Source organism: Helianthus annuus, chromosome 2, assembly GCF_002127325.2.
Source record: "Helianthus annuus cultivar XRQ/B chromosome 2, HanXRQr2.0-SUNRISE, whole genome shotgun sequence".
NCBI lineage: Eukaryota > Viridiplantae > Streptophyta > Magnoliopsida > Asterales > Asteraceae > Helianthus > Helianthus annuus.
Window position 1 is genome coordinate 147601674 of NC_035434.2, and position 144179 is coordinate 147745852.

The 144179-nt window shown below is 36.3% G+C and overlaps 8 protein-coding genes and 3 long non-coding RNA genes across 32 annotated transcripts in view; 5 read left to right on the top strand and 6 right to left on the bottom strand.

Moving 5' to 3' along the window:
• LOC110897774 (ammonium transporter 2 member 5) overlaps nt 1–1623 on the top strand; it is a 2278-nt gene extending 655 nt beyond the window's left edge. Inside the window, exon 2 of the mRNA XM_022144510.2 lies at nt 778–1623. Within this exon, the coding sequence (XP_022000202.1) occupies nt 778–1611 (834 nt within the window). The 3' untranslated portion in view covers nt 1612–1623. The remainder of the gene's footprint in view (nt 1–777) is intronic.
• Nucleotides 1622–5270, bottom strand: LOC110923855 (pentatricopeptide repeat-containing protein At3g54980, mitochondrial). Its single transcript, XM_022167914.2, has 2 exons — nt 2547–5270; nt 1622–1877 (listed from the first exon to the last, which is right to left on the bottom strand). Exon 1 carries the CDS (start codon nt 5201–5203, stop codon nt 2672–2674), a length of 2532 nt encoding a protein of 843 aa, XP_022023606.1. The 5' UTR covers nt 5204–5270; the 3' UTR covers nt 1622–1877; nt 2547–2671.
• A 3057-nt stretch (nt 5271–8327) lies between these two features.
• On the bottom strand, nt 8328–9884 carry LOC110923796 (N-alpha-acetyltransferase 50). The gene is made up of 3 exons (XM_022167858.2): nt 9590–9884; nt 8873–8995; nt 8328–8758 (listed from the first exon to the last, which is right to left on the bottom strand). The coding sequence occupies exons 1-3, from the start codon at nt 9741–9743 to the stop codon at nt 8541–8543; spliced, it is 495 nt and encodes a 164-aa protein (XP_022023550.1). The 5' UTR covers nt 9744–9884; the 3' UTR covers nt 8328–8540.
• A 1430-nt stretch (nt 9885–11314) lies between these two features.
• Nucleotides 11315–19544, bottom strand: LOC110923814. 22 transcript variants are annotated; one of them, XR_004881920.1, is made up of 10 exons: nt 18645–19538; nt 18238–18545; nt 18073–18153; nt 16875–17578; nt 16099–16635; nt 15221–15886; nt 15049–15109; nt 14884–14959; nt 14425–14459; nt 14059–14344 (listed from the first exon to the last, which is right to left on the bottom strand). It is a non-coding gene; the product is annotated as an uncharacterized LOC110923814 (long non-coding RNA). The 22 variants fall into 22 exon arrangements; XR_004881926.1 differs by lacking the exons at nt 14884–14959; nt 15049–15109 and having other exon boundaries at nt 16875–16940; nt 17027–17072; nt 17164–17578; nt 18645–19536; XR_004881916.1 differs by lacking the exons at nt 14884–14959; nt 15049–15109 and adding an exon at nt 11315–11333 and having other exon boundaries at nt 14267–14344.
• Nucleotides 19545–20611: 1067 nt separating this feature from the next.
• On the top strand, nt 20612–30314 carry LOC110923780 (disease resistance protein RUN1). Its single transcript, XM_022167843.2, has 8 exons — nt 20612–21243; nt 25777–26917; nt 27017–27076; nt 27737–27961; nt 28069–28821; nt 28949–29543; nt 29621–29724; nt 29863–30314. The coding sequence occupies exons 1-8, from the start codon at nt 20708–20710 to the stop codon at nt 30145–30147; spliced, it is 3699 nt and encodes a 1232-aa protein (XP_022023535.2). The 5' UTR covers nt 20612–20707; the 3' UTR covers nt 30148–30314.
• Nucleotides 30315–44040: 13726 nt separating this feature from the next.
• On the bottom strand, nt 44041–45404 carry LOC110923805 (N-alpha-acetyltransferase 50). The gene is made up of 3 exons (XM_022167865.2): nt 45202–45404; nt 44504–44626; nt 44041–44390 (listed from the first exon to the last, which is right to left on the bottom strand). The coding sequence occupies exons 1-3, from the start codon at nt 45353–45355 to the stop codon at nt 44173–44175; spliced, it is 495 nt and encodes a 164-aa protein (XP_022023557.1). The 5' UTR covers nt 45356–45404; the 3' UTR covers nt 44041–44172.
• A 32818-nt stretch (nt 45405–78222) lies between these two features.
• On the top strand, nt 78223–84166 carry LOC110923788 (disease resistance protein RUN1). The gene is made up of 8 exons (XM_022167849.2): nt 78223–78790; nt 80019–81159; nt 81257–81316; nt 81724–81948; nt 82055–82807; nt 82938–83532; nt 83611–83714; nt 83850–84166. The coding sequence occupies exons 1-8, from the start codon at nt 78306–78308 to the stop codon at nt 84135–84137; spliced, it is 3651 nt and encodes a 1216-aa protein (XP_022023541.1). The 5' UTR covers nt 78223–78305; the 3' UTR covers nt 84138–84166.
• A 14582-nt stretch (nt 84167–98748) lies between these two features.
• Nucleotides 98749–99668, top strand: LOC110906537. Its single transcript, XR_002573853.2, has 3 exons — nt 98749–99001; nt 99327–99397; nt 99564–99668. It is a non-coding gene; the product is annotated as an uncharacterized LOC110906537 (long non-coding RNA).
• Nucleotides 99669–106451: 6783 nt separating this feature from the next.
• LOC118487570 lies at nt 106452–106884 on the bottom strand. Its single transcript, XR_004881929.1, has 3 exons — nt 106766–106884; nt 106599–106677; nt 106452–106516 (listed from the first exon to the last, which is right to left on the bottom strand). It is a non-coding gene; the product is annotated as an uncharacterized LOC118487570 (long non-coding RNA).
• Nucleotides 106885–113291: 6407 nt separating this feature from the next.
• Nucleotides 113292–115442, bottom strand: LOC110923776 (N-alpha-acetyltransferase 50). Its single transcript, XM_022167838.2, has 3 exons — nt 115128–115442; nt 113766–113888; nt 113292–113646 (listed from the first exon to the last, which is right to left on the bottom strand). Exons 1-3 carry the CDS (start codon nt 115279–115281, stop codon nt 113429–113431), a joined length of 495 nt encoding a protein of 164 aa, XP_022023530.1. The 5' UTR covers nt 115282–115442; the 3' UTR covers nt 113292–113428.
• Nucleotides 115443–123426: 7984 nt separating this feature from the next.
• LOC110923768 (V-type proton ATPase subunit c''1) lies at nt 123427–128443 on the top strand. The gene is made up of 4 exons (XM_022167832.2): nt 123427–123840; nt 123916–123993; nt 127181–127351; nt 127957–128443. Exons 1-4 carry the CDS (start codon nt 123713–123715, stop codon nt 128123–128125), a joined length of 546 nt encoding a protein of 181 aa, XP_022023524.1. The 5' UTR covers nt 123427–123712; the 3' UTR covers nt 128126–128443.
• Nucleotides 128444–144179: the final 15736 nt, after the last annotated feature.

Here is a 144179-nt window from a genome sequence, read left to right on the forward strand (position 1 = left end):
GTATTATACTTCCGACACAAAAATAACACGAAATTCATAGGCTTGGGTTTAGTCTAAATGGGTTTGAGTTAGTTTCAGATCGAACCCCACTAACATGTTTGGTCAAATGGACTGTGTACGTGTCAGCCCGACAAGTTCGTTGGTTGACCAGTTCAACGCATTTATTGATTTTTTTAAGTGTTTTATGTACTAGCTTAAACTTTAAAAGTTCGTTGGGCACTTTTTTTTCGAAAGAGTTAATTACTGTTTTCGTCCCTGTGGTTTGTCAAAAATCACTATTTCAGTCTATTAGTTTAAAAATTGCAATTTCAGTCCCTGTGGTTTCACTTTCGTAACCATTTCAGTCCATGTGGTTTCACTTTCGTAACTATTTCAATCCATTAATTATGTTGGTACAGGGACTGAAATTGTTACGAAAGTGAAACCACAGGGACTGAAATCGCAATTTTTAAACTAATGGACTGAAATAGTGATTTTTGACAAACCACAGGGACGAAAACAATAATTAACTCTTTTCAAAACTTTAAAAGTTTAGAACTGAATTTACATAGTTTAACATAATTGCTTTAAAATAATAAATATAACATGTAAATTTAGAATTTTAAAATACTATTATGAAAAAAAAATCGGGTTAAACGGGTAGTGTTTGTGTCAACCAGCATATATGTGTGTCAGTGGTTTTAAACAATCAGCGTAGCGTTTTATGAGACTTGACCCGGTCTACCTATTTGACCCGGTTTACATTCTATGCAAACTTGCTAACAGAATATCATACAGGTTGGTCCTAGATTGACCAAGGACAGGGAAAACTTTCCTCCCAACAATATCATAATGATGTTAGCGGGTGCGGGTTTGTTATGGATGGGCTGGACCGGGTTCAACGGCGGATCCCCATACGTGGCTAGCACAGACGCTTCCTTAGCCGTGTTAAACACGCACGTCTGCGCGGCTACAAGCCTCCTCATATGGCTCATACTCGACATAATTTTCTTCAAAAAGCCATCGGCTGTTGGCGCGGTTCAAGGCATGATCACGGGCCTAGTTTGCATCACCCCTGGAGCCGGGGTGGTGCAAGGATACTCCGCGATCATAATGGGCGTTTGCGCGGGCTCAATCCCATGGTTCACAATGATGGTGGTGAACAAGAGAGTTAAACTACTACAAAAGGTTGATGACACGATGGCGATGTTGCACACACACGCTGTTGCGGGGATTCTAGGCGGGATCCTAACGGGCTTGTTTGCCGAGCCTCATTTGTGCAAACTATTTTACGGAAGTTTGAATAAATACATGGGTTTGTTCCACGGGTTACGTGTCGGAACATCGGACAGTATTCGTTGGGGAGTCAGGCAAATGGGAATTCAAGCGATCGGGATTTTGTTTGTTTTGGTGGTGAATGTTGTTATGACGAGTTTAGTGTGTTTGTTTGTGAGATTACTTGTGCCTTTGAGGATGACCGATGATGAGTTGGAAGTAGGTGACGAAGCGGTTCATGGTGAAGTAGCTTATGCTATTTCGGGACAAGGAGAAAAGGTCGAGATACCAATGTACTCGAGTTATTATAACGATATTGAAACCCCGAGCAAATATGGTGTAAATTCTGTTGAATAGCAATGAATTATACGCGATAACAATTTTTTACATAAAAAATCAATATCAATATGCATATTGTAAAACATATTAAACATTGTACAAAGAAAAGAGAATTATACCGACATTCATCATTTTCTATAGACTTGAGAGTTCAAAAAAAAGAAGAGAATACCTTGTAAATGGTGCTCATGGTCAATCGAAAGAAGTTAGTTGCGGATTAATGAGCCGTACCAAACATAACGGGTAGCAAAAGCTGTTCTTGGTCCATCAAAAATCCTACACTCCTGGAAAAGTGGAAAACAACATTGAGCTTCGTTATTAAACGTAGAATTAACCATGAGGTACAAATTAGTCTTCGGTCAAGTAGTATTAGTGAATCCCACCACGCCAAAGACTAAATTAGGGATTCAAACGGGTCACGAATAGTCTTTGGCCCAGTGAAGTAGGGATTCAAACGTGCCCAAGACTAATGGGTCAAACTGGTGAATTCAAAATAATTAGCTAGAAAGGAAAAAGGGTAAACGAGACTAACGGGTCAAACTCGTAAATTCAAAATAATGTTATTTATGTAATCATATTCGACATGTAATAGTAATACGTTTTTTGGACAGATAGCGTTCAGGCCAACCCAACCCACCATGTTTCAGCCCGTAAAAAACTGCAAGTTCTGATCCAAACCCATTTTGACCCGTTACCCGACCTGCCAAAACTACCATTTTCCCACCTCTACAAGTATATGATTGTTGGTACAAATAAGATTAATAAACTACGTGACAAAATAACGCTTGAATTAGTGATATATTCACGCGATTTTAGAATTAAAATAAAATCAATCAAAAATGCTTAGAGCAAAAATAAGCAGTCATAATTTTGAAAATGCTAACAAGTATTAAGTGAATAAAAAAATATATTTCAATTGCATGACATAAAGTAGCATGTACATCATAATATACCTCCAATACTGCACAAGAAACAAGTACTTGTCTATCAACGAAACGGTGAACGATCCAATCAATCGACCTCACTAAGTGCCGTCTTAAGTCAAAGTGGTCAAACCATCGTACTAACCACCTCATATCTAAACCGAACCTTCCCTCATCGAGTCAACCCCTTTGATTTTACCCGTAACAAGAATATCATACGTTCTATCATCTGGTACAAGACCTCTATCCAGCATCTCATCGTGCAGTTTAAACGCCTCTTGCAACTTCCCCTCCCGAAAATACCCTCCGATTAGTGAATTATATATAACTACATTGGGAACCATACTCTTTTTATCCATCTCTTCCAAGATTTTACGCGCGTTCTCAAGTTGACCTTTATTACAAAGACCGTTGACCAAAACTGTATACATAATGTCATCCGGCACAATGTTCTTTGCGAGCATCTCTGTATACAAGTCCGAAGCGGAAACTATTTTTCCCGCTTTAAGCAACCCGTCGATCAAAGTAGTGTACGTCGGTAAATCGCATAAAATCCCCTCGTTGACCATCTTCTTGTGAAAGTCAACCGCTTCTTCTATGTTGTCAAGATCACGAAATCCGCTAATCATGCTATTATATATAGCCGTATTTGGATATAACCCAACTTCGTAAAGCTCGTTAAAGATTTCACGCGCCCGTCTTATGTCCCTAACTTTGCAAAATCCGTTGATTAACGCACCATACGATACAACGTCCAATTCAAGACCTTTGGTTCTCATCTCGTTTCTCATTTTCAAAGCGAGATCCATGTTTTTGCATTTGCAAAATCCGTGAATCAAAGAAGTGTACGTTACAACGTTAGGGGTAACCCCGGCTTCATGCATGTCAGTATAAACGGCTAACGCGGAGTTAATATCGCCCTCTTTGACAAAACCGTCGATAATACTATTATACGTCATACACGTTGGATTAAACCCCCTTTCCACCACTTTCTTCAACATTAAACTCGCCTCGGATGTTTGACCAACTTTGCACAAACCGTTGATGACTATATTGAACGTGTAGTCAGACGGAAGAAAGCCCAAGTCAACCATTCGATCAAACATGGCTAACGCTTCGTTGCTTTTACCTTTCCTAAAATACCCATCAATTAAAATACTATACGTTATGACGTTAGCTTTGAAACCCCTTTCTTGCAATGTGTTAAACAAATCTAACGCCCCATCCATATTTCCGCTTCTACAATGACCGAGTATCATATTGTTATACGAAACAATCGTTGGAGAAATTCCATCTTTCGACATCTTATCAAGCACACCACACGCTTCATCCACTTTATCCTCTTTACAAAGCCACGAGATAAGATTATTATACGTAAACACATTGGCAACACCGGTTTCAACTGCTTCGTCAAAGAGCTTCTTTGCTTCATCTATCAAACCACCTTCAAAAAACGCAATTATTAACGAATTGACATTGTAAACATTGGGCTTGATACCTTCGTTTTTCATTCGCATATACAATTCAAACCCCTTTTTGACATCGCCGTTGTTGCAACACCCTTCGATCAAAACAGAGTAAGTAATCTTATTTGGACAAAGACCATCGTCAACGATCTTTTCGAACAAATTTAACGCGCTATCAAGATCCCCCTTAACACAATACCCCTTCATCAAACTTGTGGCAACCACTAGATTCATTCGAACCCCGTTACTAACCATTTCATCTTTTAATCGTAATGCATCTACCATACATCTCTGCTTCACACAAGCACCAATCACATTAGTATAAGTCCCCTCTGACGGAACCCATCCTTTCTCTTTCATCTCATTCAATAACGCACAAGCCAAAATAGCATCGGGTTTCTTGCAAACCGCATAAATAGCGGTACTATACGTTATCGCATCAAGTTCGACCCCATTTTTCTTCGCATCCCAAAAATATTGGATGGCATCTTCAACATTACCTTCTTTTAAACACCCACGAATCATGACTCGAACCGTCGCACAATCATACGAAATTTGCAATCTTACTATCTCGCTAAACAACACTCGGGCTTCGGTAATCATATTATTCCTAACCAATGCATTCAAAAGAACATGAACATAAGAAACACATGGAACAATGTTGTGTTCAACCATTTTCCTAAAACAAACAACGGCATCTTCGAACCGACACGATCGAACAAAACTACACAACAAGTAATTAACAACCCTAGAATTTGAAATCTGATCAAACTGAAACCTTTCTGCAACATCAACAACCTGGGAAACAAACTCACTTGGGCCAGGATCCAAACCCTCTAAAACACATTTACTAATCAACTTCTTAGCAGCTCCATAATGTTTATCTGAACACATCAAAACATGAACAAGAACAAGAAAAGACTCACCAATGGTGTTTTCTGGCACAACCCCTTTTCTTGTTGCCCATTTGAAGTGCTGCAGAGCTGAATTAGGATCATTTTTGTGAGAAAGAATGAGTTTTGTGAGATGGGTCTGGGTCAAAATCGGATCTTGTGAAATGGGTTTTTCTGTTTTGAGATTTAGGGGTTTTGGGTGTTCGAAAGATTGGGTTTTTGAGGTGGGTTTGATGGGATTGTTGTTGGGGGTTGAGCAAAATGGTGAAATGGGTTCTTTGATTGATCTTGATCGTGTAAGAAATGGGGAAATCAAGCGGGTTTTCATGTTTGATGATTCTGTTTTGAATGTTTCTGCATACGAAAGTGTATTTGAACAATAACGAAAACCCTAATTTTTGTTTAATCATAGTCTGTTTTTTCGTCCCTGTATTTCGAAAATATTCCAGTTAATACCCTTTCTGTATTTTACATTTTTACTTGAACTAGAATTAAGCACCCCCGCGTTGCGGCGGGGGCGTAAAAGCATGTCAATTAGCACCAATGCTATAGAACCATCAGCGGTCACCAACGCTTAAGTTGTAGCGTGTTAAAACGAAGAAAGAGATCAAAATGTAGAACACTTAAAAAAATTACCAATTCGATCTAGGATTCATGTGTTGCGACGAACCTGTCAATTGAGAAAAAATAGACGTAAAAACATTGAACAACACATAGATGTTGTGCCATGTTAACTCGCAAAATTATGAACAACACGTAAAAACGTTGAATCACACATGCACGTTGCTCCGTGTTAACTCGCAAAATTTAGTACGAAACGTAAAACGAAAATTTGCGAAAGACGAAAAGTATAGGGAACCAAAGTTGAATATAAAAAAGTTGTGAGGTTAAATTGTAAAAAAAGAAAAGTTTTGACTTTAAAGTACAAAAATCAATTTTGTAAAGTTAAAATTGCAAGAAATTCAAACATTTGGGTTAAATGTAAAATTTCAACTTTTTTTTTTAAAACTACCCAAAACATATGGTATAACCTTCAATGCATACAAAAGTTACTGGGTGCACGGGGCGTTCATCGGGGAGGGCTTCGGTGAGCCTAGTCACCGATTGGGAACATCGCCGCCATCCAAGCGGGGACCCGAATCGGTGAGTGGTTTCGGTGTGGAGTCACCGCGTGAGTTTGGCACGATTGTCGAAAAAGGACCGTTGTCAAACGGTCAAAATTAAAAAAAAAATCAATTTTCTTTAACAATATAAATATAAACAAACCTAAATCAAATTTTTTATCACACCCACCACTCTCAAACTCACAAATCTTTCAAATACAACACGATCTCGTTGACGAAGACACGCATTGTAGACTAAAACACGATCTCGTTGAGCATCTCGGAAGTTTAGATCTGCCTCACCTTGAAGTGAGTTCGGACGACGAGTAGTTTGTTTTTATATTTTTCTAGTTTGAATGTAATTTTTATTTTTCTAGTTTGAATGTATTTTTTATTTTTCTAGGTTGTTTTTTTTAATTTAATGAAATGTCTTTTATTTAATTTTTATTTTTATTAATATTTTTTTAATTTATAAACATGCATAATTTTACAAAAAAAAAAAAAAAAAAAAAAAAAAAAAAAAAAAAAACCAACTCCCCTAAGAGGGGAGTGCCGCCATCAAAATGGGGTGTTAGGAGAGTTTAAGAGGGGAGTTGACGTGGCACTAGTTGATTGGTTGGGCGTAAGAGAGGGGACTCACCTCTTAGGTGAGTGCCCCTTACACCCTTATTTATAATATGTAAATATGGGCTGAAGTTACTATATAGGAAGATTAACTCATGTGTTTATTTACTTATCTTACACAAAACAAATTATTTTCTCATCTTACACAAAACATTTTCTAAAATATTTGGCTGCAATCTTAAACAAATTAGATTTCCTATATTCCTAGGCGGAGATGTCACGTTAATGTCACCATCACACGTCATTATTTCTTTCTTAAAATTTGTCATCGTAACACGCGTGACACCGACTTTACGTTATTTATATACCGTTTACACCGCAATGTGTGAGACATAACACTCTTCCCTATCTGTGTCTAATCATGTTGATATCACCAACGTAACATATAACGATATCATAAACGTGTCGCATCACGCACGCATGTCAAAAATCTAGTTTTTATAATTATATATGACACAATTGCATAGTTTGAAGGTTTGTTCGGTATAGCTTTGACTCTTTGAGATTCAAGTTCAATTTGATGTTTTGAATCCTCAAACTAAAATTTAGTTTATCTTTTTCATCCAATGAAGTTGCCCCAGTGGTAACGGAGGTAGGAAGGTTTACTACCTAGTAGGTTCCTGCCTTGTAGTATTCAGTTTCGAATCTCTCTTCAACCGAGCTTTGGCCATGTATAGCCCTGGCCGAGATGCTGTTAAAAAAAAGTTTATCTTTTTCATGGAGAAAGTTTGACTTTCAAACCCACTTCAATTATCTCTTTACTCATGGTTCATTTCTCTAAGAATCACAATGATAATTTCTGATTAAAATGCTTGTTTTTTTTTTTTTTGGCATAATTAACTAATCTGCATACCGATTAATATAGCCACTTAATTCACTAACCATACTCTAATCAACATTACTTTACTATTGGAATTTGTTTTTGGGGCCGTATGAATAGAGTGAAGTCGAAGAGAAGGGCGATTCTTGATGGTCTTATGCCTTCATATGCTCATCTGTAAGCTGCAACTTCTTCTCGATTCGTCAAGAACCACTATCCCACCCGCATGAATGCAAAAAATGCTCAAAAGCTAGCTTTAAATCCAGAATCTACGGCTTAATCTTCATTCTAAACAGCGTATCGTCTGAACCTTTGTGTTTTCTAACCGTGTGGACCAACTGATCCTTTGACTTTTCTGGTCAACGTTTCTATTCGACGGCAAAATCTCAACACCCCCCCCCCCCCATCCAGAACAAGCGTTTTAGCACATTTCAATGTAATGTTTTCCATACTCATTAGTCATTACCAACGGGTTGACTTGCAGAAGACTTTTAGCAAGGTCAACAGCGATCAACCCGCACTGTAGTAACTAAACAATCATATCTAATTTATTAAGCAGTAAGATCTGTTATATTAGCTAAGATACCAATTCGTACAAACTAAACCCGTTAATGATAGAGAAAGGTACCATTTCATAATAAAACAAGACAAAATGAAACAAGACAAAATGAAACAAAAATCTTAGTATTAGCGGTATCCAACATACACAAGATTTTAGAATTAAAACAAAATCAATCAGCATTACTAAGTTGGAGGAAAATCTGATAAATCAAAAGAGGCGGAGATGAAGGAATTTGGGTCTGAAAGTTGGGCGAACCACAAGTGGCGTTTGTCACAAAGACATTTCCGTCCATATTTTATGGCCGCATGACTCTAAACAGACAACCGAGAAAGTATTGGCGATAAGCGCTAATCAGGGCAAAAATGCATCAAAATAGCAAGGGTACATGGTATCATTCTTACATAAGATTACGGTTCCAACAAACAAGATCGATAACAAACAGGCCTCAAAAAACAAAACAAACTGGATATTAACAATTAGCATATCCATAAATCAGTGTCCAATCGACAATAACTCAATACCCAACTCCAGATCTCCATCTTATTTGTGAATTCCATTATTTCTCGGATTGAGGCTGCCTAATGTACTTTGTAACCACATAGCAATCTGGTGGAGTAATGCGCACATAATAATTCTTAATCGTTTCCGTGATTTCAAACCCAAATTTCTTGTAAAAGTTTATGGCGTCTTCATTGTTTGTCTGCACATGCAAGTAGATCTCACCGATATTCTCCTTGCTGCTTAGATCAATAACATGATTTAACAGCTTTGTACCTGCCACAATATTAGGAAACTACGTCTTTAGAGTCATGAAAATGTGTGTTGATAATGCAAATTCGGTTCTCAATACCATTTGACTTTTTAGGGTCAGAGATTTAGGATACTTACCGATACCTAGGCCACGATAAGGTGCTAAAACACCTAATGTCATTATGTATACGCGAATAGCCCCGTCTTCCTTCTTCTCAAGTCGGCATGCAATTGAGCCAACACAGATGTCACTGTAATATGCTGAAAAAGTAGACAATATATAAAAAATAGCAACTTTAGAAAATGCTTAAGCATCATGAAATTTAGAACTTGTAGAATCTTGAAATATAGAAATGGATGTTTGCAATGAAAACATAATCTTGAGATGTATAAATGGTGACTTAGTAGTGTGTGTTTAGGTGTTTCAGAAATGATATATTTCTTTTATTAAACTATGATAAAACGATTTACAGGTAACATTATTCCAATCAAACAACATCTACATACACTGACATTGTCTTTCTTAAATTGCGAAAAACATTATCTCTTCAATACTCACTCCGGCATTTCATCAAAAACACCTGGTAGGCATTCATTCAATACACTACATAAACAACATAACATCTTATCATTCAACACCCATTTACAAACGTTCCATTCAAAACGCCATCATACCGTCCAAAACATATCTAAAACTGCAAAACTATTTAAAGATTATAACAACCAATACATCACCATAACCTATAAAAACACACAGAACCCAACAATATTTACAAACAATAACATAAAAGAACTCAAATAAAGACCCATAAAGATGACGAATTTGTTGAACAATAATAATATTAATATTAATACCTAGCTTAGTGAAGTGGTGCGATGCAAGAGCATCAGCGTAATACTTATCGTTGTATCGAACAGGAAACAGAACGGAGTTGAGTTTTTTCAACTGCATTAGGTTCTTGTCTCGAACACTGTCTAGTGAGACTGAAACTGCACGATTTGTAACCATATTTGTTGCTGATTGATTGTATGGAGATGAAGACGACTAAAGTGGGATTTGGGTGACACGCACGCAGCCTTCATCTGAATATTATAGAGTTCCACAAAGGGGTCTTCAATTTTCTTGTCAGGGGCGTAAACTTGTGATGGGTAGGTGTTGAACTAGCAAAGATCTGATTAAGTGCTAATTTGTAACAGGTAGTAAGAGGTCTGAATCATTGAGAGTCAGTACAAATTTTAACCGTGTGACAAATGTCTGACCAATTCAGATTAGATTTAGAGGTCTTAATCATTCAGACTCAGTATACTGTTTAACTAGGGCTGTAAACGAACCGAACGTTCAGCGAACAGTTCGTGAACTGTTCGGCGGGAAGTTCGTTTATATCCGTTCGTTTAATAAACTAACGAACATGAACAAGAAATTTCGTTCGATTAGTTAAATGAACAAACATGAATAGAGGTCTCGTTCGTTCGATTGTGTTCGTGAACGTTCGGTAAGGTGTTCGTGAACATTCGTTCATTTGCGTTTGTTTATGTTCATATGTTTGTGTTTTAATTGAATATTTTTGTACTTTCTTATATTTTATCTATAATTTTTATATTATTAAACTTTTATTTTTTTTATTACCCTAACAATTAAACTAGAAAACCCTTTTTCACATTGTTTATGCACCATTTCCCTTTCATTTCTTATTATTTATATCGACGAATACGGTTGACCTCCGTTCCACAATAAGGGATTCAAGTTCCAGTGCTACTCTCTGAGCCATCTACCTTTATCTTTCGTCGCGTTCGCCAAATTTATTTTTGTTCGTTTGTGTTCGTGAACCGTTCGCGAACACGCTCATTTGCTTAATGAACGAACACGAACATAAAATCTCGTTCGGTAAGTGTTCATGAACCATTCGTGAACATATTTATTTCCTTAACGAACGAACACGAACAAGGCCTTGTTCATGTTCGTTCGGTTCGTTTACAGCCCTATGTTTAACCACTCAGAGGCAAATATCTTAGTCATTCAGACATCTACTTGCGAAACAAACCGTCTGAACTACTAAGTGCACAAACAGCCTCTTACTCTTCCACTTCTTATTTTGTCATTTGAGTCCTTGTATTTTGTAATGCTAAACAACAAGCACTCTCTTTTCTTTGTCAAATTTTGTCTTTCTTGTGCTAAACGTACCTTATTTATTTTTTTTTACTGGTTTCACGACATTCGACTTCTCACATTAGTCATATAATAAGATTTTCATATTAAAAGACAAAAAAAACATTGGTTTTCAAATGAGTGGTGAAAATTTAGGATAGTGGGTACATTTAGCCAATCTTTTTATCCTTAAGAGAAACAAGTAACATCCTTATTAGTTGTACTGAAACCAAATATATTAATATGTTTTTTTTGACGACTAGCTCAGCTGGGAACTACCTAGCATATTGCACTTACACAGCCCTGGTTCGAGTCGGCGCCAAGACACCAGAAGGCTAAAAACCACCACAAGCCACTTGCCAGGAGCAGGGGGCAGGCGGGCCTCGAACTCGCAGCAACCCGAGCAGGAACCCCGAAGAGAAAACCCTCCCACCTCCGTCTTAGTCTTGACCACTGGACCAAGACATCATTGGCAAATATATTAATATGTTATCTTACAAAACATAAGAAATAATATTTTAAATATATAATTTTTTAATCTTTTTTGTCTACGTTGTTTGCTAAGCAGCTGTGACAATTTTTTATTAAGAACCTATTTGCTAAGCAATTGTGACAATTTTTTTTGTTAAAAAATTGAAACCGTATAAATTCTTTTAAATAACTAAGGGAAACAAAAAATTGGAAAATATTGTTATCAAGTAAATACGACTTAATTTACATGAGTGATAGAGCAAATGAAAAATCTTGCTATGAATATTCTATCATGATTAACCAGCTGGGGTAGCCCAGTTGGTCACCGACACCCACCTCTTACCAAGAGGTACCGGGTTCGAACCTTGGGGCGAACAAAGTACCCTCAAAGGGTCGGCTCGGCAAAGGTATTTACTGTCAGGCTTAGGCTTGTCGGGTGGCGGCCTGGGAGGGGTTATCCCCTCCGCGGTCAGGGTACCGTGCATTACCCTTTTTTTAATATTCTATCATGATTATCATTAAATAGTGGCTAAATTGCACTTTTCGTCCTTTATGTTTCATAGTTTCTGCAGGCGCTGTCCTTTAAGTTTAAAAATTACACTCTATGTCCTTTATGTTTGCAACCTATAACGGGCGGTGTCCTTTAGTCCTAACGCGGTTAAATTTTAATGTTAATTTTGACATGTGCCTCTACATGAGGGCATTTTGGTCTTTTTACCCTTTTTTTCTTTAAAATAGAAAATAAATAAACAAACCTCACCTTTTTTTTGGAAATCTAACCTTTCTCTCTCTCATGTTCGTCTCTCTTCTCTCTGTAAATACAATACAAATCCCCAATTCAATAAATACAAAAAACCCTAAATTCAAATCCCCAATTCAATCAATCCTGCTAAAATCCCCAAAAATATCTCCCATTAATCATCAAATTCTTACCTTTCCTCACAATCGTCGTCCTATATGTATATCTGTCTCTCTCACTCTCTAACACTAAACCACCGCCGCCTCCCTCCATCTTCAACCGACCACCACACCTTCCACTGCCAACCCCACTGCTGAACACCATCCATATACCACCTTCGTACTCAAGATAGCTCAAAGAAGAAAGCTCAACACGCTCTTATCAGATCTGCACATTTGAAACAGATCAGATCTGCAAATTCCATATTTGCAGCAACAACACCATCATCATCATCTCAACTTTCACAAAGGAAAGTTATTTAATTAAACATATCATGTGAGGAAAATCATCAGCACATACTCCATATAACCTACAGTATATCTCCTCCATATAACCTATATCTCCCTCGCCGGAGCTTCACTCGCCTAAGCATAAACACAAGAAATCCGGTGACAGTGCCCTTTTTTTGGCCAATCTTACAGGTCGGTGGGTTTGGTAAAAGAATTATGGGTTTTGAATGGGGTGGCGGGTTCAGGCTAGCGGTAACGGTTGGGTGATTGTGGTGGTCTTGTGTGGTCCAGTGGTGGTTCTGGGTGGTGGCAGGTGGAGGTTCTCTGATGTGGTGGTGGCGACGGTTGTGTTGTGTGGTTCAAAAAAACAAAGATAAATTAATGTTTGATTGTCGTTCAAAAAAAAAGATTAATGTTTGATTATAGAGAGAGTCAGTGGAGAGATGAGAGAGAGAGAAGGCTAGGTTAGGTTTGTTTATTTATTTTCGATTTTAAAAGAAAAAAAAGGGTAAAAAGACCAAAATGCCCTCGTGTGAGAGGCACATGTCAAACTTAACATTAAAATTTAACTGCGTTAAGGCTAAAGGACACCGCCCGTTATAAGTTGCAAACATAAAGGATATAGAGTGTAATTTTTAAACTTAAAGGACAGCGCCTGCAGAAATACTGAAACATAAAGGACGAAAAGTGCAATTTAGCCTTAAATAGTGATATTATTTTACAAACCATTTGAAAGATTTGAATTGATGCTTTAGCCACCCACCATGATATTGTGAACACATTCATTCACACAACTTTTGTCATGACCTGATTATTTATAACAGGTTAAATTACCTTTTTCATCCTTTATGTTTGTATCAGATTGCAATAGATGACCTTTAACTTTAATAATTACAGTGACAGCCCTTTTTTATTTAAAGCATTACATGTTAGGTCTTTTACCACTAACACAATTAAAATTTACAGTTAAGTTTAATTAGATAAGAATAGTTTAGTCTTTTTACCAATCTAATTTAAAAACTTATTATATATAATCTCTTTTTCCCTCTCTCTCATCCACCACCACCACCAACACCCAATATCTATTCCATTATTTTGTTACCTCACATATTTTGGCAATAACACTCATCGATTCCATTATTTTGGCAACAAAATTTTCATTTTTAATGGATTTGAGACAAATGAACAACGATTGTGATATAACTAGGTTTTTTCTCCCCGTGCTACGCGGCGGGAATTTGATCGTTTTCCTCGTATTACGCAGTGTGACTTTGTTCGTTATTGCTCAACTCATCGAAAACCAAAAAAGCGAATATCGACAGTGGTTCCGATAATACCAATTAAAAAAAATAGGTTTTTCCTCCCGTGAGACACGCTGGGAGTTTAAACATTTTGTTCCCGCTAAACCATAAAAGTGAATATTGATACCGATTTCGATAATACCAATTAAAAAAAAGGTTTTTCCCCCGCACTATGCGGCTGGAGTTTAATCGTTTTCCCCGTACTATACTCCGTCTCATGAACGCAACACAACCACCTATCCTATTAAAAAAACAATGCATACCTTCACTATGAAAGTCGTTTAAACTTTTAGTGAATCCTCTTTCATTACATTTTGTGCAAAATCACACAATCTACTCAAACTGTATCACATCTGACCATAAATTTCACAAAACCTAAAATAACGATCACATACTATGCAAATAAGAACGAACTCAAGATTATACCTTTATACAGTTTCCTCCTGTATAATCAAAAAATGCCATTAGAAATGTCATTTGCCTTGCCAATTTCCCATGTCCACTCTACAACATAAAACCATCAACCAATTAATCAAACTCATCTCGGTGCGATTATATAATTAGAGGGGTAGGGAACAGGATACCTTTATTTCATAAGATGAGATGAATCAATTGCAGCCTGGTTAGAACATAGTTAACAACAACATCAGAACTCCATTAATACAAATACCATTACCTTAAACCTTCTAGAAGCAAACTTGAATGTAGAAGCAAAACTTGAAAAACCAATGAATGACCTTTTAAAATAGGCTCTTTTTCAACAATCAGAAAAGGGAGGATATATTTTTTTTTTTTGAAAGGTTTAGATCAGCTGGTCAGCCCCGCGTCCCATAAATCGCAGCGACTCACCCACCCGCATTCGAACCGGCCCGCCCGCAAGCGCCTTCCGATCGAACCGGGACCCCATGCGGGAAACCACCACTGGCCAGGATCGAACCCGTGACCTGTGGGTAAAACCCTCACACCTCCGACCAGCTGGGCTGGCCATCATCGGCAGAAAAGGGAGGATATATAGTTGGAAAATCATCATTGTTTACCCATACTTTAATTCTTAGTGGTAGGGTTTCATCGAGATACTTCAACTCTCGCACAAGCTGCTTTATTACATCATCACGGAAACTGAAAAGGCGTAACAGTAATTCTAATTTGATTATTATCGTTAGACAAAATATTAATTATTTGATAGCATTCTAATCATTTAAACTCACCAATGTACCATAACTGACATTCTAATTGTAGACAAACACCATGTCATGAACCATTCATAACCTAATAATTTCCCAAATAAAGACCATTAAATTTAACAGTGACAATTTACATATCACAGAAACACAAACACAATCAATCGAATAGATACCACCGTATCACAATCCAACTAACCTTAATTTACCATAGATAGAAGTAGGCCAAAACCCCATTGTTCTGCAGTGAACTCTATAGAAGTCATTCGATAAATATGATGAAACCAATGGTTAGTGGAACAAATCTAACCCCAATCCAACAGATCTTCACCACTAACCCTAATTACCTCGTAGGAGATAATGAACTGACAACCTGAGGAGACGAACCGGGTATGGCCGCCGGAGAAGTCGAACCGAGTACGACCACCGTTCCCATCTTCGTTCACTGACCAAGTGACACCATCACTGTCGTCGTTGTTGTCGGTTTAAGGTGGCCTGCCGGAGGCCGTGCCTGGTTTCCCCTACTCCATTGTCTCTCTCTCTCTCTCTCTCTCATGTTCAAAACAAACCTGTTCAGGAGACATTTAATCCGTTTGTTGTTGATATACACTCTCATGCTTTTCAACCACCTTATCAAAAAACGGGAACAAAATGTCTTCATCATCATCAGACACATGCGGTTTAAACATAATCGAAACACAAAATAATGTTCCACCAACACCAGTTACATCACTTACCTTCAAATCATCAGCATTACTAAAATTTTTCCCAAATTTCTTATCATAAACACTCAAAAACTCCTTCTAACCTCCATTACTACCTTCCATCCCTCTTTTTGTACCAATTTCACAATGTCAACCAAAACCTAACATTTTAAAGACAAAGTCAACAAACCATTAATATCAAAATTAGTGGACTAATGATATAGAATTAAGAGTGCACACAACAATTTACAACTGTATCAGTAATTATACAATAAATACAGAAAATCTTACTGCTTGTGAACAAACAAATTAATATGAACTACAAGAAATTCTACAATAGAAAATCGCTTCTATATAAAATCAAAAGGGTTACCTGATTATTTAAAATGAACTTGAAAGGTCGCTCAGAATACTTTGTCGTCAGTCCGTCACGACAGGAGCAAGGCAAGCATGAACAGCTAAAATAGGGCAAAATCCTAGCCGCCGCTCGCTGCAGTCGTCTGAACCATATGACCTAATCGTATGAAGAATAGACCTGCGATCTCATCACCAGAACCCCCTCGTTGCCTAGGGTTTTAAACTACCGTTCCCATCTTCGTTCTCCGACCAAGCGACACAATCACTGTCATCGTTATCGCCGGTTTAAGGTGGCCGGCCGGAGGCCGTGCCTGGTCTCACCTTCTCCATTGCCTCTCTCTCTCTCTCCCTCTTTCCCGTTCTCTCTCTCTCCCTCTTTCCCTGTGGCTCTCTCCCTTCTCTAAAAATATGCCAAAGTGACGATTCAAATCATGACATAAACTTTCAGTTGAACTTCTTTTATAGAAATGAACGATTGTGTTGCCGACGCGGAGCCGCCTCAGATACACCGGCACCGGCCCTCCCTTATTTACTCTCTCTCATCTGTAAAACTCTAAAAAGTGGCAATGCTGTAAATAGTATCCCAATTATGTCCAATTGATATACTGTTCATAAGCTCATTCATCAATTGTTATTATACTAGTGTTTAACCCCCGCGTTGCGGGGCGTGAGTCGTAAAACTGTGCACAATATTATGCAAATTAACGACACTAAAACAAAAAAAAAATCTAATAAATCGTGAGTTTGTAAACGTAACGTAAAACGTAAGCAAAGACAAACACGAACATATACCGCGTGGAAAGAATATTTTTCCCAAGATGTCTTTTGGCGCGAAATGTATTAGTATTTGCAAAGCGGCTACAATAAAATATATACATAAAACTTAACTCTGATACATAGTTTCAAGTCTTTTAACATAACTGTAAGCAAAGCTTAGTAATTACTTCATGGTGTACTGATTAATGACTGAAGCAATCTTCTGATCCTGAGCTGAATATAAGCAAAACAAAAGACAACTGATGATATAGAACCATAACCCTAAATAGAAAAAAATGTCACATTTTAAAACAATTTTGCGTACCTTTTGTTTCACATAGAGCAAGGTTGTCACCTTAGGTCTACCTAAGGCGCCATCGCCTCGCTTGCGCACCAAATGTGCGCCTTATGGCTTTGACTATAGAACCTATATATGGTCTACACCTTACTTTGTTGTGTCATGGTGAAGTTTGTGCAAGACCTTCGCAAATTGTCTACACCTTTCAGATTAAGTCACTTTTTAAATCATATTACTTAAATATATTTTCTTACTTGTCACATTATTGTAATGAACAATGAGTGTTCACCAGTTCTAACCAACAAATATCTGGAAGTATTATAGCAGAAAGAGGCTGCGCTTTTTTTGTATATGGTGTGCACTTTTTGCGCCTTAAGAGCGCCCTCCGACTTTAACAGCTATGAATGAAGGTACATACTCAGCAAATGTTGCAATGAATAAACTGCATAAACACAAGAGGGCAAAAAATTATCCGAATAGGCATAAAATTAATTAAATATTTGAAATATACAATCTCTTAGATATTAGAATATATTCACTAAAGGGGGCATAGCCAATGGTCGTCACAGTTCAATGAGAAGAAAAGTGAATTAAAACAAATAGACAGGAAGATATGGATCCATAATAGCGGAGAAGTAGCAAATACTAATAAGAAAAAAGTCATATTATGTAATCCGCAAAATCAATATAATTCAAACAATATCCCCCTCTAATATATGTAATGTAACTGCTGCAGTAGTAAAAAAAGAACCGCTGCATCTTTCCGGCTGACTAAGGTCCAACATCATTCTATTCTCCTCATTCAATCTAAATATCACCCCTTGCTAAACTAACTTCTTAGCCCCTAACCATCTTTATATGACATAAATCAAACCTAAAATCACCATAAACACAAATATAACACAGTAAAAGAACGGTGCAGCAAAGAATACTCACATCTACTAATATCTAACCGTCGAAACTTTAAAACCAAAGAATCGTATAAAAGCATTCCGTCGAACACCAGTGGGTCAAAACCTATAATAAAAGGTATCATCTACCAGCAGGTCAAGATCTAAGCATCAGTTGTCGGAAAAACGAAGCAATAGAGTCGGAAGTTACCGTAGCGGTACCTCGGTGTTTGTCGATGTACACAAAAACGGGACACGCACGACAGATCTTATTCACCGGAATTCTGTTGGAACACCTTAGTTGCTGACGTCTATAACCTCAGTGTCTCCTTCGGTTAAACCTAAAAAAAATCAAAAAAACACACAAGAGAATCGGCCAAAGGGAGAAGAGGAAAGAAAGAGAATCTAAGCGATAGAGAGAGAAAGCGTGAACGGAAGGGGATCCGGCCAAAGCCTACAGCCGGTCACCCTGTTTCGGTGACCGTCTATGGCTTATGCCCCTGTTCCAGCGGGTTCTTCCTGCAAATGGTAACAAAGCACAGGGATTAAACGAAGCTCTGACATCATCATCTCCATCCGTTCAGGAAGACTAACATGGAGCGATAGAAGGAAAAGTACCTGGCGTTATTCTATTTGATTGGATCTTCTATTGAGGACGATTCCGTCGCCGTAGAGTTTGATAAGGGCTATAGATGGTGTCGACCAAGGCTAGGGTTTTGCAGGTAACCGATGTGAGGGACGTGGCGTAAACCGGCAGATGCATGTTAGATATACCGAGAAACCGGAACTGTAGTTAAGGCCGACGCAAATTGTATATATATAATAATAAATGGGTATTTACCCAATCAAATTGTGATATAATGAATCTGAGATAAATAATGGCCCAATGTTTGGATCTTCTTTATAAAACTAAAAAAGCAACCATCATAATTTCCAACAAACCCTTGCCGCCTGAAACGCAACCCTAATACCGCATCAAGGAAGGTCAAAGGGTTAAGGGGAAACCACCGGCGCCTCTGCAACGACCACCACCTGCCAGAAGATTGGAACACAAACAACGATTTGGGCCCATAACAGATCCGACGACCATGAAAAATATTGATTTGGCGTATCTGATTCGATCATACCCTAGTTCGACGGCTAGAAGGATGGCGGCGACACGGTATTTTAGCCTTATTCGACGACCAGAAGGATGGCGGCGACCCGGTATTTAGCGGCGATGGCTATAGCTCAGGCTGAAATCTGACAATGGCAAGGGTTCAGGCTAAATTATTTTGTGCTACAGGTGTGTTTTCAGATAGTGAGGTGGGTTTAGATAGGTTGCCGGTGGCTGGAAGTGGTGGCCGAAATGATGGTGGTGACCGGTTGTTATAGAGAGAAGAAAGAGAGAGATGGAGAAAAGATTGTTCTGTGTGTTCTGAGATCAAATGTAGTGGGGTGCTATGCCCCCATATAGCGTTGGAAAACGCCGGTAACACCGCCACAAGGGGCAGTATGGATGAGAAAAAGAGGGGGGGCGACCTCTATAACGGCAGTATGGGGGGAAGGTTTCAAACTTTGGACCAATCAAAAATTAGTTAGTGTTTTTATAATTAATTAATAAAAACGAAAATTAATAATTAGGTATTGATGGGTAGGGGCTTTATGACTACGGACTCTAGTGATATAACGCCCCATAAAGCCCCTGTGTGACGTGGCACGAGACGTGTCGCATAACGCCTTACAAGGGGCTTTATGAGTACGGATGGCCTGAGAGAGATGGAGAAATAGGAGGAAGTAAAATGGTGTGAAAAGACATAATTGTCCTCACATGAATTATTTGTGACATTACTTAACGTATAAACTTAACTAGGTTAGCGTTTAAGGACCTAGCGTGTAATGCTTTTAATAAAAAAAGGACTGCCACTATAATTATTGAAGTTAAAGGTCATCCATTGCAATTTGATACAAACATAAAGGACGAAAAATGTAATTTACCCTTTATAGTATTGGATATTTGAGTGGATGTTTCGACGCAACCCGATGTGTGGTTGAAAGATTACTATTTGGGAGTGAAAAAAAAACGTTGTATGGTGTGGTGATGTTCCTAATCACCAACATCATCCTTCACATGGGGGTCATGTCAGTTCACCGTTATCCACCATCCTCACCACGCTATCAGGGGCGTAACTTTGTGGGGGCCGCGGGGAGGGGGGCCCTCGCTTAGTAGTACCCGATATGTAGTTTTCCTATAAAAAGTTTTAGGTATATACGTTTTCAGCTCCCCTGTTTTATAATTTTTTAGTTATATACGTTTTGTAACTATCGGTTGGAAATCTCAAGCTTCACCAATGCACGCTATATGGTGTGGTCCATGACCTCCATCCTCCAGTACCAATTAAATTCCCCTAATTAATTCAAGGAGGCTCATGGTTGACATGCAAATATCCATGCTCATCATGAGGGTGGGGCACTACCATGCGAATCATGTCCCATGACCCAAACCATCGTCCCCACACCCCATAATATCATTAAAAATATTATATTATAGTATTTAATGACCGACTTTCCTAATATCATTGAAATTTCGTTGGACGTGTGGGGAAGGGGAAAATGAAAAGGCGGAAAAAGTCTTGCCAATGGCATTACCACGTACTTACCTCACATGCTAGCTTTTGTTTTATATTTATAAAAGTTAGAAGATGCTCCTGCCTAGCTTCTCAAGCCACTATCTTTATTCAATGGCTTCTACTTCATCCTCACCATCCATGGCTTCTTCTCGCCCGTGTCAAACCAGGTTTAATGTTTTTCTAAGCTTTAGAGGTGAAGACACTCGTCATTCCTTTACAGATCACCTCTACGCGGCACTAAATCGAGCAGCAATTTATGCGTTTAGAGATAACGATGAGATCAAAAGTGGTCAAGCTTTGGAGCCCGAAATTGTTAAAGCAATCGAAAATTCAAGGGCCTCTATTGTTGTATTGTCGCAAAACTACGCCAAATCCAGATGGTGCCTTGAAGAGCTTTCGTTGATCCTCGAACAAAAGAGGAAGCGTAATCATTTCGTGTTGCCAGTGTTTTATCACGTTGATCCCTCGGATGTCAGAAACCAACGACGAAGTTTTTTCATAGAAGCGAAGGAAGGAAATGAAGCAACAAAGTGGACAGAGGTTAACGTGACTAGGTGGAAGTCAGCTCTAACAGAGGTTGCTAATTTGGCTGGAATGGTTGTTTCAGGGTACGGCCAACAATTTAAGCTTTTTCATTTAACTATGATGATTGATATTGGTTAGGGGTGAGCATAAAATCGAGCAAAATCTAAAATTAAACTTGTTTAATAAACAAGTCTGTGCCCGAGTCCGGGATTCGTAGTTTGCGAATCTGGCCTATTATTTACATAAATTTTTAATTTGGATGTTAAATGTATTTTTATAATAATTATCATCATATAAAAATATGATAAAAATAATATATATATATATATATATATATATATATATAGTGGAGGATTCAAATGAGAAGAATTTTTTTCTTAGAAGAAAAAAGAAAAAGTTTCAACCAATAAGAATGCTTCATTTTACTTTATTTAATATTTGCATTTAATTTTAATATAAGGGTATATTGGTAAACTTACATAAATTATTAATCTGTATTCTTCCCCTTTAATAACTAACTAAATTAAATTTGTAACTCCTTTTCAAAAATATTTACTTTTTCCAAATTAAAAAATTAACTTAATTTAAAGTGTAGAATAAATTACTAGTTGTGTAGGATAAATTATGAGTTGTGTAGAACATATTTCGAGGTGTGTAGGATAAATTCTATAATGTGTAGGGTATTTGTAGGAAAATTTTGATATGTGTAGGTTTTGTAGATTATATGTAGGATAATTAATGATTAGTTGACTAATTAATTAAAGAGACAAAAATTAATGATATGAGTTATAAATGAAATATTATTTTACTAATATGCCTTTTTTTCTTTTTCTTCTCACATTAAATTTCTTCTCAAATGAACCTTCCCCTATATATATATATATATATATATATATATATATATATATATATATATATATATATATATATATATATATATATATATATATATATATATATATATATATGGGACCGCTAAAATGAAAACCACCTCCAGTTGTAAGAACCGCGGGAACCACTTTCTAGCCATTAGATCTTCAAAATAAATGGATGGGATTAAAAGTAGCTAAAAGTAATATTTAAGTTTTTTTGTCTTATTATTTCTTTAATATTTTAATCTAAAAGGGTATTTAAGTAATTTTGTTTTTTTTTTGTCTTATTAGTTTTATTGTTTTTAATTACATTTTTGTCCTGTTTCCATTAATTGTTTTTTTCTTTCTAAAATCAGATTTTCTTTATTAAAAAACATTTTGAAATCAGTTTTTTTGATAAAAAAATTTTATGCGCGTTTTTTTACGACCCGTTTTTACACGCGTTTTTTTACGACCCGTTTTACGCTCCGTTTTTCTATGTTCCGTTTTTACGACCCGTTTTACGCTCCGTTTTTTTAAGCTCCCGTTTTTTATATCCCGTTTTTACGCGCCGTTTATACGGCCCGTTTTACGCGCGGTTTATACGGCCCGTTTTACGCGCCGTTTTTTTACGCCCCGTTTTTTTCACGCCGTTTTTGCGACCGAGTTTTTACGTGCGGTTTTTTATTCCCGGTTTTACGCGTCGTTTTTACACTTTTTACGTTTTACTTTTTACGTTAAAACTTTTTACGTTTTACGTAAAACTTTTTACGATTTACGTTTTATGTTTACGTTTTACGTTTACGTTTTACTCTTCATGTTCTTACGTTTTACGTTTTACGTTAAAAAGTTTACGGTTTACATTAAAAAGTTTACGGTTTAATTTTTTTTTTTTACAAAAACTTTTTTACGCAAAAACGAACGTACCCAGAAATCGCAAACTCGGGAGGTGTCTCAGATATATTGTTATCATCATCGACTTGGGGGGGGGGGAACCAACAACATCAAAACAAAGTGTATCTCGAAAAAAAGGGTTTGGCTCAGATTATCCGATAATCAAAAAGGCTGCAAAAGTGGGGTTGCAGGTTCAAAAAACCTACCCTCCGCTATCCTTGCCGCGCTATCGTCATCTAAATTTACGTTTTTTTTTTCATCATCGCCGCCCAAAATCGACCATATCAAAACCCACATAATCAAAAGGTAACCATGCCTTGATTTCGATATCTGTTCAAACAAAACCCTTTTTGGGGGTAATGACCAAACTACCCCTTTTTCTGATTGGTTAAGAGTGGTTCTTACGGTTCTTACTACTGGGGTTGGTTTCTATTTTAACGGCTCTATATATATATATATAGGATTAGGTTCAAGAGTGAACACTAGTGTAGCTTGCGAACTGAGTGAACTAATCCTGGCCATACATATGTGCAGATCAATGGCCGGGATTTGATGTTGAAATACACTAGTGGCTTTTACGATTTGATGATGAGATCCTGGCCATACATGTGTGTAGATCAATGGTCAGGATTTGTTCACCCAGTTCGCAAATACACTAGTGTTTACTCTAGAACCCCACTCTATATATATATATATATATATATATATATATATATATATGGGGTCAGGATTTAAAGATAACGGTGAAAAGTGTGAGAACGATTTTGGTGGTGACATGTGGCATTGATGCTAAATTACACTAAAGGGTAATATTGTAAAAAAAACCCACTTACATGAACTAGGTATTCAAATAAAACGCCATAAAAACACTCAATTCAGAAAAACGCCATGAAAATACCCAGTTAAAAACGCCATAAAACACCTAGTTCAGAAAAACGCCATGAAAAAACTCAGTTGAAAACGCCATAAAACACTCAGTTCAGAAAAATGCTATGAAAATACCTATTTAAAACGCCATAAAAATACCTAGTTCAGAAAAAACGCCATGAAAATACATAGTCTAAAACACAATAAAACACCCAGTTCAGAAAAACTCCATAAAACCCAGTTAATTTTTTTCCGAAAATATATCAATAATATACTCGTTGGAAAGATAAAAAACGCTGAGTTTTATAGTGTAATTTTTTTCGAAAATAAATCACGTATAAAAAAGTTATTGTCGTTTAATATGATGGAGGAAGATGGCATGTGATTAGCATGTGCACCTTTGTTTGGATTTTTCCTATTTTACCCCTCCTGGTAGTTTCAAGGCCCCTATTATTTACAAAAATGTCACCGCATCAATCTTAGCCACAAACCACTTAGATCTTGTGGCTGAGAATCGTTATCACCGTTCTCACACTTTGAGGCGTTCTCTCCTGTTCCTATATAACTATTTTAAGTGAGAAAACAAAAAAAAAAACTAACTAAAAAAACCTAAAAACATACCAATTTTTTTATAATTTTTTATAAAGTTTCACTACTTTTTATGTATAAAAAAATTCAAAAAAAAATTGTACTGCACATGTGCAATAATATGGAAAAACCTAAACCATCTAAACCCCCCACCAAAAAAAAAAAACCCTACCCCTCCCCCTCAAAAAAAAAAAAAAAGCTAAAACTAAACCCTAAACATAAAACCAAAAAAACACCTAACCCCCCCCCCCTCCCCTCCCCCTACATGCAAAAACCTAATCCTAATCCTAAACCTTCAAAAAACTAACCCTAAAAGATAAACTAAACTCAAAAGCTAACTTTAAGCATATAGTGGAGGGTTCAAATGAGAAGAAATTCTTTGTAAGAAGAAAAAAGAAGAAATTTCAACCAATAGGAATGCTTCATTAGACTTCATTTAACATTTGTACTTAATTTAACTATAAGGGTATATTAGTAAACTTACATACATCATTAATTGGTAATTTTATCTTTAATAACTAACTATATTAAATTTGTAACTTATTTTTAAGATATATATTTTTCACAAAAAATAAAAATAAAAATTCATTTATAGTGTAGGATAAATACTAGGCGTGTAGGATAAATTACGAGTTGTGTAGGATAAATTTCAATATGTATAGAATAAATTTCGAAATGTGTAGGATAACTTTTGATGTGTGTAGGCAAAAATATTTAATGTGGAGGATTATAGTCTTAATGACTAATTAATTAGTCAAACACAATAATAAATGAGATGAGAAAAAAACTATTTAATGTTTTACAATTGTACCTTTTATTCTTTTTCTTCTCAAATGAACCTTCCCCTAAGCATATAATGCACATAAGTACACATATATTACATATAATGCACATATCCAGTACAAGTTTTTTAAAAATTTTTTTTATAAATAAAGTAGCGAAATTTTATAAACAAATTGTAAAAAAAATTGACATGTTTTTTAGGCTTTTTTAGTTTTCTCATTTATATGTAGTTTTTTCATGACCCTCTCCCTGTATATATGTATTGTAATATAGTATAGATATAAAAGTTGAAATTTGTGTGTGTATATATATAAAATTATAAACTAAAATAAATAAATAAATTACAAAACAGTAAACGAGCCATGCTTGAGCTCAACTAGGCTACTGTTGTTGAATTTTCATAAGGAATGAGAATTTGTGCCCGGTAGATAAGCATGTATATATAATTTGAAAATAGGTATAGATTTCGTGCTTGGCATGTATGCAAAGAATGGTACATGAATACATGTTGATCAAATGATAATTCCATAATCACATAAATTTATAAAGTAGTTGAAAGAAGATATTATGTTTGCAAAACCAGTTTTATTTTACGTAGTTGAGTTCTTTAGTGCTCTTCTTCTTTTGTTCCAGGTCTGAAACAGAGTTTATTGCAAATATTGTGGATAGAATTGACTCCGAACTAGATTTGAAACTTATTAGTACTCCAGCTCATCTAACTGGAATGGAGACTCGAGCTGAATATATCAATTCATGGTTGAAAGATGAGCACTCCAACACTAATGTTCTAGCGGTTTGTGGAATGGGAGGTAGTGGCAAGACGACGTTGGCTCAATATATTTACAACTCAAACAAGCACAACTTTGAAAGCGCTTGTTTTCTTGAAGACATTGGAAAGCACCCCAAAGAAACTTATGGTTTGCTTGGGCTACAAAAGCAACTTCTCACGGACATTTTAGGAGGCAATAATAAAATGATATCTTGTGTTGCTGAGGGAACGACTAAGATTAACAATGTGTTACAAATGAAAAAAGTTCTTATAGTTCTAGACGATATTGATGAACTCGATGAACTAGACGCATTACTTGGAACGAAGGCCACCCATACACAAAGCAAGATTATAGTAACAACTAGACGTCTGGATATACATTCATGGTTTGAGTCCATATCCTGGAGGTGTCATGTGCACGAACACAAATTGTTGAATGATCATGAATCATTAGAGGTATTAAGTTATCGTGCCTTTGGATCCAAACTTCCTTTGGAAGGTTTTGGCGACCTTGCAGTAGAGTTGGCACAACATTGTGGAGGAAATCCCCTAGCTCTTAAAGTTTTGGGTTCTTCTTTGTTTGTTAGTGTCGAAGACCCACGGGAAAGAAATTACATAGTAGAAATTTGGAAAAGTAGATTGAATTCAATGAGTTCATTGAAAGGAGACATTGATAGTAAAATCCAAGGTGTACTACAAAAGAGCTTTGATTCCTTGCCACATGCTAGGGAAAAAGAGTTATTTTTACATATCGTTGCTTTCTTTGTTGGCGAAGATGAGGATTATGTGGTTAAGATATTGGAGAACGACTGGCATGCAAAAGATGGGATCATGACCCTCATCAATAGATGCCTTCTAACTATTTCACTAAATAAGAAACTAGTGGTGCATCAGTTACTTCAAGATATGGCAAGAACTATAGATCGTGAGGAGTCTAGAGATCATGCAAAACGTAGCAGAGTGTGGTGCGATGAGGAATCTTATTGTGTGTTAACAAAAGGAAACGTAAGATGCTTCTTATATGTATTTTTTTTTAGATTATTTTTCATTTCACAACCGTCTATCTCAACTACCTTAGTTTCTTTTTATGTTTTTTCGTTGCAGGTTTCGGAAACAATTGAAGGTATAACCCTTGACACCCGGAAGCTAAACAAATGCACAAAGGTAAGATAGGGAAGTCCCTTTATGAGTTGACACTCGACTGAACTCTATTCAAATTTCAAAAATCAAATAACCACACTAAACTAGTACCTGGGACTCTACATATATAGACTTTCATAAGTAAAAGAAAACACCAAAATTGCCATTTTGTCTGGCAAGATAATATAACTTCAATGATTGATGCTTATTAATCGTGTTAGCAGTGTTTGTTTCGATATAAGTGTTTTGAATTGTCATATATCTCTGATGCATTTAAATTTAACTTTTAGTGCATTTGATATCCAATAGGAGGCATGCTAATTATGTTGCTTCTGTTGGAAATATTTAATCTTGACTTGGGTTATTAGTTAGTTTTATTAACTAGTATTTTAGTATTTGTTTTATTTAGTAGTCAAATAAATAGTTGAAACTAGAAGGTCATAGGTTGACTGAGTAATGTGGCTATGAACGTTGGAGTGGAGAACGTGTCTACTTTTTAGGATGAGTTTGTTTTGTTATTGTTGCTTTAGTTTAAGTCTGTAGGCTATATATATAGCCAAACCCTTTTTTGAAAATAGAAGCAGCTTTCATATTTCTTCTCAATACACATACATATTACACACATACACGTGAGAGTTTGTGTGTTGTGGGGCCTGAACCAACAACTTCATGCTAAATTTGCAGGCACCAACCATTAAAACATGTTCTCTTGCAAAGATGCACAAACTAAAGTTGCTCCAGCTGAAATATGTGAAACTTAGTGGGTCATACAAGAATTTTCCAAAATTAAGATGGTTGTCTTGGCATGGATGTTATTTGAGAACAATACCCTTAGACTTATTGATGAACGGCTTCTTGGTGGCTATTGATTTGACTGATGGAAACTTGGAAAAGTTTGAACCGCCCCAGGTAGAAATTTAGCTTTCTGTGTATCAACTCACCTTTTAGCTTCTCTAATATACAAAGACTTTAATTAAATGTAGTGTATTAAACAAAACTTGTTATTTATGGGTCAGGTTCTTAGTTCGTTGAAGATTCTGAATCTTACAGGTTGTAGGAGACTTGTTAGTATCCGCAAGCTCTGGCGACTCCCGAATGTGGAGACGTTGATCCTTTGGGACTGCAATAGTCTAACTCATGTTTGTGAAACTATTGGAAGCCTTCAGAGTCTTGCTCTACTGAATTTGGTAGGATGCACAAAATTGTGGAAGTCCTCATGGAATAAGAAACATGTATATCAATTAGAAAGGATAAAAGCTTTGTGTAATGGTGGAGGAACTCAAGAACAACCATTACTTTCCTTGCCACGGTCGTTGAGGTTTTTGTTTCTCGATTACTGCGACCTTGAGTGTCACAATGACCTTAGTGTTTTATTCAACGTCTCGTTATTTGGTATTAGCTTAAGAGGTAACCTCTTTGAGTTCATGCCCAATAACATTGATCTTAAAACGCTTCGAGTACTTAACTTGTCTTCTTGTATAAACCTCAAGTCTATCTTGTGTCTCCCAAGTACAATAGAGGAGTTGTATACATATAGGTGTAAATCACTCGAGAAAGTAACATTCCAATCAGCTCGTTTCAAACTACGGAAGTTTAAATATGAAGGTTGTCTCAAACTGTCTAAAGTTCAAGGCCTTTTTAAATTGGTGGCCATAAAAGAACTTGATGAAGTATATTTGGGAAAGATGAAATGGATCAAGGAATATCAAGATGATAAGGTGGACCTGGTTGGTGATGAGGTTACTAAGGGCAGAATTTGGCATATGCAGGTTTGTTAAATTTTCTACACTTTCGAATGCATGCAAAAGTACACAATAACATGTATCTATGCCCCCTCCCCAATCAAACAAATTGATATATGTCTAATCGGATATTTCTACGTTTTTTGTTTTATAGATATTGTACGAATATGGTATAAGGAGCACCTATATGCATGGCATAAAGGATCATAGCATGGTGGCAATTGAACATACATCAGCACACCCATTCTTATCCTTTCGTGTGTCTTTACATCCAAATAAACACAAGATCCAAGGATTAAATATAAGTTGCTTATACAGGTTATCAAGATCCAATCGCACAAACGTGGGTTGTTTGTTTGCCAAAATCAGGAACATAACCAAGGGTGTTACTTGGATATACATCCCTATGGTGTATTGCAAACCTCGAGTGAATGAAGATGCTATGTGGTTAAGTTATTGGCCAATTGGCAACACATTGGACATTGATGACAGAGTCATTGTGTCTTTCTTTGTGGGGAAAGGAATGAGAGTAAGCAAATGTGGTGCAAGCCTTGTGTATATGGATGATGGTGAAGTAGACCAAGAAGAAAAGTGGGCAAAAAAGGCGATGCAAAAGAAAGAAGTGATTGGAGGAGATCTGTCTGAATTTGAGGTGACCAAAGGAGTGTACTATCTTTGCCGCCATGATATCTTTAAGTCAGCAACCCCTTATGTGAAGAGATGGTTGGGTAGGGCCATTCCGCATACAGGTAAGTTCTCCTGTCAAGTAACTATTAGTCTCCAAATATTGATTGATAGTCATATTAATCACACGTGTCTAATATAGAATTACAAGGATGGAGAAAATCTCATCAGTTGCAGGAATATGATGCATCACATATGCATCTAATATATTTTAATGAGTTAGTGCATAGAGACACCCTTCACAAAGTATGTACATACTTCAACCTTTGGTTTTTTAATAAATGGTTTTTATTTCCAAATAGACCGAACAATACGCGAAAATGGAAGCAAGAACATGAACATTAAAATGCCTTTCTCATAACAATTTTTTTTTGTATATTTCAGCTAGTTAAGCTTGCATACTTTAATAGTGAAAGCAATATCCCCAAGATAAAGAAGGCGGTATATAGGCTCGTGGGAGTTGACTTTGTTTACTACAATGAAGAGCAAAAGACATTGTTCGTATATGGCTATGTTGATTCTATGGAAGTGGAAACGTGTGTGAGGGAATTTGAGAAGAATGCAAAGATTTTTTTTGTTGAATACAGAGTAATTTATCCGGAGTGGGAATTTTTAGTAACCAGGCTGGCCAAACATTTTTCCATAAATGTATATAGATTATTTAGATGATAAGAGTTATTGAGTTAACTAGGTTTAAAGAAGTTCGCCGCGTTGCGGCGAATTTCTTTTGTTATTTAGTCTGTGTTTACATGTATTTTGAAATCACTACGAGCGTGTTGTAAACGGAACTGCTGACAAGAATAAAAAGAAAATGTAAAAAAAAAAAAACACTAAAAGATAACGGATAGAAAATCAACCAAAAAAGTTGTATGGTAACGATGTTGTTCGTATGAAACCCGTGGTCAGAGATGAGCAAATTGTTCTGGGTACCGGTACCAAATTTGCCGAGCCGAAAGATTCTAAGTACCAATTCGGTACCGACTTTTGGCGTTCCTGGTACCGGTTCACTACCGTTTTTACCTTCATATACCGGTACCGTAACCGGTATTTTCGGTATCAGTACCGATTTTGTATCGTATGGCACCGAGCTCATCCCTACCTTGAAACTAAAAAAAGTAAAAATTAAAAGTTGAAGAAAATCAACAAAAAAATGTTGTACGATACCGTTGTTTGTACGGTAACCGTAATCAGGGATGAACAAATGGTACCGGGTAGCAGTACTGAATTTCCCGAACCAAAAGATTTCCAATATCAATTCTGCACCAACTTTTGGCGTTTTTTGTATTAGTGTCGGTTTTTACCTTCATGTACTGATACCGAACAGTACCGTACCGATATTTTCGATACCAGTACTGGTTCGATACCGGTTGACATCAAGTTTATCCTAACCCTTGATATTAAAAAAAAGATTAAAGTTAAAAAGTAAAGAAAATAACTATTATTATAATATTATAATATTAAAATAATAAAAGTATTAAAAAAACTATATATTAGTATAATATTAAAATCACTATTCATTTTAATTTAATTCGTTTAATAATATATACTATATAATATATAGTAATAATAATAATATATAGTAATTCAAAATATATATATATATATATATATATAGTAATAATAATAACATTGATGATCATTGTGGTTTTAGCAAAGTAATATGTTTGGATACCACATTAAAAAGTTGTATGTTTGAGATTTATGGTTTTATTTTTATTTTTGTAACAAACTAGTATTAAGCAATCTCCGTGTTACGGCGGGGGCAAGCAATAATGTCACACTACTGTCAGCGACCACCGACACTGAAGTTGCGGTGTTAAAGCGAAGAAATTAAACCGAAAGGTAAAACAAAGAATAAAATAACTAAGTTGATTTAGGACTCGCGCGTTACGATGAACACGCGTCTATTTTTTCCTGTTTGAAAGGTTCATTGTAATCTACATATAATATATATCATTACCACTATACAAACCATAATGCATACATTACAACAATCATTGCATCAATATGTTGCAAATTATATTTATATAAGATTTTGGCTAAATTAATTAGATTATTATAAATAATAGTAATTTACAAATAAAACAACACAACTTTGAATTGATCAAACCGATTGATATGGTAAGATAATGAAACCATTATTTGATTAGGGTACAACCACTTAAGCATAATTTACAACCATACATGCATACAAAACATATTGAATTTGGTAAGTAATGAAACCATTATTATTTGACTAAGGTACAACCACTTAAGCACAACTTACAACCTATATTTTACTAAGATACAATCACTTAAGCACATGTTACAACTAATGATGCATACAAATGTTTTAAAATAATAGTATATAAATTTGGGTGTAAACACTAACTTCATCTAACTTTTATGTAAGTCTAGATAAAATCATCAAAATTTCTATACATCTTAAAGTAGAATGACGGTGGATTTTTTCCACTATCATCCCTTAATTTTCGATGATTTTCATTATCACCCTTTGCCTTTGAAAATTTTCATTTTTAACATATATTTTATACTTTACGTTTTTGACATATAGAATTTTTCTTTTGACCTTTTACTTTTGTAACTTATATTTTTGGTCGATACTTTGGTAATTAATTTTTTGCCCATATGCTTTATACCGACCCTTCAACTTTTAAACTTTGAATTTTTATGTTTCGGCGTAAATTTGGTATACGCTTTCGTGCTTTATTTTGTATGTTTCCTACATACGAATCGGGTAGCATATAATACGCTTTGACTTTATAGTATAAATTCGGGTTAGTCAGGTTGCATATAATACATTATGATTGTACGGTATAAACTCGATTTAGTTTACGTTTTGATCCAATCGTAATCCAACTATAGGTTACATTGAGCTCAATCGGATACGTCAAAACGTGTGTTTTCATATGATTAACACTTCGTATAACGCTTGGACTAATCCGTTCGACGTTTGCGATGTACCCGCGTCCCTACTTTTTTAAGCTTTTACAAAAATGGACCCTTTTGTTTTCCCACTGATCATACAAATCCTTAACTTTTGAAAATGTAGTTTTAACCCCTACGCTATTACTCCATTTTACAACCCGCTAAACAATTATTTTTATATACGTTTCAATATAAATTCGAGTTGGTCTACGTTTCGACGTAAACATTTTAACAGGAATCAAGTCAGGTCAAATATAATACGTTTTCGTTAAATAAAACATTTTACGTGCAAATTATTATGTACGTGACAATATAAATTCGAGTTGGTCTACATTTCAACGTAAATATTTTTGTAAAACGAGTCAGGTCAAATATAATACGTTTTTATGCTTATTTTATGTACGTTTCGTAAATTTTGTTCTCAACCGAGTGAAGCTTGATTGTGATTTCTTTTTTTCCTTCATTTTTTTTAAAAAACTCTAATTAATCCATATTGATTACACGTGTTTGTTTTTCCTTTATACTCATGATGTTTTCTATGTATGTGTCGGGTCACATATAACACATTATAATAGTACGGCATAAATTCGGTTTACTTTACGTTTTAATCCAATCGCAATGCGCCTTTTCATGCGGCTAACACATCACATAACACTTGAACTAATTCATTCGATGTTTACGATGAACCCACGCCGCAACGCGCGTGGGCATTATTACTAGTACCCTTAAATATTAAAATAAAAGTTAAGAAATATAACTTGACAATGATATTTTTTAAATTATTATTACTATATATTAATAAAGAAATTGAAATAAATAGTGATTTTAATATCATAATAATATATAGTTTTTTAATGCTTTTATTATTTTAATATTATAATAATAGTTATTTTATTTACTTTTTAACTTTAATCCTTTTTTTAATATCAGGGGTTGGGATAAGCTTGGTGTCAACCGGTATCAAACCAGTACTGGTGTCGAAAATACTGGGACGGTTCTGTTCGGTATTAATACATCAAGGTAAAAACCGGCACTAATACAGAAAACGCCAAAAGTTGGTGCCGAATTGATATTGGAAATATTTTGGTTCGGGAAATTCAGTGCTGCTACCCGGTACCATTTGCTCATCCCTGATCACGGTTACCGTACGAACAACTGTATCATACAACTTTTTTTTGTTGATTTTCTTCAACTTTTAATTTTTTTTTTTAATTCCAGGGGTAGGGATGAGCTCGCTGCCAACCGATACAGAATCGGTACTGATACTGAAAATACCGGTTACGGTACCAGTATATGAAGGTAAAAAACGGTAGTGAACCGGTACCAGGAACGCCAAAAGTCGTTACCGAATTGGTACTTAAGATCTTTCGGTTCAGCAAATTTGGTACCGGTACCCAGAACAATTTACTCATCTCTGACCATGGGTTTCATACGAACAACATCGTTATCATACAACTTTTTTGGTTGATTTTCTTTCGGTTATCTTTTAGTGTTTTTTTCTACATTTTCTTTTTATTCTTGTCAGACGTTCCGTTCGCAAAACGCTCGTAGTGATTTCAAAACACATGTAAACACAGACTAAATAACAAAAGAAATTCGCCGCAACGCGGCGAACTTCTTTAAACCTAGTTAAATTAAATTAATAAATATACTTTTTTTTTGAACGGCCAATAAACTCAATCTCGAGCACTCTCGGGGCACCCACTAGACAAACGGAGTACTCCGAGAGTAACCCGAGTCCACCACCAATTCCGGGGAAAACCTGGTGACCCACCAGCCCGTAGGCACGACAGTGAAAATTACCGGTAAAACCCGTTTGGCTCAAGGTTCCAACCCAGGTTTCCCTGGGTCTCCAATCATTGCCCACCAGTGCCTCACTCTGCACCAAGTGAGAGTCGAACCTGCATCTCTCAAGAGAAATGCAAACCCTCCACCACTTGATCTAGAGATTTGGGAATTGAAAACGATATACTTCATAAATCTACAAATACTTCTTATAAATGAAATTTATATACTATTAATTTGAAAGATGTTTATGCATAGTGATTTGTACATGATGCTTAATGAGTGTTTTGTGCATAGTTGTGTTGTACATGATGCTTAGTGGTATTGTACCCCATGATTTTGGGTTTTTAAAAAAATAAATAAATAAAAAATTGATGTTTCACTTTAAACCCAAAACTCCTTGATTTTGTAGTTTTAACCCAAAAGTTTTTAGTTTTTCCAATTTAACCTCACAACCTTTTTACTTTCAACTTTGATCCCCTATGTTTTTCATATTTTGCAAAAAATTTTGTTTTACGTTTAAATATAAATTTTGCGACTTAACACGGCACAATATGTGTGTGTGGTTCAACGATTTTACGTTTTGCTATACGCTTCGTTCTAAATTTTGCGAGTTAACATGGAGCAATGTACGTGTGTGGTTCCGTGTGTTTATGTTGTCTATTTTTTTCCCGTTTAATAAGTTCTTCACAACGTGCGAGTCCTAAATCGAGTTAGTTATTATTTTCTATTTTTATATGTTGGTCTAATTTTTCCACGTTAAGACGCCGCAACTTCAATGTTGGTGGTCGTTGGCTATAGTGTGACATTGGTGCTATTTGTCACGGTTTTACACCCCCGCCACAACGCGGGGAGCTTAATACGATAGGTTATTTATATGGACACAAGTCATGTAACGTAGTAATTATGATACCGTTAATTGTATTGAGATTATTTGGTGAATTACTTATTTGTATAAGATAGTAATACAGACTTAATTGACAAAAACATCTTTAACACATTGTAAATGTGAATCTGATCAACAACATGTCAATTACGTTGGCCGCGGCGCAACGCGCGCGGGTCAACTTCTAGTTACATATGATTAAGGAAAATAAAATTACAATTGTAGTTCATAAATCTCCATAGTAGTAATTTGATCCTTAGCTAATGAGGTAGTGGTGGAGTGGTTGGGGAAGGACTTGGTGTTCCTTGTGACCCAGGTTCGACTCCCACTCTCCTCATTATTTTCTGTGGCATCCAGGTGAAGAGCGAATACGAGTGGCGCCAGTTCGTCTTGGATGGGAGGCGGTGTTTTACCGATTATTCTACTGTCTTGCCTTCGGGCAGGTGGAGGTCGGGTTTCTGCGCATCTAGGAGAGCTAAGAGGCTGGCGGCGGTCAAGTAGTCGACCTTGGCTACAACGCACGGTGTTACGGTGGTTGGTACATCGTTCCTTGCCGTTCAAAAAAAAAAGTAATTTGATCTTTAACAAATGAGGCTCCAGTTTTCAAAGGTACAACAATTTGAGTTATTGGGTTTTTACTTTTTACAGCATATGTTGACCCTGTTCTATAAATCATAGAATTACGTTATTCAAAAAAAAAAAAAAAAAAACAATTTGAGTTATTAGATAGACTTCACCAAAATTGTGTACATTAATGACTACAATCACAGCAAATGACATATAAGCAATATAACCTTAAGAGAACCTGAATATTCGAATAGATGTCGCGTACTCGCGTATTAGTGATTTTTCCAACTTCACAACCTAACCTTACAAATACATTCGAAGAACAAAAAACAATTTCAGAATTAAATCAAACTAACCAACACAAGATAATTAAAGGATCTAATTTGATATTTTATAGGATCTAAATTTAAACCCTAAGTTTCCACTTTATGACTTTTACAAATTATAAAAAGTTAACTTTATGCTACTAATAGTTACCTCACTTAAGTTAAGGATAAGTTAATGTTGGTTCAGTTCTGTTTGTGCATGAAGGAAAACAGTAAAACATACCTGTCACCGCAGACAGTGCAGAGGAGAATCCAGTGAGAGAAGACAACATGGAGTTCGACATCTTTGTCAAGGTGATCTGGTTCCTCCTTAGGGTGCTAACTGATGATGGGGACTTAGAAACCGAAAAGGGTATCGGTTAGGAGAGGAGGTTGTTCGTGATGATGTTATGGCTAATGGGGTGTGTGAATTGTGTAACTGAGTAACCCCTAAACCTCCACATAATTCTCCTTATATAAGCACCCAGGAGGAAACCTAGTTAGTTACTAAGGGTAATATGGTCCATCAACAATTACCAACTAATTATTTAATAGGTTATTATATATTTTGATCTCTATAATGTAAATGATTATGATGGCTACAGATTAAATATTAATACGTATTATATATAATCTTACATTCTCCCACTTAGCCGAGTAATCATTTACTATGAGTATTAGATAAGCCTGATCAGGAGTTAACACTCATTTTAGCCTTAAACAAGTACTATAGCAGAAAAATACAGCCGTTGAATCATTATGCAACTCAGGACCCCCATTAATCATACTATAGCCTTAATTTAAAACCTAATCGTCATGATCAAAATACGCGTAAGCCCTTTGTTTGATTTGTAACCTTTATTTGTCTATATGCCATTATACCGGTTGAACATATTCTAACAGACATACAAAATCAAACTTGAGGAAATTTCATTAATCATAAAACATAAGCTAGTACAATATGCTCAAATAAGGTCTTTACTAAATCCCATATTCCGAACATGTTCTTCATAAACCTTAGGAGGGAGACCTTTAGTTATCGGATCCGCAAGCATATCCTTAGTACTAATATACTCGATACAAATATTATTTTCCTCAACACGTTCACGTACAAATAGATATTTCGTATCGAGATATAAACCAGCTCCAGTCGAACTGTTACTGTTCGAGAAACTAACGGCAGCTGAATTATCACAGTAAAGCTTCAATGGTCTAGAAATGGAATTAACAATTTTGAGTCCAGTGACCAGATTTCTAAGCAACATTCCATGACAGGTTGCGTTATAAACAACAATGTACTCTGCCATCATTGTGGAAGTTGTGGTCAACTGTTGTTTATGACTCTTCCAAGAGATTGGGCCGCCTGCTAACATAAAGATATAGCTCGAAGTGGATTTCTTGTCATCTTTGCATTTGGCAAAGTCAGAATCAGAATAGCCCACCACTTCTAAATGATCACTTCTTCTATAAGTCATTTTGTAGTCTTTCGTCCCTTGCAGATATCGAAGTACCTTCTTAGCTGCCTTCCAGTGATCTAGGCCAGGATTAGTCTGATAACGGCCTAGCATTCTAGCAATATAAGCGATATCTGGACGAGTACAGACTTGAGCATACATCAAGCTCCCGACTACTGACGCGTAAGGTATCTGGCTCATTTGCTCCTTCTCAACCTCTGTTGTCGGACACTGAAATGAACCGAAAACATCTCCCTTAACTACTGGAGCGACGGAGGGTTTGCAATGTTGCATGTTGTAACGTGTAAGGACACGATCTATGTAAGCCTTCTGGGACAATCCTAAGATCCCCTTGTGTCTATCTCGGTGAATTTCGATGCCAATGACATAAGAAGCATCTCCGAGATCCTTCATGTCGAAGTTATGCGAGAGTAAACGCTTCGACTCATGCAACATGTCTAAACTATTACTTGCCAATAGAATATCATCTACGTAAAGGACAAGTATAGTAAAGTTACTCCCACTCATCTTGAGGTAGGTGCATTGATCCACTTGATTCTTCATAAAACCTTGCCTCTTCATGACTTCATCAAACTTGAGGTACCACTGACGTGATGCTTGTTTCAACCCGTAAATGGATTTCTTCAACTTACAGACTAGATGCTCCTGACCCTCAGGTTTAAAGCCTTCAGGTTGTTTCATGTAAACATCTTCGTCCAAATCTCCGTTAAGGAAAGCGGTTTTAACGTCCATCTGATGTAACTCCAAATCAAAATGAGCTACTAGGGCCATGACGATCCTTAATGAATCTTTACGAGAGACAGGTGAAAACGTCTCTTGATAATCAATTCCCTCTTTCTGAGTGTAGCCCTTTGCAACCAATCTCGCTTTGTAGCGTTCAACGTTCCCATTCGGATCCAGTTTTGTTTTGAACACCCATTTGCATCCTACGGGTTTGACTCCGTTGGGTAATTCTACCAAATCCCAAACGTCATTTTTCTTCATGGATTCAAGCTCATCAATCATTGCTTTATTCCATTCAGAAGACTGATCACTGCTAATGGCTTCATTGTAAGAGATAGGATCATTGAGCTTTCCGGGATCCATTTCAGTCAGGTAGGTAACATAATCATCCCAATTAGGAGGCCTTCTTTGCCTGGATGACCTCCTGAGTGGATTATCGGGTTCAGCGTTGTCTTGGTTTTGAGCGTTTGATGTGCCTTCGTCATGAGGTATAATGGGTTCTGATTGTGGAAGTGAATTTGGAGTTGGTGCAGTAGCTTCAGGTGTAATAATTGCATTGGGTACAAGAGGAGTAATCGGAGTAATGGTAAGCGACGAGTCTCTCCCCCCCGCGTCTTGTACTTCTTGCAATTCTTCGTAAGGGTTGGTACTGCTCCCACTGACCTTGAAATCCTCCAGGAACGCGGCACGCTTGGTTTCAACAATACGGGTGACATGGGAAGGACAATAGAAACGATAACCCTTAGAGTTCTCAGGATACCCGATAAAGAAACAGGTAACTGTTTTAGGGTCAAGTTTCCTTAGGAAAGGATTGTAAAGTTTTGCTTCAGCAATGCAGCCCCATACTTTCATATATTTAAGACTCGGTTTCCTTCCTGTCCAAAGTTCATAAGGAGTTTTAGGGACAGACTTAGAAGGAACTCTATTGAGTATATGAACAGCTGCTTTTAACGCTTCAGTCCAGAGGAATAATGGTAAATTAGTGTTGGCTAACATACTGCGTACCATGTTCATAAGGGTACGATTTCTTCTTTCAGCGACACCGTTCTGCTGAGGTGTACCAGGCATGGTGTATTGGTTGACAATCCCCTGGCCCTTACAAAACTCATAAAATGGACCAGGAGCTTGACCCACATCAGTATGTCTTCCATAATATTCACCGCCTCTATCTGATCTCACAACTTTAATCTGACGATCTAATTGCTTTTCAACTTCAGCCTTATAATCTTTAAAAGTTGTAAGAGATTCAGATTTCTCCTTTATAAGATACAAGTACATGTAACGAGAATAATCATCAATGAAAGTGATAAATGAAGTATGTCCTGTTATGCCAGCGATTTGGTAGGGACCACTAATGTCAGTGTGAATGAGTTCTAATAAATTAGAGCTCCTAGTGGCACCTTTCTTATTCGCTAATGTCATTTTACCTTTAAGACATTTGACACATGTTCCAAAATCAGAGAAATCGAGAGGAGGTAAGACTTCATCCTTTACGAGACGATTTAATCGTTCTTTTGAAATGTGGCTTAAACGCTGATGCCACAACATGGATGAAGTCTCTAAGTCTCGTTTCTCTTCCATCTTTGTGAGTGATTCATTAATGTTATATGACAACAAAGATTTGGAAAAGCCATCATCTAGTTCTAATCTATAGAGACCTCCATCCAGAACACCAGTACCATAAAGAACAGAATCATAATGGATAGAGAGTTTGCGATGACCATGGGAAACAATAAAACCATCCATGTCTAACTTTGGTCCTGATACAAGGTTCCGAGTTACCTCAGGAACATATAAGGTATCATAAAGTTTAATACATAAACCAGTTTTCATAACTAATTGTAATGTTCCAATGGCCTTCACTTCTAATTCTCGATCATCCCCAACCTGAAGCGTTCTTTGGTTTCTTTCCAGCTTCCGGATTGAAAGGAATCCCTGAGTAGAATTGGTAACATGAACCATAGAACCAGAATCAAACCACCAAGAATTAGCAGGAACACTTAAATTATAGGACTCAAGTATCATAAAATAATCGTTACCTTTCTTAGCCAGCCACTCCTTAAAGTCAGGGCATTCCTTCTGCATGTGTCCTGTCTTTTTACAGAACTTGCAGCGGATACTGCCTAAGGAGTTCTTAGAGCTGTAAGGTGCACTTGTATTAGAATTAGGATTAGGCCTTTGGACTTTTGAAGCATCCTTCCTCTGATAATTGTTCTTCCTTTTCTTAGAGTTGGAGGTAGTGAAGTTGGCAACATCAGTAGTGCGATCCATCCTCATGCGCTCTTCCTCCTGTACGCACATGGCGACCAGCTCACTCATCGTCCATTTTTCCTTCTGAGTGTTGTAGTTGATCTTAAATGCTTCAAAGGATGAAGGAAACGAAGTGATGATAAAATGAACAAGGAAACCATCACTGATTTCCATTTCCAGCCCTTTCAGCTTATTGGCCATGTCATTCATCATCATGATGTGTTCGCGAATGCCGCTCCTCCCATCATACTTAGTTGTCACCAGCTTGAGAATAAGAGTACTAGCGTGCGCCTTAGACGTCCCTTTGAACTGCGCCTCCACATGTTCCAAGTAGGTTTTAGCATCTTCAGAATCAGGAATAGCTCCCCTGATTGCATTGCTTATGGATTGCTTCATAAACAGGAGAGACATGCGGTTACACCTAGTCCACTTTTCATGAGTTAACTGCTCCGCAGCAGTACTTTGAGTGGTAAGGTCCGCTGGCTTTTTCTCTCTTAGAGCATAATCAAAATCAAGCAATCCGAGAGTAAGCATGAGAGCATCCTTCCAAGCAGCAAAGTTATCACCAGTCAAAGGTGGAATCCCGCAGTTGGGTGCTGATAGTGGAAATAAGATGAGCAAGTTATGATACTAAGGAAGAAATCCTAATGTGATCTATGGGCACGTTAAACTAAGGCAGGCACAAATAATGACCATTTTACATTATGAAGCTGTGATATTTTCTATTACTAACATCAAAATAATAGACTTAACTAAAAATTCTACTCAAACGAAGACAAAACAGCTTTGGCCAGAAGTGTAATCATTTAAGCATATGTGCAAAGTGGTTGTAACAAATCAGCTTTGGCCAGAAATTGAAACAATCACTTTAGTTATGCACTTGTTAAGTATGCCATCTATGAAAGAATTAAATCAGCTTTGGCCAGATATTAAAACATTCATGCTTATGATGCACACTTAACATAGCTTTCGTAATACTTGAATGATAAGTAGATGTATCAAGTCAGCTTTGGCCAGAAATGATATATCAAAAGCTCATTCAAGTTAAGTTATTCTGGTTTTGCAAAAACATTTATCTGATTCTGATTAATTAACTAAGTAAATTACAAAACCATTTATTTAATAGCAAACTACCCGTTAGCGCGGATCGAGTAATGACGTTATGGTCTCGAGTCGCAACCACGGTCTAAAAATTTTTCTTTAGTTCACATTTAAACAGCCTAAAATAATGAGGTTTCGAGTCGCAACCACGGTCTCGAGTAACGACGTTATGGTCTCGAGTCGCAACCACGGTCTCGAGTTATGACGTTATGGTCTCGAGTCGCAACCTTTGTCTCGAGTCATCACGTTACGGTCTCGAGTCGAGACCTTTGTCTCGAGTCATCACGTTATGGTCTCGAGTCGAGACCTTTTGCTCCCTTATGATTTCGAGTCGAGACCTTGTGGTCTCGAGTCGAGACCTTATGGTCTCAAGTCGAGACTGATGGTCTCTAGTCGCAATCTGATGATCTCGAAACTTCCTGTTACAGCTGTTTATTGTGATAACATAACTGAAAATTCGAAATCTAAGGGATTATGAGATATTATTTCCTGTTTTAAAATGATCTAATTTTATCAACATGTTTCGAAAATATGGTAACTGTTATCTAATAACAGTTTCGTATAAAATTAAAAGATAAATTTAGATCAAACATGGAAAAAACACCCATTAATCCTAAGTCATTCCAAAACATAATAGAATTTTCGAATTTTCTCATGAACATGATGAACCCTAATCATAAAAATACTTAAACATTCATCCGAAATCTGGAATTTATTTACACATTTAAACATGTTTCTTAAACTGATGATTTCGGAACACTTATAACGAATCAATATATGATCCGTGATTTGTTTAACAGATCCGAGATGAACGTCTCGGATGATAAAACTGAAAATCTTTTATTATGGTTTTTCAAATCCTGTTTTCCAGTTTTATTCCAGATTTATGGATACAAAACAGAACTGACTAATCAACATATGCTCTGATACCACATGTTGGTTCAGTTCTGTTTGTGCATGAAGGAAAACAGTAAAACATACCTGTCACCGCAGACAGTGCAGAGGAGAATCTAGTGAGAGAAGACGACATGGAGTTCGACATCTTTGTCAAGGTGATCTGGTTCCTCCTTAGGGTGCTAACTGATGATGGGGACTTAGAAACCGAAAAGGGTATCGGTTAGGAGAGGAGGTTGTTCGTGATGATGTTATGGCTAATGGGGTGTGTGAATTGTGTAACTGAGTAACCCCTAAACCTCCACATAATTCTCCTTATATAAGCACCCAGGAGGAAACCTAATTAGTTACTAAGGGTAATATGGTCCATCAACAATTACCAACTAATTATTTAATAGGTTATTATATAATTGATCTCTATAATGTAAATGATTATGATGGCTACAGATTAAACATTAATACGTAATATATTTAATCTTACAGTTAAAACTAAACTGCTAAAATGTTTAAAAAAACATAATATATTGTTCCTCAATGGATAACTTCTTGACACGAATAACGAAAAAGCATTCGTAGTTCTAGAAATTTAAGCTGGTGATGGTAATTTGGTTAAGCTATGTGACAACTCAACGAGGCAAGGATGAAAAAATTTAGAGGCTTGAACGTTGGGCAAACCATGGCGTTTGTCACAGACATTTCGGTCCATATTTTATGGTTGCGTGACTCTAAACAATTAACTGAGAAAGGATTGGCGATTAGAGCTGTTCATGAGCCGAGTCGAGCCGAGCCGAGCCGAGCTAGGGCAAGCACGGGCTCGGCTCGGCTCGGATTTGAAACCGAGCTAAAAATCTAAGCTCGCGCTCGGCTTAGTTTTAAACTGAGCTGGCTCAGCTCGGCTTGGTTTGACTCGATTTTAAAAATAAAAATTAATACATAACTTTCAAAATTCAGTATTCTAAAATATTATTTAATACTTCAAAAAAAACATATTCAAAATAAGTTCAACCTAATACATTACAATCCAGAATCAAGTTCAATAACGCAAAATACAATATGTGTTCATTATCACGGCAATCAACCTTTAAATATGTCATAGATATCAAACTAAAAGCCTAAATACGGGTAAATAATAATCATTTTTTTGTAATATATTATATGTATATAAAAATAAAATATATTATAAGTAAAATAATTCGAGCTAAGCCGAGCCGAGCTACCAAGCGAGCCAAACCGAGCCAATTTGGCTCGTCACGAGCCGAGCCGAGCCGAGCCGAGCTAGGCTCACTTTCTAACCGAGCTGAGCCGGCTCGACTCACTTTCAAACCGAGCCATATCAAGCGAGCTTTTTCCAAGCTAAATTCGAGCGAGCTTCGAGCGAACTCCGAGCCACGAGCTTTTTGGACAGCCCTTTCGGCGATAAGCGCTAATCAGGGCAAAAATGCATCAAAATAGAAAGGGTACATGGTATCGTTCTTACATAAGATTACAGTCCCAACAAACAAGATCAATAACAAACAGGCCTCTTGGGGAGAGGCCAGGGTTCAATTCCTGGCATGGGGTAAAATTTGGTGTAATTTAAGAATAGTGTTATGTAAACTTTGTCGTTAAAAAAAATAAAAAATAAAAAAAATAACAAACAGGCCTCAAAAAACAAAACAAACCGGATATAAACAATTAGCATATCCATAAATCAGTTTGACAATTAGCATCCATAAATCAGTGTCCAATTGAGAATAACTCAATACCCAACTCCAGATCTCCACCTTATTTTTGAATTCCATTATTTCTCGGATTGAGGCTGCCTAATGTACTTTGTAACCACATAGCAGTCTGGTGGAGTAATGCGTGCATAATAATTCTTGATCGTTTCCGTGATTTCAAACCCAAATTTCTTGTAAAAGTTTATGGCGTCTTCATTGTTTGTCTGCACATGCAAGTAGATCTCACCGATATTCTCCTTGCTGCTTAGATCAATAACATGATTTAACAGCTTTGTACCTGCCACAATATGGGAAACTATGTCTTTAGAGTCGTGAAAATGTGTGTTGATAATGCAAATCCGGTTCTCAATACCATTTGACTTTTTAGGGTCAGAGATTTAGGATACCTACCGATACCTAGGCCACGATAAGGTGCTAAAACACCTAATGTCATTATGTATACGCGAATAGCCCCGTCTTCCTTCTTCTCAAGGCGGCATGCAATTGAGCCAACACAGATGTCACTGTAATATGCTGAAAAAGTAGAAAATATATAAAAAAAGCAACTTTAGAAAATGCTTAAGCATCATGAAATTTAGAACTTGTAGAATCTTGAAGTATAGAAATGGATGTTTGCAATGAAAACATACTCTTGAGATGTATAAATGGTGACTTAGTAGTGTGTGTTTAGGTGTTTCAGAAACGATATATTTCTTTTATTAAACTATGATAAAACAATTTACAGGTAACATTATTCCAATCAACAACATCTACATACACTGACATTGTCTTTCTTAAATTGCGAAAAACATTATCTCTTCAATACTCACTCCGGCATTTCATCAAACACCTGGTAGGCATCCATTCAATACACTACATAAACATCTTATCATTCAACACCCATTTACAAAGTTCCATTCAAAACGCCATCATACCATCCAAAACATATCTAAAACTGCAAAACTATTTAAAGATCATAACAACCAATACATCATCATAACCTATAAAAACACACAGAACCCAACAATATATACAAACACTAACATAAAAGAACTCAAATAAAGACCCATAAAGATGACGAATTTGTTGAATAATAATAATATTAATACCTAGCTTAGTGAAGTGGTGGGATGCAAGAGCATCTGCGTAATACTTATCGTTGTATCGAACAGGAAACAGAACGGAGTTGAGTTTTTTCAACTGCATTAGGTTCTTGTCTCGAACACTGTCCAGTGAGACTGAAACTGCACCATTTGCGACCATGTTTGTTCCTGATTGATTGATTGTATGGAGAAGAAGACGAATAAGGTGGGATTTGCCACCAATTCCTGGGAAAACCCGCCCGCCCGAAGGCCCACTGCAGTATAAATTATAAATTGACAGGTTACGGGTTGGTGGGTTGAAATGTTCAACCCAAACCCGACCCATATTATTATTTGGATCAAAGATTTCAACCCTCACCCGACCCATATTAATTCGGGTCAACCCGACCCGTTTAACCCATATTTTTAAATGAGTGATATAAGTTGACGATTTATAAACAAGTTGTTCGGTTTTAAGCGAGTTATCGATAACATGTTTAATGATGAGTATGAGTGTGATAAATAAATAATATAATGTGTCAAAATTAACATTATTATAACTAACCATGTAAAATAGAAACCGAAAAAACAAAAACAAAAATATAAAAGATTTTTTATCTAAATAGTTAAACGGGTTAATGGGTCAACCCGTTTTTATACGGGTCAACCCGAACCCGACCCGATTTTTTAAATAGGTCGTGTTAGTCAATCCAAACCTGTTTTTCGTGTCGGGTTCGGGTCGGGTTAACGAGTCGTGTCAAGAATTGCCGCCCCTAGCTATAATCCTGGTCCACGAGATTGCGATTTGCCGGCATAGACTAGATGAATCTCTATATTTTTGTATTACATATTCAGTTGTATTTTTTCTTTTGTTATGTATGTACTATGTAGAGTTTTGGTTGTTATATATGTGTGATGCAGTGACGGATCTAGATTTTTTGGCCAGTTGGTGTAAAAAATGCTCATGTTATAGTGGGTTAGGACATGTCGGTTCATAACGGGTTGGGTAATGTTAACTTGTAGCAAAATTCGCGGATTATAACACGACTTTAAGTAATAATAATATAAATAACCAAACCACAATAATAAATTGTTAGGATCGGAGGCTGTCATGATTGTGCTTGTTTGTAAGAATTTGACAAATCAATGAATATAAAACAATGTAAAGTGCAGCGGAAATGGATACAAACTTTGTAAACACAATCAAAGAAAAGAAGAGTATGATAAACATTTGCTTTACTTTGAGTCGAATGATTACAATGAAAATCAAAGGATTAACAAGCATGCTTACATATCTAAACTCCCCCTCAGCCTGATACTTCAAGGTTGGTTGCACAAGATGAAAGGATTGGACTAAAGAAGAAGAATCCTCTCAGTCAATCAAATGTAACAGTACAGAGTACTGTTACATTTATAGACATTCCAAACCACTGAAGCATCTCAGCTGACGTCACCATGAAAGTGACATCTAACAACCTAACAAACTCTATCTACTGATCTATACAACTACTGCTTTGCTAACTACTGATATTGCATAATATTACATAAGATGAATAAAACTGCTTCTGCATCATTCCACTGCTGTGAACCCAGCAGTACATGTCATGATCAGCAGTGCTTGACTCAAGGCAGCAGATTGAACAGCAGGGCTTTTAGTCTTCATCAGTCCTTGAGTAGAGCAGCAGTTGTAGGTAAGCAGATGTTTATAGAGGCAGTACTTTGGAGCATATCAGATGTTTGAGCCACTTTCAAGGGGAAAGCAAAGTGTAAACTGCTGCTTATTGTGAGTCCACTGTTGTGATCCGGTTTTGGCTTTCATTATATGTTCCTCTGGTAGGGTTCAATCCCAACAATCTCCCCCTGGAACAGATAATGCCAAAACCCTTCATTATTCTGGACCTTTATTCCTCATCAGAAGTTCCTTAGCTTGTTCTTTAAATTCTTCTTCAAAATTCTTGGAACTTAGGTCATCTCCATCCCTACACAGTGTAAGTTCAAGGAGATCCTGCAAATCTTCAACACTAAGGCCTAGTGCTTCTTTCCTTGATATGTACTTTACTTCACCATTGGTTCTGACCAGAGTCAATACGTGGGTCTTTTGATCAGATATCCACTTTAGTATTTTTAAACCAAATGGGTTTCTTGGGAGAGATTTATTCTTAGATGAGTTTGGAGATGTTGGCCTTGTGAAAACTTGCAGACTTTCAGACATTCTTTTGAAGGCCATCTCAATGACTTTGTTGGCTGCAACTATGTCTTCTGCAGTCTTTTTTTCGATCAGCTCTTGCCTATCAAAGTCTGTCATGCCTGTCGAAGTGTTTGGTGATGCAGGCTTGGTTAATACCTTCTTAAAAAGGTTCTGAAGCTTTGTTGAGTTCTCTTCTTTTAGACCCATTTTCATGATGGCATCATTGAAGTACTCAGCTTCCTTTTCTTTGACCTCTTTTTCAGAAAGTTGTTTTCCTTCTTCTTGGTTTGTCACAAGAGTAGGATTATCTGCTAATTTGAACAGTGTTTTGAGGCTTTCAATCTGCTGTTCAAGCTTCATGATTTGTTCACATTTCTTTGAAGCGCCTGAAACAGTTATCTTCCTTTTCTTCAGCCTTTCATAGGCTTCATCAGTCTGCTGTTTTAACCATTTTGATATGGCTTCAGCAGTATCCATTTTTGCATCCACCAGCTCCTTTTTCTTCTTTTTGTACTCAGCAGTTAGGTCAGCAATGAGCTTATTGTATTTGCTCCAATTTGGAGCATTCTTTTTCTTTTTAGGATCATTCTTTATTTTTTCAATCCTTTCTGCCTCATGCTTTAAAGCAACTATTGGCCATTCTTCAAACTGGTTTGCTTCAGCAGGGTAGAATTTTTCTTTCATGATATAGGCTAGGTATTCTTTTCTTAATTTATTTCGTTGATCAGCCTTTTCTTTGTTCAGTTCTTTTGCAAACTCTTCCATCTGCTTCATTTTTTAGAGGAAGAACTCCAGTCTTTTAGCAATGCCTTCGTCACTTAAACCTTCACTTTCACTTTCAACTTTAGCTCTTATTTTAGCTCTTATTTTAGAAAATATATATATATAAAAAGCAACTTTAGAAAATGCTTAAGCATCATGAAATTTAGAACATGTAGAATCTTGAAATATAGAAATGGATGTTTGCAATGAAAACATAATCTTGAGATGTATAAATGGTGACTTAGTAGTGTGTGTTTAGGTGTTTCAGAAATGATATATTTCTTTTATTAGACTATGATAATATTAGTGTTTATAAACATAATTCCTATTATTATTTGTATTTAAACTTAGAATTTATTAGATATGTGTGTATATGAAACGATATATTCGAGCGGGTATGTCGGTTGGTTGAGGTCATTTCAAATAACGGTTATTCCCGCCAATCTCAACCACCTGTATAACCGTTTTATGATATGTATATATGTGGGTGACCGGCAATTCTTGCCGGGTACCAAGATAGTTTCTTTCTTAACCGAAATTGTCCATTATTCGAATATCTTTCACTTTGATCAATCAACCAAAATCACAAATGAATCCGATGTATGAAAACGCTTCCGCTGTGAAGTATTCCGGTGAACAAGAGATAAAACGACTTGACCGAGAGCACATAATTCATTTATAAGATGACGTTATGGTGTACCCCTAGTCAAGACATCCGCATGCAACTTCAGGACCAACAAATGGTCTGGACGACAAGACATAACATTTGAACCTACAAGTTGTCCGGTGACGATGTACCCCTAGTCCAGACACAAAATCCCGACCTACAAATGATCCGGAATGTATCACTTCTGGTCTATGTAACAGTCCGTTATAGTCGAAACTCCTATGTTTCCAATAATCCAATAGCCCTTAATGTCCAAAAATACAAAAAGTAATATTGTTCATTCACATGCGGTTTTAATTATAATGTGAGTCAAGTGCATACACTCCAAAAATACAAAAAGTACCAAATCTACTTCATGTTACCCAAATCTAATTTACAGGTTCCAATCAAACAACATCTACATACACTGACATTGTCTGTCTTAAATTGAGAAAAACATTATTTCTTCAATACTCACTCTGGCATTTCATCAAACACCTGGTAGGCATTCATTCAGTACACTACATAAACATCTTATCATTCAACACCCATTTACAAAAGTTCCATTCAAAACGCGATCATACCATCCAAAACATGTCTAAAACTGCAAAACTATTTAAAAATTATAACAACCAGTACATCATCATAACCTATAAAAACACACAGAACCCAACAATAACATAAAAGAACTCAAATAAAGACCCATAAAGATGACGAATTTGTTGAACAATAATAATATTAATATTAATACCTAGCTTAGTGAAGTCGTGGGATGCAAGAGCATCAGCGTAATACTTATCGTTGTATCGAACAGGAAACAGAACGAAGTTGGGTTTTTTTCAACTGCATTAGACTTTATGGTTCGGCTCATCCCACGGGGATGAGCCTCCACGTAGGCGCCACGTAGGCGGCTCATGGGGGATGAGCCTCCATGATATTTGAGGGGGATGGAGGATGGGGCCCCACCTCATTATTTTATAATTTCCTAAGTTTTAATTTAATAAGTTAATAAAAACTTTATAAAAATTAAAAAATACAACATAAAATAACATAAATAATTTCATTTCATAACATAAAAAAAATTACATTTCCTAAAAAGGAAATTGAGACATTTGTGAGAATGCGTTGGGGTTGCAATTGGAGTTGTTCAAACGAGTTGCGTTGCATGATTTGTTGTAGCGCTTGGTATTGTTGGAGTTGTTGAACTTGAGACATTTGTGAGAATGCGTTGGGTGTTTGTTGGTGTGACACTCTAGGTTTTCCCGAGCAACCTTCTTGTATTAGCCTTTGGTGTACTTATATTATTATATGAAAGTTCGTGAATTACCTTGACGAGTTATGTGATCCTTGTATTAAGTATGTGAATTATATATATATATGTATGTGTATAATAGTGAACCGAGACCACGAACCCGACTCGAGACCACTCTCGGTCTCGAGTAAACAGTAAACGGTTGGGCCGGTTGGGCCGCAACCTCCCCTAGCCCACTCGGAAACCCACTTAGGGTACACCACCTTGCATACATAAACCCGAAAACCCTCACACTCTCCTCTACGCTCTCTCTCTCACTTCATCCTCACTCCCTCTCTCTTTAAGAAACCTTAAACCCTAGCAATCAAGCTCACCTCCTCTCCCTCTCTCGGATTCAATCGGAAACAACAAGGAACTCGGTCAAGCTCATCACCATCACCCGGATACTTCATTTTCTCACCTTCCTCCTCGACTCGGTACCTCTTTATCAACCGGTTAGTGTTAATGTGTGTTAAGAGTTTTGGTGTGTTAATGAATAAGAAACATGTCTAGTCTAGAGGTCCTTTGTATGATTTTTGTTTGATTGGTGAGTTTGATATTGTGTGTGAACTATTATATGATGATGTTTGCTAAGATGTTCAAAAATGGCAAAAGAATGATAGTTTAAGAGTGTTTATGACCATCCGGATTATGTTCAATGTTATAAAACAAATGTTTCTTTTGTTTCTTGCAAGATGATCTTGATATCTAAGTGATTTTGTTCATAGAATGTATGGTTATGTAGGAGGAACATGTTTGTTAATAGAGAAACCCTATAGATGAACTAGATGAACATGTGATGAATATGTGTTGAATGTGTTTGAATGTGGTTACAAATATTTGAAAAACTTGTTGTTTGATCCATTTTGGTTAAGTGCTAGACAAGGGAACATGTTTGTGAAACCTTATTGGATAGTACTTAATGGCATGAAATCAGAATTCTGTTGCATAGTACAATTCGGGCAGATGCATCAGAATCAGCAGGTAAACGACTCGAGACCAACGGTTGCGACTCGAGACCATGGAGCTACAACTCGAGACCGCAACGGTTGCGACTCGAGACCTGGGCCAAGCAACTTCAAAACGGACTTCAGGGACTTGAGACCATCAAGGTCTCGACTCGAGACCACACCGTGACAACTCGAGACGGGACTCGAAACCTCTGGGGTTGCGAGTCATGCCTGCACCACTCGAGACCAACCATTACAAGACGAGACCTCCTGGTTGCGACTCGAGACCGCATGTTCTCGAGTCGAGACCACCTTGTCTCGACTGGGCTGCTCACTTTAGTTATTGGGCCGCAACGTGATTCGTTTGGGCTGCCTGTTTAACTGAACTATGTATTAGTTGTTACTGTTGACTGGTCCAATAGTAGAGCAGGCCCAATGACTCAACATGTAACTGTATGTATGCATGCTATGTGTTAGGCTATGTGTAAAATATACGTGACATTCTCTGTACCCAAACCTGACCTATACTGGTAACCATGTTAGGACGTGGTGACCAGCGTGTTTGACAAGTAACCTAATCTGCCGAGCAACCCAAGGTGAGTTCACACACTAAAAGCATGCGTCCCAAGGAGGGACACGGACAAACTGCCAACTTTGGGAAAAATACTTTTGAACTATTATTTCCGGGGGAAATCCGAATGGGTATTTACTATCTCCGGGGGAGATACGTTTGGATATTATTTATAAATCACAACTAGCCAAGCTAAACGAAACTCTATCACCTTAAGTCCCTGCTTACAGTACCGATTAATCGCCGGGGGCGAACGAGTTATTAGTTGATAGCGCTATTAGGTTTGACAACCTCACACCGTGACCGGGGGAGATCGGGCGTGAACTAGTAGACCTTGCATCTTGGTCAATGACGATAGACATTGACTCGGGGCACAACAACTTTCCGTCAACAGTTTCGGTATCTACAGTTTAGTGAGCTTACTGATGGGGTAGCTCCCCACAACGTGATTATAAATGCATCTAAACAACTTACGTTTTCGAAAACTAAAACTTGACACCTCGTGGACTCGCCAACATTATGTTGACACCCTACTGCATGCTTTGCAGGTACCCAGTGATTCAGGAGCTTGCAGCTTGCGGATGTGTAGTGGTCGTCTAACCCGTGTGTTGGGTTTTTAACAGACTTGAACTAAGAATCTTGTTTTAAACTATTTTGTCTATGCTTCCGCTACTTACTTAAACTTGAATACTTTTGAACTTTGGTTATGATATTTGCCAACCTTGTGGTTGGTGAGTATTACTTATGTTATTAATTAAATTGCTCAGTATAATTGGTGGCTGGATCCTGATCAGTCACGCCTCCAAGCGGTGGTGTTCCGCATGTGGATTTTGGGGGTGTGACAGTTGGAAACCCGAAAAAGGAAATTGCGGAGCCCCCCACGATTGATCCATACTCGGAGTGTAAGCGGGGGTCGAAAAAAAGTTAGGTTGGTTCGGGTTGTAATTATTCGGGTTGGGGTTGTTTGGGTTGGGGTTGTTTGGGTTGAAAGGATGCATGATTTAGAGAAAAAGGTATAAAAAATATGGAGTGTTTTTTATAAAAAAAAGGAAGAGAAGTGGAGAAGAATGGGAGTAGAATAGGATAGAATTGTATAAAAATGGATGAGATAGAGGGTATTTAAATTGAAAAATAATTTTTTTTAAAGAAAAGTGCCGTTGCAAACGGCTAGATTTTTGAAGTGGGGCCACGTCTCATTCGGCTCTGAGGAGCCGTTTGGGCCGAGCCGAACCTCAGGGGGGCGGTGTGGGGGACCGGCGCCGGTCCTAGCCGGGCCTAGCCGCCCCCCATACCCTTTAGTCTTAGGTTCTTGTCTCGAACATTGTCCAGTGAGACTGAAACTGCACCATTTGCGACCATGTTTGTTCCTGATTGATTGATTGATTGTATGGAGATGAAGACGACTAAGGTGGGATTTGGGTGACACGCACGCAGCTTTCATCGACCGTGGGCTATGGTGGGGCTTGGGTTGGGGCTTGGGTTGACACTTGGAATTGGAGACCCCCACCGCCTAGTGACGTGTACGTAGGGTATGGCGGGGCGTGGGTTGGGCTTGGGTTGGTTGGGTGCACCGCTTGGCAGATTATTAAAAAAAATATTACAAAAATTTTATAAAATTTACACAACATTTATAAAAAAAACCTAAAATTTCATTAAAATTTTAAAAATTACATAATCCTAAAAATTACATAATTCTAAAAATTACATAATTCCTAAAAATTACAAAATAAAAAACCTAGAGCGTTAGGTAAATTTCAAAAAGCGCGATCTTGTCGAATGCCTTTCGCTCCTTGCCTCGAAACTCTATGTTCGCCACCGCCACCCGGTCCTCGTGGCTTAACTCGCCGCTCGGAAGGGCTTCGTAGTAAGCCTTGAAACGATCGAGCTTGGGCCGTAGCTCGCGCCATTTATGTTGGCACGCGTTGAGGTTGTGGCGGTCGTGTCAAACGTTATGTTGGTAGGTTGCAAATGCTTCCGGCTAATATCGTGTTTGGCCGGGTTGCCGACCCTTCATAGCGTCAACGACGCTTGTGACGAGAGCCAGTTCTTCCTCGTGGGTCCAAGATGCCATCTTCTTCGGGTTGGGGTAGCAGGTTCGTGAGATTAAGTGGGTAGCCAGTGGGGTAGCGGTGGATAGTGACGGTTTGGGATGGGGTAGCCGGTGGGATTGGGGGTTACATTTATAGGGGATGTTGAGGTTGGGGTGACCGCTTGGCTTGGCTAAACGGTTTGAATTTAAAATTCAAACTTTCAAACACCCGCTATGACATGTGTTAGTGCACCTACGTCTGCTGACTACGTCTTCCATAAAGTCTTGAAGATTAAGGAGAACAAAGATGGCACGGAATCCTAGAATAGGAGTTTGTATATGGATCGCTCATATGTACACATCTAGGATCGCTTATGTGTCAAGTAGTTATATGGATCGCTTATATGATCATGTGTCTGGATCGCTTATAGGGAACTGATCAGGATCGCTTATATGGTAGACCATATAAGCGGCCCAGCTAGTCTATATATAGTAGGGGCGATCCAAGCACATAGTTAAAGGTGTATTCTTCCGGTGAGCCACGAAGTGCTGCCGAAGTGCTGTCAGAACGTGTAATTGTGTTTGATATCGATACAACAGCAAGATTAAAGTGAATACAACTTCAATTGCACCGAATTATTAGTTTCCGCCTCTTAATTCGGATACGAGCTTCTCTGAACGACTCGTGAGGTCAGAAATCGATCCTACAAGTGGTATCAGAGCTCAGGAGGAGGAGTTCTTGCCATTTTAGCTTTTATTCTTCTGATTTTCTACACTTTCTTCACTTTTTCAAAATTTTTCACGGTAAAACAAGCTCAAAATCACACAGTGCACTCGGAATCATGAATTAACAAATCCTTGAAGTTTTCAGATCTAAAATCGAAGTAGAAACCAAGATTTTAGGTGTTTTGTTCATTCAGGTTCGCTCAAAAGGTGATGTCAGCATCTGGATCGCTCCAAATTGTTTATCTGGACCGCTCCAAATATCAATTTTGACTTCTGGATCGCTCGAAATTTTGGTTATGGACCGCTCATCAGTACACTTTTGAACCGCTTTTAGTGACATAACTTGGACCGCTCATCCTTTAGTCCGCTCGTACGAACGAATTTTGGATCGCTCGAACAAACATCGTGCTTGGATCGCTCCAAAATCAAAAGGTTGAACCGCTCGAACGGACCTTGTCTGAACCGTTCGAACATATACTGTCTGGACCGCTCATTCAGATTGCTGTTGGACCGCTCGAACTAACCTTTGTAAATCGCTCAAACTAACCTTTGTGGACCGCTCATTCAGATAGTTGTTGTGAATTTGTGAACATTTGACTAATGGATACTGAATTTTATAATGCATTTGCTACCCCGGCCTCGATTACTCAAAGTGCTTTGATTGAAAATGAAACCGGAACGTCTCAGAAACCACCGAAACTCATGGATATTGATGATTACAATGTGTGGTCGGAACGATTCGGAAATTGGGTTGAAGCTTATCATCTGGATGCATGGGAACACACTGAGGAACCATATGATAAACCAGTTAAAAATGGTGTGCAACTAACACTTCGAGAGATGAGTACAGATGAGAAAAAGAAGTATCGAGATGAGAAATTGATGGTCAGTCTACTTCAACAAGCGATAAAAGAGGATATCTTGATTCTGCTTCAACATGACGGAACTGCATATTCGATTTGGACAGAATTGGAAGCAAAATTTACGGAAAGTGATGACATGTTAAAGAACAAAATGTCTCTCATGAAGAAGGAATTTGATTTGTTTCGGGGATTAAAAAATGAAACCACCAAACAAATTATTGATCGATACTGTAATTTGGTGAGAAATATGACAAAGTTGGGTGTTAAGAAAGATATTGATGAATTAATTGAAAAACTTGCAGATGCACTTCCATATGAAATCTGGGGAACATTTTTGATGATGCTGAAGTCCAACAAAGCAGAATACAAAAAGATGAAACTAGGAGACTTCATAAAGCATTTGGAAGCTCAAGAAATGGAGCAAAGAAAGATCGCTAGGATGAAGAACTACGATGGAGAGCAGGATATCAGTCTGTACTACAAGCATGGTGCTACTGATTCAACAAAGTTCTCTCCTAAGATCGAAACTGCTTATAGTGTTAAAGATTCTGCTAAGAAGACAGCATCACAAGGATCAAGCAGCAGCACAAGATTTTCATCTTTTGGTCCTAACATCTCTGTAACAAAGAATGGTAGAAAACTTCAGTGTAACATTGTATTAAGCCTTGAAAATGATCAAGACTACACTGAAGATATTGCTAAAAATCAAATGTCTTTGTTAGGGATGATTTTAGAATCTTATAGTTGTTTTGTTGCAGGAAAGATCGGAAATCCAATGCTCACGAAAGAGGATTACGATCAAATTGATGCTGGAGAAATGGAATTAATGGATATAAAATGGTGTATGGCGAGTGTGATGAGACGCGCTGAAAAGTTCAAACAAATTACTGGCCGTGATGATTTTCGTGATGCAAACGTTTCAACTTTAGGTTTTGATAAATCTAAAGTTACATGTTTTCGTTGCAGGGAGAGGGGGCATTTCAAGAGGGAATGCAAAAACCGTGAAGCTACCGGTGCCCAGAATCCTTTCGGAAACAATGATTATCACAAGAAGGCCATTTATCATCAAATCACTCAACCAGCACAGCAGCATCAGGCACAAACGGCTCATGGAAGAGATGTGGCTGATAAAAGAGCATGTGTTGTTAGTCAGGGAAAATATGATAATTTTACCTGGGAAAAGTATCTTCCAAAAGATAGCAAAGTGTGTCTAGCTGAACAAGATGATGAAAAAATGGCTGAAGGTTTTACCTGGGATGATTTTTGTCCAGATCAAAATCTTATGGCCAAAGAGATGTCTAAAAACACTTCTCATGCTTTCTTTGCCAATGCGTATGATTTGAAATGTGCAGAAAGATGCAGAAAAGTCATGGAAGCTGCTGAAGAGAGACGAAAAAAGATCATGGAGGAGGCTGAAGAGGAAGAGAGATTGAAGGAAGAAGCGAAAGCTGAAAAATTGAGAAGAGCTCAATTTTTAAATTCAAGCAGGACAGTGAAAGAAGTTCCTGAATTTGAGATAAAAGTGGATGTTGAACCGGTCATGGTCCAAGAAAAGTGCATGAACTGTGATTCGCTGATTAAGCAGAACAATGAGTTGCTGCACAATATTCACAAGCTGAAAGAATCATATGATACTATGAACAGAGAAATCAACAAATATACAGATTCTGATGGTGAACAAGCTGAAGCTATGAATACTTTGAAGATAGCTTATCTGAGACAGCTTGATACGGCAAACTATAACATAAAGAAATGTACAGATCTCGAGCTTGAGTTGGCAACACAAAAGATAGAAACTGAGAAAGTTAAGAAATTATTAGACAGTTACTCATGTTCTACTTTTGTTGTTGACAGGATTTATCCAGTGGTGAAAGATTTGAAGACATTTGAAGAAGTGAAGATATTTGAAGAAGAAAAATCCGTGACAAAAGATGAAGAAAAATTGAAGACTTCTGGTAAGAAACCGAGTGTATCCTACAATAGATGTCCGCCCCCGGTCGAAAATGGATATTCACCTCGAAATCCAAATTCAGAAAGAGTCAATCAAGCGATCAATTTGAAATGGGAGTCTGGGTCATCGGATAACTTGCCAGAAAATATTGATGTCACATATACGTCATCAGACACTGATCATGAGTCAAAGTTGATAAAAAGTATGGTCGATCAGGTGTTAGACACAGATGACAATGAGGAATCAAAACCGAAGTCTAAACCCGAGTCAAAGTCTGGGTCCAGTGCATCAAAGCAAACAGTCAAAAAGGACAAACGGGTTTATGATAAAGAATTTTTACTTTCGAAATCTAATTTGAATGATGAATCAGTCAAAGTGGCATATACTTTGAAAGGTTCTGACAAATTATATTCAGATGAAAGTTTTCCAATAAGAAGTGTCAGACTTGAAATGATTCAAAAGGTTTTCAAAATCACAGAAATTAATATTTCTGAAATAAAAGATTTCAATCTTAATGGAAAACCTAAACAATACACTTCAAGAGATCAACAAAGAATCAACAAGAAAATGGGTTACAATTGTGGTTATAGTTTCCAAAAGAAACCAAACCATGATCGTAATTTCAAAAAGAAAGGTCTTGGTTTTATTCCACAGAAAAATTATAAAAATGAAAAAGTTTATAAACCAAAACAAATGTTTGTTGCAGGAAAAACAACAGAAGCTGAAAAAGAAAAATCATTCAGAAATCAGACAAATCAAGAATTCCTTGCAAAGAAGCAAGAGGGTATGAAGAAGAAGGAAGATCCGAAGAAGGTTGAAAAGAGATCTTGTTTTTCAGTGTAAGGCTGTGGGTCATGTTGCGAAAGATTGTCCAAAGACATTTCGACCAAAACAAGAAGTCTCGAGAAAAATGAAAGAAAAAGTTGTTAAGAAGACTGAACTGTCAACCCGGAAGTTCACAGGCTTTGAGAATTCGACTTATGAGAAAGGAGAATGTTCAAAGAGTGCTTCCAAAAGAATAGACAATGCCACAAATCAGAAATGGGTTGTAAAAGGTTCAGGTAACAAGTCTGGTGATGAATCTGATTCCATAAAATCAGAGGAGCCACATGTTGAGAAAGAGATTGTAAGAAAAGTTTCGAAAGTGGACGATGTGAATTTTCCGCCACTAAATGCTAAAAATTACAAATCTAAAATCGGAAAAGTTGAAATATCAAATCAGTTTTATTCTGACAAGAAGAAAATTGATGTTGAAAAAACTTTCAATGGAAATGTAAAACGCATCTTTGGAAAAATGGTCAGTGGTAAGGCCCAAAGCATTCAGGATTTTTATGCTTCCAAAGGATGGGTTTACAAGTCGGTTGAAAGAAACAATGAAAATGATGAGGCTACACCCAAGGAAGGTCAGGCTTGGGTGGATATATTTTTTCAAGAATGAAAACCTGACTTGCCGGAGATCCCAAGATGGTATTGCGGATCATGAATCGGCATATTTCTAAATCTGTTTGTGAAGTTGCAGGACTTGCCGGAACTCCCAGGTTTGTAAGCGAGGAGTAGGAATCGGCACCTTGAGAATTCAACCAAAAGATGGTAATTGGTTGAAAAACAGGTTTGATAAGCTTAATTGCTAAATCTACAAGTGGTTGTATGTTGGTGGTTGTTATAAAAGGTTCAGAACGAGAACCAATTGATCTTTCAAGTGGTTAAATCAGGGTCATTAATTTGAACTTGATTTAATTATCATTCAAGAATTTGGTAAACAAAGTGATGATTTGAACCCCATTTTTACAAAAGGTAAAAACAACTAAACTTATTTTCCGGAAAAACCATTCTGATTAAAACAAACTTAAGTGTTTTGAAATCATTATGGGAAAATAGTTTTGTTGTGAGGGGGAGTTCTGATTGTTTAAGCCAAACGGATGGAGAATTGAGGTGTTTCGATATCAGTTGTTATGTTCTGTACAGTTTGTTTTCAATTTTCTTTAGATGTATTTGAATTTTAGGGGGAGTAAGAATTTTTAGAAAATCCAAAAACATCAGAAAATTTGAAAAATCCAAAAACATGATAAAATCAAAAATGAGTTTTTGTTGCATAAAAGAGGAAATGATAGTACGTCAGTGAAGTATCACAACACGCTAAAGAATTGGAAAGTCAAAATGTGATAAACAATCTTACTGCGGATGTGTCAGTAGATTTTCGCACATTTAGTAAATTGAAACGAGATATAAACCTAAATCAAACTTGCTTAATTCGTGGGTAACTATTCTTGGATATATGGGTAACCCCCGAAATCTTGTTTGAAAGGTCCCGTATTCTGAGATACTAGGTCTTTATACTCAGTGATATCTGGGGTATTATCCCGGGACTTCTGCTGTATGGAAGTACTGACCTAGTCCCTGGATAATACTTTCTGCTAAAGCTTTGAAATATAAGCGCCGCCCTCAGCAAACTGATTAAACAATAAAATTGGTAATCTTTGCTGTTGTAACAAAAGATCCTATAAAGGGGACCCACCAAAAGTCGAAGCCGTCATCTCTCTGCGTATACGGAAGTATCGACCTGAGCTCTCACGGCCCTCGCACATTACCCCTTTACAGATATCATCTGTGGTATACTCACCTGTAAGACTGAATATTTGGGATCTGGATACGAGAGTACATTCAAGTGGAGTGATACACAATTAAGTTTATGTCTTTAAAACATTAATATCGTATCTCGAATCGATTGAAATTTGTGTTGAAAATTTAAGTGGACAAACATACTGACAATCTAGGTAAATTGTTTAGAACTTATCATGTAATCAAGCTTAACGGTGTTTGTGATATGCTTCAAAACTGATATGATCCTCTTGCACAAACTCACAAAAATATTGTTTGTAAATATTTCATTTCTGCGTTTATTTTTATTCAAAAATCCAAAAAGATTTTCAGTGTGTTTTAGCATAAATTTTGAAAAATCAAAAATATTTTCGACAACTGGTGTCGAGATGCTGATTTTCGAAATTCAAAGTGCTAAACTTGAAGAACTGGTTTGGGGGAGTGTTTGTGTATAGTTGGTAAAGTTGTTTTGATAAGAACCAGTAATTATTTCTTGAATGCAAAATCTTTACTGTATTGGTTCAACATAGTTTCTAATTTGTTGAGAGGTTTTAATCTTTGTAGAAACTTATGGATGGGTAGAGATTGTGCAGGTATTAAAGGGCCAGGTTACGATCTTGAACCTGACAGGAGCCTGATTACAATCTCAGAACCAGTGAAAGATTGAATTCCAGACTACGATCCCAGCTGTGTGAGAGGGGGAGTCTGAAGACACCAAATTAACATTCAAGAGAAAAGAGTTTGATGATGATGAAAACAGAGAACGAGGATTCGTGGAACGACAGATATTTTAGAGGCAGATTGTAGACTGATGAAGACTGTAGATAGACATGTGCGAATGCAGACTGGAATGATCTATGAAGACAGTTATGAAGACTCCGTCAACATCCGAGGGGGAGTCTGTTAGTGCACCTACATCTGCTGACTACGTCTTCCATCAAGTCTTGAAGATTAAGGAGAACAAAGATGGCACGGAATCCTAGAATAGGAGTTTGTATATAGATCGCTCATATGTACACATCTAGGATCGCTTATGTGTCAAGTAGTTATATGGATCGCTTATATGATCATGTGTCTGGATCGCTTATAGGGAACTGATCAGGATCGCTTATATGGTAGACCATATAAGCGGCCCAGCTAGTCTATATATAGTAGGGGCGATCCAAGCACATAGTTAACGGTGTATTCTTCCGGTGAGCCACGAAGTGCTGCCGAAGTGTTGTCAGAACGTGTAATTGTGTTTGATATCAATACAACAGCAAGATTAAAGTGTACAGCTTCAATTGCACCGAATTATTAGTTTCCGCCTCTTAATTCGGATACAAGCTTCTCTGAACGACTCGTGAGGTCAGAAATCGATCCTACAACATGGCGGGGACAGCGAATAGGAGGCCGCCAGCTCGGATGTCAAGACCGCCCCACGCCCGGCTTGAAACCCAAGCCCCAAGGGCCAGGCCCCAACCCAAGCCCACCCGGGCTGGTGGCTTGGGCGTTTTCCCCCAACCCAAGCCCCATACCCCATAGTCTTATAGAGTTCCACAAAGGGGTCTTCAATTTTCTTGTCAGGGGCGTAAACTTTTGATGGGTAGGTGATGAACTAGTAAGAGATCTGAACAGTAAAAGAGGTGTGAACTATTAAGAGTAGTGACGGAACTAGAAGAAAAAAGTGAGGGGTATCCCAATTTATTTTACCGTACCTTCATACGATCAATTACAAAATAACAACTAAAATTAGTAAGTAAACCCTAACCTAAAATCCAATTTCGTTGCTTTTGTGCTAGAGTACCTTTGCTCGAGGCATGTCCGTCCCTGAGAATTTGTGGGCCCTTGAGGCCCTGTGCAAGATAAAAATGGGCCCCTAAATGTAGTAGCGGAACTAAAAGTTTTTCCGGCTAGAGTGTTGTAATATAATATTTTACATATGTTAGTGTATATTAATTAAATGCTTAGTGTAACATTTGTGCTTGTAATCATTGTGAACAGTTCAATTATCAATAAAATAATGTTATTTGATCCCAATGTTTGTTTGGTTGTGTTTTTCATTTTTCATGTTTTGACTTTTGTTCAAATTCAAACTCTACATCGCTTTCTAGAGAATTATACGCAAACTGGTGCGTAAACGTACTTAGTTTAATGCGACAAATACTCCGGAACATCAACATATACTCAACATACCTTAAATAACCTTTACATAACTTAGAAATAAGTTTTGAAGGCTTTGGTATGGCAAAAACAAGTTAATTCGCTTACAGGGACTAAACTTGACAAACTGCGAAAGTATGCCAATTTGAACTGTAACGAACATTCCGGAACATGTCCATAAGTTAAACATACCATAAATATCCTTTACATAGCTTAGAAATAGGCTTTGAGGGGTTTGGTATGCTAAAATAAACTTTTGGATCATTCAGGGACTAAAAGTGTCAAAAAGTGCATAAGTTTGCACTTTCGCGCATAACTTACGTTCTGAATACATCCGGACATCCAAAAATTTATGTAAGAATCCTAATATTATGCCTTAGTGTTTGGCATGAGAAAAATCCATTCGTCGCGTCATTTGGATCGTCTTTCGCGCTTATGCGCATTCCGTCGTAATTAAGCGAACATCGCGATCGTACGGCCAAACGAACCGACATCCGGAATATTTTTGAGCATATTTCATGTCCCCTACACTTTAACTTCATCTTAGAGCCTTGAAATGAGATTAACGGGGCTTAAACGTGCCAAAAATGGGCCAAAATACGTGTTTCTGAAGTGCAGGGACCAAAATTGTAAATTCTGATCTGGGAACCTTAGGCGGGGCGCGTAAGGATTTACCAAATCCTTACGCGGGGCGCGTGAGACTGTCAGACAGATTCAATGTATCTATTTAATGCAGTTGGCCTTTCGTTCGATCAAGAGGCAATGCCCTTTCACCTAATCAAGAGCCAAGGGGCAATTTCTGACTTACCACAAGAATTTGACAAGTGTACGCTCGAGATCGCGGCACGATATTCGATAAACGATCCTAACGGTTCCACTTTTCCTATAAATACCCCCCCCCTTTTGTGTAAAAACCCACAAGAATCAGATCTAAAGCTCTAAGTTGGAACCATTGTTTCATACCTGAGCTATTTGATCTAGATTAGCACTCGGGGACCCTCCGTAAGTCTTCTTTCGCTCTTTTATTCGCTTTTCGAGTCCGAAAGTCAACGTTTAGTTGACTTTCTGCATTAACCAGCTTATGGTCGATGCGAAGTTCATGGAACTTCATAACGTGAGCGTGATCACGATGGTCATGGTCCGTAGTGACCATACCTACTGATTACCCCGTTATCTAGGCTTAGTGACGAGTCGTAGTTTCGGCCAAAATGCGCATTCTTGCGTGTTTTGTAACCAAACTACTCGTGGGCATCAAAGCCGTTTGTTTTGATGCCAAACCTGTTTTCTAAACTAAGTTAAGCATGTTCTAACATGCTTAGCTCGTCACGTTTAGTATAGTGCTTATATAGGGTCGTAAGGTAAGCGATCTAAACCATCGCTTATACTTCCGAACCCGACCCATTTGGTCGATCATTAGGATCTGACCAAACACATTAGGTGACCATAGCTATAACCTTCCGAGGTTATACCTTGTGGTCACGATGTTAGGCGTTCCAGACACGTTCTACGCGAATGACGCGTTAGGGTAGCATAAGCTACCTAAACGGGTCGTGATGGACCGTAAGCACTTAGGTTAAGTTTCATTTTAGTATGTAGGCTTTGTTGAACCATATTACACGAGTCTCCATACTCGTTTGGTTTACGAACCCGCGTACTATCCGATCTTCCGATTTGGTCCGGTATATTAACATAGCTACCTATTAGGTGCCGTTGATATTCCGTGACCTCTCGCATTACCTGGTTATTTCACAAGAACAACAAAGCAATCTCAGGTGAGTACATAGAACCCCATCTTTTACTGTTTTCCAAACTGTTTTGGGGTGAAACACATGTGCCTATCTGTTACATTCATGCTTTCCATGTTTCCACATCATATGCCTGCTATGTTGTTAGTACATTATAGTACACGATTTCATTACATTTCATGCTATGTATGCCCATTGCGTGCGTACTTAGTACATTTGATTTACATTACATTTCTGTTGCATATGTTTACTCAGCATATGGACACATTGATTTACATGAACATTTCTGTTGCATATGTTTACTCAGCATATGGACACATTGATTTACATGAACATTTCTGTTGCATATGTTTACTCAGCATATGGACACATTGATTTACATGAACATTTCTGCTGCATATGCTTACTCAGCATATGGGCACATTGATTTACATAACATTTCTGCTTAGTATGTTTACTTAGCATACTTAGTACAATTGTTTACATCACATGCCTTCATTTTGTTATGACATTTGGTTTGTTTAACATGGGACAATACATTCATTAACATTAGCTACGCCGTTCGTTAGTAGGTAGTGGTACCATAGGAATTGACAACTCCCATTCCTGAAGTCCTGGGTTTGATAGGACTGGAAGGAATGACCGAATTCGATATACATAACTTAGATAAACCTTTAATTTGTTTAAGGGTTTATCGCCGCAGTCTCAAGGCTTGAATGTATGCATAGTTTACAATACCGCATAAATGTTAATATCAATAGAGCATGCATTTTCCGCAGAACATAACGCTGATTTAAACCACGTTTTACTTCAACGACTTGTTTTGTGCATATGGTTTAAGTTGATACATTTCGCTTACCATACATGATACATTTTGGGATTTCACATTACATGATTTACATTGAACATAAACACGTCGACATTGACATATACGTTTGGTGGTTTACATTTGAACATAAACATTTGACATGGTTTACAATAACACTTGACATTTGGTTTACACATGAACAATTTACATGATGGATTGGTTTGGGTAAATGATTTAAGTAACGTGGCGTATGTAATATGATACAAACATGGTGGATACGCCGCTGGTACTTCCTATATATAAATGTTTGTATAATATTACATATCGTGGCGTTATCTAAGTCATTTCAGTTTAGACACATTACATTTTACATAAATAACATATTCTTCACAAGACATTATTTTCACAAACAACTTATCTTATTCAACTCATTTTACTTGGTTATCCGTTTAACCTTGCACTTATCTATACACATCGTTTGATGTTATCGTTTTTCAAATGGTTTACAAAGCAAAACAAATTACAGGGTTCATGACTGACTGTTATTAAACATTTCTTTAAGCTCAAGTCATGAATCCCATTTTCACAAAAACTATGTATCTCACAGGCATTTTTATGCTGACGTACCTACTTTCACATGTGTTTTCAGGAGCTATTCCATAGGACGATGATCATGATTCTAGGGCGGACCTGTGCCTTAGAGCCTAAAAATGAAGTTTGAACTAGCTTAATTATGTTTTGAATATCCGTACTCTCTTTCCAAGACAATGTAACACCTTTGTTTATAAATAAAATACAACTTGTATGCCATGGTCATGAAACAATTTAATTCTGTCCACAACACTCCCCGGCGTTTCCGCCGCGGTTGCATGTTATACGCGGCCGGGGTGTGACAGAAGAGTTGGTATCAGAGCCATTGGTTATAGGGAATTAGGTTATTAGTAATGCTTTGACCTAGACTATAACTTTCTAGGACCCTAACACAAGTTATCTTGTGTTTAGAGTTTAAAACATGCACATCACCTATCCTTAGGTGATAACCACAACGGGAACTTCGGTTCCGAATCTGCTTTGAAAATTAATCATCTGTTCTAGGATGATTGATTACTAGGTTTTGAACCCTCTATTATAAGGTTTTGAACCCCTTTGGATTTTCAAAAATCCCGTCAAAGTTTTGGGTTAATAGTGTGAACACGTGCGAACTGGAAGAGTGAATGCTTGTACCCTGGGTTTTCTGTCTAAGGCTAGAGTGTTCGTACAAATCCACATAATCGGTGTCCAAGACTAGTCAACCAGAACCAGAATGCAAACCAGAATCCGGCACCGGCTCGAGGTCGAGTCTTTAACATGAATGCACAAGAAGCACAAGCAGACAACGAGGTGGTGAACGGTACGTTCTTTATTAATAATCAGCCAGCATCTGTTCTTTTTGATTCGGGTGCCGACAAGAGCTTTGTGTCATTGTCTTTCGAGACAATGCTTCGCGTGTCTAGAACAAAACTAGGTAAACCTTTGACAGTAGAGGTTGCCAGTGGTGAACCCATTGTTCTTAATTCTGTTCTACGCAACTGCCAGTTGAACCTTAACGAACATATTTTTCCTATTGACCTCACGCCAATGCAACTTGGAAGCTTCGATGTTATAGTGGGAATGGATTGGTTATCCAAGCATCGCGCAGAGATAGTTTGTTCTGAGAAGATTGTTCGTGTGCCGCTGTCTACAGGCGAGATCCTACAGGTTCGTGGTGAGAAGCCTGCCGGTGGTCTCAAACTTATGTCTTGTTTTAAAGCACGGAAGTATCTGCGAAAGCACTACGTGGCTTTCCTAGCACATGTTACAGCAGATAAAGGCAAGGGTAAGACTATTTCAGATATTCCTGTCGTTCGGGATTATTCCGAAGTATTCCCTGAAGACTTACCTGGTCTACCTCCAGCACACCAAGTCGAGTTTCGTATTGATCTCGTACCTGGTGCAAATCCCGTTGCCAGAGCTCCATATCGTCTTGCACCGTCCGAGATGCAAGAGTTGTCTAAACAGCTGCATGAACTCTCCGACAAAGGTTTTATCCGTCCTAGCTTTTCACCTTGGGGTGCTCCCGTTCTTTTTGTAAAGAAGAAGGATGGATCTTTTAGGATGTGTATCGATTATCGTGAGCTTAACAAGCTCACCATCAAAAATCGATATCCCCTACCTCGCATTGATGATCTCTTTGATCAATTGCAAGGCGCTTCTTATTTTTCAAAGATCGATCTACGATCTGGATATCATCAGCTTCGTGTACATGAAGAAGATATTCCAAAGACAGCGTTCCGTACTCGTTATGGACATTACGAGTTCACAGTCATGCCATTCGGTTTAACTAATGCTCCTGCTGTTTTCATGGACTTAATGAATAGGGTCTGCAAGCCTTATTTAGATAAGTTCATCATTGTTTTCATTGACGACATTTTGATATATTCTAAGACGCGAGCTGATCATGAGCAACATCTCCGTCTTACTTTGGAACTCCTAAAGAAAGAACAACTTTTCGCCAAATTCTCCAAGTGTGAATTCTGGCTTAAAGAGGTTCAATTCTTAGGACATATTGTCAACGAACAAGGTATTCATGTAGATCCCTCCAAGATCAGTGCCATTAAGGATTGGGATACGCCTACTACTCCTACTGAAGTTCGTTCTTTTCTTGGCCTAGCGGGTTATTACCGCCGCTTCATTGAGAATTTCTCAAAAATTGCAGTTCCTCTAACTGCTCTAACTCAGAAGAACAAGCCATTTGATTGGGGAGTCAAACAAGACGAAGCGTTTCTGACTTTGAAACAGAAACTTTGTGACGCGCCTGTCCTAACTTTGCCCGAGGGTAATGATGATTTCGTCGTTTATTGCGATGCATCTAAATTAGGCCTTGGCTGCGTCCTGATGCAAAGAAACAAAGTCATAGCATACGCATCAAGACAGTTGAAGATACATGAGAGGAACTACACCACTCATGATCTTGAGTTGGGTGCAGTGGTCTTCGCTCTCAAAATCTGGAGACACTATTTGTACGGCACAAAATGTGTGGTTTTCACAGACCACAAAAGTCTTCAGCATATCTTCAATCAAAAAGAGCTCAACATGAGACAACGACGTTGGGTTGAACTTCTAAACGACTACGACTGCGAGATTCGCTACCATCCTGGTAAGGCGAATGTCGTAGCCGATGCATTGAGTCGCAAGGAACGTACTAAGCTTCATTGTGTACGTGTCCAATCTGTTATTCAAACCGATATACAAGCCCGTATTTCTCAGGCTCAACAAGCTTGTGTTTCACAAGGCTTGATGGATAAGGAATTTCCTTATCACATAACACCTGCTCTTGAACTGAAGGACAATGGATCATATTACTTCATGGACCGTCTGTGGGTCCGAGCCAAGATAATCTTCGTACCTTGCTTATGGATGAAGCCCATAAGTCTCGTTATTCTATTCATCCTGGCTCAGATAAGATGTATAAGGATCTTCGTATACAGTATTGGTGGCCTGGTATGAAGAAAGACATTGCCTTATATGTATCAAAATGCCTTACTTGTCTTAAGGTTAAGGCTGAACATCAGCGTCCTTCTGGTTTATTGGAGCAACCAGAGATCCCAGTTTGGAAATGGGAAAACATTACTATGGATCTCATTACCAAACTCCCGCGCACAAAGAAAGGTCACGATGCCATCTGGGTAGTCGTTGATCGTCTTACAAAGTCAGCGCATTTCTTGCCAATCCGTGAGGATTTTTCGGCTGACAAACTTGCTCAAATCTACGTGGATGAAATTGTAGCACGACATGGTGTTCCTTTGAACATCATTTCTGACAGAGATGCTCGTTTCACTTCTCATTTTTGGAGAACCATGCAGTCTGCTATGGGATCTCAACTTAATCTGAGCACAGCTTATCATCCGCAAACGGATGGTCAATCTGAAAGAACAATCCAGACACTGGAGGATATGCTTAGAGCTTGTGTGATCGATTTTGGTGGTAGTTGGGATTCACATCTTCCATTGATTGAATTCTCCTACAACAACAGTTATCACTCCAGCATCAACATGGCTCCCTTCGAGGCTCTATATGGTCGAAAATGTCGTTCACCAGTCTGCTGGAATGAGATCGGTGAGGCTCAGCTTACTGGACCTGCCATCATTCTAGAGACAACAGAAAAGGTAAAGAAAGTACGTGATAACCTTAAGACAGCTAGAAGCCGTCAGAAGAATTACGCGGACCTAAAACGCAAACCCTTGGATTTTCAAGTCGGTGATCGTGTATTACTTAAGGTCTCACCTTGGAAAGGTCTGATCAGATTTGGAAAGAAAGGAAAACTTGCACCTAGATATGTTGGACCATTCAAGATCGTCGAAAGAATCGGTAAGGTAGCCTACAGACTTGAGTTACCTCCTGAACTTGGAAATGTTCATCCAACCTTTCACGTGTCCAATCTCAAGAGGTGTTTAGCTGATGAAAACCTCCACATACCGCTTGACGAAATTCGTGTTGATAAAACACTGAAGTTTGTTGAGAAACCGGTAGAAATCATGGAACGTGAAGTCAAGTGGCTTAAACGCAAGCGCATTCCTTTGGTCAAGGTTCGTTGGGAATCTAAGCGTGGACCCGAGTTTACTTGGGAACGTGAGGATCAAATGAAGGCAAAATATCCGCATCTTTTTCAATCAGTTTCCTCTAAATAAATTTCGGGACGAAATTTCCACAAGTAGGGGAGACTGTAACATTTGTGCTTGTAATCATTGTGAACAGTTCAATTATCAATAAAATAATGTTATTTGATCCCAATGTTTGTTTGGTTGTGTTTTTCATTTTTCATGTTTTGACTTTTGTTCAAATTCAAACTCTACATCGCTTTCTAGAGAATTATACGCAAACTGGTGCGTAAACGTACTTAGTTTAATGCGACAAATACTCCGGAACATCAACATATACTCAACATACCTTAAATAACCTTTACATAACTTAGAAATAAGTTTTGAAGGCCTTGGTATGGCAAAAACAAGTTAATTCGCTTACAGGGACTAAACTTGACAAACTGCGAAAGTATGCCAATTTGAACTGTAACGAACATTCCGGAACATGTCCATAAGTTAAACATACCATAAATATCCTTTACATAGCTTAGAAATAGGCTTTGAGGGGTTTGGTATGCTAAAATAAACTTTTGGATCATTCAGGGACTAAAAGTGTCAAAAAGTGCATAAGTTTGCACTTTCGCGCATAACTTACGTTCTGAATACATCCGGACATCCAAAAATTTATGTAAGAATCCTAATATTATGCCTTAGTGTTTGGCATGAGAAAAATCCATTCGTCGCGTCATTTGGATCGTCTTTCGCGCTTATGCGCATTCCGTCGTAATTAAGCGAACATCGCGATCGTACGGCCAAACGAACCGACATCCGGAATATTTTTGAGCATATTTCATGTCCCCTACACTTTAACTTCATCTTAGAGCCTTGAAATGAGGTTAACGGGGCTTAAACGTGCCAAAAATGGGCCAAAATACGTGTTTCTGAAGTGCAGGGACCAAAATTGTAAATTCTGATCTGGGAACCTTAGGCGGGGCGCGTAAGGATTTACCAAATCCTTACGCGGGGCGCGTGAGACTGTCAGACAGATTCAATGTATCTATTTAATGCAGTTGGCCTTTCGTTCGATCAAGAGGCAATGCCCTTTCACCTAATCAAGAGCCAAGGGGCAATTTCTGACTTACCACAAGAATTTGACAAGTGTACGCTCGAGATCGCGGCACGATATTCGATAAACGATCCTAACGGTTCCACTTTTCCTATAAATACCCCCCCTTTTGTGTAAAAACCCACAAGAATCAGATCTAAAGCTCTAAGTTGGAACCATTGTTTCATACCTGAGCTATTTGATCTAGATTAGCACTCGGGGACCCTCCGTAAGTCTTCTTTCGCTCTTTTATTCGCTTTTCGAGTCCGAAAGTCAACATTTAGTTGACTTTCTGCATTGACCAGCTTATGGTCGATGCGAAGTTCATGGAACTTCATAACGTGAGCGTGATCACGATGGTCATGGTCCGTAGTGACCATACCTACTGATTACCCCGTTATCTAGGCTTAGTGACGAGTCGTAGTTTCGGCCAAAATGCGCATTCTTGCGTGTTTTGTAACCAAACTACTCGTGGGCATCAAAGCCGTTTGTTTTGATGCCAAACCTGTTTTCTAAACTAAGTTAAGCATGTTCTAACATGCTTAGCTCGTCACGTTTAGTATAGTGCTTATATAGGGTCGTAAGGTAAGCGATCTAAACCATCGCTTATACTTCCGAACCCGACCCATTTGGTCGATCATTAGGATCTGACCAAACACATTAGGTGACCATAGCTATAACCTTCCGAGGTTATACCTTGTGGTCACGATGTTAGGCGTTCCAGACACGTTCTACGCGAATGACGCGTTAGGGTAGCATAAGCTACCTAAACGGGTCGTGATGGACCGTAAGCACTTAGGTTAAGTTTCATTTTAGTATGTAGGCTTTGTTGAACTATATTACACGAGTCTCCATACTCGTTTGGTTTACGAACCCGCGTACTATCCGATCTTCCGATTTGGTCCGGTATATTAACATAGCTACCTATTAGGTGCCGTTGATATTCCGTGACCTCTCGCATTACCTGGTTATTTCACAAGAACAACAAAGCAATCTCAGGTGAGTACATAGAACCCCATCTTTTACTGTTTTCCAAACTGTTTTGGGGTGAAACACATGTGCCTATCTGTTACATTCATGCTTTCCATGTTTCCACATCATATGCCTGCTATGTTGTTAGTACATTATAGTACACGATTTCATTACATTTCATGCTATGTATGCCCATTGCGTGCGTACTTAGTACATTTGATTTACATTACATTTCTGTTGCATATGTTTACTCAGCATATGGACACATTGATTTACATGAACATTTCTGTTGCATATGTTTACTCAGCATATGGACACATTGATTTACATGAACATTTCTGTTGCATATGTTTACTCAGCATATGGACACATTGATTTACATGAACATTTCTGCTGCATATGCTTACTCAGCATATGGGCACATTGATTTACATAACATTTCTGCTTAGTATGTTTACTTAGCATACTTAGTACAATTGTTTACATCACATGCCTTCATTTTGTTATGACATTTGGTTTGTTTAACATGGGACAATACATTCATTAACATTAGCTACGCCGTTCGTTAGTAGGTAGTGGTACCATAGGAATTGACAACTCCCATTCCTGAAGTCCTGGGTTTGATAGGACTGGAAGGAATGACCGAATTCGATATACATAACTTAGATAAACCTTTAATTTGTTTAAGGGTTTATCGCCGCAGTCTCAAGGCTTGAATGTATGCATAGTTTACAATACCGCATAAATGTTAATATCAATAGAGCATGCATTTTCCGCAGAACATAACGCTGATTTAAACCACGTTTTACTTCAACGACTTGTTTTGTGCATATGGTTTAAGTTGATACATTTCGCTTACCATACATGATACATTTTGGGATTTCACATTACATGATTTACATTGAACATAAACACGTCGACATTGACATATACGTTTGGTGGTTTACATTTGAACATAAACATTTGACATGGTTTACAATAACACTTGACATTTGGTTTACACATGAACAATTTACATGATGGATTGGTTTGGGTAAATGATTTAAGTAACGTGGCGTATGTAATATGATACAAACATGGTGGATACGCCGCTGGTACTTCCTATATATAAATGTTTGTATAATATTACATATCGTGGCGTTATCTAAGTCATTTCAGTTTAGACACATTACATTTTACATAAATAACATATTCTTCACAAGACATTATTTTCACAAACAACTTATCTTATTCAACTCATTTTACTTGGTTATCCGTTTAACCTTGCACTTATCTATACACATCGTTTGATGTTATCGTTTTTCAAATGGTTTACAAAGCAAAACAAATTACAGGGTTCATGACTGACTGTTATTAAACATTTCTTTAAGCTCAAGTCATGAATCCCATTTTCACAAAAACTATGTATCTCACAGGCATTTTTATGCTGACGTACCTACTTTCACATGTGTTTTCAGGAGCTATTCCATAGGACGATGATCATGATTCTAGGGCGGACCTGTGCCTTAGAGCCTAAAAATGAAGTTTGAACTAGCTTAATTATGTTTTGAATATCCGTACTCTCTTTCCAAGACAATGTAACACCTTTGTTTATAAATAAAATACAACTTGTATGCCATGGTCATGAAACAATTTAATTCTGTCCACAACACTCCCCGGCGTTTCCGCCGCGGTTGCATGTTATACGCGGCCGGGGTGTGACACTTAGCACAAAGGGCAGGGAGGGGGTCTTGTTAGTTATTGTCTCCTTAGGCCGGACGGGGCGTCCCATGATGGGAAGTTGGTCACGCGTTGATTGGCGTGGAACACCACCACCGCTGCCAATCACCACGCGTGAATGTGGCAACGCGTGGTGGTCTCCACGTATGGAAAATGATTGTTACCATTTGAGATTTGAACGTTGGACTTTGTATACGTTTGAGATTTGAAACAGAGGATTTTGGAATTTGAATCAATTGAGATCGATTTTACTGTGAGAGAAATTAAGAATGAAAGATGAAAGTTTATTGGGAAAACAGATGAATTTCACCTACAAACTTGTTGAATTTTGATGACTTATGCGAAAGTGATGAGAACGGAGAGTTGTGTGTTTGTGTTGAAGGGGTGGAGAGAGAGAGATGAAAGTAGCAGGCGGATGAAATTGATAATCAAATGATCTGATTTTTTGTTTACTTTGTAATTTTTATTTAAATGAAATTGTTAATTTATAATTTAAAAAAAACCATCATTAGTGATGATGGACATTTCCACTAAAATCCATCACTAGTGATGGAATAAAGCTCGATGACGTGACGGAACTTGATTGGATGTTGTGAGTGATGGAATTCCATCACTAGTGGAGCGCCCCTACCCCTTACTCTCAAATATGTATAGGATAATTATTAATCGGTTTAAACAAAGACAAACCGTTAAGAGTTTCACATTCAATAGTTTAACTTTCATCTCAATAATTTTTATTTCGATTTTCATGCACATTTAATTTTTTTCATATTGAAATGAAAAATCGTGAAATAAGATAATGTGTTTTTAGACTAAATTAATTGATAAATAAACTAAATAAGAAATCAATATTCCAAAAAAAAAAAACAAGATCCAACAAACAATAATAATGATATAAACAAACAGAGTAGGGTTCCTACGGAAAGTGTGTTTTTCCTAGAAAGTCTAGGAAGCGATCTTGTCCATCCGATTGGTGTGTTTAAGGGTTGAGATTAAATCAATGGCAATCTTGTAATAATTAACTATATTTAATAGATTGTTTTAAATGAGTAGGGGCAATTTCGTCCTTATGTGTGTTTTAAACCAATAAAAAATAACCGTCAGAGATATCACATCTCCTAAATACACGCCAATTTCCCTCTCTCTCTCTCTCTTTCTCTCTCTAAACCCAAATTCGGAAACCCCCAAAATCATACCAAAAATACCTAAAATCATGGATGAAGATAAGAGATTTTCCTTGTTCCATATACGTAAGATCAAGCTTTCATTGTACTGCGTGTTTTACAAAGCGATTACGGGTGATTCTTGTTTGTAATTGACGGTATTTTGCTGGTTGCAGGGAAGAGATTCAAAAAGCAGGAAACTTTGGAAAGGATAGATAGCAGCGGAACAGTTACCGGAAGCCGATCGAAAGCTGGGGCGAAATCTGCTGATGTAAAACACATTTGTATGAATCTGCTTGTTGTTAAAACACAGCTGTATGAATCTGAATGATAAAACACATTTGTATGAATATGCTTGCTGTTAAAACACAGTTGTATGAATCTGAATGCTAAAACACAACTGTATGAATCTGCTTGCTGTTAAAACACATTTGTATGAATCTGTTTGCTGTTAAAACACACCTGTATGAATCTGAATGCTAAAACACAACTGTATGAATCTGCTTGCTGTTAAAACACAACTGTATGAATCTGAATGCTAAAACACAATTATATGCATCTGCTTGCTGTTAAAACACAACTGTTTGAATCTGAATGCTAAAACACAACTGTATGAATCTGCTTGCTGTTAAAACACAGCTGTATGAATCTGAATGCTAAAACACAACTGTATGAATCTGCTTGCTGTTAAAACACAACTGTATGAATCTGAATAATAAAACACAGTTGTATGAATCTGCTTGCTGTTAAAACACATCACCAAGAACAAACTGTTAAAACACAGTACCAAGAACATGCTGATAGATTCCAGCAAGAAAAAGAAGGAATGATTGATATTACGTGAGATCAGAAATCGAAAACAAAAAATTCCGAAATTTATGTATAGTTAGTTATTAAAGATAATTTCCTAAAATAAAAATAGATTGTGAAAGTACATAAATGCCCTTTTAGATAAAATCCTTCAATGCCACATGTCACGTTCTTATTGCTTCCTAGACTTTATGTCACGTTCTTATTGCTTCCTAGACTTTCTAGGAAAAACACACTTTCCACCCAACTCCTACTCTAAACAAACAAACACAATAATACTTGTATATATAGCTATGGCATTTGACAAGTTAGATAAGCCCAAACAAACACAAAGGTTTTTATTATGATGGACTTTTAAAGACTTGGGTTTAATTTATATAAGGTCCAAACAAACACAAACAAATATTCTTATCTTCTATATTATTCATTATCTTCTCCAAAACCCTAAAGCAATCCACTGAGGAGCAGCCGCCACCACCACCGCTGGCCTGAATGTTTTTTTTAAGTTTAATCTCTACTTTTCTCTTCAATTGTTTATAACCACTATCTGTTATTAGATCTACACTTCCTACAGGATAATTAGCAACATGTATCAATGAATTATACCGCTTAGGCAATTCCTGAAAACAAGAAGAACAATATATTTATCACAGAAGGTAAATAATAAAAACAATGAAACAAATTAAAATTTTATAACATCTAACAAATAAAAATTGGCAAATAAAGCAGAGTTCCTAACCAACTGAGATTTATACGGATCCGCCATATGAACCAGAAACCCAACTTCCATACCTGCAAAGAAAATAAGAATACACACAAAAAAACTTGAAATTAGAACAATGTTATATTCAAAAAAACAGAACAAAAAGTCTGTTTTATTAAATTTTCTAACTCTGTAACAACATGGTAACATAAATCTGTCTATATAATCAAAAATAGCGTTTAGGGTTTATGATGGAATGAATGAACTGGAAAAATAACAAAAGAGGATTAACCTGACACAAATAGAAATCCATTACGGTGTATAAGAACATCAATAAACAGACAAATTACAACAATCAACTGGTTAAAATCTCATATCAAAAAGAATTAGCGGATCCGTTAACATAAACAACTACATACAAATCATACATCAAAATTAGGGTTTTCTAATAACAAACTAAAAAATCCCATAGATAGGTGGAATCCAACTTACCGATGCGTGAATTTCGAAGTCTGATGATGAACATAAAACAGAGCACGCTTCTTCAGTCGTCGTTTGAAACATCCGATTAAAAGCAAGAATTTGTATATAGGCGGTAGAATTGGAAACGGTTCCATAATTTCCTAAAAAAACTTCCGATAATTGATTAATTTTTCAACCTTCCATATATAATCTAAAGAGAGCGGTAATAGAATTGAAGGAATTGAAGGAAATTGAAGGAAAATAGAGAGAAGAGGAGAATGGCGCCTAAAATCCCAATTCTCTGGCCAAAGAGAATAGCCATATCAAAGTCAAATAGTCAACATTATTTTGCTTTAGTATAAGAGATAGATAGTATTGTTTTATTATTTATTTTTATTATCTAGAAGTTTACTCTCTTAGGAATTAGGAAAATTACCGAAATACCCCTACTTTCAACTGAATGTTTTAACTGAGTTAGAGCCTTGGAGCAAACTGGAGACAAAATCCAAACATTGGGTAGTAAAATGACTATTTTTAAAGGTTTGGGTCAAAACCGTTAAAATGACCAAACCACAGAGAGCAAAACGGAAGTTTACTCAATATATTAATATGTTATCTTACAAAACATAAGAAATATATTTTAAATATATAATTTTTTAATCTTTTTTGTCTACGTTGTTTGCTAAGCAGCTGTGACAATTTTTTGTTAAGAACCTATTTGCTAAGCAATTGTGACAAATTTTTTTTTTTTTGTTAAAAAAGTGAAACTGTATAAATTCTTTTAAATAACTAACGGAAACAAAAAATTGGAAAATATTGTTATCAAGTAAATACGACTTAATTTACAATTTTACATGAGTGATAGAGCAAGTGAAAAAACTTGCTATTTATTATATTCTGTCATGATTATACTTAAATAGTGATATTATATTACAAACCATTTGAAAGATTTGAATTGATGTTTTAGCCACCCACCATGATATTGTGAACGCATTCATTCACACAAACTTTGTCAAATATTGAGTGGATGTTTCGACGCAACCTCATGTGTGTTTTAGCCACCCACCATGATATTGTGAACGCATTCATTCACACAACTTTTGTCAAATATTGAGTGGATGTTTCGACGCAACCTCATGTGTGGTTGAAAGATTACTATTTGAGAGTGAAAATTTGGCGTCTAGCAACTTGCTAGTTGATTAATAAAAATTTTGTTGGCCAAAAAAAAAAAATTCAGAGTGAAAATAATTAACGCTATATGGTGTGGTGACATTCCTAATCGTCAACATCACTCTTCATATAGGCTTCACGTCACTTCACCGTTATCTACCATTCTCACCACGCTATCAGGGGCGCAACTTTGCGGGGGCCGGGAGGAGGGAGCGCCCGACCTCCCGAACTTTTCGCTCAGTAGTAACTGGTATGTAGTTTTCGTATAGAATTTTTAGGTATATACGTTTTCGACCCTCCGGTTTTATAATTTTTTTAGGTATATACGTTTTCAACCTTCCGGTCGAAAATTTCAAGCTTTGCCACTGTACGCTATATGGTGTAGTCCATGACCCCCATTCTCCACCACCAATTAACCGGTATGTGGGGGGACCCCCCGAACTTTTCGCTCAGTAGTAACCGGTATGTAGCTTTCGTATAGAATTTTTAGGTATATACGTTTTCGACCCTCCGGTTTTATAATTTTTTTAAGTATATACGTTTTCAACCTCCCGGTCGGAAATCTCAGGCTTTCCCACTGCACGTTATATGGTGTAGTCTATGACCCCCATCCTCCACCACCAATTAACCGGTATGGGGGGGGACCTCCGAACTTTTCGCTCAGTAGTAACTGGTATGTAGTTTTCGTATATAATTTTTTAGATATATACGTTTTTGACCCTCAGGTTTTATAATTTTTTTAGGTATTTATGTTTTCTACCCCTAGACGGAAAACTCAAGCTTCGCCACTGCACGCTATATGGTGTGGTTCATGACCCCCATCTTCCACCACCAATTAAATTCCCCGGCTTAATTCAAAGAGACTCATGGTTAGCATACAAATATCCATGCTGACCGTATGGCATTGTACAAGGAATCTATAGTAGGTAATAAACATTAAAAATATGATTATTATACTATTTTGTGACCGACATTGAAATTTCGTTGGACGTGTGGGGAAGGGGTAAACAAAAGTCTTGCCAATGGCATTACCAAGCCAAGCACATGCTAGCTTTTGTTTATATTTATAATATAATTTATAATATAAAGTTAGAAGATGGTCCTGCCTGACATTGCCTTCTAAATTCCCACTAGCTTCTCAAACCACTATCTTTATTCAATGGCTTCTACTTCATCCCAACCATCCATGGGTTCTTCTCGCCCATGTCAAACCAGGTTTAATGTTTTTCTAAGCTTTAGAGGTGAGGATACTCGTCATTCCTTTACAGATCACCTCTACGCGGCACTAAATCGAGCATCAATTTATGCGTTTAGAGATAACGATGAGATCAAAAGTGGTCAAGCTTTGGAGCCCGAAATTGTTAAAGCAATCGAAAATTCAAGGGCCTCTATTGTTGTATTGTCGCAAAACTACGCCAAATCCAGATGGTGCCTTGAAGAGCTTTCGTTGATCCTCGAACAAAAGAGGAAGTGTAATCATTTCGTGTTGCCGGTGTTTTATCACGTTGATCCCTCGGATGTCCGAAACCAACGACAGAGTTTTCTCATAGAACCAAAGGAGGGAAAGTGGACAGAGGTTAATGTGACTAGGTGGAAGTCAGCTCTAACAGAGGTTGCTAATTTGGCTGGAATGGTTGTTTCAGGGTACGACCAACAATTTAAGCTTTAGAACATTGTGTTTCATTTAACTATGATGATTGATATTGTTTAGGGGTGAGCATAAAATCGAGCCAAATCTAAAATTAAACTTGTTTAATAAACAAGTCTGTGTCCGAGTCCGGGCTTCACTTATGTAGTTTGCGAGTCTGGCCTATTATTTACATAAATTTTTATTTAGGATGTTAAATGTATTTTTTATAATAATTATCATTATATAAAAATATGATGAAAATAGCTTTATTTATATAGTGTGAGGTTCATTGGGAAACACTAAAAAAATAAAGAACCGGGCAACAGTGCATTTAACATGTTAAACATATATTATAAAATCAACATGTTCAAAATAAATTTTTTAAAATTTTTTTCGGCCCTTTTCTTTATAAAAATGGGTAGAAGCCATCCAATAAAAAAAGTATTTATGTAAAAAATATATTTAGCCTTTTTTAACTGTTTTTTAAACATCTTTTTTTATATTTTTAGTTTTTGATTATTTTTATTAAAAATGCTTCAACATATATTTATAAGGAAAAGTGCCGAAATTTAAAAAAAAATGTTTTTAACCTGTTAAGTTGAATTTTTAAGATATATAATGCAGTGTTCCCCGGTTCTTCACTTTTTTAGTGTTCCCCAATGAACCTTCCCCTATATAATGTTTTAGTAGAGAGATGTCTTCACAATGCGATGAGAACACACATTGTGGTAATCACGTAACATATTTTTGTTAAATAAAAAAAACTATAGAATTTTGTACTCAAATTAAAAATCGTGGGATGGATGGTTTAAAATTAACAATATCTTTAAAATAACTATACAATATGTTTAAAACTTGTATTACTTAAACTTTGAAAATTATGTAAAATTACCTTGTTTGTCCTCCTTATATGTATTGTAATATAGTATAGATATAAAGGTTGAAATTTGTGTGTGTATATATAAAATTATAAACTAAAATAAATAAATAAATTAATAAATAGTAAATGAGTCGTGATTGAGCTCAAATAGGCTCGTTTACACTCCTAGATTACTATTGTTGAATTTTCATAAGGAATGAGAATTTGTGCCCGGTAGATAAGCATGTATATATAATTTGCAAATAGGTACATGAATACATGTTGATCAAATGATAATTCCAAAATCACATAAATTTATTAAGTAGTTACCAGTTTTATTTTACGTAGTTGAGTTCTTTAGTGTTCCTCTTCTTTTGTTCTAGGTCTGAAACAGAGTTTATTGCAAATATTGTGGATAGAATTGACTCCGAACTAGATTTGAAACTTATTAGTACTCCAGCTCATCTAATTGGGATGGAGAATCGAGCTGAATATATCAATTCATGGTTGAAAGATGAGCACTCCAACAATAATGTTCTAGCGGTTTGTGGAATGGGAGGTAGTGGCAAGACCACGTTGGCTCAATATATTTACAACTCAAACAAGCACAACTTTGAAAGTGCTTGTTTTCTTGAAGACATTGGAAAGCACTCCAAAGAAACTTATGGTTTGCTTGGGCTACAAAAGCAACTTCTCACAGACATTTTAGGAGGCAATAATAAAATGATATCTTGTGTTGCTGAGGGTACGACTAAGATTAACAATGTGTTACAAATGAAAAAAGTTCTTATAGTTCTTGACGATATTGATGAACTCGATGAACTAGACGCAATACTTGGTACGAAGGCCACTTATACACAAGGCAAGATTATTGTAACAACTAGACTTCTAAATATACATTCATGGTTTGAGTCCATATCCTGGAGGTGTCATGTGCACGAACACAAATTGTTAAATGGTCAAGAATCGTTAGAGGTATTAAGTTATTATGCCTTTGGGTCCAAACTTCCTTTGGAAGGTTTTGGAGACCTTGCATTACAGTTGGCACAATATTGTGGAGGAAATCCTCTAGCTCTTAAAGTTTTAGGTTCTTCTTTGTTTGTTAGTGCCGCAGACCCACGGGAAAGAAATTACATAGTAGAAATTTGGAAAAGTAGATTGAATTCACTGAGTTCATTGAAAGGAGACCTTGATAGTAAAATCCAAGGTGTACTACAAAAGAGCTTTGATTCCTTACCACATGCTAGGGACAAAGAGTTGTTTTTACATATAGTTGCTTTCTTTGTTGGAGAAGATGAGGATTATGTGGTTAAGATATTGGAGAACGACTGGCATGCAACAGATGGGATCATGACCCTCATCAATAGATGCCTTCTAACTATTTCACCAAATAAGAAACTAGTGGTGCATCAGCTACTTCAAGATATGGCAAGAACTATAGATCGTGAGGAGTCCAAAGATCATGCAAAACGTAGCAGAGTGTGGTGCGATGAGGAATCTTATTGTGTGTTAACAAAAGGAAACGTAAGATGCTTCTTATATGTATTTTTTAGATTAATTTTCATTTTACAACCGTCTATTTCAACTACCTTAGTTTCTTTTTATGTTTTTTTCTTTGCAGGTTTCGGAAACTATTGAAGGTCTAACCCTTGACACCCGGAAGCTAAAGAAATGCACAAAGGTAAGATAGAGAAGTCCCTTTATGAGTTGACACTCGACTGAACTCTATTCAAATTTCAAAAATCAAATAACCACACTAAACTAGTAACTCGGACTCTACATATATAGACTTTCATAAGTAAAAGAAAACACCAAAATTGCCATTTTTTGGGTATAGGGATACCCCGGTGAATTTTATAAATGAAACAATAATGTACACGAGTGAGCCAGAAAAGCACACTAGGCTAGACTTTTGTCTCGCAAAAGAACATAACTTCAATGATTGATGCTTATCAATCGTGTTAGCAGTGTTTCGATATAAGTGTTATGAATTGTCATATATCCGTGATGCATTTAAATTTAACTTTTAGTGCATTTCATCTCTAATACGAGGCATGCTAATTATGTTGCTTCATGCTAAATTTGCAGGTACCAACCATTAAAACAAGTTCTCTTGCAAAGATGCACAAACTAAAGTTGCTCCAGCTGAAATATGTGAAACTTAGTGGGTCATACAAGAATTTTCCAAAATTAAGATGGTTGTGTTGGCATAGATGTTATTTGAGAACAATACCCTTAGGCTTATTGATGAACAACTTCTTGGTGGCTATTGATTTGACTCGTGGAAACTTGGAAAAGTTTGAACCGCCCCAGGTAGAAATAAGCTTTCTGTGTATCAACTCAACTTTTAGCTTCTCTAATAAACAAAGACTTTAACTAAATGTAATGTATTAAATAAAACTTGTTATTTATGGGACAGGTTCTTAATTCATTGAAGATTCTGAATCTTAGATCTTGTACGAGACTTGTTAGTATCCGCAAGCTCTGCCGACTCCCAAATCTTGAGACGTTGATCCTTTGGCATTGTTATAGGCTGGCTCATGTTTGTGAAACTATAGGAAGCCTTCAGAGTCTTGTTCTACTGAATTTGGTGGGATGTACAAAACTGTGGAAGTCCTCACGGAATAAGAAACATGTATATCAATTAGAAAGGATAAAAGCTTTGTGTAATGGTGGAGGAACTCAAGAAGAACCATTGCTCTCCTTCCCACAGTCATTGAGGTTTTTGTTTCTTGATTACTGCGACCTTGAGTATCAAAATGACCTTAGTGTTTTATTCAACGGCCCATTAGTTGGCATTAGTTTAAGAGGTAATCTCTTTGAGTTCATGCCCAATAACATTGAACTTAGAATGCTTCGAGTACTCAACTTGACTTCTTGTAAAAACCTCAAGTCCATTTTATGTCTCCCAAGTACAATAGAGGAGTTGTATACATATAGGTGTAGATCACTGGAGAAAGTAACATTCCAATCAACTCGTTTCGAACTGCGGAAGTTTAGATATAAAGGTTGCCTCAAACTGTCAAAAGTTCAAGGCCTTTTTAAGTTGGTGGCCATAAAAGAACTTGCTGAAGCATATTTGGGAAAGATGAAATGGATCAAGGAATATCAAGATCATAAGGTGGACCTGGTTGGTGATGAGGTTACTAAAGGCAGAATATGGCATATGCAGGTTTGTCAAATTTTCTACACTTTTCTCGAATGCATGCAAAAGTACACAATAACATGTATCTATGTCACCACAATCAAACAAATTGATATACATCTAATTGGATATTTCTACGTTTTTTTTTGTTTTGTAGATGTTGTACGAATATGGTATAAGGAGCACCTATATGCATGGCATAAAGGATCATAGCATGGTGGCAATTGAACATACATCAGCACACCCATTCTTATCTTTTCACGTGTCTTTACATCCAAATAAACACAAGATCCAAGGATTAAATGTAAGTTGCTTATACAGAACATCAGGATCTGATTATACACATAGGGGATGTTTGGTCGCCAGAATTAAGAACATGACCAAGGGTGTTACTTGGATATACATCCCTATGGTGTATTGCAAACCTAGAGTTAATGAAGATACTATGTGGTTAAGTTATTGGCCGATTGGCAACACATTAGACGTCAGTGATAGAGTCATTGTATCTTTCTTTGTGGAGGAAGGGATGAGCGTAAGCAAATGTAGTGCAAGCCTTGTGTATATGGATGATTGTGAAGTAGAGCAAGAAGAAAAGTGGACAAAAAAGGCGATGCAAAAGAAAGAAGTGATTGGAGGAGATCTGTCTGAATTTGAGGTGACCAAAGGAGTGTACTATCTTTGCCGCCGTGATATCTTTAAGTCAGTAACCCCTTATATGAAGGCATTGTTGGGTAGGGCCATTCCGCATACAGGTAAGTTCTCTTGTCAAGTAATTATTAGTCTCCAAATATTGATTGATAGTCATATTAATCACACATTGTCATATACAGAATTACAAGGATGGAGAAAATCTCATCAGTTGCAGCACGACTTTGAGGGATATATGCATCTAATATATTTTAATGAGTTGGTGCATAGAGACACCCTTCACAAAGTATGTAAATACTTCAACCTTCGCTTTTTTATTAAATGGTTTTTATTTCCAAACAGACAAACAATACACGAAAATGGAAGCAAGAACATGAACATTAAAATGCCTTTCTCATAACGATTTTTTTTTATATTTCAGCTAGTTAGGCTTGGATACTTTAATAGTGAAAGCAATATCCCCAAGATACAGAAAGCGGTATCAAGGCTCTTGGGAGTTGACTATGTTTGGTACAATGAAGATGAAAAGAGATTGTTCGTATATGGCTATGTTGATTCTATGGAAGTGGAAATGTGTGCGAGGGAATTTGAGAAGAATGCAAAGATCGTATATGTTGACTACGGAATAATTCATCCGGAGTGCGAATTTTTAGTAACGAGGCTGGCCAAATATGTTTCCAAAAATGTATATAGATTACTTCCAAGTTAAGAGTTATTGAGTTAATTACATTGATCTTCTTTGTGCTTCTAGCAAATTAGAGTTAATTGCCAAAATCGTCCCTGAGGTTTGGGCATGTTTGCCATTTTCATCCAAAATGACTTTTTTGTACCAAATAGCCCCCCACGTTTGTAACTTTTTGTCATTTTCATCCAAATGCCTAACTTGGTTAGAAACAACAGTTTGATGAGAGGGTTTTTTTTTTTTTTTTTTTTTTTTTTTGAAATTTCACAAGTACAGTGCCTGAAATATAATATTAATTTTGTTTACTTAGTTGAGTTTGATTTAAGATCATGGTGATTTTATGGAAATAAATGTTAGAATCACAGAGAAAGTTCAAGTGTAGCTTTGTTAGGGATTTTTATTCCCCCAAATCTTTGTGTTACACGGCTCAATCTTCAGGCCATAGATTGGTACTGATTTTTATACTATTTTCATAATTGAGATCATATAGTTGGGTGTTTTAATTCATTTGGAGGAACTACCGGGTGAATTAAGGCCGTGGGGTATGGGGCGGGGGTTTGGGCGTGGGTTGGGGGAAAACGCCTAAGACACCACCCCGGGTGGGCTTGGGTTTGGGGCGTGGCTCTTGGGGCTTGGGTTTCAAGCCGGGCGTGGGGCGGGGGAGCAAGCTGACATGGCGGCATGGCGGGCTGTGAATGGTTATAAATATATATATATATATATATATATATATATATATATATATATATATATATATATATATTTATATTTATATTAAAAAAAAAAAAGCTGAACCCAAGCCCCACCATACCCCCTTCAAAGTGGGTTGAAGACTTGAGTTTTGAATTTTCACGTGTCAACCAATGCCCCAACACAAGCCCCACCATACCCCATAGTCTAAGTGTCTCCAAAGTTAAGTTTGAGTAGGGAGCATATGCCTTTCTTCAACTTTTCAGTGTTGATAAACTTTTGTAAAGTTTTAGGGGAATCTTACCAATCTATGCAGAGTTACTGTATTGATGAACAAGACAACAGATAGTTGAAGAAAAGTAACTTTATCAATAGAACACACTGCTAGAACTGTTATTCTTATACCTTTACAAAGAGTTAATTGTGGAGACTATTCTATTTTATTTTTATTTATTTATTTTTTTTTGCACACTTAAAACTATTACTAGACCAGTTAATGGGTTAGATGTCCGCTTAATTTTTGCTTAGCCAAAAAGTCGTTAGGCGTCTAGTAGCAGACCACTAAGCACATCTAAGGGTGAAGGGGGCACCCCCCTAACGAGGTGAGTGAAATTTTTTTTTAACCCAATCATAAGTTGTCATGTCATTTCCACTCTATAACTTCCCTCTTGTTCAAAAACGTACAGGGTGCACCCCTCTTAGGGGAATTGTTTTTTTATTCAAAAATTTTTTTTTTTTCATTGGTCCATCATTTCCCTCTCTCCACTCCTTTCGTGTTGTGGGGGCATGGGTCGTAAAATTGCGCCAAGTAGTAAACAAACATAAATACGAATTTACACCGTTGCGTAACGTAAAACGCAGTAAAAGACAAACGTGAACTAATAATGCAACCTGGCAAAAAACGTACAAACTCGTAATCATACCAACACAATTGATTATACCGCCTATTTAATCAACAAATGATCATTCTGTAAGATATAAAAATTACCTGATATATAATATTTAATTTCCTAAAAACACACGACACTATTGGCAAATGAATGTAAAGAAATGGCAATTTTGAAATTAAAATTCAAAAATAAAGGCAAACTTTATACTGAGAGTGAAGATAGTTAGATAACCTTAGATAACCTCCAGATGCCAGTCATGAGTGACTTGGAAACTTGCACTGTTGTTAAGGCACTTCATCATTTGTTATTATATAAAATTGTTTAATCGTACATTTCAAAAAATCGAAACCCTCATCAAACAGTTGTTTCTAACCCAGTTAGGTATTTGAATGAAAATGGCAAAAAGTTACAAACATGGGGGGCTATTTGGTACAAAAAAGTCATTTTGGACGAAAATGGCAAACTTGCCCAAACCTCAGGAACGATTTTGGCAATTAACTCAGAAAATTAACATGTTTGAGTACCAACTTTAAAAGTTGTATGTTTGAGATTTATGGTTTTATTTTTAACAAATTTGGGTATAAAGTATAAAGACTAACTTCAAGCTAACTTTTATGTAACTCTTGATAAAATCACCAAAATGCTCGGGAATATTGTATACTATCAATTTGAAACAATATAGTGCATAATTGGTTTGTACATGTTGCTTAGTGAGTTTTTTGTGCATAGTTGTGTTGTACATAATGCTTAATGTGTAAAAATTTGTAAAATAAATTATATACTATCAATTTGAAACATGTTAGTGCATATGTGGTTTGTACCACATGTTTATTAGTTTGTTTATGTTGTATTGAGTTGTATCATGTGCTTAATTTGTAGTATTTTTTTAGGTATTAACTTTGAGTTTTGTTTTGTATGGCTTCAAAACTATCAATTTGAAGCATGTTGATTCAGGTCAAATATAATATTTTTGCGTGCTTATTTTATGTATGTTTCGTAAAAAAACTTTCGAACCGAGTGGAGTCAAATTATGGTTTCTTTTTTTTCCCCTTTTTTCGAAAGCTCTAACTGATCCCCTTTGATTACACGTGTTAGTTTTTCCTTCATACCCGTTACGTTTTCAATGTATGATTTAGGTCACATATAATACGTTATGAATTTGATTTACTTTACGTTTTGATCCAATCACAATGCTGACATATGTTACATTCAGTTCAATTGGATACGTCCAAACGTGTGTTTTCATATGGTTAATGCATCACATGTAACAACTCTCACTAAAATCCATAATTAGGACAATAATTATCTATTAAGAAAACCCTAATTGAGACACCCAAGTAATTCTGCATAAACCCTGAAATTTCCGGAACAATCGGAATCAGGATCAGGGCCCCTAAAACTCAAGGGGGGTTAACCCTAGTTGAACGTTTATCTAAATAAAATGTTGGATGGATCTGATTGGCCAGATGTAGCAACTCAGCGAAGCTAGTCCCAAGCCTAGGCAGCCTATAATTAGACTGCTTAGCTTACGGACCGTAAGGGAAAGGGCATACGGTCCGTAAGCGAGTCCCAAAAATTACTATAAATAGCCGACCTTGGGACTTGAATCTGGAAGTTGAAACGACGTCCCAATTCTGTCTGTACGTCGAATTAACATAGAATCAGTACAATTAAACACACACAGGTCACGAAGTGCTGCCGCAATCAGGGTAATAACTCGATCGCTATTACGATTCAACGTCCGATCGATTATAACTATCCAACGATTGTCCGAGTGCTGCTCAAATTGAGCTTGTACTTTGATTATTCGTCGTGATTTCGACTTGAATATTTGAGTGCTGTTCGAATTCGGACTATGCTCTGTTATTCGTTGTGAATCCGATTGAATTATTAAGTATTGCACTGGTTAATCGTTGTGAGGGTTTAATCTCGTGAATTGACGTAACTGCTGTATTAGTTACTAACCCGTTTGTGTGTGCATTGTGTTAAATTAGGTTTAATCAAGGCTAATCAGTAGGCTTATATCTTGCTCGTTAAATCTGCAATGTGAGTCATTCTCTTTTTATCAAACTGTTTTACAAAACTCCAAACTATTTTAAAAGTTATAATTACAGGGATTAAGTCTTTGTAATCACCATATTACAGCCGGTATGTGGGGTTTTGTATACATTACTTGTTTCCCGTCACACTTGGACAAACGGGTGGCCAAGGGGTGATCTGACCACAGTCACAGACACCATTGGACAAATGGGCTAGCCAATGGATAGTCGAGTGACAAATACTGTGGGTAGTTGGTTTGATATCAGAAACATTGTAATCGCTCTTAATACTGTAAATTGTAACTAATGGGTCGTTTTAGAAAACTGAATGATTCACTCAGTATTTCCCCGCTGACAAAACCTTTTTCAAACATGTTTCAGGTGATCTGTGTGATCCAGGAAAAGTGCCGTGAAGCACTACAAGCTCCGAGAAGTGGCTCAGTGTAAATAAATATATAAAACATGTTTTGAGAAATAAAGATTTCTTTGTGAAATCAGATTATTGTAAATTATGGGATTTCATCCCTAAAACCTTATGTAATATATATTTAACGGGCATTTTCAGTATTAAAAGATCCTGTATTAAAAGACTTCCGCTGTCGCCTAATTTAAACACCACGGGATTCCTGCCCCGCGGCTCTTGAACCGGGTCAAACCGGGCCGAGGGCCGTGACAGGAAAAAGGTGGTATCAGAGCCACTGATCGAGCCACTGATTTAAGCCTATAAATTAAGTATTTAACAAAATACTTAATATTATTAATTGCTATTCTGTGATTCTGTGTTTTATTAACTGATTATTTGTTAGTACAGTATGGGTAAACAAAAGCTTTCTGCTATCTACCACAAATTAGATACTGCATCCCAGGAAAAAGGAACTTCTTCCTCTAAATACCCAGCAAACCTAGAAGAAGGAATTTTCGTCCGAAAGGCACAATATGAAAATCCTCTTACCCCAGAGAGAAGAAATTCGATTATTAGGAAAAGTCAGAAACCCCAAGCCAAGAAAGTGAGGTTTAATTCAAAAAATCCAGGAATTAGGCAATAGTTCACCTTGGGAAGATAAACTAGACGAAAAATGGGCAAATCTTTATATGCTAGATACCGTAGCAGAAAATGCAAACCTTTAAATTTCCAATAAATCGAGTCTAGTAGAAAATCACTATCTAGGAAATAAATAAATCCCAGTGTGTTTTTTTCTGTTGTCCTCTGTACAAATTAAAATGCAATAAAACTTCAGTGTTTATTTGTAAAACTTTGTTCCAAAGTTTTAACATTAGCATTTTTGTGCATTTTGCATATATGCTATGCAGCATGAATGAGATATCGGAAGCATTTCAGAATCTCAACTTATATCCAGTGCCTATCGAAGTATCCCACGACTTTACTGGTTATATTGCTGACATAGAAGAACCCCTGGAATTCCAAGCTCCACCGCTGGAAAAAGCCAAACCTAAAAAGAGAAGAAGATATGTAGGATGGAGGAAAGTGCACAGGAGGAAACCAACAAATAGGAGACTCCATAAAATAGAAAATCCTGTGAGTAAAGGAAAAGAAATAGAGACTGGAGAGAGTTCAAAACAGCCAGAAATAGAAATAAGGGAAGATATTAGGCAAAAAGGAATAGAGATCGGAGAGAGCTCAAAACAACCTGGAGGAGATCACATTCCAAGACGAAATAGACCGTCTATTAGCAAACTGTGATGTTATAAGCCCTATCCGTAATAATCTGTACCCTTACCCGGCCACAGTCCAATTTCCCTTAAACTTAGAACCAGCTATTCCGGACCCTTTAATCCACACCCGACCATTCGGCGAAATGGAAGAATGGTGGACAAATGACTGGCAATTCCAAAGTATAGTTAATAATCCCTACACCTTCCTTCCTCAATTTGATCCAGAACCTATCCCTAATCCTCCAATGAGCAATGAAAACCTAGCCGAACTTCGTCAGTTTGGTGAAGAACTGATAGGTACCGGGAATAGGATCAGGGAGATGGGGGAACAACTATCCTGGAAGTACGATGAAAGAGAGCATCGTTACTAGAACTGCCAGTTAAACAACCAAGAGAAAGTGGAGTCAAAGGAAGTAGGTTTCTATAATAGCCATAATAGTAAAACTAGAACTTTGTAAAATGGGCAATAAAACCTTGTAAGATACTGTGTGTATGGATGCATATACAATATATATACACAAAATAGAAGTCGAGAAATCGACAATTTTGGCTATAAGTGTGTTGCGATAAGATTATGTGATTGTGTGCAATTGTTTTACTGAATTTGCAACTACTTGATACTAATAAATTTATATCTACAAAAATCATCAGATGGAAAACGCTAATAATGAGCCAGTTAATGAAGAAAATCAATCTGAACAAAACTAGGAAAACCAGTATATGACTAGACAAGATATTGAAAATATCATTACTCAAGGGATAGCCAATGCTATTCCAGCAATCATGGCTGCTGCTAGAAACCCTGTTGAACCGCAACAAATCATTCCTAGTAAACGTACTCAGGAAGACAATTTTAGTCATAGTGTAAACGAAGGCGGCAATCATGATAATCATGATGACAATCCGCAACAAATTCCACTTCCTAAGAAAATGTAAGTTGCAACGTCTGGTTGCACTTACAAAGAATTTCTTGCTTGCAAACCCACTGAATTTGCAGGTAACGAAGGGGCAACTGCAACACTGCGTTGGTTAGAGAAAACCGAAGCAGTAATTGCAATAAGCAAATGCGCTGAAGATGATCAGGTCATGTGTGCTTCCAATCTGTTCAAAGAAGGGGCACTAGAATGGTGGAACACAGTATTACAGGCAAAAGGAAGAAGAATAGCCTATGCCATGAGCTGGGAAGAATTTAAGAGTCTTGTAGAAAGAAAATTCTGTCCCGAATATGAGAAAGATCAAATGGCAAATAAGTTCCTAAATCATCGCATGACGGGTGTAGATTGTCGTGGTTATACTTCGACATTCTTTGAATACGCGAGAGTAGTACCAACACTGGCTTCGCCAGAACCGGTACTCATTTCCCGTTATATTTGGGGATTAATTAGTGAAATCCGTAACATCGTTAAAGCTGCGAGACCTCGTACTATTGACGATGCTGTGGAATTAGCTAATACCCTAACAGATGAACTAGTGCGCACAAGAGAAGAAGATCGAAAGAAGGAATTAGCTCAAAAGATTACCCAAGGATTTCGTGTGGGTAATACTAAGAAAAGAGGAATAGGGCAATCCTCATCACCTCCTTTCTGCAGGAATTGCAAGAAGAAACATTATGGACAATGCAATATAATTTGCAATTTCTGCAAGGCAAGAGGACATCATGAACAAGACTGCAGAAGGAAAACAAGAGTTTGTTACAATTGCAGAGAAACGGGACATTTCCAATCTGAATGTCCTAAGTTAGCTAAACCAGCAGACAATAAAGCTAAAACGGCTGAGGGAGCAACTAAGAAGAACGCACGAGCATTTCAGCTGACTACTCAAGAAGCCGAACTCATCCCAGACGTGATCGCTGGTACGTTCCTAGTTCACGACGTGTTTGCAAAAGTATTATTTGACTCTGGTGCAAACCAAAGTTTTATTAATACTTCATTTTGCCAAGCTATTAAGCTACCCTTAACCACTCTTAGGCAGATTTTTACGGTCGAAACAACAGAAGGGAATTCTGTTAACATAGATAAAGTTTTGCAAGAAGGAAAAATAGAACTATTAGGCCATAAGTTTTCTGCAAACTTGTTACCTATGAGATTAGCCGGATTCGATGTAGTATTAGGAATGGATTGGTTAGTAGCCAACCATGCTCGAATCCTATGTGATAAGAATTCTGTAGAAATCCAAACCCCCACAGGAGAAGTAATTTTAATTACAGGAGATAGACCTCGAAAGCCACTGAAATTCATCTCAGTAATGAAATTGGGTAGTTATTCGAGAAAACAGGAAATGGTGTATATGATTTCCGTAATCATTAACACTAAAGATAAGGAACTTCACGACATCCCTGTAGTCTCAGAATACCCAGATGTTTTTCCAGAAGAATTACCTGGATTACCACCTGATAGGGAAGTAGAATTTAGAATTCATTTAATTCCAGGTACTGTACCAATAGCTAAAGCACCTTATAGATTAGCACCCACCGAAATGCTAGAATTGAAAAAGCAATTAGATGAATTATTAAGTAAAGGATTCATACAACCTAGTTCGTCCCCTTGGGGAGCACCAGTGTTGTTTGTGAAAAAAGAAAGACGGATCAATGAGAATGTGTATCGATTATAGAGAATTAAATAAAGTTACAATTAAGAATCGATACCCATTACCTAGGATTGACGATCTTTTTGATCAACTTCAAGGAGCTAGGTATTTTTCAAAGATAGATTTAAGATCCGGATATCACCAGCTGAAAGTACAAGAAGAAGACATACCTAAAACTGCCTTCAGAACTAGGTATGGTCATTATGAGTTTACAGTCATGCCATTTGGATTAACGAATGCACCCGCAGCATTCATGGACATGATGAATAGGATCTGTAAACCATACTTGGATAAATTTGTAATCGTTTTCATTGACGATATACTTATTTACTCCAAAAGTCAAAAGGAACATTGTGAGCACTTACATGTACTCTTAACTTTGTTAAGAAAAGAAAAACTTTATGCTAAATTCTCAAAATGTGAATTTTGGCTGCAAGAAGAAGTGCAATTCTTAGGTCATGTGGTAAATCACGAAGGAATTCATGTAGATCCTGCTAAGATAGAAGCAATTACGAAATGGAAAGTTCCGCGAACAGCTATGGAAATTAGAAGTTTTCTAGGCTTAGCTGGATACTACAGAAGATTTATTAAGGATTTCTCTAAGATGGCTGTACCCTTGACTAAGTTAACATGTAAAGCTGTTAAGTTTGAGTGGGGACCTAGACAAGAAGAAGCTTTTCAGATTTTAAAACACCGATTGACGAACACACCAATCTTAGCCTTACTTGAAGGAACAGAAGATTTTGAAGTATATTGTGATGCTTCAAAGTTAGGATTCGGATGTGTGTTAATGCAACGCAAGAAAGTGATTGCGTATGCTTCTAGACAATTGAAAAAGCACGAAGAGAATTACACGACTCATGATTTAGAATTAGGAGCCATAATTTTTGCCCTTAAGATCTGGAGACACTATCTATATGGAAGTAAGTTTACTGTTTATACAGATCATAAAAGTTTAAGGTACATATTTGGGCAAAAGGAGTTAAATATGATGCAAAGAAGATGGATGGAAATCCTGAGCGATTACGACTGTGATATTCAATATCACGAAGGAAAGGCGAATGTAGTCGCAGATGCCTTAAGTCGTAAGTATCACGAGAAGCAAAATCGAGTCCGTGCTCTTAGATTAAATCTACAAGTAGATTTAATGGAGCAATTGAAGAAGGTACAAGAAACAGCAATCAAGGATGATGCTGAAGGAATGAAGGGTTATATGAAAGAACTAGAACAAGGAAATGATGGAATTTGGAGATTCCATAAGAAACGAATTTGGGTACCTAAGCAAGGAGAATTAAGAAATAAGATTCTAGAAGAAGCCCATAAATCTAGGTATACCATGCACCCAGGAAATAATAAGATGTATCAAGATTCAAGAAACAATTTCTGGTGGATAGGAATGAAAAAGGATATAGCCGAATACGTGTCTAAGTGTCTAACTTGTTCACAAGTTAAGGCCGAACACCAGAAACCTTCCGGACTACTGCAACAACTGGAAATGCCTGTATGGAAATGGGAACTCATAACAATGGATTTTGTTACTAAGTTACCCAAAACCAGAAAAGGTAATGATGCGATTTGGGTAATTGTGGACCGATTAACCAAATCAGCTCATTTTCTACCAATGAAAGAAACCTTTAGCATGGAAAGGTTGGCCCAGCTGTACGTAGATGAAGTGGTATCCTTACATGGAGTTCCGCTCTCCATCATATCGGATAGAGATAGTCGTTTCACTTCCCATTTCTGGACAAGTTTCCAGAAAGCAATGGGAACTCGACTAAATCTGAGTACCGCATATCTTCCACAAACAGACGGGCAAAGTGAAAGGACAATACAAACTTTGGAAGACATGCTTCGAGCATGTGTGATAGATTTTGGCGGAAATTGGGATAGCCATTTACCTTTAATTGAATTCTCCTATAACAATAGCTATCATTCGAGCATTGAAACTGCTCCATTCGAAGCACTATATGGACGTAAGTGCAGAACACCAGTTTGTTGGGCAGAAATAGGAGAAAGTCAATTATCAGGTCCTGAGATTGTACAAGAAACTACTGACAAGATAACTCAGATCAAGGAAAGACTGAAAACGGCTCGAGATTGTCAAAAGAGCTATGCAGACAATCGTCGCAAGCCTTTAGAATTTCAAGTCGGAGATAAAGTACTTTTGAAAGTTTCTCCTTGGAAAGGAGTAGTACGATTCGGTATGAAAGGAAAGCTGAGTCCAAGATACGTAGGACCATTTCCAATAGTCCAACGAATAGGACCAGTTGCGTATCGATTACAGCTACCAGAAGAATTAGCTGGAGTACATGATGTATTTCATGTATCCAACCTCAAGAAATGTTTATCCGACGAATCCCTAGTAGTACCTCTTCAAGATGTAGAGGTAAACGAAAAGCTGAAATTTGTAGAGAAACCACTACAGATCGAAGATAGGAAAGTCAAGTTTCTCAAGCACAAACGACTGGTGCTGGTCAAAGTCAAATGGAATTCAAAGAGAGGACCAGAATACACTTGGGAGCTGGAATCAGAAATGAAGCGAAAATATCCTCATTTATTCCAGTAAATCTCGAGGACGAGATTTTTCTTAAGGTGGGGAGGATGTAACAACTCTCACTAAAATCCATAATTAGGACAATAATTATCTATTAAGAAAACCCTAATTGAGACACCCAAGTAATTCTGCATAAACCCTGAAATTTCCGGAACAATCGGAATCAGGATCAGGGCCCCTAAAACTCAAGGGGGGTTAACCCTAGTTGAACGTTTATCTAAATAAAACGTTGGATGGATCTGATTGGCCAGATGTAGCAACTCAGCGAAGCTAGTCCCAAGCCTAGGCAACCTATAATTAGACTGCTTAGCTTACGGATCGTAAGGGAAAGGGCATACGGTCCGTAAGCGAGTCCCAAAAATTACTATAAATAGCCGACCTTGGGACTTGAATCTGGAAGTTGAAACGACGTCCCAATTCTGTCTGTACGTCGAATTAACATAGAATCAGTACAATTAAACACACAAGGGTCACGAAGTGCTGCCGCAATCAGGGTAATAACTCGATCGCTATTACGATTCAACGTCCGATCGATTATAACTATCCAAAGATTGTTCGAGTGCTGCTCAAATTGAGCTTGTACTTTGATTATTCGTCGTGATTTCGACTTGAATATTTGAGTGCTGTTCGAATTCGGACTATGCTCTGTTATTCGTTGTGAATCCGATTGAATTATTAAGTATTGCACTGGTTAATCGTTGTGGTGGTTTAATCTCGTGAATTGACGTAACTGCTGTATTAGTTACTAACCCGTTTGTGTGTGCATTGTGTTAAATTAGGTTTAATCAAGGCTAATCAGTAGGCTTATATCTTGCTCGTTAAATCTGCAATGTGAGTCATTCTCTTTTTATCAAACTGTTTTACAAAACTCCAAACTATTTTAAAAGTTATAATTACAGGGATTAAGTCTTTGTAATCACCATATTACAGCCGGTATGTGGGGTTTTGTATACATTACTTGTTTCCCGTCACACTTGGACAAACGGGTGGCCAAGGGGTGATCTGACCACAGTCACAGACACCATTGGACAAATGGGCTAGCCAATGGATAGTCGAGTGACAAATACTGTGGGTAGTTGGTTTGATATCAGAAACATTGTAATCGCTCTTAATACTATAAATTGTAACTAATGGGTCGTTTTAGAAAACTGAATGATTCACTCAGTATTTCCCCGCTGACAAAACATTTTTCAAACATGTTTCAGGTGATCTGTGTGATCCAGGAAAAGTGTCGTGAAGCACTACAAGCTCCGAGAAGTGGCTCAGTGTAAATAAATAAATAAATAAAATATGTTTTGAGAAATAAAGATTTCTTTGTGAAATCAGATTATTGTAAATTATGGGATTTCATCCCTAAAACCTTATGTAATATATATTCAACGGGCATTTTCAGTATTAAAAGATCCTGTATTAAAAGACTTCCGCTGTCGCCTAATTTAAACACCACGGGATTCCTGCCCCGCGGCTCTTGAACCGGGTCAGACCGGGCCGAGGGCCGTGACATCACATAACGTTTAGACTAATCCATACAATGTTTGCAGTACCCGCGGCGCAACACGCGCAGGTCTAAATGCTAGTTAAAATAAAAGTTAAGAAATCTAACTTGCCACTGATATTTTTGAAATTAAATTAAATTAATAAATATACTAGATCATAGATCCATGTATTAGACGAGGTTGGAAATTGAAACCCATATATAATAAATGAAAGGTGATTTGGGCCACGTGTCAACACCAGAGAGCCCCTGAATCACCATTCATTCAAAATTGAATTTGAAAGAGAGAGATGTAAATGATATATAGTATTATGCAATTTGTGATTCATATTAGGTCAAAATAGAGATCAATTTCGTATAAACACTCGAAATTGATGGTGAGTGAGAGAGAGGGAGAGAGAGATGTAAATGATATATAGTATTATGCAATCTGTGATTTAGATTAGGTCAAACTATGGATCGATTTCGTATTTACATTCGAAATTGAAATTGAAAGAGAGAGATGTAAATGATGTATAGTATTATGCAATTTGTGATTCAAATTAGGTTAAAATATAGATGAATTTTGTATAAATATTCAAAATTGAAGTCGAAAGAGAGAGATGTAAGTGATATATGGTTATGGTCCTTTTGGAAGTGATTGTTTATGTACATCTCTGGCATGGTGATGGTTTGTGCAGAACGCGTATAACACGTTTCATGGAGGAGTAGTTGGATCGGTAGCCGAGAGACAGATAAAGAGTTTTTTCTTGGTCAATTAAGCATCTCTTATCTTGCTGCAGCTGTTAGCCAAGTATGACTTTGTTTTGAGCCAAAACTTTGTTACAAAGTACGAGAAACTTCATACTCATATCATGGTAAAAGTGAAAAGGATATTCAAAATCTCAAACAAGAAATTGAGGTATTATTAATGTCATATATATGTGTGTGTGTGTGTTAGGGTTTAACTCATATGATGTTTTGGTCATTATAGATGTTTTGGTCATCATAAAGTGTTTTATTGATGACCCAAACGGAACAAAAACTTTTACAGCAAGTTCACATGTTGACCAAAATGGGGAAAAAGCGGTCTTATAATTACTTGAATGTAGAAAAAGTATGTTAACCCACAAATTAAATACCATGTTAGAGTAGAAAAAAGTTACATATTTTGGGTCGTTAATTATATATTATGATATTTTCACTTTTTTTTATGAGATATGCTATTACCGATATGCGGAAACTGGTCAACAGAATGCAGTTTGGAGTGCCTGAAGAAAGTTCGTTGGGTAAGTAACCTCTCGTATTGTGTTTAATATGTGGCATTTAAAATTAACGTTTGGCTCGTGGTTTTCTGTTGCATATTGTGTTTAATATGTGGCGTTTAAAATTAACCTCTCGTATGCTTAATAAATTTGTATCAGTTCTAATAACGGTGCTTCTTTAAAAAAATAGGGGATGGGTTAGGACAAGGATATGGTATGCTTGGTCAAGCTGGAAACCGGAAGTTGCGTGTGTCGGTTGGTCAAAGCAAGCTTGCTGCCAAAGTCGCTAAAAAGTATGATTATTTAAACATGACATTTTTTTGGAAGCTTGATTTATCTGTGTTTTTATTGAATATGCTTGATTTTAAACCTTCAGGTTCAAGGATAAACAATATAGTAGTGGTGGGGCTACTTATGGGTTGACTTCAAGTTTGGCCTTCACACCTGTCCAGGTTAGTTTTTTATTTTTTATTTTTTCTATTGACTAAACACTGCTTGTGCGGTTCAGGTTCGGGTTAATTATGTTTCAAAGTAGTGTATGTCAATTATTCTCTTTTATAAATTAGAAGAATTGGTAATATTTAATTCGACAGATGGTATAATTGGATTTATTAGTTGAAAACAATGTTAGTTAAAACAGTGGTTTGAAACCACTTTTGGGTTAAAACAGAGTTTTAAACCACTTTTGGGTTAAAACGGAGTTTGAAACCACTGTATTGGGTTAAAAACAGTGTTTGAAAACACTGTTGAGTCAAAACAGTGTTGTTAAAACAGTGGTTTGAAACCACTTTTGGGTTAAAACAGTTTTAAACCATTGTTGGGTCAAAACAGTGTTCACTTTTGGGTTAAAACAGAGTTTTAAACCACTTTTGGGTTAAAACGGAGTTTGAAACCACTGTATTCGGTAAAAAACAGTGTTTGAAAACACTGTTGAGTCAAAACAGTGTTGTTAAAACAGTGGTTTGAAACCACTTTTGGGTTAAAACAGTTTTAAACCACTGTTGGGTTAAAACAGTGTTTGAAACCACTTTTGGGTTAAAACAGTTTTAAACCACTGTTGGGATTGCTAACAGTGTTTGAAAACACTGTTGAGTCAAAACAATGTTGTTAAAACAGTGGTTTGAATTGTTTTGAAAACACTTTTCGGTTAAAACAGTTTTAAACCACTGTTGGGTTAAAACAGTGTTTGAAACCACTGTTGGGTTAAAACAGTGTTTCAAGCCACTGTTGGGTAAAAAACAGTGTTTTAAGCCACTGTTAAAAAAAATGTTAATAACTACTTTATGTCCTTTTAGTTAACCTTTGTGGTATTGGAGGCATTATACAGCTGGCGGACTGACATCATTTGCAAAGATGCCAGCTTGTAATGTTCAGCTTCTCGGCGCCAAAAAGAAAAATTTAGCTGGTTTTTCCACTGCAACTTCCCAGTTTCGTGTTGGTCACATAGAGCAAACAGAGGTTTTTCAAACTACACCACCTGCTCTCAAGATGCGTGCATGTCGTCTTGTGGCGGCAAAGTCAACTCTTGCGGCACGTGTTGACTCGATCAGAGGTGATCCATCTGGCAAACAAGGAAGAGCATATCGTGAAGAAATTCGTAAGAAGATTGAAAAATGGCAAGAACCACCCCCCCGCAAAGCAACCTAAACCATTTCCGGTCCCTGATTCTGAACCTAAGAAGAAACGAGGTGGTTGCCGCCTTAGGAAAATGAAGGAAAGGTGTGTAATTTAAAAAAAAATCCTGGTTTATTGCACAAACCGACTTACTTTTAGTTTTATCTTGTTTTAATTGTTTTATTTTGTGTACGTTATAGTCATTATAGATGTTTTGGTCATCATAAAGTGTTTTATTGATGACCCAAACGGAACAAAAGCTTTTACAGCAAGTTCACATGTTGACCAAAATGGGGAAAAACTGTTTTATAATTACTTGAATGTAGAAAAGTATGTTAACCCACAAATTAAATACCATGTTAGAGTAGAAAAAAGTTACATATATTGGGTCGTTAATTATATATTATGATATTTTCACCTTTTTTATCAGATATGCTATTACCGATATGCGGAAACTGGTCAACAGAATGCAGTTTGGAGTGCCTGAAGAAAGTTCATTGGGTAAGTAACCTCTCGTATTGTGTTTAATATGTGGCGTTTAAAATTAACATTTAGCTCATGGTTTTCTGTTGCATATTGTGTTTAATATGTGGCCTTTAAAATTAACCTCTCGTATGCTTAATAAATTTGTAGCAGTTCTAATAACGGTGCTTCTTTAAAAAAATAGGGGATGGGTTAGGAGAAGGATATGGTATGCTTGGTCAAGCTGGAAACGGGAGGTTGCGTGTGTCGGTTGGTCAAAGCAAGCTTGCTGCCAAAGTCGCTAAAAAGTATGATTCTTTAAACATGACATTTTTTTGGAAGCTTGATTTATCTGTGTTTTTATTGAATATGCTTGATTTTAAACCTTCAGGTTCAAGGATAAATAATATAGTAGTGGTAGGGCTACTTATGGGCTGACTTCAAGTTTGGCCTTCACACCTGTCCAGGTTAGTTTGGCCTTCAGTTTGCGTGTGGGATTTGGACGCCTATGCTAGCAAAATTGTTGGGCTTTGTAGCTGCGATATGACTTTGGGCAATTTTAGGATGTTACAGGTGCTTTATCTAAATAAATTTCTCGAGCCCGGGAAGCAATCCCGGGTAAAAACCTAGTCTTACTATATAATAAAGGAAACTCATTAGAGGACACGTGGCTCTCAAAGAGGCATCCCTCAATTTTTCCCTCCAAATTAATCCCCGTGTGTTTTTTTAATCCCCACCTGTTTTTTAGCCCGATCCGTTTCCATATTTCTCAATTCCTTATTTTCCTTTCATTTTCGTTTCAATATCTCATCCTCTCACATACGGCTGCAATCATCAACATTAACTGGTATTTCTATATGATTCTTATTCTATATCATTTATTCAGGTCATCCAATCTTTTTATTTGATGTTTTCGATCATTGGTTTTTGGTTGATCTGATTTAGCACAGATCTGAACTGTTATAGCTAGGGTTAGGGTTTCACGCCGGCCTCTGAACTAACCACACAAATCAAGCAAATCACACAGCAACAGTAACACTTTTCACAGGTATATTCTTCCTGCTGATCTGCACTTGTAAATTATTGATCGTCCGTACACTTATACGCTTCCTTTTATTCAATTTCATCTGTCAATTTACGATACGAATATTCAATTGTTTGATAGTTTTGTATAGAGAAAAACGAAGGCTGTTGTTGCATATTTGCTTGCTTTGTTGGGAGCCTACATGTTTTGTTTATCCGTATAAAGTGCAATGTGTATTACTAGATTTTGATCATTGTTTACCATAGGTATATTATGTTTTGTTTATGAGCATGTAAGCGTTTGTGAATTTTGATAACTGGTATATTTATAGATGAATAAACTGGCAATAAAGAAGAGAAATTACTTTGGATTCAAGCTACTTTTGTTAGTAGTTTTTATGCTTACTACTATTATATATGCATATAAATCAGATGTATAACACATATTCCTTGAATTTGGAAATCATATATTCTATTTACATTCTTACAGGAAGTAACAATAGTGGATTAGATTGTTAGACCACCCGTAGTGGTGTGGATTTGGGGCGTTTTTTTGCCGGAAAACGCCAAAGCACTCCTCGGTCATGGCCCCCTTGGGCGGGTTTTTTTTTTGGTTTTTTTGTCCCAGGCGTTTTAAAAACAACGCCAAAGCCCCCATTTTGATGGCCCAATCACATGTAACCCTCTTCTTCTTTAGCCAATCAATTTTTTCATGGTTTTTTTATTTATTTAATTCTTTACACCCCTTTTAACATAATGGTGGTTGTGAGGAAACTTAATGGCACATGATTAGCTGTCATATCAAGCAGGTATGGCCTTCACTTATGAATCCGTACTTCCCAATTTGTAGTTAGAGACATTCCATAGTTTTGTTTAATTTTCGAATTTGCTAAGATAGGTGAAACCATAATTGGTTACTGATATGTTTGGATTTCACTATGTAATTTGTAAACTGCCATTTTGGTCTCTGTGGTTTGTTCACTTTTGTCACTTTAGTCCAAAACTCAAATCTTTTGCATCTGGGTCTCTGTGGTTTCAGTTTTATTGCCATTTTGGTCCAAAAATGAAATCAGGTCATATTTGTCTTATAATATCCTTCTATTTTGTCCTTTTCCTCAGGGGCAAAATGGTCATTTGTTTGTTATAAATAAATACCAGATTTTATAAGACACAAATGACCTGATTTGCCCTGAGAAAAAGGACAATATTGCAAGATTTTATAAGACATATATGACCTGATTTCATTTTTGGACCAAAATGACAATAAAACTGAAACCACAGGGACCCAGATGCAAAAGGTTTGAGTTTTGGACTAGAGTGGCAAAAGTGACCAAACCTTAGGGACCAAAATGACAGTTTACTCTTTTGTTTCATAATGATATAATAATAAACAGTTCATCTAGCACAATTCGCTGATCCATCTAGCACACTCTAGAGATGGTCAAACAGTTATTTACTTATGGAGATGTCGATATGAGGAGTGTTTACTTAGAAAACAGGTCAAATGGGTTGAATGTCATGCAAAGCATTGATATTTTTAATGCATCAAACTTCCTACATTGTTTTCATTCAAAACTTAGATGATTTTTGTATAATATTGTTTTGCTCATCATTGATTTAAATTTGGGATAGTCTCCTGTTTTTTTTTTTTTTTTTTTGGGATATTTTTATACTATTTTTTATGGTTTCAACATGTTCTAAAGATAACTGTCAGTAAGATCTGTTGCATTTTGATCATAGTTACTTAATCATTATTTTTATTACATTTTCCGTATATTTCTCCTTTTTAGTGAACGGGTCAAGGGATCGATTAGTTTTAATCACAACAATTGAATGGCTTAGGGCATATGAGTTGTTGGAAATACTGTCCTTGATAATATTTTAAAAAGGTCTTTAAAGGCAAATCTTATCGTCTACAATATTGTCGGGTTGCGAATATGAATAGATCCTAAGTTGATATTAACAGAAATATTGTATGATGTATGCATGCGAAATAATTGTGAGTATTTTGCTACAGTTCCTCTATGGACATTTGGCCAATTAAATGGGGCCAAAGTATTTAGCAAAACTTCTATTTGAGTTATACCTCACTGACATTTAGTATATACTAGGGGGAACACCCGTGCGATGCACGACATGCATAATAGTTATTGTTTTTTCCTGGAACGACGACTGATATAGATAGTGCGTGACACGGTACGAAAGTGCGAATATAGTATAGATTTTTAAAACAAAAACCGGTTTTTTTTAAAGTTAGCCGTTTGACCATGGTTATTTTGACCAAAGTCCACTCCTCGTTCGGCGCTTTGTGGTAGCACTACCAGTCAAAAAAAGGTCCAAAACGCCCGAGGGTACAGTGTTCCCCCGCGTTTTTAAGACGCTTTGAGAGAGGTTTGCGCCCCACCACATGTGGTCTCACAAAACTTCAATTCTATGGACGTGTGGTTTCTCAACCCTCTTCAAAAGACGTCACAGTTTTCAAATTTTTTTATTTTTATTTTTTCTTTTTCATTGTTTTAGATGGTGTAAAATAGATGTTAAATATATATATTATACTACATACACATATACATATAAATTCAGTTTTGACATCTAAAAGTCAAATTGCAGGTTTTGTTCCCTTTTATAGATAAGAAAGCAGTTTATTATTTATTACTAAAATGTTGTATTAACTTTATTCTGCAACATATTCTTTATAAACTATGCTTACCTTGACATAACCTAATAGCTATATTTCCTTATTAGAAGTCTCTTATAATTGAAAATTAGTACATATTATTACCTTGCTGATGAACACATTTACTCTATGTTTAGGGAACAATTTGATTAGGTTGCTGATATTGAATTGAATATCACACCAAATTACAATAGCAGTTTATATTGCTACTATTCACCCAAATCAAGCACCTTAAATAAGTCAGTGTTTCTCTATATTCAAAAAACGAACTATAACTGACGATTATTAAATTGCAACAGTCAATTCAATCCAAATACTGCAATAGAAACATAAAATCTACCACAATTCGTTGGTTAATCACGTATAGTTCTTAATCGATTAGAATCAGAAAAAAGGAAATTGACTCACCGTAACTTAAAATCAGGAAGAAGGCGAACAAAGGGGCGGAGTTTTTCGAAATCAATGACCCCTGTCTTTCATTGTTATTCCTTGAATGAGGTAAGCAAGACCCCATACTACACACTACATACACATACATAAAAATTGGGTTCTATATTATTTGTATAAACACCGATTGGAAACCCTCACATTGCATTTGATGAAACCCTAATCAATATAAACACACACACTAACACTCACGAATCGAATCGAATTTATAAAAGGAAAAATTCGGGCTGTTTTTACCTCTTGCTGCTCCAAATCTTCATTACCATACATTATCTTCATCTTAGAGATATAGATATTGCACTTAAAGGTCTCAACCATCAAAATACGATCCAAGGGCTAAAAAGTGGTTCCTAATTATGCAATGGTTATCATTTGAACCTTATTCCATGAGACTTGAGGTAAGATGCAAAGAGCATTCTTTTGAGTTTTAAACCATATTAAGTTCATTATTTAATCATTATTGTTGCAATTATTAGGTATTATAGATAATAATACCCCATTAAATTACCTTTTAGTAATTTTCGTTTCTAATTGGTTAGCATCTTTTAAGTTTTAAAACCATTTATAGTTATAATTAAATTCATAATAACGTTGATTAAGTTTTTTTATATTTAATTATTATTATTATTATTTATTTTTATTTTTATTTCATATGATGTTCATCAACTATCTGATAAAATTGCAAAAAAGGTTGTAACCTTATTTGTATGATGTTTAGCAATTACTAAACCAAATAATAATGACTTAATTATAAAATTCAATCAAGTAATCGGTTACGGAGAACTTGAAATGGAAAAGCAATGTAAATATGAGGAAGGTGATGATGTTCAACTAAGTCAAATGATTTAATTCTTTATCAAGTATTTAACAATACTTAATTTATAAAGTTATCAATTTAATTGTATTTATCAATTTATACTCATGTAGAAAGACTAATTCCCTTTACTAACTTCATTGAGTTGTTGTACTATAAGCATAATATGTTGCAATTATTTAAATTTGGTTGGAACCCTTGTGAAATGCTTTATACGATAGTATAGATAAACGCAATCAATTTAAATCTTTTGCGCGGGTTGAAAACATCCGAGCCGTTAAAGTTTGCTGCCCAATCCTGTCAAACAATACCTCCTCGAATATTTCCTCTGCATCTATATTGCCTATATATAGTATCAATTAAATCACACAAAAGCATCATATGTTTAAAAAAAATAGTAAAGTAGAAATTAAAAAAGGAAATACCAATAGGCCAAATAAATGTCTATCTCCAAATGAATAACTTTTCTCGTACCCACCCTTTTACACCTCCATATACATGAAGCTGCAAAAAGGAAAAAAACTATAAATTTATGAACAATTAAACAATACATTGGTAAATGGTTCCAGATACTATAGTCATGCAAGGGTACCTTGATGAAGTATGAAGTGTCTGTCTTTTTGTATCCAATAACCTGTGTGTATACTTTATATGTAATATAAAATCATAATTTGAAAAAAAAAACCACTAAATCACCAAAAACATAATAAAACATTAATATAAACTCATAGATTATGTAAAAGAAAACTGTTATCCCATTTGAATATTTTAAGAAACAAACCAAAGTTTTTTCGAATAAATGTTGAAATGGGTATAAAAGAACACACCTTTCCACCAAGATAAATAAATTTCATATCAACTTATCTCTTTCTTATCTCTTTCTTTTCGACTCTAACTCGCACAATAGTAGACAAAGGAGTTGATGTTGAGTGAAATGGTGAATTTATAGCAATGATAGGAGATTCCTTAATCGGTCAAATTTATTACATATTGATTGAAATTGGACCTTTGGAGTGCTTTTGCGGTTTATCCCAATAGGTTTCGTTTATTAATTGCATTTAAGAACCGAACTTATTATTGTATTATTATAATTAATTGTGATTATATTCTCATTTAATTATTTTTTTAGTTTTTTAATATTAATGTAGAAAGATCATTTCACCCCTTACTAACATCATTAAGTTGTTGTACCATAAGTATAAAATATTGTAATTACTTAAATTTGGTTGGTATCCTTATGAAATGCTTTATAATATAGTATAGATAGATAGATATAGATATAGATAATTATTTTTTTTTATTTTTAATATTAATGTAGAAAGACCATTTCACCCCTTACTAACATAATTAAGTTGTTGTACCATAAGTATAAAATATTGTAATTACTTAAATTTGGTTGGTATCCTTATGAAATGCTTTATAATATAGTATAGATTAGGTTCTAGCATTAATGTACTGTACTATATGTTAATATGGTGTTTCATGCATTGCTTTGTTGCAAATTGTGTTGTTTTATTTGTAAATTATTATTATTATTTATAATAATCTAATTAATTTAGCCAAAATCTTGTTAATAATATATTAGAATATATATATATATATATAGTTATTTTAATACTTTTATTATTTTAATATTATAATAATAATTCCTTTTTTTACTGTTTAACTTTAATTTAATGATTTTTTAGTATCACGGGGTGGGATAAGCTTGGTGTCAACCGGTACTGGTATCGAAAATACCGGTACGGTCTTGTTTAGCAATTACTAAACCAAATAATAATGACTTAATTATAAAATTCAATCAAGTAATCGGTTACGGAGAACTTGAAATGGAAAAGCAATGTAAATATGAGGAAGGTGATGATGTTCAACTAAGTCAAATGATTTAATTCTTTATCAAGTATTTAACAATACTTAATTTATAAAGTTATCAATTTAATTGTATTTATCAATTTATACTCATGTAGAAAGACTAATTCCCTTTACTAACTTCATTGAGTTGTTGTACTATAAGCATAATATGTTGCAATTATTTAAATTTGGTTGGAACCCTTGTGAAATGCTTTATACGATAGTATAGATAAACGCAATCAATTTAAATCTTTTGCGCGGGTTGAAAACATCCGAGCCGTTAAAGTTTGCTGCCCAATCCTGTCAAACAATACCTCCTCGAATATTTCCTCTGCATCTATATTGCCTATATATAGTATCAATTAAATCACACAAAAGCATCATATGTTTAAAAAAAATAGTAAAGTAGAAATTAAAAAAGGAAATACCAATAGGCCAAATAAATGTCTATCTCCAAATGAATAACTTTTCTCGTACCCACCCTTTTACACCTCCATATACATGAAGCTGCAAAAAGGAAAAAAACTATAAATTTATGAACAATTAAACAATACATTGGTAAATGGTTCCAGATACTATAATCATGCAAGGGTACCTTGATGAAGTATGAAGTGTCTGTCTTTTTGTATCCAATAACCTGTGTGTATACTTTATATGTAATATAAAATCATAATTTGAAAAAAAAACCACTAAATCACCAAAAACATAATAAAACATTAATATAAACTCATAGATTATGTAAAAGAAAACTGTTATCCCATTTGAATATTTTAAGAAACAAACCAAAGTTTTTTCGAATAAATGTTGAAATGGGTATAAAAGAACACACCTTTCCACCAAGATAAATAAATTTCATATCAACTTATCTCTTTCTTATCTCTTTCTTTTCGACTCTAACTCGCACAATAGTAGACAAAGGAGTTGATGTTGAGTGAAATGGTGAATTTATAGCAATGATAGGAGATTCCTTAATCGGTCAAATTTATTACATATTGATTGAAATTGGACCTTTGGAGTGCTTTTGCGGTTTATCCCAATAGGTTTCGTTTATTAATTGCATTTAAGAACCGAACTTATTATTGTATTATTATAATTAATTGTGATTATATTCTCATTTAATTATTTTTTTAGTTTTTTAATATTAATGTAGAAAGATCATTTCACCCCTTACTAACATCATTAAGTTGTTGTACCATAAGTATAAAATATTGTAATTACTTAAATTTGGTTGGTATCCTTATGAAATGCTTTATAATATAGTATAGATAGATAGATATAGATATAGATAATTATTTTTTTTTATTTTTAATATTAATGTAGAAAGACCATTTCACCCCTTACTAACATAATTAAGTTGTTGTACCATAAGTATAAAAGATTGTAATTACTTAAATTTGGTTGGTATCCTTATGAAATGCTTTATAATATAGTATAGATTAGGTTCTAGCATTAATGTACTGTACTATATGTTAATATGGTGTTTCATGCATTGCTTTGTTGCAAATTGTGTTGTTTTATTTGTAAATTATTATTATTATTTATAATAATCTAATTAATTTAGCCAAAATCTTGTTAATAATATATTAGAATATATATATATATATATAGTTATTTTAATACTTTTATTATTTTAATATTATAATAATAATTCCTTTTTTTACTGTTTAACTTTAATTTAATGATTTTTTAGTATCACGGGGTGGGATAAGCTTGGTGTCAACCGGTACTGGTATCGAAAATACCGGTACGGTCTTGTTTAGCAATTACTAAACCAAATAATAATGACTTAATTATAAAATTCAATCAAGTAATCGGTTACGGAGAACTTGAAATGGAAAAGCAATGTAAATATGAGGAAGGTGATGATGTTCAACTAAGTCAAATGATTTAATTCTTTATCAAGTATTTAACAATACTTAATTTATAAAGTTATCAATTTAATTGTATTTATCAATTTATACTCATGTAGAAAGACTAATTCCCTTTACTAACTTCATTGAGTTGTTGTACTATAAGCATAATATGTTGCAATTATTTAAATTTGGTTGGAACCCTTGTGAAATGCTTTATACGATAGTATAGATAAACGCAATCAATTTAAATCTTTTGCGCGGGTTGAAAACATCCGAGCCGTTAAAGTTTGCTGCCCAATCCTGTCAAACAATACCTCCTCGAATATTTCCTCTGCATCTATATTGCCTATATATAGTATCAATTAAATCACACAAAAGCATCATATGTTTAAAAAAAATAGTAAAGTAGAAATTAAAAAAGGAAATACCAATAGGCCAAATAAATGTCTATATCCAAATGAATAACTTTTCTCGTACCCACCCTTTTACACCTCCATATACATGAAGCTGCAAAAAGGAAAAAAACTATAAATTTATGAACAATTAAACAATACATTGGTAAATGGTTCCAGATACTATAGTCATGCAAGGGTACCTTGATGAAGTATGAAGTGTCTGTCTTTTTGTATCCAATAACCTGTGTGTATACTTTATATGTAATATAAAATCATAATTTGAAAAAAAAACCACTAAATCACCAAAAACATAATAAAACATTAATATAAACTCATAGATTATGTAAAAGAAAACTGTTATCCCATTTGAATATTTTAAGAAACAAACCAAAGTTTTTTCGAATAAATGTTGAAATGGGTATAAAAGAACACACCTTTCCACCAAGATAAATAAATTTCATATCAACTTATCTCTTTCTTATCTCTTTCTTTTCGACTCTAACTCGCACAATAGTAGACAAAGGAGTTGATGTTGAGTGAAATGGTGAATTTATAGCAATGATAGGAGATTCCTTAATCGGTCAAATTTATTACATATTGATTGAAATTGGACCTTTGGAGTGCTTTTGCGGTTTATCCCAATAGGTTTCGTTTATTAATTGCATTTAAGAACCGAACTTATTATTGTATTATTATAATTAATTGTGATTATATTCTCATTTAATTATTTTTTTAGTTTTTTAATATTAATGTAGAAAGATCATTTCACCCCTTACTAACATCATTAAGTTGTTGTACCATAAGTATAAAATATTGTAATTACTTAAATTTGGTTGGTATCCTTATGAAATGCTTTATAATATAGTATAGATAGATAGATATAGATATAGATAATTATTTTTTTTTTATTTTTAATATTAATGTAGAAAGACCATTTCACCCCTTACTAACATAATTAAGTTGTTGTACCATAAGTATAAAAGATTGTAATTACTTAAATTTGGTTGGTATCCTTATGAAATGCTTTATAATATAGTATAGATTAGGTTCTAGCATTAATGTACTGTACTATATGTTAATATGGTGTTTCATGCATTGCTTTGTTGCAAATTGTGTTGTTTTATTTGTAAATTATTATTATTATTTATAATAATCTAATTAATTTAGCCAAAATCTTGTTAATAATATATTAGAATATATATATATATATATATATATAGTTATTTTAATACTTTTATTATTTTAATATTATAATAATAATTCCTTTTTTTACTGTTTAACTTTAATTTAATGATTTTTTAGTATCACGGGGTGGGATAAGCTTGGTGTCAACCGGTACTGGTATCGAAAATACCGGTACGGTCTTGTTTGGTATCGGTACAAATAGTAATTTTAATATTTTAATAATATATATAGTTTTTATATATTTTTATTATTTTAATATTATAATAATAATTCTTTTCTTTACTTTTTAACTTTAATTTAATGATATTTTTATGATACTTATGATCTTTCGGTTTAAATTTTATCTTAATCTATTAATTCTGATACTAATATCATGGATAAGTTCTTAATATTTGATATCATTTGGATCCCTTTACCTATTTTTTTATTATATGTTTTCTTTGAAAATATATTGTTGTGTTTTTATTACGAATTATATTTGAGCTACTTTTAATATATTAGTTACTTCGAAATTTAAATTTATGGTTACCTTGTCAAAGATCATTTTATAGAATAATCATAAGTTTGGAATAATTATCTTTAAACCAATTATTAAAACAAATTAAGATCAAAGTTAACTTTAAACTAATCTACTTTTATCTATAATATATTATTTAGTATAATGTGTTATTGATGATATTAATTTTAATGATTATTGATATATAATTATTTTATTTTATTTTTTATCTTATCTCTTATTTATTTAATATAAATTAAATGCAATTAATAGGATTTTTATAGGATGATGCATTTAAAACAACCATAAATTTTGGTTTTAAAATAGAACATATAACTAAACTTTAGAATATATATAGATTTTTTTTCCATTAGGTGTAATGGTAATATTTTCACTGAATTTAGATTAAATTTAAAGAAATTTCTGGTATTTTCATTTGTTAAATCGCGTGTACACGCAGGCTATAACCTAGTACTTCTTATAAATAAAATTACATATTATATATGATAAAAGGAAAATAAAATTACAATTGTAGTTCATAAATCTCCGTAGTAGTAATTTGATCTTTAGCCAATGAGGTAGTGGTGGTGTGGTTGAAGAAAGATTTGGCATGTTCAACTCCCACTCTAATCATTTTTTTTTTGTGAGGTTTTATCGATTATTCCACTGTCGTGCCTTTGGGCGGGTGGAGGTCGGGTTTCCGCGTATCTGGGGGAGCCAAAGGGCTGGCGGCGGTCAAGTAGTCAACCTTGGCCATAGCGCCTGGTGTCACGATGGTTGGCACATCGTTCCTTTCCGTTAAAAAAAAGTAATTTGATCTCTAAGGTTCCAATTTTCAAAGGTACAACAATTTGAGTTAATGATTAATCGACAGACTTCACCAAAATTGTGTACATTAATGACTACAATCACAGCAAATGACATATAAGCGATATAACCTTAAGAGAACCTGAACATTCGAATAGATGTCGCGTATTAGTGATTTTTCCAACTTGACAACCTAACCTTACAAATACATTCGAACAACATAAAACTTTCAGAATTAAATCAAACTAACCAACACAAGATAATTAAAGGATCTAATTTGATATTTTATAGGATCTAAATTTAAACCCTAAGTTTCCACTTTATGACGTTTACAAATTATAAAAGTTATTACAAACTTTATGCTACTAATAGTTACCTCACTTAAGTTAAGGGTAAGTCAAAAACTTACCTGCTAAAATGTTTAAAAGTTGGTAGGCTTTATCCAACATGAACTAACCTGATTCAACATCATGTGAGGGCAAAACGGTAGAATTTTTATAAAAGTTTGAAACATCCGATTAAAAGCAAGAATTTGTATATAGGCGGTAGAATTGGAAACGGTTCCATAATTTCCTAAAAAACTTCCGATAATTGATTAATTTTCAACCTTCCATATATAATCTAAAGAGAGCGGTAATAGAATTGAAGGAATTGAAGGAAATTGAAGGAAAATAGAGAGAAGAAGAGAATGGCGCCTAAAATCCCAATTCTCTGGCCAAAGAGAATAGCCACATCAAAGTCAAATAGTCAACATTATTTTGCTTTAGTATAAGAGATAGATAGTATTGTTTTATTATTTATTTTTATTATCTAGAAGTTTACTCTCTTAGGAATTAGGAAAATTACCGAAATACCCCTACTTTCAACTGAATGTTTTAACTGAGTTAGAGCCTTGGAGCAAACTGGAGACAAAATCCAAACATTGGGGAGTAAAATGACTATTTTTAAAGGTTTGAGTTAAAACCGTTAAAATGACCAAACCACAGAGAGCAAAACGGAAGTTTACTCAATATATTAATATGTTATCTTACAAAACATAAGAAATATATTTTAAATATATAATTTTTTAATCTTTTTTGTCTACGTTGTTTGCTAAGCAGCTGTGACAATTTTTTGTTAAGAACCTATTTGCTAAGCAATTGTGACAATTTTTTTTTTGTTAAAAAGGTGAAACCGTATAAATTCTTTTAAATAACTAACGGAAACAAAAAATTGGAAAATATTGTTATCAAGTAAATACGACTTAATTTACAATTTTACATGAGTGATAGAGCAAATGAAAAAACTTGCTATTTATTATATTCTGTCATGATTATACTTGAATAGTGATATTATATTACAAACCATTTGAAAGATTTGAATTGATGTTTTAGCCACCCACCATGATATTGTGAACGCATTCATTCACACAACTTTTGTCAAATATTGAGTGGATGTTTCGACGCAACCTGATGTGTGGTTGAAAGATTACTATTTGAGAGTGAAAATTTGGCGTCTAGCAACTTCCTAGTTGATTAATAAAAATTTTGTTGGCCGTTAAAAAAAAATGAGAGTCAAAATAATTAACGCTATATGGTGTGGTGATGTTTCTAATCGTCAACATCACTCTTCATATAGGCTTCACGTCACTTCACCGTTATCTACCATTCTCACCACGCTATCAGGGGCGCAACTTTGTGGGGGCCGGGAGGAGGGGGCGCCCGACCTCCCGAACTTTTCGCTCAGTAGTAACCGGTATGTAGTTTTCGTATAGAATTTTTAGGTATATACGTTTTCAAAGGTACAACAATTTGAGTTATTGATTAATAGACAGACTTCACCAAAATTGTGTACATTAATAACTACAATCACAGCAAATGACATATAAGCGATATAACCTTAAGATAACCTGAATATTCGAATAGATGTCGCATATCAGTGATTTTTCCAACATGAACTAACCTGATTCAATATCAAAATTTCCCACATCTGATCCGCTTTTTTTCAACATGGTGTCATCCCCCTTGGAAACGTGGCATTCCCTGTTGGCTTCCTACACCTTTTAATCAGAACCCAGACCTACTATAATCAAGTTCACACAGAGTATACTATCACAATGTAACCAGTTTATAAGGCGCAAAAAAAAAAAAAAAAAAAAAAAAAAAAAAAAAAACCCTTATATTGTTCCTCGATGAATAACTTCTTGACATGAATAATGAAAAATGCATCAAACTAGCAAGGGTACATGGTATCATTCTTACATAAGATTACAGTCCCAACAAACAGGCCTCTTGGGAAGAGACCAGGGTTCAATTCCTGGCATAGGGTAAAATTTGGTGTAATTTAAGAGTAGTGTTATGTAACCTTTGCCGTTCAAAAAAAATAAAAATAAATAACAAATAGGCCTCAAAAGACAAAACAAACCAGATATTAACAATTAGCATATCCATAAATCAGTTTGACAATTAGCATCCATAAATCAGTGTCCAATTGACAATAACTCAATACCCAACTCCAGATCTCCATCTTATTTGTGAATTCCATTATTTCTCGGATTGAGGCTGCCCAACGTACTTTGTAACCACATAGCAGTCTGGTGGAATAATGCGTGCATAATAATTCTTGATCGTTTCCGTGATTTCAAACCCAAATTTCTTGTAAAAGTTTATGGCGTCTTCATTGTTTGTCTGCACATGCAAGTAGATCTCACCAATATTCTCCTTGCTGCTTAGATCAATAACATGATTTAACAGCTTTGTACCTGCCACAATATTGGGAAACTACGTCTTTAGAGTCGTGAAAATGTGTGTTGATAATGCAATTTCGGTTCTCAATACCATTTGACTTTTTAGGGTCAAAGTAAAGATTTGGGATACTTACCGATACCTAGGCCACGATAAGGTGCTAAAACACCTAATGTCATTATGTATACGCGAATAGCCCCGTCTTCCTTCTTCTCAAGTCGGCATGCAATTGAGCCAACACAGATGTCACTGTAATATGCTGAAAAAGTAGACAATATATAAAAAAACAACTTTAAAAAATGCTTAAGCATCATGAAATTTAGAACTTGTAGAATCATGAAATATAGAAATGGATGTTTGCAATGAAAACATAATCTTGAGAGGTATAAATGGTGACTTAGTAGTGTGTGTTCAGGTGTTTCAGAAACGATATATTTCTTTAATATATGGTAAAATGATTTGACCGAGAGCACATAATTCATTAATTCATTTATAAGATGACGTTATGGTGTACCCCTAGTCAAGACATCCGCATGCAACTTCAGGACCAACAAATGGTCTGGAAGACAAGCCATAACATTTGAACCTACCAGTCGTCCGGTGACGGTGTACCCCTAGTCCAGACACAACATCCCGACCTACAAATGCTCCAGAAGACAAGACATAACATTTGGACCTACTACCAGTCATCCAAATAATAAAGCACACTCAATTATGATCCGGAATGTATCACTTCTGGTCTATGTAACAGTCCGTTATAGTCGAAACTCCTATGTTTCCAATAATCCGATAGCCCTTAACGTCCAGACTTTCTCGCGGTCCAAACCTTGTAACTGAGTGACGATGCTTCATTAATGTGGCCTATCACAAGACATAACGTTTGAACCTCCTAGTAGTCCGTTGGTGTACTTGCAACAGTGAAAAGCTACCAAAGCAAGCACCTTATCCATATAATATAAAGTAAAGCATGTTTTTTTCTGATTCAACAAACTCAGTAATACCATAATCTGATTCAAGAGCAGCAACATCAGGAGCAACAAACTTCCACAGGTAATATTGTTCATTCACATGCGGTTTTAATTATAATGTGAGTCAAGTGCATACACTCCAAAAATACAAAAAGTACCAAATCTACTTCATGTTACCCAAATCTAATTTACAGGTAACATTATTCCAATCAAACAACATCTACATACGCTGACATTGTCTTTCTTAAATTGCGAAAAACATTATTTCTTCAATACTCACTCCGGCATTTCATCAAACACCTGGTAGGCATTCATTCAATACACTACATAAACATCTTATCATTCAACACCCATTTACAAAAGTTTTATTCAAAACGCCATCATACCATCCAAAACATATCTAAAACTATAAAACTATTTAAAGATTATTACAACCAACACATCATCATAACCTATAACATAAAAGAACTTAAATAAAGACGCATAAAGATGACGAATTTGTTGAATAATAATAATAATAATATTAATACCTAGCTTAGTGAAGTGGTGGGATGCAAGAGCATCTGCGTAATACTTATCGTTGTATCGAACAGGAAACAGAACGGAGTTGAGTTTTTTCAACTGCATTAGGTTCTTGTCTCGAACACTGTCCAGTGAGACTGAAACTGCACCATTTGCGACCATGTTGTTTGTTGCTGATTGATTGATTGTGTCGTGAAGAAGATGAATAAGGGGGGATTAAGGGATTTGGCTGACAAACGCAGCCTTGTTTTGAATGTTATATTCTAGAGCTCCAAAGGGTGGCTTCAATTTCCTTTTTAGTTTTTACCCTCTTCGGCTTCTTGCTAGCCGTTTGGTTTGCTTTTTATTAAGCCTTTTAATGAGATCTTTTAATGCTTTTAAATTTGGTTGGCTGGTTTAATATGACTGGCTTTGGTTGATTACTTTAATTAAAAAAATTCACATGTCTGGTCACACCACATCACACCCCTCTTTTTCACCATAAGTTTGTGGATCCCACTCTCGCCACGTGTCAAACAATGCCACCAACCTAAGCCCCTCCACACCCTGCAGCCTTACTATCTTAGCACTTATTTTTGGGGTGGACAACCCACGACATCTTTTTCTGTTTATTAATAACCACGAAAAACTAAATGAAAATACAATGTACCGATCTTCTATTTAACCTAATAACAAACTTGGAGATAAAGTAAAATGGATCTTGTTATTTTCGGGTCAAAGCGGGTCGACAATTTTAAAGAAATGGGTTGATGTGGGTTAGCACCTTAAAGAAACGGGTCAGATTTCGGATCATAATGGGTTTCGGGCCGACACGGGTTTTCACACGGGACGGGTTTCGGATCGCAACGGGTTTTATGCCGACACGAGTTTCCGCACGGGACGGGTTTTAGGCCGACACGAGTTTCGGGTCGGGACGAGTTTCGTACCATTTCGACCCGTACCGTTTCAACGCGAACCGTTTCGACCAGTACCGTTTCGACCCGTACCGTTTTGACCAGTACCGTTTCGAATTGAACAGTTTCGACCCGCCGTTTCGACCGATACCCTTTCGACCCGTACCGTTTCGACCAGTACCGTTTCGAATCGAACCGACTCGACCCGCACCGTTTCGACACAAACCGTTTCGACGCGAACCGTTTCGACCAGTACCGTTTCGACCCGTACCATTTCGAATCGAACCGTTTCGACACGAACTGTTTCAACGCGTACCGTTTCAACCAGTACCGTTTTGAATTGAACCGTTTCGACGCGAACCGTTTCGACCCGAACCAAAACAACCCTTTTTCAATAATTTCTCTTGGAATTATGTTACGACATTAATTTCTGTTTGGAACCTGCATCAACGACAATGTTACTGACATTAATTTTTGTTTGGAAATATGTTTTGCTAGTTAAGGTTGTTTAAAGGATTACAATCGTACATGGCTTGCTAACATGTATAGCATCAGATTATAACTGTTTTCACCAAGTACCGTTTCGAATTGAACCGTTTCGACGCGTACCGTTTCGAATTAGATCTGAGTAATTGTTGCATTCCAATAGACGTTTATTTTCTTAATCTTACTCAATTTTCGACTGTTATTGGCTGTAATTGATCTCTAGTAATAACTGCATATTAATCCTAAATTCCTAATCATATTCTCTATTAATCGATTCAATTCGTACAATAACTGCATATTAATAGTAATCATTCATGAACCCATAGGAACGAGCATGGCGTTCAACATGGACAGTCACTTTTTAAAAAAAATAAAAAAATTTAACCAACCCGACCCAACCCGAAACCCGTTCTGACCCGAACCCATTCCGACCCGAACCCGTTCCGACCAGAACCCGTTCTAACCCGAACCCGTTTTGACCCGAACCCGTTTCGACCCGAACCAAAACAACCCTTTTTTTAATTGACCCGTTTTGACCCGAACCCGTTTCGACCCGAACCCGTTTTGACCCATGACCCGGCCCGACCCGACCCGGCCCATCCCGTTTGCCAGGTCTAAAAAAAACGTTACACCTAAAAATTAAATTTATTCTTCGGCTTCATTTTCGTTCTCTCCTTCTTCCTTTTCGTTTTCTCCAGCATCCAAACTTACGTCTTCAAAGTTCCCGTCTTCGAATTCCTCAACCTCTTCTTACTCGGAATCTTCTTCGTCGTCACTGTTGTATCGAATTGGGCGAATTGCCTAAGCATGCTCAACCAAATCCGCCTTCAATGTGTTACATATTTCCCTAAATCACAATAGTTGAGCATTTGCGAGTCTCTCTTCCATTGTTGTTTGGGTTCCTTCGACTAAATCTTCCGGAATATAGTTTTGGTATATCGCTCTTCCATCATCCTCAATGATCATATTATGCAAAATGATGCAAGCATACATGGTCATTGATGTAGGGTAAAATACGCATATTTATCCCGTGTAAATTGTATAATTTTTGTATAGGTTTTATTTATTATTTTTAGTATTAGTTGTGTATTACATTATATTGTGTTTTGGCAGGTCCTAGTGCAAATGGAGCGAAAACGAGTAATATGGAAATGATCTGCCAGTTGGACATAGTAGAATGCCAGTAACCGGAGTAAAATTGGCGCTATTTTCTGTGAGTGGGACGAGCCCGCTATCTCTATATTATCTAAAAAGTGCTGCTATATATATTATTATTAATGTTTTTGAAAAGTGCATTGAAAAAAAAGCATGCATGCAATGTTGACTAATTCTTGGAAACAAATATATACATACAACGCAGCAACAACATTAGACATAAAATGATCTACTTTAGTGGGCTGCCATAGGGCTAAGCCCAATGAATGGATGTAAACCATTATGACAGAAGACTAGAGGCGGCATTTGTTATCATATGAGCCGCAAGCCCATACAACATAAAGATTGGAAACGTGAAGTTGGGATCCACATTGAACATCATCAGTCGACGGCTGCAATAATTAGAGAGCAACAGGAGACGAATTTTAGAGGATATTTGGCAAGGGTTCAAGGCAGAAGAATCATTGGGATTAAAGGTGAAGGCTTGGAGATCAAGAATTTAACGGGTTATATTTACTCGGTTCTTTCTTGTTTGCTTAGATCTTTATTTTTATGTCAATGAATTCAATATCTAAACCTTGGTTGATGTTTTTAAAACCATGTTTCTTGGCTAATTTTTATGCCATCTAGACTATGATGATTGGATTGATATAAAGGTTTTACCTTTTTCGTTATTTGCACGATGTTTATGGATTGATTGTGTCTTGTAAAAGGTTTGATTTAATGATTTGATGTGTATGCGTGCTTTGATTCGGTTTATTATTGTTATTTGCTTCATATGATTCTTAGTGACGGTCTATATCACAACATAGAGTCATATTAGGGTTTAGAGTTTCGGTGAGTGTCTATATCACATAAGAAAACCTTCACTCTTTAGGGAGAATCGCGCGATAACCTCTAGAAGTAACTAATAATAATTTGCTAGGTCTTAGTGTTCTACTAGTCCTAATAACTGGGAAGTGAGGGGCTATTGGTAGGTCTTACCCGGCGAATTGCTTTAGATAGGCCTTGGGAAAGGTTATGTCTTGGTTTACCTGTCGGTCTTATTAGTCTATGAAGTCAAATCTATTACTTCAGATTACCCTAGACCTAGGATTGGGAAAGAATAGGTCAACATTAGGGTACTTACACAATAATTAGACGACTGGGAAGAAATCTAATAACCGGTAGAATTAACGGCCTAGGTAGTGCCACAGGTTTCTCCTTGAGAAGGGTCGAGGGGCCTCGATGGTTCTTAATAGGTTTAGTATTTTAAGATCCCGGTTCCATAACTCGTGCATTTAACTTAATTGGTAATCTCTTAAAAACAATCCAGGATTCTTGTCTAGGTGGTCCAGTTCTCACATAAGAAAAGCTCACAACCTTTGTTCGTCTCTAGTCTAGTTCTAGTTATTTTAGTAGTTCAATATAGATTTCCTTATTCAGTAACCCCCCCCCCCCAACCAATTAAACAGTTAGAGTCGGTGTCAGTCTAGGTCTAGATAGAGTCTAATTAGCGTAATTAGAGAGTCTCGTGGGTTCGATACTCGGACTTACTGTAGCTATACTGCATTGATCGGTACACTTGCCGGTTGCGTGGTTTAGTTTTAGATCGAGTCTAAGTTTATAAATTTAAAGCTTAGAGTGTCTAGATTAGGTTAATTTTAGTAGTTTTTATTTAACCACTTTTAGCACATCAGTCATTCGTATTCTATTCTTATGCCACATGCGACAAGGATTTCTGATAAAATGCCATCGTTGTTGTAGAACCCCAAAACACCTCTCGATATCCTTTCTCGAAGACTCTTGTAATTTTTTTAAAATACTTTCTTTTCTCATCGAACGTTTCAGAAAACGTTTTAACATTAATCGAATACTCCGGGTATACACCATCGCCCAAATAGTAGCCATGCTCGTAGTCATTCCCGTTCACATGAAAACTGGCCTTTGGTATAGTTCCAGAAATGTAGCTCTCTAATAATGGTGAAGCCTCTAACGTATTAATAACGTTAAAACACCCGGCTACACCAAAGAAGGCCGACCAAACCCAAAGGTCGTATGACGCAACAGCTTGTAATACCAAAGTTGGCCCTTTTTTATCACCCCGTGTATGTTGACCTCGCCATGCGGTTGGACAATTATACCAACGCCATTGACGACAATCCAAGCTACCATCCATGTCGGGTATTCCATGTTTTTCTAGATGCACCTCATATATTTGTTGAAGGTCGTTCCAAGTGGGATTTCTCAAATAACGTTTTCCATATAACTGGCATATACCTAAATATAATTTAATATATAAAAGTTTTACTAGTAAGCTACTAAAAAATTAATATATAAAAGTAAATAAATAAAAGTCAATAAAAAATACCATAGCAAAAATGTTCCAAGCAATCTCGGGTTGTTTTCTCCGCCATCTTCAAGTACTCGTCGTTGATGTCATACGTGTTTCCGTATGATAATATGCATAAGGCGGACGTGACCTTTTGAATTGAGGTGAAGCCTAAATATCCTCGCGCGTCCATTCTTTGCTTAAAGAAATCATACTTATTTTCCAAATCATTATTAATGCGCAAAAATAACCTTTGGCTCATCCGAAAACGCCGTCTAAAAACATTGGGTCCGTGAACTGGTGTCGCATCAAAATAGTCTTTCATCAAACGCTCGTTCGCGGCTTCACGATCTCGCAAGATATAGGTGCGCCGCAATATGGGTCGTGGAGGGGGACTAGGCCGAACGTGCTCAAATGCTTGTATCACAAAAGTACATGCACTTGTAGCCGCTTCTTCCTCCTACGCGTCTTCTTCGGGTGAAAAAAAATCTTCGGTAAATATTGGTGAAGGAGTCTTCCGACGGGGAACCCATTATGGGAGTTATTTAAAAAATATATAAAGAAGGAGAGAATAGTTGAGTATGAATTGCAAAAATAATGGAAGAGTTGGGAGTTATTTATATAGTGAAATTAAAAAATTTATTTTTTTAAGATGATGACCGTTGTTTAACGGTCAAATTTTCAAAAATCCACCAAATAGCGCCGCTATAATACTCGCGCCCCACCCCATTTTTCATTTATACCGCCCCTCGTTTCGTTGTTTGGGGCGTTTTCCGACGCCATCTTGGGGCATACCGCCCCACTACGTTCTGTCTTATGGAAAACAAATACCACCCTTAGTACTAAAACTATATATCTTGATATGTTATCTTACCAAATATAAAAAATATATTTTAAAGGGAATAGGATCAAATATAAATTCTCCTAAAAATAAGAAGTTGTAAGAAGAATATCAAACGGACTCCTATTTACCTCATTCAGACGGCATCGGAACTGTCTCATCGAACTATCCGATGTGAGATTTTCGGTTTTTGTTTTTAGATGTTTAGCTTGTAGATTTTGTTTTGGTCAAAAATCTAATTAAGGATAATGTAACCAAATTTGAAATGTGAGGTAGAGTGCTTAGATGATTAACAATGATAGAAATGAATGTAAGGCTGTGAATGCAATTGAACACAGAGATTTATACGAGGAAAAGCCCTTGATCACTAGTAGATTGTCGGCACAAAACCCTCGGGTGGTGAAAACTATCACCACCAACTATATTGCACAAGGAAAAATTATTACAACTTCGGATGTTGATCAAATGTGTTACAACTGATTGCTAAGAGTGTTTGTGAGCATATGGTTCGTAATGTGTGTATGCGAAAATGTGAATGTGTCATATAACACTTGATCAATCCTCTTAGAATAACAACAACTAAATCCGAAAAACTTGCTTGACCACGTTCACTCCCTATGACCGTTGTGGAATAAGCACGTGCAACTCCATAACGAATTAATTCTGGATTCCAGCTTAGACTTCGTCCACCATGTTACTCCCCTGCATGTAAACACAAGGAAATGTCGAGAACAATCATTAGTAACCATAATAAATATTAAGGATGATGATGATGATGTGAGTCTCATTGGAAGCAACCTTACTGTTCCTACGGAGTAGAGGTAAGTTTGTCTACATCTTACCCTCCTCATACCCTATCTTAGTTGTGCTATTGGTGGGATTTACTGAGTAAGATGATGATGATGAATAAATATTAAGGATCCTTGATCCTCTGAGGTCCCGTGTTACGCATTAAGGATAATTTATCCAGAATATACCTCAGGATATGGGATCCATAATAGTAAAAATTTAAGCCCTAACAGATTTTATAAATCATTATGGCTTTTATATATTTGCATAATTGTGTCTTTTTTGTGACTCATTATGTTTTTTTATTCGATATTATATTATATTTTTCGGCATTGTGTTTATTTTGCCCGACGTTGTGTTATATTTTGTGATTCATTGTGTATTTGTACACTTTTTTATTTTTAGGAGCCTTTGTAAAATAACTTTACCTTGTTTGCTATGTTTCTCTAAAATCGTTCATTTTTTTTCTCTCTAAAGTCACTCAAGTTTCACTATTTGTTTCAATCTTGTGTAATTATCAAGTTTTCAAATTATTTTGTCAGATCACAATTATCTTTTAATTATAAATGCTTATGTGGTAACAACCAAATGATTTTTAATAAAAAGATTATTAAAAAAATTGATTGAAATCATTATCAACCCAAAACCTAGGTCGATTAGAAATCTAGGATTTAGAACTTTTAGGATTCAAGAACCTAAGTCGACCAAGTGGATTATGGTTTCGATTTTGACAAAATGGATCATTGTTCGAATATTCAATCGTCACATAAGCGATTCTAAACATTCGTTATAGGATTAGAATTTGGGGCAATCATTCTCATCCATTTGATTTGATTTGATTTTGAAAAATTCAACCAAAAGGCGACCAAATATTCGTTATTATAACATACATGATTCATGTATGCATTAATCTATTTGACCCAAGCCCAAGTAAGCTCCTACTCATGTTGGTAAAACCACTTCTTTCAATAGGGAACAATTTTGACACTTATGTTAGTTCAACATTGTCAAGGTACATAATCAACATGCTTGGATCGATACGCATGTTGGTCATCACTAGGAAATAGATATATTGTGTTTGATCTAAATACCAATATAACTCAAAATCTTTTTTGTCAAAATGGAACCCAAAATTCATTGTGTCGAATAGTTCCGAATCCTAGAAATTAGACCGGCCTATATAATGTTTTAATCTTTATTTTTAATAGTCTTCTTATTGCATACGTTGTTACCAGTTACCACATAAGCATTTAAAATTGAAAGAAAAATATTACCTGACACGTCATCCACGTAGCCTGATAATAGCATAAAATTAACATCAAAACATAGATAAAACATAAAACAAAGTTGTGTATTTACATTTTTTTCAAATATTAGATATTACATATATTATTTAAGAAAAGTTAGATTAAACATTAAATGAAAATTAGAAAAGAAAAAAAGCAAAAAGATATCACAATAAAAAGTACATGTCAATGTCAATGATCTTTAGATCAAATGGTGGAAGGCTTGCATTTCTTTTGAGAGATGCAGATTCGATTCTCACTTGGTGCAGAGTGAGGCATTGGTGAGCAATGATAGGAGACCCAGGGAAACCTGTGTTAGATCCTTGAGCCAAACGGGTTTTACCGGTAATTTCACCGTCGTGCCTACGGGCGGGTGGGTTACCGGGTTTTCCCCGGAATTGGTGGTGGACTCGGGCTACTCTCGGAGTACTCCGTTTGTCCAGTAGATGCCCCGGGAGTGCTCGGGGTTGAGTTTGTTGGCCTTTCAAAAAAAACAATAAAAAGTACATGTCAAGTACATGTAGCAATGCTAAACGGGTTATGTTCATAGACGGGCAAATCAAGACCAAACACAACACTTGTATTCTCATCTTACGGGTGGAGACAAACACACAATAAAAAAAAAGTAAGCATGAGAGGGTATTTAATGTGAAACTTGAAACTTAGAAGGATAATCTTGCCAAATAGTAAAAAAAAAAAAAAAAAAAAAAGAAAAAAAAATTCTGGATTCAAGCCAGAGTGGTGGTTTTGTCTCCTCTCAACATCTCGATCTTCATCTTCTTCATCTTGATCCATCCCTACACTTTGTCGCAACAAACTTTGGGATCAATCAATGTCAGGCGCCATTGTGATCGGAGCATCAGGCTCATGGGCCAGAGCAATGCTCAAGATCTCCCCTTACACCTTCTCCGCCATCGGAATCGCCGTTGCTATCGGCGTCTCAGTCTTAGGCGCCGCCTGGTAACCCTCTTTAACTCCGTTAACTCACTTCTGTTAAATGTTTAGATAGCTTTTCTGATCATCTTGTATTCTCAGGGGGATTTATATTACAGGAAGTAGTTTGATCGGTGCCGCAATCAAAGCGCCTCGTATTACATCCAAGAATTTGATTAGGTATGTATGTGATTCTTAAAACCCCTAATTTGGTTTTTTCTAATTAGGGAGGTTTTTGTTTAATAATTAGGGATGCTAAATGGGTTGTGTTCACGGGTTGGCGGGTCTGGCCCGACTTGAACCCAAAGACTTTACACAAACCCGAACGTGACACGAACCTGAAAATTGTGTTAGACATATAAATCTGAACACTACACGAACCCGAAAATTCATATAAATCTGGAACGACACGAACCCGAAAAATGTGTTAAGCATAGTTGTTAAAAGCCATCGCCTCTTGCGCCTAGGCCCAATTTCCTAGCAAGGCGAGGCAATTGCGCCTTAAGTCAAGGCAATTGCGCTTTAATTCTCCAGGTGATGGTTCATGCGCATATTCCAGTGAGATTCCCCAGATTCTGGAGAGTTTCCGGCCAAATTCTTTAAATTCTAGCAAGATTCCAGCTAGATTTCCTCCTTTTATCTAACGAAAACTATTTTTCTACACTTATAAATAAGCATTTATAACTTTTGGTACTAAATAGATGATATAAAATGTTATATAATAGCTTTAGTTTTATTTTATTTGAAGAATAGTATTAACTTTCTATTATATAAAAATATTTTAAGTTTTTTTGCTGTGCGCTTTTTTTCTCTCAGGCCCGCGCTTTTTTTGCGCCTTCCGCCTAGGCCACATGCGAGACCTATGCGCCTTGAGTGCGCCTAACGCCTTTAATAACTATGGTGTTAAGACATAAATCTGAACACAACATGTATATTCTTGACCCGTTTAGCCCGGAAATTTTACACAAACCCATAGCTGTTAATGGCGAATAGCGACAAATAGCGATAAGGTACCTATATGCTACATAGCGAATAATGATAAATAGCGGGCGCTGTTTTATAAATAGCGTACACTAGAAAAATTTGTATATGTATATTATATGTATATTTAACAAAATACCCCGGTATATATGCTATTTTACATGTATATTTAACAACTATTTTATAGCTATATTTAATTGCTATTATATTAAAAAAAATTAAAAAAAATAAAGTGTCGCTATTCTCGCTATCCATCGCTACAACCCTAATAGCGACACTAGACTTATACGCTACATAGCGCGCTATAGCGATCACTGCGATCGCTATTGACAACTCTGCACAAACCCGAATCCAAAAATCGTGTTAGACATATAAACCTGAACAGAACATGGCACGAGCCCAAAAATAATGTTCAAAACACCACGTGTATTCGTGACCCGTTTAACCCGAAAATTGTGTTAGACGTATAAACCCAAACACGACATGAATATTCATGGGTTGATCGGAGCACGACCTGTTCGCCCAGAATTTTATTTCTGTGTATTAATATTTTAGATGCTGTTAAGTTAACCTGTTTAACATGAATATTTGTGGGTTTAATCTGTTTGCACAAAAGTGATTTACTTTTGTGAAAGTTTTAGATGGTGGAAGAAAATGAAGTTTGCTGTTTTTCTGTGAAAAATGTTGGTGGTAGGGGTGAAATAGGTCTTACGGGCTGTTTGGCAACATCTGAATGGTAATTGCTGAACCAGTAAGAAGTCTGAGCCATTAAGTGCTGAACCAGTAAGATGTCTGAACCATTAAGAGCTTGTATAATGCTTAACCGTTCAGAGGCAAATGTCTGACCAATTTAGATTAGAGGTCTTAACCATTTAGACTCTGTATAAATCTTAACCATTCAGAGGCAAATGTCTGAACCATTCCGACATCTACTCGTGAAACAAACAGTCTGAACCACTAAGTGTTGAACCAGTAAGAGGTCTGAACCATTAAGAGCCTCATTAAGAGGTAAACAAACAGCATGTAGCCGTGTAGGTGATAGGAATAGAGGCAACTGGATCGACAATATGTGATCGGTTAGAGATTAATGGGTAATTATCTTAGTTGTAGCACGGTTTATGTGAATGGCACTTGTTAATATCTTATCGGCTATGTCATAGCATGACTGCATGAGCCATGAGGATCTCTGTTCACCGCTTGTCTAAATGGTTCTTAATGTACAAACTCTATGCAACAAAGTCTTAACTTCAGTGATATTGTTCCAAACCATGAATCAACATGCTGCACCTTTGTTTCTGAACATATTATTAATTATAAATTTTAAGCTTGATAATATCTCTGCACATTTGTATGCATCTTTTTAGCGTGTGTCATGCAGACACTTTTTTATCCATGAGTAAACTGCCAAAATGGTCCCTGAGGTTTGGTCACTTTTGTCACTTTAGTCCAAAATTCAAACCTTTTGAATTTGGGGCCCCGTGGTTTCAATTTTGTTGTCATTTTCATCCAAAATCAAAATCTGGTAAGATATTTCAGTTAACATCTAGCTTTTTTTGTCTTTTTCCTCCCTTTTAGTGAAGGGCAAAATGGTCTTTTAACGTTTTATTATAACGAATTAAAAAAATCTAACCATTTTGCCCTTCATTAAAAGGGAGAAAAAAGACAAAAAAGCTGGAGAGTTAATTGCCAAAATCGTCCCTGAGGTTTGGGCATGTTTGCCATTTTCGTCCAAAATGACACTTTTGTACCAAATTGCCCCCAACGTTTGTAACTTTTTGCCATTTTCATCCAACCCACTAACTTAGTTTATTTTTTCTGTTAAGTTGGGGATATTTGGATGAAACTGACAAATATAAAACCACAGGGACGATTTTGGCAATTTACTCAAACCCTTTTTAATTTCTTTTATTTTTGTTACATATATAATAAAAAAGAACATGCATGGAGTTTTTAGAAGAAAAAAATCTAATAGTTTTGTCACATAATTTTTATAAATTTTCATCCAAATCACGAGTTTATTTTTTCTGTTAAGGTGAAAGATGTTTTAAATTTTATAAATTAAGACAGAAATTAATTTACAGCTTCTTTATATAAAGCAGTTTTATAAAGAGAAAACGTCATTGGTGTCCAACACATAACAATCGATTATAACTTTTAGTATTTATCAGTTGTAGAGATAGAAAAAAAATTGAAAAATGTTACATATATTTTAAATGTAAAATTACCTTTAGTATTTATACCTCTTATTTCCTTAACCTCCAAGGTTATGTAAAATTACTCAATGCATTTCATACGGTTTATTTGGATCAAACGTTATATCCATAACTTATTTTAATGAATCCCCCTTTTGATTATGATCTAACTCAAAACATGCATATGATCACAGCGTCATATTCTGTGAAGCCGTTGCTATATACGGTGTTATCGTCGCCATTATTCTACAAACAAAGTTGGAAAGCGTTCCATCTTCACAAATATACGCACCGGAGTCTCTTAGAGCAGGATATGCAATATTTGCATCTGGACTCATTGTCGGCTTTGCAAATCTTGTATGCGGGTAAGTGTAATAATTCTTCTTTTTCTTTTCTGATAACCAACCATGAGAACCTCTTTGTAGGGCTGCAAACGAACCGAACGAACATGATCAAGACCTTTGTTCACGTTCGTTTCTTAAGAAATATATCTGTTCATGAACGCTTACCGAACGAGATTATATGTTTGTGTTTGTTTGTTAAGGAAATGAACGTCTTCGTGTTCGTTTTTGTTTGTTTGTTAACAATATTAGGCATGTTCATGAATACAAATGGAAACAAACGAACACAAACAAGTGTTCATGAACATAATATATAACACACTGACACTTATTAAACATTTTATATGAACAGAATATATAACACACTGACACTTATTAAACATTTTATTTGTCGGAATTTTGAAGTATTTAAATAAAATATAAAAACTGAAAACACTAATGAACTATCGAACACAATCGAACATAAACGAACGAATGCGGCCTCTGTTCATGTTCGTTCATTTAACTAAACGAACGAAATTTCCTGTTTGGGAAACTCACTGGCCCGCCAATATCCTGCTAACCAGTGGGCACGTGGCCGTCAAGATGTCTAATAATTCTTGTAATTGATTTAACATTTTCATCGACAGGTTGTGTGTGGGAATAATTGGGAGTAGCTGCGCGCTATCCGATGCCCAAAACTCTACGCTCTTTGTGAAAATTCTCGTGATTGAGATCTTCGGTAGTGCACTCGGGTTGTTTGGTGTGATTGTTGGAATAATTATGTCGGCTCAAGCTACCTGGCCATCAAAAGTTTAGTTTTGCCTTCTTGTAGAAGTTGAAGAACACAAAATCCTCGAGTAAATGTGTGTTTGCCCGTTTTTCTTCATTTTTGATGCGTGTTAGCCAATAAAGATCTGTTCCGTGTTACAATCGCTTGTAGAATCATTGTGTCCGTGTAGAGGACATCTCAATAAGACATTTTTTTGTCGATGTTTCGAATGGAACTTGAAAGAGACAAATCAGACAAGCCATGTTTTTATATATACAAGTGACTGAGTTGTGAGTTTTGTTGACACCGTCGTAGATGAACTTGTCGATTCTTGTGATTATTTAATGACTACATAAGTTATCGTGTTTGTACAAAATATATCTCTACGATATATCTTACGTTATTTGATTTCTTGAATTCATAGTTCTTATAGTGTTGCTATTTGTAGGATTTACAGGGTACGGGACCTTTTGACACTCTCATGTCTTTGGATTTGAAACATGGACTTTGTCATGCATGTAATAGTTATTAGTTAATTTGAACTCGCTATTACATGTGCCGTATGTTAGAATTTATGTGATCGATCACCAACGCTATCGCTTAGACGTTTAACAGGACATCCGTCATAACCATATCGGATTCTCTATGAACACGCCGTACCATTACTTGACCTTGATATTCAAGTTTAACATATCTTTTGGGTCCAACTCCAACACATCAATTTCTTTTTTTCATTCTGTAATGTATAAATAAATTGTAATTAGGTCTTGACAAAATTACAGAAAACGCCCTTTAGTTTTATATGAACTTGGAGGTTTCAATCTTAATGTTCACAAATCACACTAAGCCAATTCACTTGGGTTGCTGGCACCGGAGCGGGGAGTATTTGGCGTCGGGCTAGTGAGGAATCGGTTCAAGTGCGGTCACTTATGTCGGGAAATGAAGGGGAGTGTGCACATGATCTTTGCTGTAATGGCAACAAGTTTCACTCATGTGTTTTTCGTCCTAATCAGGTAAGTATTTTATATTTATTTATTTAAACAAAAATCATGAAATTTGCCATTTTTATGATTGTGTTATTCTTTTATGGTCATGTCTGAACAATTATTTCTTCGTTACAAGATAACATTCTGTAAAAAAATATAGATAAGTAAATAATGTTTACATAACAGTCTACTTAAAAAACTTGAGCTAAACTATCTAGGTTGTAACATAAAATGACAAACCACCAAAACCAAAGGACTAAAATGGATTTTTTTTTTTAATTTTTGAAAGGCCTCGTGGACCGCGAGCAAAAGACCATACGATCCGGACCTGGTCTGGCAGCAGCTCACGAATTTTGTTGATTTTGAACTTTCCCTCCTCTCCTAACTCCCAATCACTTCATTGTTGACCAAACCCTAATCTTCACTTATAAATACAATATTTCCATACCTCTTAAACACTTTCAACACTCAAATCACTCTCTCAAACACCCTATAATCTTCACAAATCCCAACTTTGGGCATATAGGGGTGCAAACGAGCCGAGCCCGAGCTCGAGCTCGTTTAACATATGAAAGCTCGAGCTCGAGCTCGGCTCGATTCGAGCTTTATTTCTAAAGCTCGAGCTCAGCTCGAAGGTAATTTTTCAAGCTCGGGCCCGTTCGAGTTTTTTTTTTTCGTACCGAGCTCGAGTAGCTCGCGAGTAGCTTGGCTCGTTTGCACCCTTAGGCATATTCATACAAGTTCCAAATCAGTGAGTTTAAGCTTGTTTCTTCACCTTTTCTCCATGTTTTTCTTCTTCTCCTTCCTTGAATAACCTCTAGGAATATTACTACATGTTTACCTTGGTAAACAAAGATTTTTCTTGAGTTTTATTAAGAACTTTCAAGCATGTTTTTCTTTCTTTAACTTTAGCACATCTTCAAGTTGCCAAAAAATCCCTATGTATGTTGGATAGGTTTGGATTAAAGTTTTTCTTTAAATTTAAGAGTTGTGATTCTATTTTTTTTTCTTTTTTGCCTTTTTTATGATCTCACATACTTAAAATTACAAAAATAAAACCAAGTTTTACTAATTCAAATCGTGTAATACATGAGATTCTAACCTAGTGTATTACAATATAGCATATAGATATAATACCGATTTTAGAAAATTGGGTTGATAACCTTTTTTATTATAAACACATTTTTAACTGAAAATTTGGATTACTGACAGACCACTAGAGTATTATCGTGCCACCAGCGGAAGCTTTTAAAGACACGTATCACGTCATCATTAAATTAATATATATAATATATATAATGAATACAATGTAAATTTGTACTTTGATTGTCTATTTGGGCTAACCTTGGTAAGGTGTCTATTTGGGCCAACCCATAATTTATTGAAACTTTTTGTTCAAATGTTGTATTTGAAAAAAAAAGGTCCAATTAAAATAATTAGAACGTTGTATAGTTATAAGTCCTTTGACATGACGTTTTAAGTTCAAATTCAGTTTTATGTCTTTTATAACCCTTTAAAGGTCAATTACGTAGTGTAAATTACATTTTATCATTAATGTAATGTAATGATGTTGGTTAAGTTTGAAAAGTGGCCATAATATGTGTTTCACGTGGAATTGATTATTTATTAGACTTTTCAATAAAGCATCTAGGCTGCTGAATTTTTTTAATTTCTAAAAACCACATGATCATTTTTTTATTATTTTTGGCAATATATGATATTAGTAAAAAGAGATGCTACGATTCTAAATTTGGCATATTTGCATGTCATAATTATATATTCTTTTCAAAGAACATCAGTCTACTTCAGATTACGTCATGTTATTAGAAAACTTTCTTTTTTTAGTCATCAACGTAAAATGTTACATAAGGTTTGAATAAGTTACGAAACCAAACCAACAATTTAAGAATATTCATCACCGTAAAATGTACCTAAGGTTTGAATGAGCTACAAAACCATACCAATAATTTAACTTTAAAATCAAAATGTTTAACGTTCTGAGTTCCTAAATGTTTATTTTGTAACGTTTTGAGTCCAAATTTTTAAATCTGTCTATCAAGTCTATTAACTACAAGAGTATTTTTACAATAAAGTATAAAAATTTAATGCAGAAAGTATACGGTATAGTTGTTAATTCACAAGGCATTAGACCCAACAAAAGCAAAACCCTAATCCCCAAATTCAAACCCCTACTTTGATCTAAATCTCTAAAATCTTCATATTGAAACTTCAGTTCTTCAACATCAATGGCAAAAGCCAACCCGATACGCCTATCGATATATACAATTAATTACAAAAAACTTGAACCTAAAGAGTACAACCTCGCCCACTCTTTCTATATTTGAACTCGATATCTAGAATATATTTTTTAAAGTCCGTCTTTAGGAGACTATATTTGTACTCGATATCTAGAATATATTTTTTAAAGTCCTGCTTTAGGAGACTTTGCACTTGACATTTTACGAGATCCTGGTTCAACTTTTATTCGATGATGAATTTTTTTAGGATTTTCATATTATATGTTATGAGATTTTGTTAAAAAGAATAATCATGTGGAAGAGTCGCCATTTAAATTTTCTACCGTCTGTAATAATGTTCTTTTTTAAGTAAATAAATCACATGGCCCGTAAAGTACATCCCTTCCCACTTTTTTTTTTTTTTTTTTTGAGTTAAATGTCATTTTAATCTCTTTGGTTTGGACTATTTTGCCAATTTAATTTAAGGTTTCATTTTTCGTCTGTGGGTATAAAAAGGTTTTATCATTGCCATTTTAGTCCATTAGGTTAACTTCATCCATTTTTTCTGTTAACGAGAAGGGCAATTCGGTCATTTTATATGTAATTTTGTGAACTAAAAGGGCAATTCCGCCATATAAAATGACCGAATTGTCTTTCTCGTTAACAGAAATAATGGATGAAGTTAACCCAGTGGACTAAAATGGCAACGACCTTTTAGACCCACAGGCGAAAAATGAAACATTTGAACTAAACTGGCAAAATGACCCAAACTACAGGGAGTAAGATGACATTTAACTCTTTTTTTCTAATTTGTGGTCCTATAGAAATTTACCTTTACCCGACTATGGCTTTTTGAGAACTTTGTGTCCTTTTATGACGGTTCAGACAATTTACGGACCTTTATTCAACTTTTGTCCAACGATGATTTTTTTAGGATTTTCAAATAGTTATTAGCTTATTTTTTAAAATAATTATGAAGAAAGGTTACCATTTACATTTCCTACAACTTGTCGTAACGTCTCTTTTTTCAATTAAATAACTTGGTCCGTAGAGTACCACCATCCTGCTTTTTCTTTATTTTGTGGTTCCGTCGAAATTTACTTTTTACAATTACAACGAACCCACCTGTGGCTTTTCGAGAACTTTGAGACCTTTTTATAACGGTTCAAGACATTTTACGACTCTTATTCAACTTTGGTCCATCTTTGAAATTATTTTATTTTTTCTTAAATAATATGTTATATATGATTGTGTGTTATATATGATTGTGTAATTTTATCATTAAACCTCAAAAGTATTTTATGTTTGCTATCCTTTAGTATGGTCGTTCTGACCCAACCAATTTTATGTTATCTATTATATATTGATGATAAATGGCAGGGGCGGCTCTTATGGTGTATGGGGAGGACTTCCGCACAATGCCCGTGATTTTGAGGGGCACGGGATTTAAAAAAAACGATAATATATATGTTATTTTAAAAAAATTGTAAACACATATAAATCCAATATAGAGGCCTATTTTCAAATATTTTTTTATGTTTTATAATTTACCCAACTTAACATTAGGTTTATTGGGTCCAACCCAATACTAATATGATTTTAAAAAATAAAAATAAAAAAACAATTTTCGTTAAAGCATATGGGCACATTTTTCGAGCTCGAACAGGGTACGTGAATTCTCAAAGACGCCACTGATAAGTGGTGATCAAAAACTCTTGTAGAACACCAATACAAAAATTCTCTCTAATGTGATCCATCAACACAAGGTACCATAACGGGAATCATGGCTTCATCCTTATTCTTAAAGATAATCATCCCTACAAGTAAGTATCTCTATCTTGGTATCTATATTTAGATTATGATTGAATAAACATGATTAGGGTTCTATGTTTTAACCCATGTTTAAAGATATAATTAACACCTCGCATTTTGCGGCGGGAAACGTTTGTTGTGCGGAAGTGTTTAGCGGTACGTTTGATAGTTACAGGTGTAAGCTATTACAAACTTTTACTATATTAGAAAGGGAAGATGTTTCGTACAAACTTTTACTCAATTAAGATAAGCATAATGTTGTTTTCAACCACTTGTGCTTAGTAGACTTTTAGCTAACTTCTATACATATTAATGTAGAACCCAATGTTGATGATATTATACACAACTTCTATTGCATATTTAAATTCCGATCAACTCAATTTCTTTTTTATTCTTTAAAAATCTAGCAACTTGTTTAAAATGAATTTTGGTCAATATTTTAAAAACAATTTTATAACCTTACAGTGAATAATTAGAGCATTTAGCAACAGGGGCGGACCTGTAGTGTAAACGGGCGTAGCCCGGGCTACGGCTCAAGTTTTTACCAGTAGTGTAAAAAAAAAAAAATTTTCTCGATTTTTATACACAGGACACCTCTGAACAAGTACGAGGACACCCCTAAAAAATTTTGGGATACCCCTGAGTTACAGGTCTAGTTCCGCCACTGTTTAGCAAGCTACTTAAGTTTACAAAAGTTCAAATATGGTTAAAGAAAAAGGAAAAATATAACTTGAGTAAAGTATAGGAAATAAAAAAAATTCATAAAAAAATACCTTTTTTAGAAGCGCCTTGAATTAAAAAAAACAACAAATTAAAAAAAAAGCCAAGCCAAAGCAAGTTAGCAAAGCTAGGCGGTGCAAGTTAAGAAACCCACACTATTCAAGTTTTTTGCTTTAATATATAGGAAAATTATTTTGTCACAAGATGCTCAAGTTTCATAAATCTACCACTGAATATATATGTTTGGAAAAATAGGTGAAAATAACATTTTTCACAAATATAGGAAAATCATTTTTTTCTATTTTGGACTAGAAATAAATATAATAAAATGAGCGGGTTTTATATATTTATTTGTGGGTTTGTGTTCTATGTTGCAAGAGCTTCGCAACGAACTAAACCACGTCCAAAACGGAGCTAAGATGCATGAGATATCGATGCTCAAAGTTGGGTGTTTTAAACATTGAAGCTGAAACAAAAGGGAAAGTAGCAACTTGTCCCACATCGGAGGAGAGATGGAACTTAAATGGGTATTTAAGGTGGAACTCTCCATCCTTATTGTTTCATGGAAGCACACACTAGTGTCCTCGCGAAGGGTGCGGTGCACCCTAACTCGCGCCCGCGCGTGCGTGGCGTGGGCGATGAGGCGCATTGATGGCGCTTTGATGGCGCACAGGTGACGTGGCGCACGCGCGCTTGGTCCTAAGTCAGGGTGGCGCATGCGCGCATGGCAGTGAGCCAGTTGGACGCACCGCGCATGAGTGTGCAGACTTGCGTGCGCAAGGACGCGCGCGCGCAGAAGCTTCCAGCATTCAATAGAAATGCAGTTACACTTCAGCAACGAAACTGTCAAGTCAAACGGTTATGACTGAGAATTAAATGACGTATTAAATTGCATTGAAGACGTTTAATGCAATTTAAACCTCTCATTTAATTCGTTTTTGGCTGTTTCAAATCGGGAGCTGTATAAATACAGCTCCATACTTTGCTGCAGAGTACACCACGAAGAACCAGCAACATAACAGCACATGCAAACAACTTTCTTCCCTCTACTAATCTTCTTCTTGCTCATTTCAAGGTAACATTCGGGTTGTAGGCGAACTCCGGCAGTACTTCTGCTCCGGCTGTTGTACCCTGGGAAACAAAATGAGTACTCTTGGGAGACTCGGAATTTGTTTTAAGGGAAGCGTGTTGAACACGTGACTCAGTCACTCTGCTTCTACCCCTTTCTTGTATTTTGGTTTATTTCAGTTGTAATTTGTATTGTAATTTTAGCTTTCTTATTTCTGTATTGTAATCGTTGAATAAAAACTTGTTTATTTTATTTAACTTACGCGAACGGTTCCTACAATCTTAAAACAAATTTTTAAAACCGTTCGTGTAATCAAAACCATTATGTTTGTGATTCAAACCAGTTTTGTTTTTACTCAGTTTGTGTTTTAAAAACGGATTTTTTTTTTGGTTTTCATCTTCAAAGGAACGACTTTTGGTTGAACACCATTCTGGTTACATTCAGACTGTCTTAAAATTTGCTAAAACTTTCTGATTTGGTCTTCAAAGTTGGACTTAGAAGCCAATCAGTAAGTTCTAAAATTATAAATTTTCTGTTTTTGGACTTCAAAGTTGGACTTAGAAGCCGAAACAGTAAATTGTGGTAGTATTAAAATTTATTAGTTTACTTCTGTTTTTGCGTAAAACAGACTATTTGACTAAAAACTTTAAATTTTAATTTCAAGCATGTCGACCGAAAACGTCAACGTTAACAACACGAGTGTTGTGATGGGAACCCCCTTGAACGCCACCACTGTGGGAGCGTCCACAGTGGCAAATCACGCTGAACGACCCGAGAAGTTCTCGGGTCTACACTTTAAGAGGTGGCAGCAGAAGATGTTCTTCTACCTGACCACCATGAACCTTGCGAGGTTCTTAACGGAAACCGCTCCCTAACCTGTGGTAGGGGAAACCGACACACAAAGACAAAGTGCGGTAGATGCGTGGAAGCATTCGGATTTCATATGTCGTGGCTATGTGTTAAACGGCCTGTCAGATGCATTGTATAATGTGTACTACAACGTCAAGACTTTCAAAGACCTTTGGGATGCCTTGGACAAGAAGTACAAAACGGAGGATGCTGGCACAAAGAAATTTGTGGTAGCCCGTTTTTTGGATTTCAAAATGGTTGATTCTAAAACAGTTATGAATCAAGTCCAAGAATTCCAAATTATACTTCATGACATCTTTGCGGAAGGCATGACACTTAGCGAGACATTCCAAGTGGCAGCGATGATTGAAAAGTTACCTCCTAGTTGGGTTGATTTTAAGAATTATCTTAAACACAAACGAAAGGAGATGACTATAGAGGACCTTATTGTTCTTCTTCGAATTGAAGAGGACAATAGAATTGCCCAAAAAGGCAGCCTTGCGCAGACCAGTGCTAGCGCAAATCTGGTTGAGCATGGGCAATCCTCTAAGGGCAATAAAGGCAAGGGGAAAAGGACAAAGGGAAAGCAAAGGCTAGCAAACTTGGACCGCAGAAAGGGGTTGTGAAAAAGAAACCTCAGACGTTCCAAGGGACTTGTTACAACTGTGACGAGCCGGGGCATCGAGCTAACCAATGCAAGAAACCAAAGCGTGAGCGTGCGCACATGGTGGATGAAGACGGAATGCCTTTGGTGGCAATGATTTCCGACAAAAGCGCAATGATGGATGAGGTCAATACTGTGACCAACACTCCAAAAGGATGGTGGGTTGATATGGGCGCGACCCGTCACGTTTGCGCAGACAAAAGCCTCTTTACCACCTTCAAGGCGCTTTCTGGAGAAGAGAAGCTGTATATGGGAAATTCAGCCACCGCTGACATCATGGGTGAAGGAACGGTGATCTTGAAGTGGACTTCGGGGAAGGAACTCACTCTAAGCAACGTGTTGTATGTCCCGGACTTGCGCAAGAATCTAGTCTCGGGTTGGTTGCTTAACAAGTTTGGATTTCGTTTAGTATTTGAAAGTGACAACTTTGTTCTTACTAAACAAGGAATGTATGTGGGTAAGGGCTACGCCCAAAACGGCATGTTCAAATTAAATGTAATGGCTGTCAAGAACATGAATAAAATTGCTACTACTTCTACTTATATGCTTGAGTTTTCTTATTCGAATAAATGGCATGGTAGATTAGGTCACGTAAATTTTAATTCAATACGCCGTTTAATCAATTTAGATTGTATACCAACATTCCATATTGATTCACACTATAAATGTGAAACATGGGTTGAATCCAAACTTACAAGATCATCATCGAAATCGGTTGAACGAATAACCGAACCCCTTGATTTAATTCACACCGATATTTGTGATTTAAAAGCGGTACCCACAAGAGGTGGAAATAAGTACTTCATCACGTTTATTGATGATAGTACTAAATATTGCTATGTATATTTACTAAAAAGTAAAGATGAAGCAATAAGTAAATTTATCTTGTATAAAAATGAAGTTGAGAATCAACTTCAAAAGAAGATAAAAGCTTTGCGAAGCAATCGAGGAGGCGAATATGTTGCACCTTTTGCCGACTTATGCGCAAAAAGTGGCATTGTACATGAGTGTACACCTCCTTATTCTCCACAATCAAATGGCGTGGCGGAACGAAAGAACCGCACATTGAAAGAAATGATGAACGCCATGTTGAAAAGTTCTGGGGTGAGCCAGGAAATGTTGGGAGAAGCCATTCTCTAGGCTAATTATCTTTTGAATAAGATACCACTAAAAAAGAGAGACGAAACTCCATATAAGTTATGGAAAAGGAAGAAACCTTCATACAAATACTTGAAAGTGTGGGGGTGCCTAGCAAAGGTGATTGTACCACCTCCCAAGGCTCTTAGGATAGGACCCAAAACTGTTGATTGCATATTTATTGGGTATGCGCATCAAAGTAGTGCACATCGCTTTCTTGTACATGAGTCCAAGAATCCTGATGTACACGTAAACACTATCATGGAGGTGAATCCTAACGTTGTGTCTTACTTTGAAAATGTGTTTCCTTTGAGAAGACAAACACATGCAATGTCATCAACACCTAATTTTGAAGTAGGTGAAAGTTTATCTACACCAACTGATGAGGTAGTTCATGATAAGACACATGAACGACCTGAGGTTGAAGAAAGTGATCGTAGGCGAAGTAAAAGGCCAAGGGTTGAAAAATCCTTCGGTCCAAACTTCGTTAGCTATATGGTTGAGGGCGAGCCCAATACATATCGCGAAGCGGTTTCCTCTTCAGAAGGACCTCAATGGAAAGAAGCAATAAGGAACGAAATAGATTCTATATTGTAAAATCATACTTGGGAGTTAGTAGATCTTCCACCTGGTTGCAAACCACTTGGATATCGTTGGATATTCAAAAGGAAGATGAAAACTGATGGAAGTATTGATAAGTACAAGGCTAGGTTGGTGATTAAAGGATTTAGACAAAAGGAAGGTCTAGATTACTTTGATACCTTCTCGCCTGTGACGCGCATAACTTCGATTAGATTGGTTCTTGCTATAGCGGCTTTAAGAAATTTGGATGTTCACCAAATGGACGTTAAAACCACATTTCTAAATGGTGATTTAGAAGAAGAGATTTACATGGAACAACCTGAAGGTTTCTCTGCCCCAGGTCAAGAGGGTAAAGTATGTAAACTCGTCAATTCTTTGTATGGCTTGAAGCAAGCACCAAAACAATGGCACCAAAAGTTTGATCATGTCATGATTGACAATGGTTTCAAAATAAATGAGTGCGACAAATGTGTTTATTTCAAAGACACAAATGAAGGTTATGTGATATTATGCCTTTATGTAGACGATATGCTTATCAATGGGAGTAATGATAAAATTATCAAAGCTACTAAAAGCATGTTGAAAGCGAGATTTGACATGAAAGACATGGGTTTAGCTGATGTGATTCTTGGAGTAAAGATCATAAGAACCCAAGATGGTCTTGTGTTAAGTCAATCTCACTATGTGGATAAAATTCTTGAAAAATTCAACTCGGGAGACACGAGTGTAGCTCGAACTCCAGTTGATACCTCACAACATCTCAAGAAAAATAAAGGAGATGGAGTGGCTCAGTTAGAGTATTCAAGAATTGTTGGCAGTCTAATGTATCTAATGACATGTACTAGACCCGACTCGGCTTACGCGATGAGTAGGCTAAGTAGATACACCAGCAATCCGTGCGCGGAGCATTGGAAAGCTATCACGAGGGTGCTTAGATACATAAGATACACAAGAGATTATGGACTACATTATACCCGACAACCATCAGTGATCGAAGGATACACTGATGCAAACTGGATATCGGATAATAAAGATTCCAAATCAACAAGTGGTTACGTGTTTACACTTGGAGGAGTTGCTATTGCTTGGAAGTCTTCTAAGCAAACGGTCATAGCAAGATCCACAATGGAATCCGAATTTATCGCCTTGGATAAGTCAGGCGAGGAGGCGGAATGGCTACGTCAATTCGTGGAATATATTCCAAGATGGCCAAAGCCTTTGCCAGCCATATGTGTACATTGTGATAGCCAATCAGCGATTGGTAGAGCTCAAAGCTTGATGTATAATGGCAGACCAAGGCATATGCGACGTAGACATAACACGGTACGACAACTACTCTCAACGGGTGTTATCACAATTGATTATGTGAGATCAAAGGATAACATTGCTGACCCGTTTACAAAAGGATTAAGCAGAGAGTTAGTAGAAACGTCGTCAAGAGGAATGGGAGTAAAGCCCGTGGTAAATGGGAATATGAGGGAAACCTAACTTAGTTGACTGGAGATCCCAAGATCTAAGTTCAATAGGACAACTTAATCATATTACCAAAAACGGAGTCACTGTGGGGGAGTACCCCAAAACTAAATAAAAGGGAGTTATATATACTTCCTAGTCCATTCCAATCAGTGACATTGAAGTGAGGCTAAGCATATTAAGGTTAATGATTTCGGGAAATCAAATAACCATGATGCTTTTAATGATTCAGAGGAATCACCTATGTTAGAGAGAAGTGGGGTCGCTTCAAATGGATTTGTGGGGTGCGCAAATCCTAGAGCTCTCGCAGAACCAGGCTAGTGTTCCAGGACCATAATAGGACACGACGATGAGGAGTTGGCCAAACCAGGGAGAGTATTGTGTGATGTGTATTGTCGTTTACACAAATGGGGGTATGTTCAAGGACATCGCGTCTACAAACCGCTAGTAAGCTAAGTATGCTTCACAAGAGAAGGTTCAAAGGCTACAACCTACCTATCTTGCAATACTCAAGTGTCGAAGTTTATCGTTGAAAAGTGTAAGGAAAAGATCCATTTCCATACATGTGGGGGATTGTTGGAAATTTGATGAAAATAGCATTTTTTCATGTGGGGGATTGTGAGAAAAATAGGTGAAAATAGCATTTTTCACAAATATAGGAAAATGATTTTTTCCTATTTTGGACTAGAAATAAATATAATAAAATGAACGGGTTTTATATATTTATTTGTGGGTTTGTGTTCTATGTTGGAAGAGCTTCGCAACGAACTAAACCACGTCCAAAACGGAGCTAAGATGAATGAGATATCGATGCTCAAAGTTGGGTGTTTGAAACATTGAAGCTGAAACAAAAGGGAAAGTAGCAACTTGTCCCACATCGGAGGAGAGATGAAACTTAAATGGATATTTAAGGTAGAACTCTCCATTATTATTGTTTCATGGAAGCACACACTAGTGTCCTCGCGAAGGGTGCTCCGCACCCTAACTCGCACTCGCACACGCGCGCACGCGAGCGTGGCGTGGGCGATGACGCGCAATGTGGCGCACTTCGCACGCTCGCATCGCCGCGAGCCGCTTGAGAGCCGCCTTTGTATTTTTGACTACGTGCGCGTGGTTGATCATAGGGGCTGCAAGGACCAAGTAGCGTGCGGGTTCGACGCGCGTGACGTGGCAGTCCGCGCGCGACTACAAGTGGCACGAAGACGCGCGATTGCGCATGGTGCATGGGTCCTGTTGTGCGTGCGCGGTGCACCAGAGTGAGCCAATACGGCGCGACTGTGTGGCATGCTCGTAGAGGCTCACAGGTGACGTGGTGCACGTGCGCATGGTCCTAAGTCAGGGTGGCGGATACGCGCATGGCAGTGAGCCAGTTGTACACACCGCGCACGAGCGTGCAGACCTGCGCGCGCACCAGTGTCTATTGCGCGCGTGCGCAGAAGCTTCCGGCATTCAATAGAAATGCAGTTACACTTCAGCAACGAAACTGCCAAGTCAAACGGTTATGACTGAGAATTAAATGACGTATTAAATTGCATTGAAGACGTTTAATGCAATTTAAACCTCTCATTTAATTCGTTTTTGGCTGTTTCAAATCGGGAGCTGTATAAATACAGCTCCATACTTTGCTGCAGAGTACACCACGAAGAACCAGCAACACAACAGCACATGCAAACAACTTTCTTCCCTCTACTAATCTTCTTCTTGCTCATTTCAAGGTAACATTCGGGTTGTAGGCGAACTCCGGCAGTACTTCTGCTCCGGCTGTTGTACCCTGGGAAACAAAACGAGTACTCTTGGGAGACTCGGAATTTGTTTTAAGGGAAGCGTGTTGAACACGTGACTCAGCCACTCTGCTTCTACCCCTTTCTTGTATTTTGGTTTATTTCAGTTGTAATTTGTATTGTAATTTTAGCTTTCTTATTTCTGTATTGTAATCGTTGAATAAAAATTTGTTTATTTTATTTAACTTACGCGAACGGTTCCTACATAATATACTTGTTACACTTTGATACAATATGCACTACTAGAAAATACACTACTCTTGACACGCGAACAATGACACGCACATATTTTATGACATTAAAAAGCTTATGTCAAGAAAAAAATGTCATGGTTTATAAAATTTAATAAATCTATGACATTCTTTTTTGTGTGTCATGTTTTTAGCGTCATAAAAAAACAAGATTCATCTTGACACGCAAACAATGACACACACTCATTTTATGACATTCGAAAGTGTCTGTCAAGAAAGAAAATGTCATGGTTTTACAAAATTCAACATATTTATGACACATTTTTTTGTGTGTCATTTTTTAGCGTCATAAAAAACAAGATCTATCTTGACATGCGAATAATGACACACACTTATTTTATGACATTTAAATGCATGTCAAGAAAAAAATGTCATGGTTGTACAAAATTTAATAAATTTATGTATCTATTTACTGGATTGTATTTTTATTTATGTTTATACAAAATTTAATAAATTTAATATGACATAATAAAAGCCTTTCACGCGACATTAAAAGCTATTCACGCTTAGTATGGTCCATTTAAGACATGTATTATATGTATTACCAGTTATAACCTAATATGACTTGCATAACCGGATATAACACTTTAAGACATAATATGACATAATAAATCTCAACATGGCCGATTAAGAGTTAGGAAGGCCTAATATTGTCCATTAAGAAGCATACGATCTCTTATTGCCAATTATGGTCTAACATGATTAACTACAACCCAATATAACCCATTAAAACCCAATATGACATAATAATGCCGACCATGGTCTACTAGTAGCCATCATGCCTATTAAGGCCTAATACGACCCATTAAGACGTATGTGATCTATTATTGTCTATTATGATCTAACATGACCCACTACAACATGATGCAACTCTTTATATCCTAATATATATATATATATATATATATATATATATATATATCATAAAAAAGCATATCATGATCCATTAAAAAATGTATGATATATTATTGTCTATAATTGTGTAACATCATCCAGTATAACATAGGCAACCCTTTAAGGCAAAAAAAAGATATAATTAAGCTAATTAATGGTTCACTAAGAGTTATCATGAATATCAAACCCAAATTTGGTGTATTAAAACATGTGTAATATATTATTTCTCATCGTCGTATAATGTGACTCACTACAATCCGATGTAATCCATTAAGGCCTAGTATGATTATGGGTGTGAACACGCCAAGGTGATTGTGAGCTATTTGAAATCTTCTCATTAAAATCTCGAATCGATTCGAGCTTGAGACTAGAAAAAAAAGTTGTTTAATTAACGATCCCGGTCCCAAGCCGACTCGCAAGTCTAATCAAGCCTTATATTTATATAACTTAAATAGTATATAAAATTATACTAATATAAAATTAGTATATATCATGGTATATATTTAAATTATAATATAAAACATATAAAAAGTATTAGTAGTTTATATAAATTAATTATTAAATAATAGACTAGTCGAGCCCAAACCGAGCTAGAGCTTTAGGTGCTGAGTTCAAATCAAACCAAGCTTTAGCTTTAACTCTCGTAAGTTAAACGGGCTCGGGTTTTGGTCGACTCGACTCGTATTTGTTTTAAAATCCGATTAGGATCAATAAATCTAACTACTTATATTTAAAGTTACAAAACAATGTTTTAAAATCCGGTTTACCGTACCAGAATTGGCTCAAAAATGGTTTAACCGGGTGTACCGGGCGGTTTAACCGGTACAACCGGCCGGTTTGAACCGTTTTTTAAAACATTGTTACAAAGTATTTGTTTTTTTAGTTAAATGTCATTTTAGTCCCTGTGGTTTGAGACATTTTGCCAGTTTAGTTCAAATGTTTCATTTTTGGGTCCAAAAAGGTTTCATTGTTGCCATTTTAGTCCACTGGGTTAACTTCATCCATTTTTTCTGTCTACGGGAAGGAGAATTCGATCATCTTATATGGTGGAATTGCCCTTCTAGTTAACAGAATTATATATAAAATGACCGAATTACCCTTCTGGTTAATAGAAAAAATGGTTGAAGTTAACCCAATGGACTAAAATGGCAACGATGAAACCTTTTTAAACCCACAGACAAAAAATGAAACCTTTGGACTAAACTAACAAAATTGCACAAACCACATGACTAAAATGACATTCAACTCTTGTTTTAAGATTAAATTTCATAACTATTTAAAATTATCTTCACTAAATTTCGTTTCCCCCAAAATTCAAACCCCCCTAAAAATGTGTTTTCCCTCCTATAGTCCAATGTGATTCCCTAAAAATTTTCGTATTCCCTCCCAACAATTCTAATTCTCCCACTTAGAGCATTCACATTCATTCCACCATATTTTCACTCTAAATTACACTAAAAAACACTACATTTTCTCTCTCCTTTTTAATTAAATAATATTTTTTATACCTTTATCATTACCTTTTATCTCTCCTCTACTCACAACCACTTTCAAAATATATTAAAAAATTATAGGGGGTGAACAGTGTCCCCCAAATATACAGATGAACAGTAACATTTTCTCTCTCCTCCACTCACAACCACTTT

Excerpts from the sequence above, each read along its gene's own strand:
- LOC110923855 (XM_022167914.2), bottom strand. The coding sequence starts at position 5,203 with ATGAAAACCCGCTTGATTTCCCCATTTCTTACACGATCAAGATCAATC.
- LOC110923796 (XM_022167858.2), bottom strand. The coding sequence starts at position 9,743 with ATGGTTACAAATCGTGCAGTTTCAGTCTCACTAGACAGTGTTCGAGAC. Across the intron at positions 8,996-9,589 it reads GCACCACTTCACTAAGCTAG|CATATTACAGTGACATCTGT; the intron begins GTATTAATATTA and ends CTACTTTTTCAG. Across the intron at positions 8,759-8,872 it reads TTATCGTGGCCTAGGTATCG|GTACAAAGCTGTTAAATCAT; the intron begins GTAAGTATCCTA and ends ATATTGTGGCAG.
- LOC110923780 (XM_022167843.2), top strand. The coding sequence starts at position 20,708 with ATGCTCCTGCCTAGCTTCTCAAGCCACTATCTTTATTCAATGGCTTCT. Across the intron at positions 27,962-28,068 it reads AAAAGTTTGAACCGCCCCAG|GTTCTTAGTTCGTTGAAGAT; the intron begins GTAGAAATTTAG and ends TTTATGGGTCAG. Across the intron at positions 29,544-29,620 it reads TAGGGCCATTCCGCATACAG|AATTACAAGGATGGAGAAAA; the intron begins GTAAGTTCTCCT and ends TGTCTAATATAG.
- LOC110923805 (XM_022167865.2), bottom strand. The coding sequence starts at position 45,355 with ATGGTCGCAAATGGTGCAGTTTCAGTCTCACTGGACAGTGTTCGAGAC. Across the intron at positions 44,627-45,201 it reads CCACCACTTCACTAAGCTAG|CATATTACAGTGACATCTGT; the intron begins GTATTAATATTA and ends CTACTTTTTCAG. Across the intron at positions 44,391-44,503 it reads TTATCGTGGCCTAGGTATCG|GTACAAAGCTGTTAAATCAT; the intron begins GTAGGTATCCTA and ends ATATTGTGGCAG.
- LOC110923788 (XM_022167849.2), top strand. The coding sequence starts at position 78,306 with ATGGCTTCTACTTCATCCCAACCATCCATGGGTTCTTCTCGCCCATGT. Across the intron at positions 82,808-82,937 it reads GCAGAATATGGCATATGCAG|ATGTTGTACGAATATGGTAT; the intron begins GTTTGTCAAATT and ends TTTGTTTTGTAG. Across the intron at positions 83,533-83,610 it reads TAGGGCCATTCCGCATACAG|AATTACAAGGATGGAGAAAA; the intron begins GTAAGTTCTCTT and ends TGTCATATACAG.
- LOC110923776 (XM_022167838.2), bottom strand. The coding sequence starts at position 115,281 with ATGGTCGCAAATGGTGCAGTTTCAGTCTCACTGGACAGTGTTCGAGAC. Across the intron at positions 113,889-115,127 it reads CCACCACTTCACTAAGCTAG|CATATTACAGTGACATCTGT; the intron begins GTATTAATATTA and ends CTACTTTTTCAG. Across the intron at positions 113,647-113,765 it reads TTATCGTGGCCTAGGTATCG|GTACAAAGCTGTTAAATCAT; the intron begins GTAAGTATCCCA and ends ATATTGTGGCAG.
- LOC110923768 (XM_022167832.2), top strand. The coding sequence starts at position 123,713 with ATGTCAGGCGCCATTGTGATCGGAGCATCAGGCTCATGGGCCAGAGCA. Across the intron at positions 123,841-123,915 it reads TCAGTCTTAGGCGCCGCCTG|GGGGATTTATATTACAGGAA; the intron begins GTAACCCTCTTT and ends TTGTATTCTCAG. Across the intron at positions 127,352-127,956 it reads TTTGCAAATCTTGTATGCGG|GTTGTGTGTGGGAATAATTG; the intron begins GTAAGTGTAATA and ends TTTCATCGACAG.